General features: G+C 42.6%; 2 protein-coding genes, 1 non-coding gene and 1 pseudogene across 3 annotated transcripts; all 4 read right to left on the bottom strand.

Annotated features, from left to right (window-relative positions):
* Window positions 1-18,091: 18,091 nt before the first annotated feature.
* On the bottom strand, window positions 18,092-22,125 carry LOC106565484 (sodium- and chloride-dependent GABA transporter 2-like; annotated as a pseudogene).
* A 7,150-nt stretch (window positions 22,126-29,275) lies between these two features.
* Window positions 29,276-60,516, bottom strand: LOC106565343 (sodium- and chloride-dependent GABA transporter 2). The gene is made up of 14 exons (XM_014132340.3): window positions 60,312-60,516; window positions 57,260-57,394; window positions 55,502-55,642; window positions 55,053-55,143; window positions 54,780-54,912; window positions 54,533-54,667; window positions 39,585-39,688; window positions 39,236-39,360; window positions 38,923-39,035; window positions 36,863-37,000; window positions 36,034-36,136; window positions 33,688-33,788; window positions 31,469-31,639; window positions 29,276-30,228 (listed from the first exon to the last, which is right to left on the bottom strand). The coding sequence occupies exons 1-14, from the start codon at window positions 60,514-60,516 to the stop codon at window positions 30,067-30,069; spliced, it is 1,857 nt and encodes a 618-aa protein (XP_013987815.2). The 3' UTR covers window positions 29,276-30,066.
* Window positions 60,517-87,001: 26,485 nt separating this feature from the next.
* On the bottom strand, window positions 87,002-105,036 carry LOC106565499 (synaptoporin). Its single transcript, XM_014132718.3, has 5 exons — window positions 104,852-105,036; window positions 102,831-102,955; window positions 95,489-95,687; window positions 89,724-89,915; window positions 87,002-88,151 (listed from the first exon to the last, which is right to left on the bottom strand). Exons 1-5 carry the CDS (start codon window positions 104,873-104,875, stop codon window positions 87,771-87,773), a joined length of 921 nt encoding a protein of 306 aa, XP_013988193.1. The 5' UTR covers window positions 104,876-105,036; the 3' UTR covers window positions 87,002-87,770.
* An 8,149-nt stretch (window positions 105,037-113,185) lies between these two features.
* Window positions 113,186-113,259, bottom strand: trnat-ugu (transfer RNA threonine (anticodon UGU)). Its single transcript has one exon. It is a non-coding gene; the product is annotated as a tRNA-Thr (tRNA).
* Between the last annotated feature and the right edge of the window lie 15,581 nt (window positions 113,260-128,840).

Genomic DNA, 128,840 nt, shown 5'->3' with positions numbered 1-128,840 from the left:
CAAGTATAAACACCATGGGACCACGCAGCCGTCATACCGTTCAGGAAGGAGACAAGTTTTGTCTCCTAGAGATGAATGTACTTTGGTGTGAAAAGTACAAATCAATCCCAGAACAACAGAAAAGGACCCCGTGAAGATGCTGGAGGAAACAGGTACAAAAGTATCTATAGCCACAGTAAAATGAGTCCTATATCGACATAACCTGAAAGGCCGCTCAGCAAGGAAGAAGTCACTGCTCCAAAACCACCATAAAAAAAGCCAGACTACAGTTTGCAACTACACATGGGGAAAAAGATTGCACTTTTTGGAGAAATGTCCTCTGGTCTGATGAAACAAAAATAGAACTCTTTGGCCATAATGACCATCATTATGTTTGGAGGAAAAGGGGGAGGCTTGCAAGCTGAAGAACATCTCAAATGTGAAGCACGGGGATGGCAGCATCATGTTGTGGTGGTGCTTTCCTGCAGGAGGGACTGGTGCCCTTCACAAAACAGATGACATCATGAGGGAGGGAAATTATGTGGATATATTGAAGCAACATCTCAAGGCATCAGTCAAGAAGGTAAAGTTTTGTTGCAAATGGGTCTTCCAAATGGACAATGACCCCAAGAATACTTCCAAAGTTGTGGCAAAATTTCCGCTCGGCTGCCCGAGCGGAAATGGAGGAAAACTCGCCTCCCTGCGGACCTGGCATCCTTTCACTCCCTCCTCTCTACATTTTCCTCTTCTGTCTCTGCTGCTAAAGCCACCTTCTACCACTCTAAATTCCAAGCATCTGCCTCTAACCCTAGGAAGCTCTTTGCTACCTTCTCCTCCCTCCTGAATCCTCCTCCCCCTCCCCCCCTCCTCCCTCTCTGCGGATGACTTCGTCAACCATTTTGAAAAGAAGGTTAACGACATCCGATCCTCGTTCAAACGACACCGCTGGTCCTGCTCACACTGCCCTACCCTGTGCTTTGACCTCTTTCTCCCCTCTCTCTCCAGATGAAATCTCGCGTCTTGTGACGGCCGGCCACCCAACAACCTGCCCACTTGACCCTATCCCCTCCTCTCTTCTCCAGACCATTTCCGGAGACCTTCTCCCCTACCTCACCTCGCTCATCAACTCATCCTTGACCGCTGGCTACGTCCCTTCCGTCTTCAAGAGAGCGAGAGTTGCACCCCTTCTGAAAAAACCTACACTCGATCCCTCCGATGTCAACAACTACAGACCAGTATCCCATCTTTCTTTTCTCTCCAAAACTCTTGAACGTGCCGTCCTTGGCCAGCTCTCTTGCTATCTCTCTCAGAATTACCTTCTTGATCCTAATCAGTCAGGTTTCAAGACTGGGCATTCAACTGAGACTGCTCTTCTCTGTGTCACGGAGGCTCTCCGCACTGCTAAAGCTAACTCTCTCTCCTCTGCTCTCATCCTTCTAGACCTATCTGCTGCCTTTGATACTGTGAACCATCAGATCCTCCTCTCCACCCTCTCCGAGCTGGGCATCTCCGGCGCGGCCCACGCTTGGATTGCGTCCTACCTGACAGGTCGCTCCTACCAGGTGGCGTGGCGAGAATCTGTCTCCGCACCACGTGCTCTCACCACTGGTGTCCCCCAGGGCTCTGTTCTAGGCCCTCTCCTATTCTCGCTATACACCAAGTCTCTTGGCTCTGTCATATCCTCACATGGTCTCTCCTATCATTGCTATGCAGACGACACACAATTAGTCTTCTCCTTTCCCCCTTCTGACAACCAGGTGGCGAATCGCATCTCTGCATGTCTGGCAGACATATCAGTGTGGATGACGGATCACCACCTCAAGCTGAACCTCGGCAAGACGGAGCTGCTCTTCCTCCCGGGGAAGGACTGCCCGTTCCATGATCTCGCCATCACGGTTGACAACTCCCTTGTGTCCTCCTCCCAGAGTGCTAAGAACCTTGGAGTGACCCTGGACAACACCCTGTCGTTCTCCACTAACATCAAGGCGGTGACCCGATCCTGTAGGTTCATGCTCTACAACAATCGCAGAGTACGACCCTGCCTCACACAGGAAGCGGCGCAGGTCCTAATCCAGGCACTTGTCATCTCCCGCCTGGATTACTGCAACTCGCTGTTGGCTGGGCTCCCTGCCTGTGCCATTAAACCCCTACAACTCATCCAGAATGCCGCAGCCCGTCTGGTGTTCAACCTTCCCAAGTTCTCTCACGTCACCCCGCTCCTCCGCTCTCTCCACTGGCTTCCAGTTGAAGCTCGCATCCGCTACAAGACCATGGTGCTTGCCTACGGAGCTGTGAGGGGAACGGCACCTCCGTACCTTCAGGCTCTGATCAGGCCCTACACCCAAACAAGGGCACTGCGTTCATCCACCTCTGGCCTCCTCGCCTCCCTACCGCTGAGGAAGCACAGTTCCCGCTCAGCCCAGTCAAAACTGTTCGCAGCTCTGGCACCCCAATGGTGGAACAAGCTCCCTCACGACGCCAGGACAGCGGAGTCAATCACCACCTTCCGGAGACACCTGAAACCCCACCTCTTCAAGGAATACCTGGGATAGGATAAATTAATCCTTCGAAGCTTGTGGAAGGCTACCTGAAACATTTGACCCAAGTTAAATAATTTAAAGGCAATGCTACCAAATACTATTTGAGTGTATGTAAACTTCTGACCCACTGGGAATGAAATGAAAGAAATAAAAGCTGAAATAAATCATTCTCTCTACTATTATTCTGACATTTCACATTCTTAAAATAAGGTATTGATTCTAACTGACCTAAGACAAGGAATTTTTACTAGGATTAAATGTCAGGAATTGTGAAAAACAGATTTTTGATATATTTGGCTAAGATGTATGTAAACTTCCGCCTTCAACTGTATGTGAGAATGCTGTTCATTGACTACAGCTCAGCGTTCAACACCATAGTGCTGTCAAAGCTCGACAATAAGCTAGAGACCCTGGTACTAAACACCTCCCTCTACAACTGGACTTCCTGACCGGCCGCCCCCAGGTGTTAAGGGTAGGTAACAACACATCCGCCACGCTGATCCTCATAACAGGGGCCTCTCATGGGTGCGTGCTCAGTCCCTTCCTGTACTCCCTGTTCACTCACGACTGCACAGCCAGGCACGACACCAACACTGTCATTAAGTTTGCCAATGACACAACAGTGGTAGGCCTAATCCCTGACAACGACGAGACAGCCTATAGGAGGAGGTCAGAGACCTGACCGTGTGGTTCCAGGACAACAACCTCTCACTCAACTTGATCAAGACAAAGGTGATGATTGTGGACAACAGGAAAAAGAGGACCAAGCACTCCCCCATTCTCATCGAAGGGGCTGTAGTGGAGCAGGTTGAGTTTGAGTTTATTTTATTTTAACAGGTACAGTGCACATTAATCAACGTTTCAGTAAAAGTGACGGTTTTAGCCAGCCGGCTAATTTTCAACCGCAGTCCCTGGGCAGGTTATTAAAAACAATTACAATATAGACAATCATTGAGCAGTGAGCACACGCATAGCAACATAGGACAAGCAAGACATAGCATACAGACAGAGCAACATAGGACAAGCAAGATGTAGCATACAGACAGAGCAACATAGAACAAGACAAAATCCATAAAAGCAACAGTGTTTCCACACCTCACAAGCTACAGACAACAGACAACATGGAAAGCAGCAATACACAGCTAGGGATTATGTTTACAAATCTGATTGACCTTTAGCCATGTCTTCATGCATTTTGTGAAAGTGTGATATGTGGTGCAGTTATGTGTGTCTGATGGCAGTGTATTCCAGACATGGGAAGCTCTCACCAGAGAAAGCGGATTTACTAAAAGTGCTTTTCCTTAAGGGAACTATACAGTCACTTCTCATGGCAGACGTTGTGGATCTGCTGCCATATGTTTGGGTTTTCTGTTTAACAAAAATACTGAGTGGCGGGGGAGCCAGGCCATTTAGGATCTTGAATACAAGACATGCGTCGGTGTATTGCACAAGATTTTCCCAACTCAGGAGCTCATGCTTTTTGAGGATGTAACAGTGATGATGGCTATTGGGCTTCCAATCAAGCACTTTGAGAGCCTGTTTGTAGACAGACTGAATAGGTTTTAATGTTGTACAACAAGCTTGGGCCCAACTAGTCAAGCAGTATGATAAGTGGGGGAGTATCATAGATTTGAAGTACAGTTTTGCTACCTCTGTACTCAAACAATTTTGTATATATCGGGAATTAGCTGGGTTCAATTTGGTTATTTGAATGACCTTTTTCACATGCTTTTTAAAACAGAAGTTGGAATCAAGTATGATGCCAAGGTACTTAAAATCAGATACCACCTGGAGTTTCTCCCCTGACACATAGACATCTGGCTCAGTAGCATCTCTTGCCCTCTTTGTGAAGAACATGCAAACAGTTTTTTTCACATCGAGATGCAAACACGAGTCATTGAGCCCCTTTGTAACCTAGACCATTACAGTAGTGAGTTCTTGTGCAGCTTGTTGTTTGCTCTTTGCATGCACATATATCACTGTATCATCTGCATACATTTGAACTTCAGACCCAGTACAGACAGAGGGCAGATCATGAATGTACAGGCTGAACAGGAGGGGCCCCAGTATTGACCCTTGGGGCACGCGCACATCATAGCTAAGAGTGGGCGACAGCGCATTGCTCACTCTGACACTGAGTTCTGCCTTCAAGGTATGATTTCATCCATCTCAAGGCATCGGGGGAAAAGTTGAACTTGGACAATTTTGTGATGAGAATCTCATGGTTAACAGTATCAAAAGCCTTCCTTAGGTCCAGAAACACAGCCCCAACAACGCACCCTTTGTCCATCTTGGACTTCACATTTTCCAGAAGAAAGCAGTTGGCCGTTTCTGTGGAGTGTTTCGCTCCGAAGCCAAACTGCATGGAGTGTAATGTGAAGGGCCTGTTGTTAAGGTGGGCAATCAGTTGTTCTGCTACACACTTTTCAACAACCTTTGACACCACAGGTAGTATACTAATGGGCCTGTAGTTACCCACGTCAGCAGGGTCGCCCGATTTAAAGATGGCCGTTATTATGGCCGACTTCCATACACTTGGAAACACCCCCAGACCAATAGATGTGTTGGTGACCTTAGTAATGGGGCCAATGAGTGACTCTTTGTAGTTTTTAAGAAAGGTAGAGTCCAGCCCAAACACATCTTTGGATTTAGAGTTCTTTAGTGAGCTAATCACCTTGTTCACCTTTGACTCAGAAATCTCCCTTATGATGAAGACAGGTTGAGCGTCATTCACTAGCACTGAGCCCAAGAAACCAGTGGAGGGGTTCTGTGTCAGTACCCTGACAGAGTCAATAAAGTAGGAATTGAAGGCTATTGCTATTTCGACTGCATCCTGTGTTAGATTGTTATTCACCATGATTTCTAGTCTTTTTGCAGTGTTACTATGGTCTTTGCCTGTTAAGTTTTTTAGATTCTCCCAGATCAATTTAGAATTTCCCTTTGCCTCACCAATTAGGTTAATAAAAAAGTTTGCCTTGGCCTGTCTGATTTCTTTCATCACCTTATTTCTCAACATGGTAAACCTACGTCTGTCATGCTCTAATTTGGATTTTAGGGCTGTTTTTAGAGCATAATCTCGTTCTTTCATCAATTTCCAGATTTCTCCATTTAGCCAAGGAAGAGTGCTCTTTTGGCCAGGTTTGGATTTGATTTTCTTTAGGGATAGATTGTGGATAGAAAAACCTGACTATCAGCTTCCACGTCTGTATAGGACAAGAGATCATTCCAGTTAATTCCATTAATTGCGTTTTCAAAATATTTGAATTCACTCTTAGGTATTCTTAGTTGATCCGTCTTTCTAACAGTAGAGAGGTTAAACCTGCTCTTAGACAGCTTTCTGGCTATAAGTGTCAGGTTATGATCAGATAGCACAGTAACCATATTGAATGATTTAGTCACTCTCTCTGGTTTATTACTGAACACCAAATCAATCTGTGTTTTAGAACAACAAGTCACCCTGGTTGGCCCTTTAACTAGCTGTGTAAGGTCAAAGGTATTAGTGATCCGTTTGAGGCTTTTCCTACAAGACTTGTCTTCATAATTAATATTAAAATCTCCCATTAAGATGACCTCTTTCCCAAAATCACATTCCCTAAGCATGTTATTAAACTGATCAAAAAACACACTTTTGGTGGAAGGTGGTCTATACATTCCATAAGGGTAAAAGACATTTGGGGAGACAGTGTAACGTTCAGGCCAATACATTCCAGTTCATTATCACATGACCACTCAATTTGTTTACATCGGATATGTTCTTTAATGTAAATCATCAGACCCCCTCCTTTTCCTTCAATCTTGTCTCTCCTGAAAACATTGTAGCCAGGTACAATCAAAGCAGCATATGGAGAGTTTTTATGGAGCAATGTCTCTGAGAGGCAGAGGAAGTCAAGGTTGGAGTCTGTGAGTAGATGTTGAATTTGATCACTTTTTGGAATGACACTACGAATGTTCAAGTGCCCCCCTAGTAGTCCCTTGGGCATAGCTTGTGGGTTCCAGATGACTCGAGAGTGATTGACACATTGAAAAAAGTTAAATTTTCTGTGTTTTCTGACGGCTGGGTTTAAGCCGTTTTGTTTCGTTTTGATTAGGGGCGGCTTGGGTATGTTTGAAGAGTCAAAATCTATCCTGGAGCCGGGTGGGTCGGCTCATAAGACTCAAATGGCTACCCAGACTATTCACATTGCCCCCCCCCCCCCTTTTTGCACCGCTGCTACTCTCTGTTGTTATCATCTATGCATAGTCACTTTAATAACTCTATATGTACATATTACCTCATTTACCTCGACTAACCAGTGCCCCCGCACATTGACTCTGTACCGGCTCCCTCCTGTGTACAGTCTCACTATTGTTATTTTACTGCTGCTCTTTAACTACTAGTTACTTGTATTTCTTATTGTTATTCATATATATATTTTTAATTGCATTGTTGGTTAGCATTTCACCTGTTGTATTCGGAGCATGTGACTAATAAAATGTGACTTGATTTTAAGGTGCTGGGGGCATAAGGCAAAATCTCTTCAAATGTTGATATTTGGTTGCGTTGACAATCAAACACAATTCAATATCACTAACTATCATTACATGCTAACCACAGCTTGAAACCCTAGGCCTACTGATTTGTCTATTTTTAGTTGAATTCTGGGTTGAATTTAAGCAATAGCTGTCGTGGCAAATGCTATAGGCTTAAATGGCATCATTGATGATGAGTGATAAAATATGGTCACACTTTATTTGGTCTGTTAAACCTTCCCTTTGGAATGACTTCAATAGCAACAGTGAATCTATTTTGTTTTTAAATCATTCTCAAGAGGGCACATTGGTAATAGTATCACGGAAAATTACAAACTCTGTCATGCATATGCACTGTATAAGCTTTGAACCCGTACATTTCCACTGTCTGTTTGTTTCATGTAAGAAGATGCCAGTGTTTTTCGTCTCTTGTTTTGAGTAACTTAGTCATGCGGCCAAAGACAAAGGGCCATTTGAGCAGTGTTGCCATCTCATTTTCAGGGGAAGTTGCTAGAGGCAGGTCGATTTGTTGCTAACAGTTGCTAAATTACGTTGTGATGTCATTACGTAATAACGTAAAACTGCGTCATTACGTAGAATACACAATAATGTTACTCAATTGACTGGCTATCTTGGCGAAAAAATATGATTTGACGTTTGTTAGTGTAACGATCGTCATGGTGGATGGACCAAGGCGCAGCGGGTTGAGTGCTCATATTCACTTTATTTGAACACTATTGAACAAAACAAGGAAAAACGACCGACAAACAGCCTTGCATGCAACACACAGCTACGCAACAAACAACCTCCGACAAAACCCCATGAAAACAAACTCCTAATTATAGGACCTTCAATAAGAAGCAACGATTACCAGCTGCTTCCAATTGAAGGTCCAACCCCAATAAACTAAACATAGAACTACAATAGACTAGACAGAACATAGAAACATACTAACATAGAACAATTACAAAAAAAAACGGAATACATAAACCAAACACCCCTCTACATACACACACAACCCGAACCATATAAAACAAATACCCCCTGCCACGTCCTGACCAAACTACAATAACAAATAACCCCTATACTGGTCAGGATGGGACAGTTAGTTTATTATCACATATTTTTATTTGTAAAAGTAATATAAACACAACACATTTTATATGATCAGATATTTTATTTTTAAACACAACACATTGAAATATTGAACAATTACACATTACAAACTATTGAACAATTACATTTGATTTATTTTCTTTTTAACTAGTAAACCTACACATTCTGAACAATTATAGTTTTAAGCAGTGTATTGGTAGTTAGTTAATATGCAACCTAACTGATCAACAATTATAGTACAAGCTAATAACAAGGTATATATGCTATCTTTTTGAACAAGCAACTTAACTCAAATAATGATGTGTGCACCATGCATCTCTCTCCAGCTCTCTCCAGGTTGTTGTGCTGCTTGGCTGTCTAGCTGCTCAATGGTTTCCTCCAGATATTGCCACTGTTCTCGCTCACACTGCAGTGCACACTGCCACCATCAGCTGTGTGTCTCCGCCAGTTCCAGATAGTCCACTCCTTGCATACGTACTGTAAATATGATGAATCAAAGATTGGCAAGGAAATCCTCTTCATCTACACTGTCCAACTGCATTGTCATGGAGCTGGAACCAGCAGAAGAGGATGGAGTGGCCTAAAAGCTGTATGTTGCTGTGGTGCCAAACTGCTGCAGAACTTCACTTGGTAGTTTATGCTGGTAACAGGTATCATCAGCCAGCTTCAGTCCATACCGCACCAGGATTATGGAGTTGAGAGTGTGCAGTGACATTCTATTTCTTAACTTTGACTTAACCACACTGATTTGGCTGAACAGCCGTTCAACCTCCGCATTTGAGTGTGGCAAGGAGAGGGCACGGAGTGCAGCTTTGCACAGTTCTTCAAATGGATTTGTCCCGGAAGAGTCCGTTTAGTTATTCACTTCACTCCAAAACTCGACTGTATTTTCAGTTGAGTCCCACCTAAACAGATGGATGTTTCTACATTTGGAAACAATTTTAGCAATTGTTTGGGACTAGTACTCCAGTAGCTCAGCTACTTTAATAATTTCAGTGGTGCCTTTATTGTACTTTAGCTTTTCCTCGTCAGTGAAGAGCACTTTTTGCCAGTCCTGTCTGCTCCAGCAACGGTGGGTTTGAGTTGACTTTGAGTTGACCAAGGCCAGTGAGCATTGCTACATGGTGGATGTGCTCCACGCCATGTACATGGACAAGACCAACTATATCTACCTGACATTCTTAAAATCAATCCTGTCCAACGTACAAGTTGCAGTGAAGTCAGTCCATAAGATTGCAAGAACAGCTCAAATAAGCAAAGAGAAATGACAGTCCATCATTACTTTAAGACATGAAGGTCAGACAATGCGGAAAATTTCAAGAACTTTGAAAGTACCTTCGAGTGCAGTTGCAAAAAACATCAAGTGCTATGATGAAACTGGCTCTCATGAGGACCGCCACAGGAAAGGAAGACCCAGAGTTACCACTGCTGCAGAGGACAATTTCATTAGAGTTAACTGCACCTCAGATTGCTTCACAATTAACAGACAAATCTCAACATCAACTGCTCAGAGGAGACTGCTTGAATCAGACCTGCATGGTCAAATTGCTGCAAAGAAACCACTACTAAAGGACACCAATAATAATAAGAGAATTGATTGGACCAAGAAACACAAGTAATGGACATTAGACCAGTGGAAATCTGTCCTTTGGTCTGATGAGTCCAAATTTGAGATTTTTGGTTTCCAACCTCTGTGTCTTTGTGAGATGCAGAGTAGGTGAACGGATGATCTCAGCATGTGTTGTTCCCACCGTGAAGCATGGAGGAGGAGGTGTGATGGTGGAGGGGGCTTGGAAAAGTGTTCCTCATGAAGCTGGTTGAGAGAATGCCTAGAGTGTGCAAAGCTGTCATCAAGGCAAAGGGTGGTTACTTTGAAGAATCTAAGATCAAATATATATTTTGATTTGTTTAACAATTTTTGGTTACTACATGATTCCATTTGTGTTATTCCAAACCCTTGAATGAGTAGGTGTGTTCAAACTTTTGAGTGCTACTGTATATGTGAAATTAAATTAAACAGTAATGTATGTTAATGTTAATCCTATGCTAGTGCTAATGATAACAATAGCCTAATATATTCAATATGCTGTGATCTGTAGAGAGAATATATTAGAGGGGATGTGTCAAAAAGTGATTGATGAGCTATTTTAGTGTCATGTGTTTATACCCTTTTATGGTCATCCTGCCCGGATGTTCTCACGCTATCGAGTGAGTGTTTATGTAACATGATAGCGCAGCTGTTCCTTTGAAGTAAAGCAAATGTTTGCAATAAACATGTCCTGGTGATAATGTGTTGTGACCTTGTTAAACTGTTGAATGTGTTTGAACATTTGAAACAGTTGGGAATTTATGTAGTGTGTGGGGGAGGCCTGAGTTTGAAAAGTTTAAACATTTGGGAATTTTTGTAGTGAACTTATGGACTTATGAATAAGTCATTTCCGGGGAAGGTCTGTCTGAGTATAAGTAAGTGTTAGGCTAGTCCTGTGCCATGTCTAACACAGATAAACTATAGAAAACATGTCTCCTAGACCAATTCTAGGTGTATTGTGTGCTTCATGTCTGGGACACAATGACAAAACCATCTTAAGCCATTTTCTCCTGCATTTCGCTTGAGAGAATGACTTAAGATAAGACTGTCAGATCGAACCGGCCCTGGGTGGAACATCCCTGCCTGGCTATGCATTGTGAGAGGACATCTGCGGGCGAGATGATTTGAAAGCCATAAGAATCTCTTCAGTCTCATATAGTCCAGACTCAAAAGTGACCATTTTAGGTTATTCCAAATTCAATAGCTCAAATGCCACCAAATTTGTTCGTTAGTATGTATCTTCAAAAGCATGCACAGAGGTCAACTATTTTGTGCTTGTCTTTAGCTTCAGGTGGGGAGATTATTTTAAAGTGCTTGATATCATGAAACAAGTACAGCAGTTTTTTTTACCATCGTGAACATTTACGAATATGGGCCCTTCTGTCCTCAAGACATAACTTGGGCTGAACGGCAAGAAGGTTGATCTATCATGGTGTAACGATCGTCTGAAAGAGGGGACCAAGATGCAGCGTGGTTCGTGCTCATCATGAAATGTATTTACTGAGAACACTTTAGACAAAATAACAAAACGACCAACAGTTCCGTCAGGTGCAAAACACTAAACAGAAATAACTACCCACAAAACCCCAAAGGAAAACAGGCTGCCTAAGTATGGCTCCCAATCAGCGACAACGATGTACAGCTGTCCCTGATTGAGAGCCATACCAGGCCAAAACAAAGAAATACAAAAACATAGAAAAAAGGACATAGAATGCCCATCCAAATCACACCCTGACCAAACCTAAATAGAGACATAAAAAGGCTCTCTCAGGTCAGGGCGTGACACATGGAAAATAAAATATTCAAAACCTGTAAGGCCCTGGAGATCCAGGGTGGAAGAAACATTGTCTGAGGTGCTCACTGCTTGAATAAGGGGATTTGGAGACTCATGGGGGTGTTGGGTTAGAATTGGCCCTTCCCAAGGGCTTCTTTTTCTCTAAGAAAGGAATTAAAGAATAATTATACATATAAACATGTATTGTGTAGTAAAGTGTATGATATCTATAAAGATTTAGAATAACATGAAGGTTTTTAAAAACCTTACATTCAATGAATGAAATCTCTCCTCTAAGAGATGTGTGTGTGTCTGAGGCCTGGTGTCGGGTTACATGCAGCGAGTGAGAGAGAGAGAGAGAATCCCTGAGCAAACCTTATTTTCATGAACAAAATACATTTTTAGAAATAGTCTTTCCACCAAGTGTATTTATACATATAAACACTTATTGGTGTACTATTGTGAAATAATATGTATGATTTATATACAGGTTTAGTAAAAATAAAAAAAACAATAATACAAAAAAGAACATTCTGGCATATTTTGATATTGTATAGTAAACTTTTAATAATTGCAATATGTTTACATTTATGTACTAAAGTTTAGAAAGAAAAATAAAAGGACTTTAAAAAGAAAATTGTATTTACCTTCAATGAATGACAGCTCTTCCTCTGGCCCTATGTCTCTGTGTTCGTGTTAGATTACAAGCAGAGAGAGGTACAAAGAGAGAGATCCCTGAAAAGGATCAAAAACATTTCCTACAAAAAAACACAAAAAATACAAAATAATGATTATACATGTAAACATGTGATGGTATTACAGTTTAATAATAATATGGAGGATGTGTATAGATTTTTAGAAGAAAAAAATAATTTTTATAAGAAAAAAACATTATGGTTATAGTTTCATAGTACACCTTTTAATAATAGTATTATGTTTTAAGGTCTGTACTAAAGATTTTGAATTAAATAAAGGGGTTTAAAATTGTATTTACCTTCATTGAATGAAATCTCTCTGTCAGTCTCCCCGATCTGTTTCTCTCTATCTCTACACAAGAGAATGTGGTTCTTAGGGATGTGTGTGTGTGTGTGTGTGTGTGTGTGTGTGTGTGTGTGTGTGTGTGTGTGTATGTGTGAGCGTGTGCATGTCTTTGAAAACAACTGTCCGGGGGCCTCCGAGGATGTCCCCCCACCCAAACAGTTGGGACATCAGGGACGTCTGGACCTCTGTCTCTCACCCCGTTGGTGCGAACGTGTAAGTATGTCTATTTGAACCAACGTTTTTTAAAACCTGTCTAACCTTTAACCTTGTAAAAAAGAGTTCTCATCAAATCCATATGTAAATAGTCAACAGGTTGGCCCTTACACATTAGGTTACTATATGTACATAAGGGTCCCCCCAAACAACTGTTGTTTTTTTCCCCCGAGGATGTCCGTTGGATATGTCCAAGGATGTCCGGGGTGTCCAAGGATGGAATGTACGTTGTATGTCTCTGTCAATCACACCCACCTCTTTGAAAGGGTTATTGTATTATTTGTTTTAAAGATGGGCCCATTTTAATGATGACCTAAACAGATCCATTTTACCCCCTTAGTAACCTTTTACTGCAGTGGGCTAAATCTGTGGAAAACAGAGAGTTTCTTGGTGGTCTTAAACAAATATGACCCTGATAATCATCTATAGTATGAACATTGGAACATCTTGAATAACAATAAGGGGCACATGTACTCTTAAATGTCCACTCAGCACAGCCCTCGGAGCGTGGTTCCTCTCTAATTTTGTTCCTAGGTTTATGACTTCTAGGGAGTGTTTCCTAGATGCTGTGCTTCAGCATATACATTGATGGGTCTTATATTTTTAGACTGCGTATCTCTAAAACACTTGTGACAACTGCTCATGCAAAAAGGGGTTTTAAGAAGTACATTTGGTTGATTGACAGATTTGTATTATTATAAAAAGTGTCACGCACTGATCTATTTCACCTGTCCCTGTGATTGTCTCCACCCCCTCCAGGTGTCGCTAATTTTCCCCAGTGCATTTATCCCTGTGTTTCCTGGCTCTTTGCCAGTTCGTCTTGTATGTTTAGTCAAGTCAACCAGCGTGTTTTTCCCCATACTGTCATGTCCTGACCAGTATAAGGGGTTATTTGTTATTGTAGTTTGGTCAGGACGTGGCAGGGGTGTGTTTGTTTAGAGTGTCTCGGGGTTTGTTGGTCTATGTGCTTATGTAAGAGGGGTGTTTGTTTAGAGTGTTCCGGGGTTGTTGGGCTATGTTCTATGTTAGTATATTTCTATGTTAGTTCTAATCTTTCTATTTCTATGTTTAGTTTATGGGGTTGACCTTCAATTGGAAGCAGCTGCTCCTCGTTGCTTCTAATTGAAGGTGTTATTTAAGAGGGGTGTTTTTTCGATTGGGATTTGTGGGAAGTTGTCTCCTGTTTTGTGTCTGTGCACCTGACAGGACTGTTTAGTGTCGTTTATTGTTTTGTATACGTGATTTGTTTGTTTTCCTTCTTCAAAATTAAAAAGAAGATGAGTATACACGTTCCCGCTGCGTTTTGGTCTGATCGTTACGACACCCGTTACAGAACTACCCACCAACAACGGACCAAGCAGTGGAGGAAGGAGCAGCAGGTGGACTAAAAGGAGTCGTGGACATGGAAGGAAATTCTGGATGGGGCTGGACCATGGCACCAGGCTGGTGAAAACCGTCGCCCACCGGAGGAGATAGAGGCAGCCAAGGCGGAGCGGCGCCGTTATGAGGCTTTATACGCGCCGATTGGGAAGCACGAGAGGCACCCCCAATAAAAAAAAATTGGGGGGGGGGGGCACACGGGTAGTTTGGCTGGGCCAAGGGTGAGCCCTAAGCCAACTCCCCATGCTTATTATGGGGAGCGTATGGAGTGGAGAGCGCCGGAGTATGCGGAAGTGCGCACGATCTCGCCCATGCGCACGCATAGTCCGTTGCGAGCGATCCCAGCCCCTCGCAAGTGCCGTGCTAGAGTGGGCATCCAGCCTGGAAGGAGGATGCCTGCGCAGCACATCTTGCCACCAGTGCGCCTCCTCGGCCCAGGCTACCCTATGCCTGCTCTACGCACGGCAACCATCAGGCCTCTGCACAGCCCAGTTCGCACTGTGCCAGCACTCCGTTCGTACAGGGCTACTATTACCATCCAGCCAGGACGAGTTGTGCAGGAGGTATGCTCCAGACCTCCAGTGCCTACTCATGGCCCGGTGTATCCTGTTCCCACTCCTCGCACTAGCCTTGGGGTGCATGTCTCCAGTCTGGTACCTCCACTACCAGCCCCATGCACCAGGCCTCCAGTGCGTCAGCCCAGTCCAGCTCGTCCTGCTCCTCGCACTAGCCATGTGGTGCGTGTCCCTAGTCTGGCGTGTCCTAAGCCAGCCCCACGCATCAGGCCTTCAGTGTGCAGTCCCCGTCCAGAGCTTCCGACGACAGTGCCTCGTCCAGAGCTTCCTGCAACAGTGCCTCGTCCAGAGCTTCCGGCAACAGTGCCTCGTCCAGAGTGTCCGGCGACAGTGCCCCGTCCAGAGTGTCCGGCGACAGTGCCCCGTCCAGAGTGTCCGGCGACAGTGCCCCGTCCAGAGTGTCCGGCGACAGTGCCCCGTCCAGAGTGTCCGGCGACAGTGCCCCGTAGAGAGACGGCCCACAGTCCGGAGCCAGCAGAAACGGCCCACAGTCCGGAGCCGAGAGAGACGGCCCACAGTCCGGAGCCGAGAGAGACGGCCCACAGTCCGGAGCCGAGAGAGACGGCCCACAGTCCGGAGCTGAGAGAGACGGCCCACAGTCCGGAGCCGAGAGAGACGGCCTACAGTCCGGAACCGGCGCAGCGAGAGTCGCCCTACAGTCCGGAATTAGCGCAGCCAGAGTCGCCCTACAGTCCGGAATCGGCGCAGCCAGAGTCACCCTTCAGCCCGAGGTCTCCAGTGACCCGCATCAGCCCGAGGTCTCCAGCAACGCACATCAGCCTGAGGTCTTCAGCGATACGCCATAGCCCAGAGACTTTGGGAGGGGTAAAGTTTAATGAGTATTTAGCGGGGGTGGACAGGTTAGGTTGGAGAGTAAGGCCGGAGCCTGATCCACCTCCATAGTAGGTGGGTTGGGGAGGGGGGGTGTAGCACAAGAACCGTCGGTGACGGTGGCCACCCTCCCTTCCCTCCCATTAGTTTGGGATTATTTTTGTTTTGGGGTTATTTTTTTTGTTTAAGGTGCATCCGGGGTCTGCACCTTTGGGAGGGGTACTGTCACGTCCTGACCAGTATAAGGGGTTATTTGTTATTGTACTTTGGTCAGGACGTGGCAGGGGTGTGTTTGTTTAGAGTGTCTCGGGGTTTGTTGGTCTATGTGCTTATGTAAGAGGGGTGTTTGTTTAGAGTGTTCCGGGGTTGTTGGGCTATGTTCTATGTTAGTTCTAATCTTTCTATGTCTATGTTTAGTTTATGGGGTTGACCTTCAATTGGAAGCAGCTGCTCCTCGTTGCTTCTAATTGAAGATCTTATTTAAGAGGGGTGTTTTTTCTATGGGATTTGTGGGTAGTTGTCTCCTGTTTTGTGTCTGTGCACCTGACAGGACTGTTTAGTGTCGTTTATTGTTTTGTATACGTGATTTGTTTGTTTTCCTTCTTCAAAATTAAAAGAAGATGAGTATACACGTTCCCGCTGCGTTTTGGTCTGATCCTTACGACACCCGTTACACATACTCCTTTTCTATTCTCTTTTGCTAGTCTTCCCGGTTTTGACCACTGCCTGACTCGACTTCTTTCCGCCTTCCTGATCATCCTGCCTGCCCTGACCTTGAATCTGCCTGCCCTTCAGTACCTATTGGACTCTGAACTGGTTTTGACCTTTTGCCTGTACACAATCATTCTCTTGCCTACCACTTTTTGGATTAATAAACATTGTAAAACTCCAACCATCTGCCTCATGTGTCTGTATCTGGGTCTCGACCTTGTGCCTTGATAAAAAGAATAACAATATTATTATAATCATTATTATGTTACAGGTGAGACCTACCCAAATGTTTAAACTTTTCAAACTCAGGCCTCCCCACACACTACATAAGTTCCCAACTGTTTCAAATGTTCAAACACATTCAACATTTCAACAAGGTTACAACACATCAATCACCAGGACATTTTATTGCAAACACTTGCTTTACTTCAAAGGAACAGCTGCAATATCATGTTATATAAGCAATCACTCGATAGCGTGAGAACATCCGGACAGAATGACCACAAGAAGACATAAACACGACACTAAAAATAGCTCATCACTCACTTTGACACATTCAAACTTTTCAACCGCAGGTCACCCACATTCACCACATAAATTCCCAACTGTTTCAAATGTTCTAACAGATTCAACAGTTCCACATCAATCACATCACATCAATCACCAGGAAATTTTTATTGCAAACATTTGCTTTCCTATAAAGGAACAGCTGCACTATGATGTTACATAAACAATCACTCGATGACATCTACAATATTCTCTCATTGTTTAACAGTTTCACTCAATTCATTTTAATTAAAAATAATAACTATGACTCACCCCCTCTAGTCATTAGTTTGCACTAATTGCACTGTTTTGTCTACATAACCTGGCTCAAGCATTCATGACATCACCCTGAAGAAGGCACAGTGATGCCGAAACATTGGTGGTTTACCCAATAAATTACGGTGAGTTTATACATAGAGTGTGCGACTCTCTTTGTTTTTATAGAAGCATTTATAGTGAACATAAAGTTAGGATTATTTACTTTACATAGGTTACACATAGACTTCAATTTGATTTGTATTTCTCTGTATTGTCAACTAAACTGGTTACTTTGAAGAATCTAAGATTTGTTTTACACTTTTTTGGTTAGTTCATGATTCCATGTGTTTTTTCATAGTTGTGATGTCTTCACTATTATTCTACAATGTAGAAAATAGTAAAAAGAAAGAAAAACCCTTAAATGAGTAAGTGTGTCAAAGCTTTTGAGTGCTACTATATATGTGAAATTAAATTAAACAGTAATGTATGTTAATGTTAATCCTATGCTAGTGCTAATGATAACAATAGCCTAATATATTCAATTATTATTATCTTCTAACTGTTTCACTCAATTCATTCTAATCAACCTAGTAACTATGACACACCCCTCACTATTGTCATCAGTTGCACTAATTGCACTGTTTTGTCTACATAACTTGGTTCAAGCATTCATGACATCACCCTGAAGAAGGAACAATTATGTCGAAACGTTGGTGGTTTACCCAATAAATTACAGTGAGTTTATACATAGAGTGTGCGACTCTCTTTGTTTTTATAGAAGCATTTATAATGAACATAGTGTTAGGATTATCTACTTTACATAGGTTACACATAGACTTCAATTTGATTTGTATTTCTCTGTATTGCCAACTTAACTTTTGGTTTTCTGTCAATCACTTGTATTACTGTGACATCAACGTCATGTTTACTATAACTGGAAAAATAACAAATTAATTTGCTGTTGAGAGTGGGGTGTAAATAAATAAAACGTACAGTGCAGATGACTGGAGTGACATACTTCAAACAGTACTTAATGATGGGTTATGGTCATTAAGTACATGTCCTCTATATTATCGTACAGACGGTCTGCACCTGTGGAGTAAACATATCAACAGAGTCTCAAAATCACAGCAGTCAATAAAAGGGTCTGGTCAGTTGGTCTGTCAAATACCCAGGTAAACATTCTCAAACCACCAAGTGACAGACTGGTTTAAACAATTGCAGATCAGGAAACCTGGACAACAGCTCTAACCAGGGTTTCCCAAACTCGGTCCTGGGCCCCCTATAGCTGATTCAAATAACCAACTCATCATCAAGCTTTTATTATTTGATTCAGTTGTGTAGTGTTATGGCAAAAAACAAAACATGCACCCAGGGGTGGGCCCCAGGACCGAGTTTAGGAAACACTGGTTCAAGGTGCCTGTATTTATTTGTTTAGAAAACAAGAGCTCACGTTATGGCCAATCTTCTGAAAAAGTGGTGAAAAAAAATCTAAGTAATGTAAAAAGAGGACCAGTGTCACGAATACTCTCTCTCCGGCTCTCTAGGTCACCAAGCTGCTCATTATTACACTCACCCATCACCATCGTTACACGCACCAGTGCTCCATCAGACTCACCTGGACTTCATCACCTTCCTAACTACCTTCCCTATATCTGACACTTCTTTTGGTTTCTTCCCCAGGCATTATTGTTTCTGTTCCAGTGTTCATGTCTGTACTCTACCTGTGTTTCTTATTATGCTAATTTTTTGCTTCCCCAGTCCCAGCGTACACGCTACAGAATAACGCCTCACCAAAGGGGAGCATCAATGTCTTTAGTTTTTTTGTGTTGGCAGGTGATGTCGGGTCCGGGTCCTCGGCCGGCTTGTTAGGCTTCGCTCCTGGTCCCCGGGATCGTTCCTCTGGTTGGCGTCCTGCGGCTAAAGACGTGCGTCAGGGAGGGGGTACTGTCACATATACTCCCTGTCCGGCGCTCTAGGTCATCAGGCTGCTCATTATTACACACACCTGTCACCTGGAATTCATCACCTTCATGACTCCTAAACAGCTAATCAAAGGGCTACCCAGACCCCTCTTTTACGCTGCTGTTGCTCTGTTTAAAATGTATGCATAGTCACTTTAACTCTGCCTACATGTACATATTACCTCAATTACCTCGACTAAACTATGTCCCCGCACATTGACTCTTTACCGGTACCCACTGTATATAGCCTCGCTTGATCTTTAGCTGCTGCTGTTAAATTAGTTGTTACTTTTATTTTCTATTTTTTACTTGACACTTATTTGTTTTCTTAAATTCTTAAAGCATTGTTGGTTAAGGGCTTGTAAGTAAGCATTTCACTGTAAGGTCTACACCTGTTGGATTCAGCGCATGTAACAAATAACGTGTGATTTGATTACCTTCCCTACATCTGCTACCCCTTTATTTCCTTCCCAAGGCGTTATTGTTTCTGTTCCAGTGTTCATGTCTAAACGCTACCCATCTTTCTTGTTTTGTTCGAATGTATGTTCACTTAGTTATTAAATACACTCCCTGAACTTGCTTCCCGACTCCCAGCGTACATGTTACAACCACAACCTGCGATGTGAATAATCAAGGACTCAGGACTATAAAGTTATATCTGCAAAATGTAGAGTTTTGAGATAATGAGTATTTTTAAGTCCCAAATCTCAGAACTGTTTTGTGATGTCCTCCTGTTTTCAAGTATATCACCTTACTTATGTACAATTATTTGTTATTGACAACACAGCATTGTGTGATTGGATTGCATATAGAACCTTAAAGCACCAAGTTAAAAGGTGTTTGCGTAAATAGAACTTCCGATTTTTTTATTTTTTTTCATTGTAAATGGACTTAAAAAAAAATCTGACATATCTCACATGTAAAGGACCACCTGAAGAGCAACTCTATGTGAATAATTCATTTTTGACCAACATGTCAGAACTTTAAAATCCCCAAATAACGAGGTGTCGTTTCACATCAATGTCCAAAGTGGCAATGTGTGCCAGAGGAACAACTTGGATAATGCCATAAACACCTTGAACAGAAACATCCTGAGGGAAGCTGACCTGCAATTAGGGTTTCTGTGATTGATTATCTGTGATTGAAGGAATGGGGCCATGCAGGGTATTTTACCACTCCTTGCTATCAGGGATCCTTGGGACGTTCCTACTCCATTGAAGTGGACAATTAAAATAGTTAGGGTGAGGGTAGGGGTTAAGGTTAAGGTTAAGGTTCAAGGTAGGGACATCCCAAGGATTTCTGATAGCACTGATTTTACTATTATGTTTTCATAAGACCTACAATGATAGTGGTAAAACGTAATAATAACTTACATGAAAATACCTTCATAAATGTTTGTAATATAATACAAGGTTTAGATAGCTGGCTAGACTAACTTACCTAGTAAACAATAACATGTTAGCTGACATGGGTTAATTGGGTGAATGTCGGTGACTGACATAACAAGAGGAAAACTGCGGCTGCACTACCACATTTCAAAATGTCACATTGTGTATTCTACTATCTTAACTAACAGTAGGTTGAGACCCTGACTGACATTGAACAAAAGTGATTGCGGGCCCTAAGTGGCCGCTTATACCTAGAAACGGCACTGGGAGTAGGCCGGGCTAACTCACCATAAACCCAGCTGATACACACTGACTGTAGTATAGAGAAGAGAAGCAGAGTCATCCCACTGCAGGCATAGTAATCAAACAGCTGGAAGATATACAGGCCTCCCTGCAAATAGAGGAGGGGTAGAAAGAGAAAGAAAGTATAAGGTACAGTCTTACTGAGCACAACAATATGACTATAATCTACCTCCAGGGTGTACAAAACACTCAGACAATGATCGTAGGTGTGTCCAGCAGCCCAATCGCTTACAGAATAAGTGGAATCTACCAACAGTTTTGCGGAAGAGGAGGTATGTTGAAACACAGGGATATGTTGAAACAGATCACTTAGGAGGAAGGCTATCTATCGATCATATATCTGGTTAATGTCATGATAGATCTAATAACGATGGCCTTGAAATTCCATATTTTAAATCCTATGTCCTTATAGAATGATGACTTCAAATGACCTCTCACCTCTGTGACCATGACCAGGCCGATGAAGAAGCCACCCACACTGATGATGATGAGCAGGATTTTACGCCGATGGCCAACCAGGAAGAAGGAGGGATTCATGTCTAAGATAGCTGTCACCAAAGCCTCCACACCTACAAACTGAAAGAGAGAGAATAGGGAAGTTCAGTGGAAACTCTCTTCTTTGAAATACTAGCTACTCCTTCACAGTTTCACATCCATTGAGTTTAGTGATGATTGTAGCATCTATTGTAGGTTATGTAATTATCCTTCACTAAGAAAATATTCCGTAGGCCTTCAGGGACACTCTAACACACCTCACTGTCTAACACCGGTAGGATTATCATGATGAAGAAGAAGATGGCCCAAAGCTGGGGTAATGGCATCATGGCCACGGGACGAGTGTAGGCGATGAATGCTAGGCCTGGACCTGTATGCTGCAACAAAGGTAAATAGTTAGATCCCTCAAATGCTAAGACATCTGTCTTGCAACAAAGCAGAACTTAAAAGGGTTTGTTATTTTGTTTGTTTGTGCATTTGTTAATTTCATATCTCACTGCTGCAACACTTACCAGATTCGACCACGGTTGAGATGTCTGTCCCTTATTCATAAGCCATGAAGCCCAGTACAGAGAAGATAGCAAAACCGGCCACAAAGCTGGTTCCACTGTTCAAAAGGCACAGGTACACACAGTCCCTAAAAAGTGATTCATTTCCCTGTTAGTCACAACACGAAGGCATCCAATTGACCTACAACATGGAGATCAAACTTTCCAGATACCCTACCATTAATGCAACCCAACCTCCAAAGAATTATAGGCACAGGGGAGATTTTTGCAGGCACGTTTACTGTTTGTGTACTTAATTCTTCCACTCACTTGTAACAGTTGTTGTCATGTTTGTTGTAGCTGCCAAGCAGTCAGGCAGCCGAGGCAGATAGCATAGGAAAATAAGATTTATGTTCCAGCATCCATCCACACCAGCATCCATGACTGCTCATGTAAATGAGATATTTATGTATTTCATTTTCAATATATTTTCAAACATTTCCCAAAACATTTTTTCATCACATTCTCATTATGTGGTATTGTGTGTAGTTGGGTGAGATTATATATTTTTTTACTCCACCTTGAATTCAGGCTGTAACACAATAAAATGTGGAATAAGTCAAGGGGTATGAATACTTTCCGAAGGCACTGTATTTGGCCTTGCATTTTAGGTTATTGTCCTGCTGAAAGGTGGATTTGTCTCCCAGTGTCTGATGGAAAGCAGACTGAACCAGGTATTCCTCTAGGACTTTGTCTGTGCTTAGCTCTTTTCCATTCATTTTTATCCTAAAAAAAACTTCTTAATCCTTGTTAATGACAAGCATACACATAACATCAACCAGCCACCACCAAGCTTGAAAATATGAAGAGTGGTACTCAGTGATGTGTTGCATTGGATTTGCCCCAAACATATCACTTTGTATTCATGACATAGAGTTAATTTCTTTGCCACATTTTTGCAGTTTTAGTTTAGTGCCTTACTGTTTTGGAATATTTTTATTCAGTACAGACTGCGTTATTTTCACTCTGTAATTTAGTTAGGATTGTGGAGTAACTAGGCAATGTTGTTGATTTTATTTTATTTAACCTTTATTTAACCAGGTAGGCCTGTTGAGAACAAGTTCTCATTTACATCTGCGACCCGGCCAAGATAAAGCAAAGCAGTGCGAGTTACACATAAACAAACGTACAGTCAGTAACACAATAGAAAAATCTATGTACCGTGTTTGTAAATGTAGAAGAGTAGGGAGGTAGGCAATAAATAGGCCATAGAGGCGAAAATAATTACAATTTAGCATTAATAGTGGAGTAATAGATGTGCAGATGATAATGTGCAAGTAGAGATACTGGGGTGCAAAAGAGCAAGAGGGTAAGTAATAATATGAGGATGAGGTAGTCAGGTGTGCTATTTACAGATTGGCTGTGTACAGGTACAGTGATCGGTAAGCTGCTCTGACAGCTGATGCTTAAAGTTAGAGAGGGAGATATAAGACTCTAGCTTCAGAGATTTTTGCATTTTGATCCAGTCATTGGCAGCAGAGAACTGGAAGGAAAGACGGCCAAAGAAAGTGTTGGCTTTAGGGATGACCAATTGCAATATACCTGCTGGAGCGCGTGCTATGGGTGTGTATTGCTATGGTGACCAGTGAGCTGAGATAAGGCGGGGCTTTACCTAGCAAAGACTTATAGATGACCTGGAGCCAGTGGGTTTGGCAACGGATATCTAGTGAGGGACAGCCAACGAGAGCATACTGATCGCAATGGTGGGTAGTACTGTCTATGGGTCTTTGGTGATAAAACGGATGGCACTGTGATAGACTACATCCAGTTTGCTGAGTAGAGTGTTGGAGGCTATTTTGTAAATGACATTGCCGAAGTCAAGGATCGGTAGGATAGTCAGTTTTACGAGGGTATGTTTGGCGGCATGAGTGAAGGAGGCTTTGTTGTAAAATAGGAAGCCGATTCTAGATTTAACTTTGGATTGGAGATGCTTAATGTGAGTCTGAAAGGAGAGTTGACAGTCTAACCAGGCACCTAAGTATTTGTAGTTGTCCACATATTCTAAGTCAGAACCGTCCAGAGAAGTGATGCTAGTCGGGCAGGAGGGTGCGGGCAGTAATCGGTTGAAGAGCATGCACTTAGTTTTACTAGCATTTAAAAGTGTTTGGAGGCCACGGAAAGACTGTTGTATGGCGTTGAAGCTCATTTGGAGGTTTGTTAGCACAGTGTCCAAAGAAGGGACAGATGTATACAGAATGGTGTCGTCTGTGTAGAGGTGGATCAAATAATCACCAGCAGCAAGAGCGACATCATTGATATTTACAGAGTAAAGAGTCGGCCCGAGAATTGAACCCTGTGGCACCCCAATAGAGACTACCAGAGTACTGTTTTTATCGATGGCGGTTATGATATCGTTTAGGACCTTGAGCATGGCTTAGGTGCACCCATGACCAGCTCGGAAACAAGATTGCATAGTGGAGAAGGTACGGTGAGATTCGAAATGGTCGTTGATCTGTTTATTAACTTGGCTTTCAAATATTTTAGAAAGGCAGGGCAGGATGGATATAGGTCTATAACAGTTTGGGTCTAGAGTGTCTCCCCCTTTGAAGAGGGGGATGACCGAGGCAGCTTTCCGATCTTTGGGGATCTCAGACGATACGAAAGAGAGGTTGAATAGACTAGTAATAGGGGTTGCAACAATTTCGGCAGATAATTTTAGAGAGGGTCCAGATTGTGTAGCCCAGCTGATTTGTAGGGATCCAGATTTTGCAGTTCTTTCAGAACATCAGCTGTCTGGATTTGGGTGAAGGAGAAGTGGGGGGGGGGGGGGGGGGGGTGTTGCTGCAGGGGGTGCTGAGATGTTGGCCGAGGTAGGGTTAGCCAGGTGGAAAGCATGCCCAGCCGTGGAAAAATGCTTATTGAAATGATCGATTATCGTAGATTTATCGGTGGTGACAGTCTTTCCTATCCTCAGTGCAGTGGGCAGCTGGCAGGAGGTGCTCTTATTCTCCATGGACTTTACAGTGTCCCAAAACTTTTTGGAATTAGTGCTACAGGATGCAAATCTCTGTTTGAAAAAGCTACCCTTAGCTTTCCTAACTGACTGAGTATATTGGTTCCTGACTTCCCTGAAAAGTTGCATATCACAGGGGCTTTTCGATGCTAATGCAGAATGCCACAGGATGTTTTTGTGCTGGTCAAGGGCAGTCAAGTCGGGGGTGAACCAAGGGCTATATCTGTTCTTAGTTCTACATTTTTTGAATGGGGTGTGCTTTTATAAGATGGAGAGGAAAGCACTTTTGAAGAACAACAAGGCATCCTCTACTGACGGGATGAGGTTAATATCCTTCCAGGATACACGGGCCAGGTTGATTAGAAAGGCCTGCTCACTGAAGTTTTAGGGAGCGTTTGACAGTGATGAGGGGTGGTCGTTTGAATGTGGACCCATTACGCACGCAGGCATTGAGGCAGTGATCGCTTAAATCCTGGTTAAAGACAGCAGAGGTTTATTAACCCCTGTGCAGCCTCGAGCGAAAAATCCTATCGCCATTAGCATAACAAAATGTAATCATTTTTTCCCCCCATTTTTTTTCAAAATTATATCGTTTTATAGATACACCTCTCCTGAATCGAACCACGTTGTCCGATTTCAAAAAGGCTTTACAGCAAAAGCAAAACATTAGATTACGTTAGAGGAGTATATCGTAAAAGTAGCCACATAGCCATTTTCCGACCAACCACATGCATCACAAATAACCAAAAAACAGCTAAATGCAGCACTAACCTTTGACAATCTTCATCAGATGATATACCTAGGACATCATGTTACACAATACATGCATTCTTTTGTTCGATAAAGTTCATATTTATATATAAAAACAGCATTTTACATCGGTGCGTAACATTGACTAACTATTTTCCCTCAAATGTATCCGATGAAACAGCGCTACAATTTACTAAATTACTATTCGAAAACATTTTTAAAATGTAATATTGTCATTCTAAGATTTATAGATGAATATCTCTTGAAAGCACCTGTAATGCCAGATTTAAAAATAACTTTACTGGGTAATCACACTTTGCGATAAAAGGGGATGCGATACTCAGAACAATAGGCTAGCAATACAGGTCAGCGCCATCTTGGAACAATCACATATCAAATCTAGTCTTGTATACATTTGTCAATAATCCCTTACCTTTGATTATCTTCATCCTTAGGCACTTCCAGGAATCCCAGGTCCACAACAAATGTATTTTCGTTCGAAAAAGTTCATCCTTTATGTTCCATTAGCTTGTTGTTGTTAGCGCGTTCTGAAGGCTGCACCAAAAGTTCCGACGTGCGCGGGGCTACTCTTTCAACAAAATGCATTTTTTTCTTATTTAGGTTCGTTCAAACATGTCAAACGTTGTATAACATAAATATTTAGGGCCTTTTCAACCAGAGCTCCAATAAGATTCAAGGGGGACGATTGCATTGTCTTTATAAACGTTTCGAAAGGGGAGGGTAGCCAGGGGCGCCGGCGTCATAATGGTGATGGCCCTCTCCGTGTGACCACTTTCCACAGCGTGTCATTCTGTCAGTTTTCACAGTAGGAGACTCAAATCACTTTGTAAAGACTGGGGACATCTAGTGGAAGCAATAGGAAGTGCTCAATGAACCATAGCTCACGGTGTGATTAATAGGCAACGTGATGGAGTTGAGTCCGCAATTCAGAATGCCACTTCCTGTTTCGATCTGTCTCGGGGTTTTGACTGCCATATGAGTTCTGTTATACTCACAGACACCATTCAAACAGTTTTAGAAACTTTAGGGTGTTTTCTATCCACAAGTATTAATTATATGCATATCCTAGCTTCTGAGTTTGAGTAGTAGGCCGTTTAAAATGGGCACGAATTATTTTCAAAATGCGCTGTGGCACCCCCTATCCTAGGCGACCGTCAAGAGGTTAATTAAGAGGACAAGTTGGTCAGGATGATATCTAAGAGGGTGCCCATGGTTTCGGATTTAGGGTTGTACCTGCTATCTTCCTTGATAATTTGTGTGAGATTGAGGGCATATAGTTTAGATTGTAGGACGACCGGGGTGTTAAGCGCGTCCCAGTTTAGGTTACCTAACTGTACGAACTCTGAAGACACATAGGGGGCTATCAATTCACATATGGTCTCCAGAGACAGGCTGGGGGCTGAAGGGGGTCTATAGCAAGCGGCAATGGTGAGAGACTTGTTTCTGGAAAGGTGAATTTTTTAAAGTAGAAGCTATCTCTGCAGTAGATTTCAACTCCGCTCCCTTTGGCAGTTCTATCTTGTCAGAAAATGTTTTAGTTAGGGATGGAAATTTCAGGATTTTTGGTGGCCTTCCTAAGCCAGGATTCAGACACGGGTTGGCGGGGTGTGCGGGGTGTGCTAATGCAGTGAATAAAACAAACTTAGGGAGGAGGCTTCTAATGTTAACATGCATGAAATGAATGCTTTTACGGTTACAGTCAACAATTGAGAGCACCTGGGGAATGGGAGTGATGCTGGTGGCTGCAGGGCCTGGGTTAGCCTTTACATAACCAGAGGAACAGAGGAGGAGTAGGGTAAAAGTGCGGCTAAAGGCTGAAAGAACTGCTCGTCTGGTGTGTTCGGAACAGAGAGTAAAAGGAGCAGGTTTCTGGGCGCGGAAGAATAGATTCAAGGCATAATGTACAGACAAGGGTATGGTAGGATGTGAGTACAGTGGAGGTAAGCCTAGGCATTGAGTGACGATGAGAGAGGTTTTGTCTCTAGAGGCACCATTTAAGCCAGGTGAGGTCACTGCATGTGTGGGGGTGGAACATAAGGGCTAGCTAAGGCATATTGAGCAGAGCTGAAGGCTCTACAGTGAAAGAAGACAACAATTACAGAACAAAACAGCAATTGACAAGGCATATTGACATTAGGGAGAGGCTTGTGTAGCCGAGTGATCATAAGGTCCAGTGAGTAGCTAGGCGAGCTGGAGGCACGGCGATTCAGACAGCTAGCAGGCCGGGGCAAGCAGCAGGCTAGCAGATGGGCCTCAAGGGGACGTCGCAACGGGAGAGCCTGTTTAAACTCCCTTGGTCGGTTACATCGGCAGATCAGCCGTGAGGGATCGGCGGTGCTCCGTGTCAACAGCAAAGGGTCCAGGCAAATTGGCAAAAGAGGTATTGAAGCCCAGGAATTATCTGATAGACATCAGTGTTGTTCTGTTCTTCTTTATTTACTGTAATACAATACCATAACAGGGCAACAAGGGACCCTTTCAAACGCTTGTTAATGTTAAGATGACTTCGGCATTATACCTTGTTAGTCTCTCCCTGGATTGGCTACTCTATGAAATTTCAAATCAGTTTTAAAAAGGTAGGAAATAATGGGCCAGTTTCCCAGACACAGATTAAGCCTAACCCAGGACTAAAAGGCAATCTCAATGGAGATTCTGAGAGATATGTTGTGTGAATTCATGAATTATAATTCAACTTCTTCGTCCAGAAAACCTGAATAACCCAGGGGTCTATTCAATCTGCATCGCAAAAATTCATCTTTGCAGAGTGATTGAGATTTAAAGGCAATGTTCCTGCTTTAGTGGAGACTGCATTCACCGTAAACGCTGTATATGTCGGTCCAATTGTAAATTACCTTTACATTTCTATCACAAAATGTGTTACGCTTCAGCTTTACAGATTGAATATAGCCCCTAGTCTTTAAACTCAGAGGAGTTTAGAACCAGAGTCTAACATCTCTGTTAGAGCTAGTATTACAAGTTTCTGAAGCACACCAGATGATAGCCTAAAAGTTGAAGTGACACAACCAATCACTGGACCACAATGTCAAATACTAGTGAAATACATCACGTGCAGCTGGGGAATTGTGTAAAATGATCACGAGAACAACAATAAAATATCCAAATCTTGAAACAATATTATCACCATACACTGGGGTTCGTAATGGTATCTATGAATGAAAAAACACAAACTGTCATCAGGGATAGTAGAGATGGAGCTGCCACTTTTGGTCAGCAATCATCAGAGCCATTTGTACACTGTAATACAGACCATAATACTTCATTAAAGGATGAATATAGATATTGTACAAACAACTGTCTAAAGCTACGAGTATTCATTTTTCATATCAAGCTAAATTCACCTCAGACACAATTGCAGGTGGGGTGTGCTCTTTGTTGGTTTAGCCTGAACGAATGATAACTGCTGTTACCTACTGGTCTTACCAGTAACTCATAGAAGGGCATTGTTCCTGTATTAGTCTTCAGATCGGCTATAGAACACTGTCTGTATCCTCTGGGGAAAACATATTTGCAGTCAGTGGAATGACGATGTCTCTGTTAAATTATCTCAGAGTAGGAGTGCTTATCTAGGTTCAGTTTAGCCTTTTCTATGATCCTAGATCAGCACTTCTACTCTAGGACGCTTTATGAATACGGGCTCAGGTCTCAGATTAATGTTAGGTCTGAATATCGGAAGAAATTTCTGCAGCGAATTCCACTTTTTATTTAAAGTACTCCAAAGAATAAGGATGGAAAAATGACATATAAGTCACGGCACAAGGTTTGATGATTTTATTGATATTGGCATCAAATCCTATCACAGTTTTTTACAATGTTTCTACTGTATATTCATCTACACAATCCCTTCTTGTTACCCATCGATATATTTTCACAATTGTCATACTTCACAAAGTCTTAGGAAATGACATAGTAGTAGAAAAAACTATGTAAGATTATTAAACCCACCCAAATCAAAGATAAAATGTATATTTAACAAAAAAAAATAGTTTGTTCACTTGTATATACAGACTCAGATAACCAACCGGGACTAATAGCACGAATGTCATGTTTTTGTTTCCACCATGATGTGTGACAGGTCTTCGATCCATTCATCCATTACTCTGCCATGACCCAAGTCCTGGTTAAAGGACAACTGCAAAGGTCCATATTTTGTGCCGGACCTTACTTAATATGTTTTCTCCTCATTCTGACATGAGTCAGCACGATTGACCTATAATTTTAATAATTCTAGGTAGGGTTTTTTCAACCAGAATGACCGCATCTCTCTCTTTCACACCAAGACTTCACAGAACCAGTGCTTCTACGTCTCATCAGCGCTACATACAGGAAATAGTGTGTGTTTTGGAAACACCTGCCCACATCGCCCTTACAAGAAAAAGGTATGGGGTGGATTATGTTCTGTACTATACTTTTCTAAGCCACTCAGACCAAGCGAAGGGTCACATAAGCCTCTGTTACACAACAGGAAGTATTTGTATTGTTTATGTGAGGACCTTGTGTGACTGGCTGGACCTGCTTATCTCTAGTCCTATAGGGATGGTGGCTGAGAGAGGGGGCCAGTGTCTCTACAGGGGGCCAGTGTCTCTGTCTAGGAGGTTGTGGCCCCAGGCTGGTATCTCCATGTCCCCCAGGGGTCTGTCTTGCTCTGACTGCTTGGCCAGGAGGGAATTCTTCTGGGCCTTGGTCATGGGGAGATCCTCTGACGGCGTGGTGAGGATGGACAGTCTCTGAGGAATAAGAGAGAGGACAGAGGAACATTTCAAAGAGAGACCACCAAAAGAATGAGACATAAAATAACTGGTGATGTTTGCAGAGCGTTGATTGTTTGTCATCTTTTCTTAGTTGGTAAAGAAACAACATCATCAGTGTGTATTGGGGAGTAAATGGGGTTTGGGTTATGGTTCTGATCATTCGATAAAGAGAGACATAACAACACAAGTGGTACTTGCCACCTTTTAAAAGATCTGAAGTTTGGAATTGATAGTGAGAAATTAACCATGGCCTCTCATGACCATTGCTCCATCTTTGGAGGATGTACTCAAAGACTTCGCCTCTATCGTTGACCTACATAACTAGCTATAGCTAGGCTACCTATGATATATTGCTTGTTTTTTTTGTTGCTTTTGGACCACTTTGAGATGCCTTTCTGTTTTGAAACTCCAGTGCTTTACTTACATTTACATTACATTTACATTTAAGTCATTTAGCAGACGCTCTTATCCAGAGCGACTTACAAATTGGTGCATTCACCTTATGATATCCAGTGGAACAACCACTTTACAATAGTGCATCTAAATCTTTTAAGGGGGGGGGGGGGGGGGGGGGTTAGAAGGATTACTTTATCCTATCCTAGGTATTCCTTAAAGAGGTGGGGTTTCAGGTGTCTCCGGAAGGTGGTGATTGACTCCGCTGTCCTGGCGTCGTGAGGGAGCTTGTTCCACCATTGGGGTGCCAGAGCAGCGAACAGTTTTGACTGGGCTGAGCGGGAACTGTGCTTCCTCAGAGGTAGGGGGGCCAGCAGGCCAGAGGTGGATGAACGCAGTGCCCTTGTTTGGGTGTAGGGCCTGATCAGAGCCTGAAGGTATGGAGGTGCCGTTCCCTTCACAGCTCCGTAGGCAATCACCATGGTCTTGTAGCGGATGCGAGCTTCAACTGGAAGCCAGTGGAGAGAGCGGAGGAGCGGGGTGACGTGAGAGAACTTGGGAAGGTTGAACACCAGACGGGCTGCGGCGTTCTGGATGAGTTGTACTTGGGCTGAGACAGTTGCCGGTACTCATGTTTGGTGTCGGTAGTGTTTACATTTAGGTGCATGAGCTCCAGAATACTTTTGAGCTAATATTGTAAAAGAGGAACAGGAGCTCAAGCTGTTAAATATTTTAGGTGCCGGTACTCAGCTCCGGTGAGCTCCTGCCCAAGTCAAGCAAAGTGAAACTCTATAGAAACATAATAAATGATGTCCCTATTTACCTGTCGCAGTGTACCAGGAGTGACGCTCATGATGTACACCGTCCATAGAGGAACCATGAGGGTGGAGGAGAGAGTGAACCACCAGCCAACGGCGTAACCCCACCAAGGATACTGGAAGGTGTTGTTGAACTTCAGTGGGGTAAACTTTATCAAGGAGAAGACAAATGTAGCCTAGAACAAAAGATATGGATGGAGGTTGTAAAATAAACATTAAAGAACACAATGTATTTTCCGATAGCATTGTACTAATTATAACATATTAGGGTAACAGTGAGGGTTGAGTGAGGACAGAGATGAACAAGATAAGGTTAAGAACAAGGTTGTGGTTTCTCCAGTACATTTAGGTCAGGCTTCTGGTGAAGCATTTATAATGGTCTAATAAAAGGCATGAGCTGGCGCACACCCAATATGTTCCCCCTGTTGATGATGCTTATCATGCATTATAGTTGAAACTAAAGATTAGATTTAACAAACATTTTATGAAATTGGAAACAATTAAATATACATTACCAGTCAAAACTTTCTACACACCTAATCATTCAAGGTCTTTTCTTTATTTTTACCATTGTCTACATTAAAGAATAACAGTGACGACATCAACTATGAAATAACACATATGGATTCATGTAGTAACCAGAAATGTGTTAAACAAATCAAAATATATTTTATATTTGAGATTCTTCAAAGTAGCCATTTGCCTTGATGACAGCTTTGCACACTCTTGGCATTCTCTCAACCAGCTTCATGAGGTACAGTAGTCACCTGGAATGCATTTCAATTAAAAGGTGTGCCTTGTTAAAAGTTAATATGTGGAATAAATGCGTTTCAGCCAATCAGTTGTGTTGTGACAAGGTAGGGGGTGTTATACAGAACATAGCCCTATTTGGTAAAGACCACGTCCATACGATAGCAAGAACAGCTCAAATAAGCAAAGAGAAATGACAGTCCATCATTACTTTAAGACATGAAGGTCAGACAATGCAGAAGATTTCAAGAACTTTGAAAGTTTCTTTGAGTACAGTTGCAAAAAACATAAAGTGCTATGATGAAACTGGCTCTCATGAGGACCGCCACAGGAAAGGAAGACCCAGAGTTACCACTACTGCAGAGGACAAGTTCATTAGAGATAACTGCCCCTCAGATTGCAGCCCAAATAAATGCTTCACAGAGTTCAATTACACATCTCAACATCAACTGTTCAGAGGAGACTGCGTGAATCAGGCCTTCATGGTCAAATTGCTGCAAAGAAACCACTACTAAAGGACACCAATAATAAGAAGAGACTTGATTGGGCCAAGAAACACGAGCAATGGACATTAGACCAGTGGAAATCTGTCCTTTGGTCTGATGAGTCCAAATTTGAGATTTTTGTTCCAACCCCCGTGTCTTTGTGAGATGCAGAGTAGGTGAATGGATGATCTCCGCGTGTGTGGGGGGGCTTGGAAGCATTCCTCATGAAGCTGTTTGAGAGAATGCCTAGAGTGTGCAAAGCTGTCATCAAGGCAAAGGGTGGTTACTTTGAAGAATCTAAGATTTGTTTTACACTTTTTTGGTTAGTTCATGATTCCATGTGTTTTTTCATAGTTGTGATGTCTTCACTATTATTCTACAATGTAGAAAATAGTAAAAAGAAAGAAAAACCCTTAAATGAGTAAGTGTGTCAAAGCTTTTGAGTGCTACTATATATGTGAAATTAAATTAAACAGTAATGTATGTTAATGTTAATCCTATGCTAGTGCTAATGATAACAATAGCCTAATATATTAAATTATTATTATCTTCTAACTGTTTCACTCAATTCATTCTAATCAACCTAGTAACTATGACACACCCCTCACTATTGTCATCAGTTGCACTAATTGCACTGTTTTGTCTACATAACTTGGTTCAAGCATTCATGACATCACCCTGAAGAAGGAACAATTCTGTCGAAACGTTGGTGGTTTACCCAATAAATTACAGTGAGTTTATACATAGAGTGTGCGACTCTCTTTGTTTTTATAGAAGCATTTATAATGAACATAGTGTTAGGATTATCTACTTTACATAGGTTACACATAGACTTCAATTTGATTTGTATTTCTCTGTATTGCCAACTTAACTTTTGGTTTTCTGTCAATCACTTGTATTACTGTGACATCAACGTCATGTTTACTATAACTGGAAAAATAACAAATAAATTTGCTGTTGAGAGTGGGGTGTAAATAAATAAAACTTACAGTGCAGATGACTGGAGTGACATACTTCAAACAGTACTTAATGATGGGTAATGGTCTATAACCGATCATGTCTTCTATATTATCGTACAGACGGTCTGCACCTGTGGAGTAAACATAGCAACAGAGACTCAAAATAACAGCAGTCAATAAAAGTGTTTGGTCAGTTGGTCTGTCAAATACCCAGGTAAACATTCTCAAACCACCAAGTGACAGACAGGTTTAAACAATTGCAGATTAGGAAACCTGGAAAGCAGCTCTAACCAGTGTTTCCCAAACTCGGTCCTGGGCCCCCTATAGCTGATTCAAATAACCAACTCATCATCAAGCTTTTATTATTTGATTCAGTTGTGTAGTGTTATGGCAAAAAACAAAACATGCACCCAGGGGTGGGCCCCATGACCGAGTTTAGGAAACACTGGTTCAAGATACCTGTATTTATTTATTTAGAAAATTGGAGCTTACATTATGGCCATTCTTCTGAAAAAGTGGTGAAAAAAATCTAAGTAATATAAAAAGAGGACCAGTGTCACGTGTACTCTCTCCGACGCTCATTATTACGCACACCCATCACCATCATTACACGCACCAGGGCCTCATCAGACTCACCTGCACTTCATCACCTTTCTGATTACCTTCCCTATATCTGTCACTTCTTTTGGTTCCTTCCCCAGGCATTATTGTTTCTGTTCCAGTGTTCATGTCAGTATGCTACCCGTGTTTCTTGTTATGTTCATTTAGTTATTAAATACACTCCCTGAACTTACTTCCCGACTCCCAGCGTACACGTTACAGAATAACGCCTCACCAAAGGGGAGCATCAGGGAGTGTTTTTATTTTTTTTGTGTTGGTCGGTGACGTCGGGTCTGGGTGACGCTGCCGGCCGAGGATGCCTCAGCTAGCTCGTCAGGCTTCCCTGCCTTAGCTGGCTCGCCAGGTTCACAAGACTCGGAAGGCTCGGGAGGCTCCCATAACTCTGTTGGCTCAAAAGGTTCCCGTGCCTCAGCAGAGATGACTGGTCCGCTCCTGGTCCATGGGATCGTCCCTTTGATCAGCATCTGGGAGGGGGTACTGTCACGTATGCTCACCGGCGCTCCAGGTCATCAGGCTGCTCATTATTACACACACCTGTCACCTAGACTTCATTACATTCCTGACTCCTGAACAGCTAATCAAAGGGCTACCCAGACCCCTCTTTTACACTGATGTTAACTCTACCTACATGTACATATTACCTAAATTACCTTGACTAACCGGTGCCCCCGCACATTGACTCTGTGCCGTTACCCCCTGTATATAGCCTTGCTTGTTATTTTACTGTTGCTGTTTTAATTATTTGTTACTTTTATTTTCTATTTTTACTTATCTATATTTTACTTAACACTTATTTGTATTTGTTTTCTTAACTTCTTAAAGCATTGATGGTTAAGGGCGTGTAAGTAAGCATTTCACTGTAAGGTCTACACCTGTTGGATTCAGCGCATGTAACAAATACCATTTGATTACCTTCCCTATATCTGTCACTCCCTTTGGTACCTTCCCCAGGTGTTATTGTTTTTGTTCCAGTGTTCATGTCTGTACGCTTCTTGTTTTGTTCTATGTTCATTTAGTTATTAAATTCACTCCCTGTACTTGCTTCCCGACTCCCAGCGTACATGTTACAACCAGAACCTGTGATGTGAATCATCAAGGATTCGGGACTATAAAACGAATAGTTTTGAGATAATGAGTATTTTTCAAACCCCAGATCTCAGAACTGTTTTGTGATGTCCTCCTGTTTTCAAGTATATCACCTTACTTACATACAATTATTTGTTATTGACAACCCAGCATTGTGTGATTGGATTGCATATAGAACCTTAAAGCACCAAGTTAAAAGGTGTTTGCGTAGATAGAACTTTCGTTTTTTCATTTCGTCATTGTAAATGGACTTTTTCAAAAATCTGACATATCTCACATGTAAAGGACCACCTAAAGAGCAACTCTATGTGAATAACTCATTTTTGACCAACATGTCAGAACCTTAAAATCCCAAAGTAATGAGGTGTCGTTTCACATCAATGTCCAAAGTGGCAATGTGTGCCAGAGGAACAACTTGGATAATGCCATAAACACCTTGAACAGAAACATCCTGAGGGAAGCTGACCTGCAATTAGGGTTTCTGTGATTGATTATCTGGGATTGATAGAATGGGGCCATGCAGGGTATTTTACAGCTCCTTGTTATCAGGGATCCTTGGGACATTCCTACTCCATTGAAGTTGACATTTAAAATGGTTAAGGTAAGGGTTAGGGTAAGGGAGGGGTTATACCTTGAAACGGCATAGGGAGTAGGCCCGGGCTAACTCACCATAAACCCAGCTGATAGACACTGACTGTAATATAGCGAAGAGAAGCAGAGTCATCCCACTGCAGGCATAGTAATCAAACAGCTGGAAGATATACAGGCCTCCCTGCAAATAGAGGAGGGGAAGAAAGAGAAAGAAAGTATAAGTTACAGTCTTACTGAGCACAACAATATGACTATAATCTATCTCCAGCGTGTTCAAAACACTCAGACAATGATCGTAAGTGTGTCCAGCAGCCCAGTCGCTTACAGAATAAGTGGAATCTACCAACAATTCTGCGGAACTAGGAGGTATGTTGAAACACAGGGATATGTTGAAACAGATCACTTGGGAGGTAGATTATTCATCATATTATTCATCATATTTATTTTATTTATTTTGCTCCTTTGCACCATATTATTTATATTTTAACTTTGAACTTTCTTCAAACTACAAATCTACCATTCCAGTGTTTTACTTGCTATACTTTATTTACTTTGCCACCATGGCCTTTTTTGCCTTTACCTCCCTTATCTCACATAATTTGCTCACATTGTATATAGTCTTATTTTTTTCTACTGCATCATTGATTGTATGTTGTTTTACTCCATGTGTAACTGTGTGTTTTTGTATGTTGTCGAACTGCTTTGCTTTATCTTGGCCAGGTCGCAATTGTAAATGAGAACTTGTTCTCAACTTGCCTACCTGGTTAAATAAAGGTGAAATAAAATAAAAAATAAAATAAAAAATATATCTGGTTACTGTCATGATTGATCTAATAACGATGGCCTTGAAATTCAATATTTTATAACCTATATCCTTATAGAATGATGACTTCAAATGACCTTTCACCTCTGTGACCATGACCAGGCCAATGAAGAAGCTACCCACACTGATGATGAGGAGGAGGATTTTACGCCGATGGCCAACCAGGAAGTAGGAGGGATTCATGTCTGAGATAGCTGTCATCAAAGCCTCCAGACCTACAAACTGAAGGAGAGATGATGGGGAAGTTCAGTGGAAACTCTTCTTTGAAATACTAGCTACTTGTCACGTCCTGACCAGAAGTAGGGGTTATTTGTTATTGTAGTTTGGTCAGGGCGTGGCAGGCGGTGTTTTTCTGTGTGTTCTGGGGTTACATTCTATGTCCTTTTTTCTTAGTTTGGTATTTCTATGTTTTGGCCTTGTATGGCTCTCAATCGGGGACAGCTGTACTTCGTTGTCGCTGATTGGGAGCCATACTTAGGTAGCCTGTTTTAGTTTGGGTTTTGTGGGTGGTTAATTTATGTTTAGTTCTACTTCACCTGACAGAACTGTTTGGTTCCTTTTTCCCATTAACCTGTTGGGGCTAGGGGGCAGTATTTTAACGGCCGGATAAAAAACGTACCCGATTTAAACTGGTTAGTACTCTTTTCCAGAAATGAGAATATGCATATTATTAGTAGATTTGGATAGAAAAAACTGTAAAGTTTCTAAAACTGTTTGAATGGTGTCTGTGAGTATAACAGAACTCATATGGCAGGCAAAAACCTGAGAAGATTACAAGCAGGAAGTGCCCTGTCTGCGATTTTGTAGTTCTGCTTTTGCTTGTCTATCGAAACTACAGTATCCGTGGGGTTATGTTGCACTTTCTAAGGCTTCCATTGGCTCTTTAAAGCCACCAGAAAGTGGATTGGGGGGTCACCTGTCTCTGGGCAAAGTATAGGAGCTCTGTTTGTTAGTGGACTGCCTGAGGACAAAGGGAATGGAAATGCTCGTTCACGAGAGATCACCATTTTTTCTTTCCCTGTTTGAATGAATACAAGGTTGTCCGGTTGGAATATTATCGCTATTTTACGAGAAAAATCGCATAAAAATTGATTTTAAACTGCGTTTGACATGCTTCTAAGTACGGTAAAGGAACATTTTGAATTTTTTTGTCACGAAATGCGCCCGCGCGTTACCCTTTGGATAGTGACCTGAACGCACGAACAAAATGGAGGTATTTCGACATAACTATGGATTTGTTGTTGAAGTAGAAGTCCTGGGAGTGCATTCTGACGAAGAACAGCAAAGGTTATCCAATTTTTCTAATAGTAATTCTGAGTTTACTGTGCCTCGACGTTGGCGGGTGTCTGAATAGCAAGCCTTGATGGCCGAGCAATGTACTCAGAATATTACAAAATGTGCTTTCCCCGAAAAGCTATTTTAAAATCTGACACCGCGATTGCATAAAGGAGTTCTGTATCTGTAATTCTTAAAATAATTGTTATGTTTTTTGTCAACGTTTATCATGAGTAATTTAGTAAATTCACCGGAAGTTTTCGGTGGGTATGCTAGTTCTGAACATCACATGCTAATGTAAAAAGCTGGGTTTTGATATAAATATGAACTTGATTGAACAAAACATGCATGTATTGTATAACATAATGTCCTAGGAGTGTCATCTGATGAAGATCATCAAAGGTTAGTGCTGCATTTAGCTGTGGTTTTCGTTTTTGTGACATATATGCTTGCTTAGAAAATGGCTGTGTGATTATTTCTGGCTGGGTACTCTCCTGACATAATCTAATGTTTTGCTTTCGCTGAAAAGCCTTTTTGAAATCGGACAATGTGGTTAGATTAACGAAAGTCTTATCTTTCAAATGGTGTAAAATAGTCATATGTTTGAGAAATTGAAGTTATAGCATTTTTGTATTTCGCGCCTCGGTCTTCCACTCACGCTCACGTCCCACGTTTCCCATAGAAGTTAAATTACAAAGATGAACAAATTCCACGCTGCACCTTGGTCTACTCCATTCAACAGCTGTTACACTACTCCTTCACAGTTTTACATCCATTGAGTTTAGTGATGATTGTAGCATCTATTGTAGGTTATGTAATTATCCTACACTAAGAAAATATTTTGTAGGCCTTCAGGACCCCACTCTCACCTCACTGTCTAACCCCAGCAGGATTATCATGATGAAGAAGAAGACGGCCCAAAGCTGGGGTAATGGCATCATGGCCACAGCACGAGGGTAGGCGATGAATGCCAGGCCAGGACCTGTATGCAGCAAAACAGGTAAACTCATTTTTGAACTCTCAGGGGCAGAGGGAATAGTTAGTTGCCTGAAATGCTAAGACACCTGTCTTGTAACAAAGCAGAACTTACAAGGGTATGTTAATTTGTTTGTTTGTGCATTTGTACATTTGTTTATGAATTAATTAATTAATTAATTCTTATCTCACTGCTGCAACACTTACCTGATTCCGCCACGGTTGAGATGTCTGTCCCTTGTTCATAAGCCATGAAGCCCAGAACAGAGAATATCGCAAAACCGGCCACAAAGCTGGTTCCACTGTTCAACAGGCACAGGTACACACAGTCCCTAAAAAGAGATTCACTTCCCTGTTAGTCACAACACGAAGGCATCCAAATGACCTACAACATGGAGATCATCAAACTTTCCAGATACCCTACCATTTCTGCAACCCAACCTCCAAAGAATTATGTGCACAGGGGACGTTTTTGCAGGCTAGAGAAAACGTTCTGCCTGCACGTTTTATCTAGCAAGGCACATTTACGGTTTGTGTACTTAATTCTTCCACTCACTTGTAACAGTTGTTTTCATATTTGTTGTAGCTGCCAAGAGCAGTCAGGCAGCCGAGGCAGATAGCATAGGAAAATAAGATTTGTGTTCCAGCATCCATCCACACCTGTGAGACACACCAGAGAGAGACACAATAGTCTTCATAGTTTCACAATTCTTATACACTAGTCTCATCCCAGGGTGTTAGAGGCAAATTCAAATGGTACCTTTTTTGACCTTGTACAGTGGCAAGAAAAAGTAAGTGAACCCCTTGGAACTACCTGGATTTCTGCATAAATTGGTCATACAATTTGATCTGATCTTCATCTAAGTCACAACAATAGACAAACATAGTGTGCTTAAGCTAATAACACACAAATTGTTGTATTTTTCTTGTCTATATTGAAAACATCATTTAAAAATTCACAGTGTAGGTTGGAAAAATGACATGAACCCCTAGGCTAATGAGTTCTCCAAAGGTGAATTGGAGTCAAGAGTCAGCTAACCTTGTGTCCAATCAATGAGACTAGATTGGAGATGTTGGTTCGAGCTGCCTTGCCCTATAAAAAAACACAGAAAATTTGAGTTCGCTATTCACAAGAAGCATTGCCTGATGTGAACCATTTAAAAAAAAAAAAACATTTCACCTTTATTTAACCTGTTAGGGCTAGGGGGCAGTATTGACACGGCCGGATAAAAAACGTACCCGATTTAATCTGGTTACTACTCCTGCCCAGTAACTAGAATATGCATATAATTATTGGCTTTGGGTAGAAAACACCCTAAAGTTTCTAAAAGTGTTTGAATGGTGTCTGTGAGTATAACAGAACTCATATGGCAGGCCAAAACCTGAGAAGATTCCATGCAGGAAGTGGCCTTTCTGACAATTTGTTGTTCACCTTGGCTCCTTTTATTGAAGACTGAGGATCTTTGCTATAACGTGACACTTCCTACGGCTCCCATAGGCTCTCAGAGCCCGGGAAAAAGCTGAATGATATCGAGGCAGGCCCAGGCTGAAACACATTATCGCGTTTGGCAAGTGGCCGATCAGAGTACTATGGGCTTAGGCGCGTGCCCGAGTCGACCCAATGCTTTATTTTCTTTCGTCTGTTTACCTAAACGCAGATTCCCGGTCGGAATATTATCGCTTTTTTACGAGAAAAATGGCATAAAAATTTATTTTAAACAGCGGTTGACATGCTTCGAAGTACGGTAATGGAATATTTAGAATTTTTTTGTCACGAAATGCGCCATGCTCGTCACCCTTATTTACCCTTTCGGATAGTGTCTTGAACGCACGAACAAAATGCCGCTATTTGGATATAACAATGGATTATTTGGGACCAAACCAACATTTGTTATTGAAGTAGAAGTCCTGGGAGTGCATTCTGATGAAGAACAGCAAAGGTAATAACATTTTTCTTATAGTAAATCTGACTTTGGTGAGTGCTAAACTTGCTGGGTGTCTAAATAGCTAGCCCTGTGATGCCGGGCTATCTACTGAGAATATTGCAAAATGTGCTTTCACCGAAAAGCTATTTTAAAATCGGACATATCGAGTGCATAGAGGAGTTCTGTATCTATAATTCTTAAAATAATTGTTATGTTTTTTTGTGAACGTTTATCGTGAGTAATTTAGTAAATTCACCGGCAGTGTTCGGTGTGAATGCTAGTCACATGCTAGTCACATGCTAATGTAAAAAGCTGGTTTTTGATATAAATATGAACTTGATTGAACAAAACATGCATGTATTGTATAACATAATGTCCTAGGGTTGTCATCTGATGAAGATCATCAAAGGTTAGTGCTACATTTAGCTGTGGTTTGGGTTTATGTGACATTATAAGCTAGCTTGAAAAATGGGTGTCTGATTATTTCTGGCTGGGTACTCTGCTGACATAATCTAATGTTTTGCTTTCGTTGTAAAGCCTTTTTGAAATCGGACAGTGTGGTTAGATTAACCTGTTAGGGCTAGGGGGCAGTATTGACACGGCTGGATAAAAAACGTACCCGATTTAATCTGGTTACTACTCCTGCCCAGTAACTAGAATATGCATATAATTATTGGCTTTGGATAGAAAACACCCTAAAGTTTCTAAAACTGTTTGAATGGTGTCTGTGAATATAACAGAACTCATATGGCAGGCCAAAACCTGAGAAGATTCCATGCAGGAAGTGGCCTGTCTGACAATTTCTTTCCCTTCTTGATTATCTCTATCCATTACAGAGGATCTCTGCTGTTACGTGACACTTCCTACGGCTCCCATGGGCTCTCAGAAGGCGGCAAAAAGCTGAATCGTGGCTTTGCAGGCTCTGGTTGAAAAAAAGTAGCGCGTTTGGGTAGTGGCTGGTTACAGTACTGTGAGACTCAGGCACGTGTCCGCGTCGACCGAATGCTTTGTTTTCTTTTGTCTGTTTACCTAAACGCAGATTCCCGGTCGGAATATTATCGCTTTTTTACGAGAAAAATGGCATAAAAATTGATTTTAAACAGTGGTTGACATGCTTCGAAGTACGGTAATGGAATATTTAGAATTTTTTTGTCACGAATTGCGCCATGCTCGTGACCCTTATTTACACTTCGGATAGTGTCTTGAACGCACGAACAAAACGCCGCTATTTGGATATAACGATGGATTATTTTGGACCAAACCAACATTTGTTATTGAAGTAGCAGTCCTGGGAGTGCATTCTGACGAAGAACATCAAAGGTAATCAAACTTTTGTAATAGTAAATCGGAGTTTGGTCAGGGCTAAACTTGGTGGGTGTCTAAATAGCTAGCCGTGATGGCTGGGCTATGTACTCAGAATATTGCAAAATATGCTTTCACCGAAAAGCTATTTTAAAATCGGACACCTCGATTGCACAAAGGAGTTCTGTATCTATAATTCTTAAAATAATTGTTATGCCTTTTGTGAACGTTTATCGTGAGTAATTTAGTAAATTCACCGGAGGTTTGTGGGGGGTATGCTAGTTCTGAACGTCACATGCTAATGTAAAAAGCTGGTTTTTGATATAAATATGAACTTGATTGAACAAAACATGCATGCATTGTTTAAACAAATCAATACACATTTTATTTTGAGATTCTTCAAAGTAGCCACCCTTTGCCTTGATGACAGCATGGCACACTCTTGGCATTCTCTCAACCAGCTTCATGAGGAATGCTTTTCCAACAGTCTTGAAGGAGTTCCTACATATGCTGAGCACTTGTTGGCTGCTTTTCCTGCACTCTGCGGTCCAACTCATCTTAAACCATCTCAATTGGGTGGAGGTCTGGTGAATGTGGATGCCAGGTCATCTGATGCAGCACTCCATCACTCTCCTTCTTGGTCAAATAGCCCTTACACAGCCTGGAGGTGTGTTTTGGGTCATTGTCCTGTTGAAAAACAAATGATAGTCCCACTTAGCGCAAACCAGATGGGATGGCATATCGCTGCAGAATGCTGTGGTAGCAATGCTGGTTAAGAGTGCCTTGAATTCAAAATAAATTGCTGACAGTGTCACCAGCGAAGCACCCCCACATCATCACACCTCCTCTTCCATGCTTCACTGTGGGAACCACATCTGCGTCACGGCGGTTGGAACCAAAAATCTCCAATTTGGACTCATCAGACCAAAGGACAGAATTCCACCGGTCTAATGTCCATTGGCCCAAGTAAGTCTCTTCTTATTATAGGTGTCCTTTAGTAGTGGTTTCTTTGCAGCAATTTGAGCATAAAGGCCTGTTTCATGCAGTCTCCTCTGAACAGTTGATGTTGAGATGTGTCTGTTACTTGAACTCTGTGAAGTATTTATTTGGGCTGCAATCTGAGGTGCAGTTAACCTGTTGGGTCTAGGGGGCAGCATTTGCACGTCTGGATAAAAAAAATGTACCCGATTTAATCTGGTTACTAATCCTACCCAGTAACTAGAATATGCATATACTTATTATATATGGATAGAAAACACTCTAAAGTTTCCAAAACTGTTTGAATGGTGTCTGTGAGTATAACAGAACTCATTTGGCAGGCAAAACCCTGAGACATTTTCTGACAGGAAGTGGATACCTGATGTGTTGTATTGACTTTAAACCTATCCCATTGAAAAACACAGGGGTTTAGGAATATTTTGGCACTTCCTATTGCTTCCACTAGATGTCACCAGCCTTTACAAAGTGTTTTGAGTCTTCTGGAGGGAGATCTGACCGAACAAGAGCCATGGAACGGTGATGTCCCATTAGACACCTGGCGCGCTACTTCATGTTGGGTACCCTCGTTCCAATACGTTATAAAAGAGTATGCATTCGTCCACCTTGAATATTATTCATGTTCTGGTTAAAAAAGGCCCTAATGATTTATGCTATACAACGTTTGACATGTTTGAACGAACGGAAATATATTTTTTCCCCTCGTTCATGACGAGAAGTCCGGCTGGCTTACATCATGTGCTAACGAGACGGAGATTTTTGGACATAAATGATGAGCTTTTTTGAACAAAACTACATTCGTTATGGACCTGTGATACCTGGAAGTGACATCTGATGAAGAGAATCAAAGGTAATGGATTATTTACATAGTATTTTCGATTTTAGATCTCCCCAACATGACGTCTAGTCTGTATCGCAACGCGTATTATTCCGGGCGCAGTGCTCAGATTATTGCAAAGTGTGATTTCCCAGTAAGGTTATTTTTAAATCTGGCAAGTTGATTGCGTTCAAGAGATGTAAATCTATAATTCTTTAAATGACAATATAATATTTTACCAATGTTTTCTAATTTTAATTATTTAATTTCTGACGCTGACTTGACTGCCGGTTATTGGAGGGAAACGATTTCCTCAACATCAATGCCATAGTAAAACGCTGTTTTTGTATATAAATATGAACTTGATAGAACTAAAAATGCATGCATTGTCTAACATAATGTCCTAGGAGTGTCATCTGATGGAGATTGTAAAAGGTTAGTGCATCATTTTAGCTGGTTTTATGGTTTTGGTGACCCTGTCTTTGACTTGACAAAACATTACACACAACTCTTGTAAATGTACTGTCCTAACATACTCTAAATTTATGCTTTCGCCGTAAAACCTTTTTGAAATCGTAAAACGTGGTTAGATTAAGGAGATGTTTATCTTTCAAATGGTGTAACATAGTTGTATTTTTGAAAAATTTGAATTTTGACATTTATTTGGATTCAAATTTGCCGCTCTTGAAATGCACCTGCTGTTGATGGAGTGCACCACGGGTGGCACGCTAGCGTCCCACCTAGCCCCAAGAGGTTAACTCTAATGAACTTATCCTCTGCAGCAGAGGTAACGCTGGGTCTTCCTTTCATGTGGCGGTCCTCATGTGAGCCAGTTTCATCATAGTGATTGATGGTTTTTGCGACTACACTTGAAGAAACTTTCAAAGTGCTTGAAATGTTCCACATTGACTGACCTTCATGTCTTAACATAATGTCCTAGGTGTGTCATCTGATGAAGATCATCAGAGGTTAGTGCTGCATTTAGCTGTCTTCTGGGTTTTTGTGACATTATATGCTAGCTTGAAAAATGGGTGTCTGATTATTTCTGGCTGGGTACTCTGCTGACATAATCTAATGTTTTGCTTTCGTTGTAAAGCCTTTTTGAAATCGGACAGTGTGGTTAGATTAATGAGAGTCTTGTCTTTAAAATGGTGTAAAATAGTCATATGTTTGAGAAATTGAAGTAATAGCATTTCTAAGGTATTTGAAAATCGCGCCACGGGATTACACTGGCTGTTGCGTAGGTGGGACGATTTCGTCCCGCCTAGCCCAGAGAGGTTAACGAGAGTCTTGTCTTTAAAATGGTGTAAAATAGTCATATGTTTGAAAAATTGAAGTTTTTGCATTTTTGAGGAATTTGAATAACGCGCCACGGGATTACACTGGCTGTTGAGTAGGTGGGAAGCAAGCGTCCCACCTAGCCCATAGAGGTTAAAGCTAGTGAGGGAGATAAGTGTTTCCAGTTTTAGAGATTTTTGTAGTTCGTTCCAATCATTGGCAGCAGAGAACTGGAAGAAGAGGCGGCCGAAGGAGGAATTGGCTTTGGGGGTGACCAGAGAGATATACCTGCTGGAGCGCGTGCTACAGGTGGTTGCTGCTATGGTGACCAGCGAGCTGAGATAAGGGGGGAACTTTACCTAGCAGGGTCTTGTAGATGACTTGGAGCCAGTGGGTTTGGCAACGAGTATGAAGCGAGGGCCAGCCAACGAGAGCGTACAGGTCACAGTGGTGGGTAGTATATGGAGCTTTGGTGACAAAACGGATGGCACTGTGATAGACTGCATCCAATTTATTGAGTAGGGTATTGGAGGCTATTTTGTAAATGACATCGCCGAAGTCCAGTTTTACGAGGGTATGTTTGGCAGCATGAGTGAAAGATGCTTTGTTTTGTGAAATAAGAAGCCAATTCTAGATTTAACTTTGGATTGGAGATGTTTGATGTGAGTCTGGAAGGAGAGTTTACAGTCTATCCAGACACCTAGGTATTTGTAGTTGTCCACATATTCTACATATTCTATATTCTATTTATATATTTAGAAGGGCAGGGTAGGATAGATATAGGTCTGTAGCAGTTTGGGTCACGAGTGTCCCCCCCTTTGAAGAGGGGGATGACCGCAGCTGCTTTCCAATCTTTGGGAGTATCAGACAACACGAAAGATAGGTTGAACAGGCTAGTAATAGGGGTTGCAACAATTTCGGCAGATAAATTTAGAAAGAAAGGGTCCAGATTGTCTAGCCCGGCTGATTTGTAGGGGTCCAGATTTTGCAGCTCTTTCAGAACATCAGCTGACTGGATTTTGGAGATTGAGAAATGGGGAAGGCTTGGGCGAGTTGGTTTGGGGGGTGCAGTGGTATTGACCGGAGTAGGGATAGCCAGGTGGAAAGCATGGCCAGCTGTAGAAAAATGCTTATTGAAATTCTCAATTATAGTCGATTTATCGGTGATGACAGAGTTTCCTATCCTCAGTGCAGTGGGCAGCTGGGAGGAGGTGCTCTTATTCTCCAAGGACTTTACAGTGTGCCAGAACTTTTTTGAGTTTTTGTTGCAGGAAGTACATTTCTGCTTGAAAAAGCTAACCTTTGCTTTTCTAACTGCCTGTGTATATTGGTTTCTAACTTCCCTGAAAAGTTGCATATCACGGGGGCTGTTCGATGCTAATGCAGAACGCCACAGGATGTTTTTGTGTTGGTTAAGGGCAGTCAGGTCTGGAGAGAACCAAGGGCTATATCTGTTCCTGGTTCTATATTTCTTGAATGGGGCATGCTTATTTAAGATAATGAGGAAGGCATTTAAAAAAAATAACCAGGCATCCTCTACTGAAGGGATGAGGTCAATTTCCTTCCAGGATAACAGGGCCAGGTCCATTAGAAAGGCCTGCTCGCTGAAGTGTTTCAGGGAGCATTTGACAGTGATGAGTGGAGGTCGTTTGACCGCTGACCCCTTACGGATGCAGGCAATGAGGCAGTGATCGCTGAGATCTTGGTTGAAAACAGCAGAGGTGTATTTAGAGGGCAAGTTGGTTAGGATGATATCTATGAGGGTGCCCATGTTTATGGCTTTGGGGTGGTACCTGGTAGGCTCATTGATAATTTGTGTGAGATTGAGGGCATCAAGCTTAGATTGTAGGATGGCTGGGGTGTTAAGCATGTCCCAGTTTAGGTCACCTAGCAGCACGAGCTCTGAAGATAGATGGGGGGCAATCAGTTCACATATGGTGTCCAGAGCACAGCTGGGAGCTGAGGGTGGTCTATAGCAGGCGGCAACGGTGAGAGACTTGTTTTTAACCTCTTACATCTAGACGTTCCGCTAGCGGAACCCCTAGCCAACAGCCAATGGCGTCGCATGGCGCGAAATACAAATACCTGAAAAAATCTATAATTTCAATTTCTCAAACATATGACTATTTTACACCATATGAAAGACAAGACTCTCGTTAATCTAACCACATTGTTCGATTTCAAAAAGGCTTTACAGCAAAAGCAAAACATTAGATTATGTCAGGAGAGTACCCAGCCAGAAATAATCACACAGCCATTTTCAAAGCAAGCATATATGTCACAAAAAAACTAATCACAGCTAAATGCAGCACTAACCTTTGATGATCTTCATCAGATGACACTCCTAGGACATTATGTCATACAATACATGCATGTTTTGTTCAATCAAGTTCATATTTATATCAAAAACCAGCTTTTTACATTAGCATGTGATGTTCAGAACTAGCATACCCACCAAAAACTTCCGGTGAATTTACTAAATTACTCAGCATAAACGTTCACAAAATACATAACAATTATTTTAAGAATTATAGATACAGAACTCCTTTATGCAATCGCGTGTCAGATTTTAAAATAGCTTTTCGGTAAAAGCACATTTTGCAATATTCTGAGTACATAGCTCGGCCATCAAGGCCAGCTATTCAGACACTCGCCAACGTCGAGGCTCAGTAAACTCAGAATTACTATTAGACAAATTGGATTACCTTTGCTGTTCTTCATCAGAATGCACTCCCAGGACTTCTACTTCAACAATAAATGTTGTTTTGGTTCCAAATAATCCATAGTTATATTCAAATAGCTCCGTTTTGTTCGTGCGTTCAGGTCACTATCCGAAGGGTGACGCACGAGCGCATTTCGTGACCAAAAATTTCAAAATATTCCATTACCGTACTTAGAAGCATGTCAAACGCTGTTAAAAATCAATTTTTATGCTATTTTTCTTGTAAAATAGCGATAATATTCCAACCGGGCAACGTTGTATTCATTCAAAGGCTGAAAGAAAAAAATGGAGTAGTCTCGTGAACGCGCATCTCAGTCTCACTGTCCCCAGGCTGACCACTTACAAACAGAGCTCCTGAACCTTGCCCAGAGACAGCAGACACCCCATTCCACTTTCTGGTGGCTTTAGAGAGCCAATGGAAGCCTTAGAAAATGTCACGTTACAGCACAGATGCTGTATTTTCGATAGAGATGCAACAGAAGGACAACAAAGTGTCAGACAGGGCACTTCCTGTATGTAATCTTCTCAGGTTTTGGCCTGCCATATGAGTTCTGTTATACTCACAGACACCATTCAAACAGTTTTAGAAACTTTAGCGTGTTTTCTATCCAAACCTACTAATTATATGCATATTCTAGGAGTAGTAACCAGATTAAATCGGGTACGTTTTTTATCCGGCCGTGAAAATACTGCCCCCTATCCCAAAGAAGTTAACCTCTATGGGACCGGCGGGACGAATTCGTCCCACCTACGTAACATCCACTGCCAGCCTGTGGCGCGATTTTCAAAATCTTCAAAATCCTATTACTTCAATTTCTCAAACATATGACTATTTTACAGCCATTTAAAGATAAGACTCTCGTTAATCTAACCACACTGTCCGATTTCAAAAAGGCTTTACAACGAAAGCAAAACATTAGATTATGTCAGCAGAGTACCAAGCCAGAAATAATCAGACACCCATTTTTCAAGCCAGCATATAATGTCACCAAAACCCAGAAGACAGCTAAATGCAGCACTCACCTTTGATGATCTTCATCAGATGACAACCCTAGGACATTATGTTATACAATACATGCATGTTTTGTTCAATCAAGTTCATATTTATATCAAAAACCAGCTTTTTACATTAGCATGTGACGTTCAGAACTAGCATACCCCCCGCAAACTTACGGGGAATTCGCTAACATTTTACTAAATTACTCACGATAAACGTTCACAAAAAGCATAACAATTATTTTAAGAATTATAGATACAGACCTCCTCTATGCACTCGATATGTCCGATTTTAAAATAGCTTTTTGGTGAAAGCACATTTTGCAATATTCTAAGTATATAGCCCAGGCATCACGGGCTCGCTATTTAGACATCCGGCAAGTTTAGCACTCACCATAATCATATTTACTATTATAAAAATGTCATTACCTTTTGTTGTCTTCGTCAGAATGCACACCCAGGACGTCTACTTCAATAACAAATGTTGGTTTGGTCCAAAATAATCCATCGTTATATCCGAATAGCGGCGTTTTGTTCGTGCGTTCCAGACACTATCCGAAATAGTAAAGAAGTGTCGCGCGCTTGGCGCAATTCCTGACAATAAAATTCAAAGTATTCAATTGCCGTACGTCGAAGCATGTCAACCGCTGTTTAAAATCAATTTTTACGTCATTTTTCTCGTAGAAAAGCGGTAAAATTCCGACAGGGAATCTCCTTTTCGGCAAACAGAGGAAAAAATCCCAAAGGCGGGGGCGGTCGGGGTCACGCGCATAAGCTAGTGTCTCTTGATGGGCCACTTGAGAAAGGCGATAATGTGTTTCAGCCTGGGGCTGGAATGACGACATTCTCTTTTTTCCCGGGCTATGAGAGCCTATGGACGACGTGGGAAGTGTCACGTTAGAGCAGAGATCCTTAGTAAATGATAGAGATGGCAAAGAAGTTCCAGAAATGGTCAGACAGGCCACTTCCTGTAAAGGAATCTCTCAGGTTTTGACCTGCCATTTGAGTTCTGTTATACTCACAGACACCATTCAAACAGTTTTAGAAAATTTAGGGTGTTTTCTATCCATATGTAATAAGTATATGCATATTCTAGTTACTGAGTAGGAGTGGTAACCAGATTAAATCGGGTATGTTTTTTATCCAGCCGTGTCAATGCTGCCCCCTAGCCCTAACAGGTTAAAGAGGTGGATTTTTAAAAGTAGAAGTTCAAAATCTTTGGGTACAGACCTGGATAGTAGGACAGAACTCTACAGGCTATCTCTGCGGTAGATTGCAACACAGCCCCCTTTGGCCGTTCTATCTTGTCTGAAAATGTTGTAGTTAGGGATGGAGATTTCAGAGTTTTTGGTGATCTTCCTAAGCCAGGATTCAGACACGGCTAGGACATCCGGGTTGGCAGAGTGTGCTAAAGCAGTGAATAAAACAAACTTTGGGAGGAGGCTTCTAATGTTAACATGCATGAAACCAAGGCTACTACGGTTACAGAAGTCATCAAAAGAGAGCGCCTGGTGAATAGGAGTGGAGCTAGGCACTGCAGGGCCTGGATTCACCTCTACATCGCCAGAGGAACAGAGGAGGAGTAGGTTAAGGGTATGGCTAAAAGCGGGGGTGATAAAATAGCTTCAAGGTATAATGTACAGACAAAGGTATGGTAGGATGTGAATACAGTGGAGGTAAACCTAGGTATTGAGTGATGATGAGAGAGATTTTGTCTCTAGAAACATCATTTAAGCCAGGTGATGTCATCGCATGTGTGGGTGGTGGAACTGAGAGGTTGGATAAGGTATAATGAGCAGGGATAGAGGCTCTACAGTGAAATAAGCCAAAAAACACTAACCAGAACAGCAATGGACAAGACATATTGACATTAACCTGTTAGGGCTAGGGGGCAGCATTTGCACGTCTGGATAAAAAAAATGTATCCGATTTAATCTGGTTACTAATCCTACCCAGTAACTAGAATATGCATATACTTATTATATATGGATAGAAAACACTCTAAAGTTTCTAAAACTGTTTGAATGGTGTCTGTGAGTATAACAGAACTCATTTGGCATGCAAAACCCTGAGACATTTTCTGACAGGAAGTGGATACCTGATGTGTTGTATTGACTTTAAACCTATCCCATTGAAAAACACAGGGGCTGAGGAATATTTTGGCACTTCCTATTGCTTCCACTAGATGTCACCAGCCTTTACAAAGTGTTTTGAGTCTTCTGGAGGGAGATCTGACCGAACAAGAGCCATGGAACGATGATGTCCCATTAGACACCTGGCGCGCGAGTTCATGTTGGGTACCCTCGTTCCAATACGTTATAAAAGAGTATGCATTCGTCCACCTTGAATATTATTCATGTTCTGGTTAAAAAAGGCCCTAATGATTTATGCTATACAACGTTTGACATGTTTGAACGAACGGAAATATATTTTTTCCCCTCATTCATGACGAGAAGTCCGGCTGGCTTAGATCATGTGCTAACAAGACGGAGATTTTTGGACATAAATGATGAGCTTTTTTGAACAAAACTACATTCGTTATGGACCTGTGATACCTGGAAGTGACATCTGATGAAGAGAATCAAAGGTAATGGATTATTTACATAGTATTTTCGATTTTAGATCTCCCCAACATGACGTCTAGTCTGTATCGCAACGCGTATTTTTCTGGGCGCAGTGCTCAGATTATTGCAAAGTGTGATTTCCCAGTAAGGTTATTTTTAAATCTGGCAAGTTGATTGCGTTCAAGAGATGTAAATCTATAATTCTTTAAATGACAATATAATATTTTACCAATGTTTTCTAATTTTAATTATTTAATTTGTGACGCTGACTTGACTGCCGGTTATTGGAGGGAAACGATTTCCTCAACATCAATGCCATAGTAAAACGCTGTTTTTGGATATAAATATGAACTTGATAGAACTAAAAATGCATGCATTGTCTAACATAATGTCCTAGGAGTGTCATCTGATGGAGATTGTAAAAGGTTAGTGCATCATTTTAGCTGGTTTTATGGTTTTGGTGACCCTGTCTTTGACTTGACAAAACATTACACACAACTCTTGTAAATGTACTGTCCTAACATACTCTAAATTTATGCTTTCGCCGTAAAACCTTTTTGAAATCGTAAAACGTGGTTAGATTAAGGAGATGTTTATCTTTCAAAGGGTGTAAAATAGTTGTATGTTTGAAAAATTTGAATTTTGACATTTATTTGGATTCAAATTTGCCGCTCTTGAAATGCACCTGCTGTTGATGGAGTGCACCACGGGTGGCACGCTAGCGTCCCACCTAGCCCATAGAGGTTAATGAGAGGCATGCTTAGCCAAGTGATCAAAAGGGTCCAGTGAGTAGTGAGGTCGGCTGCGGTCACGGTGATTCAGACAGCTAGCCGGGCCATGGGTAGCAAGTTGGCAGAAGATGGTCTGTTTTTAGCCACCTCGTGCATTTCCGTCAGTAGATTAGTGGGGTTCCGTGTGGTAGAGGGGACCAATCCAATTTGCAAAATAGTTATAGTTATAGTGCCCAAGAAAATTGGCCGATAGACCTATTCAGATAGCAGCCGATAAGACAGCTAACAATTAGCTGGCTGCAGATGGGCGTTCAGGTTACGTCGCGACGGAGGGGCCAGTTGGATAACTCCCTCGGGCAGATAACGTCGGTAGTCCAGTCGTGAAGGCCCGATGGGTAAAACGGGTCCGGATAGGTGATTGTAGCCCAGGAGTGGCTGATGGAACTCTTCAGCTGGCTAGCTCTGGAATAATTGATGTTAGCTCCGGGACCGATGTTAGCCAATAGTCACTCGGATAGCAGCTAGCTAGCTGCAAGATCCAGGTGTAAATGCCCAGAGCTTGCGGTAGAAATCCGGGAATATGGAGAGAATATAGGTCCGGTATGCTCTGGTCTGAGTCGCGTTGTACAAAACTGGCGATAGCTTTTCGAGCTAAGGGATAGCTGATGACCGCCAACCGTGGTTAGCTGAGTTCTAACGTTAGCTAGTGAACTGGCTAACTTCTGGCTAGCTTCTGTTGTGGATTTCAGATTTGAGGTAAATAATATATATATATTTTTAATTGCCTCAAACCATGCCTCAAACAAAATAGATCTCAGAAGACCTAAGATTAGGAATTGTTGACTTGCATAAAGCTGGAAAGGGTTACAAAAGTATCTCTGAAAGCCTTGATGTTCATAAGTCCACGGTAAGACATATTGTCTGCAAATGGAGAAAGTTCATTACTGTTGCTACTCTCCCTAGGAGTGGCCATTCTGCAAACATGACTGCAAGAGCACAGCGCAGATTGCTCAATGAGCTTAAGAAGAATCCTAGAGTGTCAGCTAAGGACTTACAGAAATCTCTTCTGGCAGCACTACTGGCAAAATATTCTGTGGAGAGATGAAACTACATTTGAGTTATTTGGAAGGAACACACAACACTACGTGTGGAGAAAAAAAGACACAGCACACCAACATCAAAACCTCATCCCAACTGTAAAGTATGGTGGAGGGAGCATCATGGTTTGGGGCTGCTTTGCTGCCTCAGGGCCTGGACAGCTTGCTATCATCGACAGAAAAATGAATTCCCGAGTTTATAAAGACATTTTGCAGGAAAATGTAAGGCTATCTGTCTGCCAATTGAAGCTCAACAGAATTTGGGTGATGCAACAGGACAACGACCCAAAACAAAGAAGTAAATCAACAACAAAATGGCTTCAACAGAAGAAAATGCGCCTTCTGGAGTAGCCCAGTCAGAGTCCTGACATCAACCCGATTGAGATGCTGTGGCATGACGTCAAGAGAGCAGTTCACACCAGACATCCCAAGAATATTGCTCAACTGAAACAGTTTTGTATAGAGGAATGGTCAAAAATTCCTCCTGACCGTTGTGCAGGTCTGATCCACAACTACAGAAAACGTTCGGTTGAGGTTATTGCTGCCAAATGAGGAAAAACCAATTATTAAATCCAAGGGTTCACATATTTTTTCCACCCTGCACTGTGAATGTTTACACAGTTTGTTCAATTAAGACATGGAAACGTATAGTTGTTTGTGTGTTATTAGTGTAAGCAGACTGTGGTTGTCTATTGTTGTGACCTAGATGAAGATCAGATCAAATTTCATGACCAATTTATGCAGAAATTCAGGTATTTCCAAAGGGTTCACATGCTTTTTCTTGCCACTGTAGCTATAATAAGTCAACAGGAAATGCATTTGCTTTGAAATTCAGAGTTATTTTTTTTATCAGGTATTGATATTGTAACAAATCTGATGCTCTTAAAACCACAAACTATTCCACCAAGGGAGTTACGTTTCTTGGACCAGTGGTAATGGTTGCTGCCCTCGGTCATGTTGAAAAGGGTTCAAACACCGGCAGACACATTACCATTTATCCCCACGAATCACTACAGTATGTACTGATAGTTTTTGTTACACCTGAACAGAAATTATACAGTGAAGTGTGTTCCTACCTGTGGGTCAGTGAGGCGGGCTGGGTCTGGGTAGAGGTAGAACTTGATACCATCTATTGCCCCCGGCAGTGTGAGTCCACGGACCAGCAACACCACCAGCATCAGATAGGGGAAGGTGGCAGTGAAGTAGACCACCTGAGGAGAGGGGGACCAGACCAGCATTACATTCCCTCAGTCTATGACTCATCTTAACAACTCTACAGTGTTCATGGTGTCATCAGGTTGAATGGCAGAGATCCCACCTTACCTTCCCAGTAGACTTCACTCCTTTCCAGACACAGAAGTAACAGAGAATCCATGACAGTAGAAGACACAGAGCCAGCTCCCAGCGAACACTGCCTAGATTGCTTGGACTGTCTGTGAGATTCAAAACTCTTCTCCTGAAAATCAACTTTTGAGTTACAATCCCACCACTTGCTTTTCACCATTCTCTCTGCGCCTCCTAAGGCAAATAGCCATGATTTCCATCTGTAAGGACTTAATAAGGAGTTGATAAATTGGAATGATTTTGTGTACTCACTCCCAGAACTCTCTCACTGGCGATGTTGCATTTCCTGCTACTGTCCAATTTAGATGTCCCACTACTCTTCTTTCAAACTCCATGCAGGTTACTGGTTAGGAGGAAATTACACAATAACAAGCATGTCTCAGAGCTCTCTGAATCTTTCCTGGATAAGGAGACATTTACAACAAAAAAAAAATCACTTGTCAAAAACAGAATATCTCAGTTTGAAGTGGTGTCCATAAATTTAAGATACGATCTCTCATTTGGGCATGACAAAGGTATGTCAACATCAACATGTCTACACACTGAAGTTAACCTGGTCCCAGATCTGTTTCTGCTCTTTGCAATGCCAATTCCATTGCTGTTTCTTGTCAATCCAAACAGGTTTGTTATGACAATGAGTGACAAGCAGTTGGTATGACAGCACAAGTAGACTGGCACTCAGGCTACACTGAAGTACATACCTGTGTTCCAGCTGTTTCTACAACTGGCCCAGGGGAGCTCAGAGCTGAATGAGGAGAAGAGGTAGAAGAAGGCCCAGGCTAGAATGATGATGTAATAGATGCTGGAATATAGAACCACCACCTGACTACCATAACCCAGTCCTGAGGAGGAGGAGGAGGAGGAGGAGGAGGAGGAGGAGGAGGAGGAGGAGGAGGAGGAGGAAGAAGAAGATATTTTACTGACAAACATGGAGACTCAATGTCATCAACCCTGATTAATGAATGATGGCGCCATTCCAACAAGACAGAAATTTGTGAATGTTTGAACACAGGACAAGTGTCCTGAATGCACGTGTCATGTCACTTTAAGGACTGTCACTTACTCTATCATGTAATAGCTCATGAATTAGTGTGAGCCTGAGTAAATCTGTTGATGTTTAATCCAAGCTTCTTCCAATAACTTGAATGAAATGTCTTGTTACTTTAACCCCTTTTTCATTTTTGAAGTTAAATCAGGTCAGAAACAGACCAGTCGTCCCCCAAGCAATCTAAAATGTGTCCTTATATTGTTTCAAACTGGTAAAGCAATGTGATCAAAATCATGGTGGATTGACTTTTACAAGTACAATAGTGCAATATCATTTACGGAAGAAAAAGCCTGCATGTACTGTGCATATATTGTACCTATTATGGCTAATTGTCTGGCCGTATATGTCACCCTCAACCGGCACATTCTTAACAAAGACTCTAGACAGAAACCTTGAGTTTACGTGCTGAATACCATTTTAAATCATATTGACATTGCTTTGGATTACAATGCTACTTTCTCAAGTTTAGATATTGCAGCTAGGAGTTTTCCTGAGTATGAATACAAAAAAACGATGAAGTTTGGTCTACAGTCCCTCTGAATGTTATCTTTTCTTTTGGCACAGATTATAGTACTATCAAATCTTTACTTTTCTGAAGGCTATAGCCTTTTTTCCTTTTAGCTGTCAGGCTTTCACATCTATTTCCCCAATGTGGCATTCACATTAGGAAGTAAATGCTATCAATTGTCAGACAAACACTGACAATTTAATTCCTAATATGGATGCAATACGTACAACAAGACCCCGTGGCCACATTCATATAGCATACCAGTAGGATTTTTTTATTTAACTAGGCAAGTCAGTTAAGAAACAAATCTTAACTACAATGATGGCCTAGGCAGTGGCAGTTCTAGACCATTTCAACTGGGGGGCCAAGCTGGGGCCAGTTGTACTGTTAGAGGGGCCAGTTACATTGGACGTTATTGTTGTCATTTCGTTTTCTTCACTGTATTGCAGGCATTAGCAGGCAAAAAAACATGTTCATAATCATCATCGTTGCCACTGTCTAATATCGGATGTAAAAAAAGAACGATAGCAAAAATTTGTTATGTAAAAATTATTTCATACTCCACATTTAGTGGGGCCACAATGGGGTCCAAAGTTGTTGTCACAGGGGCACTGCCCCCCCCCCAGAACCGCTAGTGGGCCTAGGATCAGTGGGTTAACTGCCTTGTTCAGGGGCAGAATGACAGATTTTTACCTTGTCAGCTCGGGGATTAGTTCTAGCAACCTTTCGTTTACTGGCCCAATGCTCTAACCACTAGGCTACCTGCCATCCCTAGGATGGCTGCTCTAGGGTCATATTAGCCTTTTAGATCATAATGACTAAGCTTATATGGACAGAGGGGACCTGATTCTAGATCAGCAGTCTTACTCAATGACGCTTATAAAAATGAGCCCTGATATTTACCTTCAAACAGGGGGCAGATCTTCCTCCAGCAGGTGATGCTGCCCTGCGTGGTGTACTGGCCCAAGGAGGTCTCCAGGAGAAAGAGTGGAATGCCACAGGTGAACAGAAAGAGCACATAAGGGATGAAGAACACCCCTTATGAACAACACAAGTTAAACCACAATTAAACATATGGCCCAAGACCATAACTTAATGTTTCACTTCATGTGATTATTTTTTTACAAGACACATTTTTTTCCCCCGAAGCCATCTCAACCACCTCAACCCCCAAGTATTTTTTATTCATATATATTTTTTGGGGGTGGGGGGGTGGATCGGCTTTAATATCGCAGATAGATTGTCACTTCCATCAAAGTAATTGTCTGCATCATTTCCAATCCCCCATATATTTTGGGGGGTAAATATATATATCTATATACATACATACACATATCCACACATATATATATATATATATATATATATATATATATACATAAACATGCATACATATACACATACATATACATACACACAAATACACATACATATATAAATATATAATTTAGAATATCTTTTTCCTTTATTATTCCCCGCAAACCTGATGAGGTTCACCTTGGGGTCATGATAGGGGTTACACCACATGAATGATGTATTATAATAATTGATTATGCTTATGTTGTATTAATAGAGGGGGAAGGGCTATAAGACCCTCCCCCACTACATTTACAGGGTCCTGGACCACAGATTAGCAATATATGCATTATAAGGTTTAATACTGTTCCACAGTTCTTTTCTAGTCTCTGCCTCTTATAAGAAACGGTCTGAGAGATGTGTGAGTTATTGCAGTCAAAACAGGGTGTCTGCGAGAAAGCGCCTCAAGGCTAAAAGAGATTCATAGACACAGAAACCTGCAGGAGAGTAAAAGAGATAAGAGACAAGTCAGACATAGCACTATAAGCCACATAGGAATGGAAAATTACTGCTGAGCCCTTAGAAAACACTGGACTATTGTTTATCCTGCAAGTTTGTATAACTGTACATGCATGGGCTTGGCCTCATCAGTAGAAGGTGTTGACGTATGCAGTTACATCACTAGGGGTTGACTGCAAGCATATTAAAGCAACTTTGACCTTTTTTATTTTGCAGAACTTACTCTGAAACACACGTGCTATGTTTCCATTGTCAACTTCTGTCTGCAATTGCATTAATAAAGGTTTGGTTTGATTGATTTACTTTAAGAAGATATTGCCTGATTGCTGATTTCACCAATAAGCCAATGATTGACAAGGAACAAGGAACCTACCCTGACAAACCCTACCACCCCTCCCCAATTGCGTAAACTAATAAACAATAACACTTAGGCTTCTACTTCCAGCTAATACATTTTACAGAAATAATCTATTTTACAATAGTTATATTTTGTTTGTTTTTAGTCCTGGACTTCCTCTATTGCAGGTGTCTCTATTTGCCATATTTTACAACAGTTCTGAGCCTATATACATTTTACAGACCCCGAATATTTTACATTTGTTATCTTGTTGTTATTAGTCCCACCCTTCAGCTCCATTCAACCCCTCCCATCTATCTCTTAACATCATCCATATTGGATTTATATTTGCCATACATTTTTCAACTGTGCTGTGATGCTTCACAAAGTACTGAACCTTTCTATTCTCATAGTTTCTACAGATTGTAAATTACAGATAACATTTTTTGCTAAAATTATTGATCGATTGACTATGACTTTTCAAATCACCGAGTATTGTTATCTGCAGCGTTAGATATAGGTAAATGTTGCAATTCTTCTGCCATTCATGGACCTGTGACAAAAAACGAGCTACATATGGACAGTACCAAAATAAATGATCTAATGACTGGGTCCTCGCAGCAAAACCTGCAGAGCTGGGAAGATTGCATCCCCCATATATATATGTAACATTTTATTCGTTGCAAGAATTTTGAATAATAATTTAAATTGAACAATTTGAAGTTTTGAATCCGGTGTCATTTTGCGTGTCATTTCATAAACCATGTGCCATGGAATCGGTACATCGAAAATCTCTTCCCAACTATTTTGCAATTTATATGGCACAGCTGTCAATTTTTTGGTCCTTAAATAAAACTGGTATATATTTTTATTTATCACAATTGTCTTTAACCAATTTTGGTCTTTAATGCAGGGCCGACAGACAAGTTCCTTACTTTTTCCCCCTTCCACTTGCCTCTTCCATTTTTGTGGTAGTGCTGCAATTACTTGGTTGTAATTTTGGGTTTAGCAGACATTTCCGTATGTCTGTGTTAGCTGCATGTGTGACATAACTCCACCAGTCCTATTTTTGATATCATTTACAAAAGATGGTAATTAAAAATAAAAATAAATCTTTTATCAATTATTATATTTGAGTTTAACCACAGGAACGCAAATATTTGTTTGTGTGGCTGACGGACTTAGCTACCACCTGAAGTGTTGTGTGTACATTTGGCATGTAAGTGTTAGGGATATTAACGTGGGGTTTCTGGGACACGTTCAGTAGCCTAACATCATTGAACATTGCAGATAGAAAGGCCATGAATAGAGTCGTCTTGATTACTAATTCTACATGTCAGAGTGGCATGTTTGTTCTCCATAGCATATTTCTATCAGAGCATAACAAAATGTTGTACAGTAGTGATGTGCATATCAGTATAGAGATTCTGGAAGCACCTAGAAGGTTTTGGTTCCTTTTGTGCACCCAGGCACGCACTGTTGTTTTTATGATTGTGCCGCCAGATAACATCTAGCCCTAGTGTGTAAATATCCCTATAATATTATAGCAACCACTGATATGTGTATATCAGGCCATGATTACCCATCTCTTAATGATTATTCCATTACCATCTTGTAATTGTGTGATTTCAATATTAGACTAAGATATGAAAAGAACAACTCTGTACTGTCTCCACCACAATGAAGTTAAATTAAGTGACTAGCTCTTTTGCATTGATAATGTAAAAGACAAAGGCTCACCTTGCCATACATTTAATGTGTGTTTAATTGTATGACCATGTAAAGATGTGATGTGAGACTCACCTCCTCCATTTTTGTAGCACAGATATGGGAACCTCCATATATTCCCCAAGCCTATGATCTGTCCGGCCACAGCCAGGAGGAACTCCAGCTTGCTGGACCACTGTCCCCTGGTCTGGGTGCTTGGCACAGGGACAGGCTGCACCAGACCCATCTCCTGCTGGGCAAGCGTATTGAACCTCAAATTGGGATCATTATGCTTCTCCATAACACTGAGGAAAACAAAGACAACGTTGTTTATTTGCGGTGAACACACGTTTATATAACATAGTCTGTGTGTTCTGAAGACAGTATAAGGACACACAGCTAACAGCTACATATGACCAGCTCCATATGACCAGCTACATACAGTGCCTTGCAAAAGTATTCACCCCCCTTGGTGTTTTTCCTATTTTCTTGCATTTACAACCAGTATTTTAAATTGATTTTTATTTGGATTTCATGTAATGGACATACACAAAATAGTCCAAATTGGTGAAGGGAAACTTAAAAAATAACTTGTTTTAAAAATAATATATGTATTAAATTGTAAAGTGCATATGCATTTTGCTGTGAAGCCCCTTAAAAGCCCCTTAATACGATCTGGTGCAACAAATTACCTTCAGAAGTCACATATTAGTTAAATAAAGTCCACTTGTGTGCAATCTAATTGTCACATGATCTGTCACATGATCTCAGTATATATACACCTGTTCTGAAAGGCCCCAGAGTCTGCAACACCACTAAGCAAGGGGCACCATCAAGCAAGTGGCACTATGAAGACCAAGGAGCTCTCCAAACAGGTCAGGGACAAAGTTGTGGAGAAGTACAGACCAGGGTCGGGTTATAAAAAATATTCAGAACTTTGGACATCCCACGGAGCACCATTAAATCCATTAAAAAATAGATGAACATGGCACCACAACAAGTCTGCCAAGAGAGGGCCGCCCACCAAAACTCACGGACCAGGCAAGGAGGGCATTAATCAGAGAGGCAACAAAGAGACCAAAGATAACCCTGAAGGAGCTGCAAATCTCCACAGCGGAGATTGGATTATCTGTCCATAGGACCACTTTAAGCCGTACACTCCACAGAGCTGGGCTTTACGGAAGAGTGGCCAGAAAAAAGCCATTGCTTAACCTGTTAGGGCTAGGGGGCAGTATTGACACGGCTGGATAAAAAACATACCCGATTTAATCTGGTTACCACTCCTACCCAGTAACTAGAATATGCATATACTTATTACATATGGATAGAAAACACCCTAAAGTTTCTAAAACTGTTTGAATGGTGTCTGTAAGTATAACAGAACTCAAATGGCAGGTCAAAACCTGAGAGATTCCTTTACAGGAAGTGGCCTGTCTGACCATTTCTTGAACTTCTTTTCCATCTCTATCTTTTACTAAGGATCTCTGCTCTAACGTGACACTTCCTACGTCGTCCATAGGCGCTCAGAGCCCGGGAAAAAACAGAATGTCGTCATCCCAGCCCCAGGCTGAAACACATTATCGCCTTTCTCAAGTGGCCGATCAAGGGACTCTGGGCTTATGCGCATGACCCGACCGCCCCCGCCTTTGTGATTTTTTCCTCTGTTTGCCGAAAAGGAGATTCCCTGTCGGAATATTATCGCTTTTCTACGAGAAAAATGGCGTAAAAATTGATTTTAAACAGCGGTTGACATGCTTCGAAGTACGGTAATGGAATATTTTGAATTTTATTGTCACGAATTGCGCCATGCGCACGACCCTTCTTTACCATTTCGGATAGTGTCTGGAACGCACGAACAAAACGCCGCTATTCGGATATAACGATGGATTATTTTGGACCAAACCAACATTTGTTATTGAAGTAGCAGTCCTGGGAGTGCATTCTGACGAAGACAACAAAAGGTAATCAAACTTTTATAATAGTAAATATGATTATGGTGAGTGCTAAACTTGCCGGGTGTCTAAATAGCGAGCCCGTGATGCCTGGGCTATGTACTTAGAATATTGCAAAATGTGCTTTCACCAAAAAGCTATTTTAAAATCGGACATATCGAGTGCATAGAGGAGGTCTGTATCTATAATTCTTAAAATAATTGTTATGCTTTTTGTGAACGTTTATCGTGAGTAATTTAGTAAAATGTTAGCGAAATCCCCGGAAGTTTGCTAGTTCTGAACATCACATGCTAATGTAAAAAGCTGTTTTTTGATATAAATATGAACTTGATTGAACAAAACATGCATGTATTGTATAACATAATGTCCTAGGGTTGTCATCTGATGAAGATCATCAAAGGTGAGTGCTGCATTTAGCTGTCTTCTGGGTTTTGGTGACATTATATGCTGGCTTGAAAAATGGGTGTCTGATTATTTCTGGCTTGGTACTCTGCTGACATAATCTAATGTTTTGCTTTCGTTGTAAAGCCTTTTTGAAATCGGACAGTGTGGTTAGATTAACGAGAGTCTTGTCTTTAAATAGCTATAAAATAGTCATATGTTTGAGAAATTGAAGTAATAGGATTTTTAAGGTTTTGAAAATCGCGCCACAGGCTTAACCTGTTGGGGCTAGGGGGCAGTATTTTCACGGCTGGATAAAAAAACGTACCCGATTTAATCTGGTTACTAATCCTACCCAGTAACTACAATATGCATATACTTATTATATATGGATAGAAAACACCCTAAAGTTTCTAAAACTGTTTGAATGGTGTCTGTGAGTATAACAGAACTCATTTGGCAGGCAAAATCCTGAGACATTTTCTGACAGGAAGTGGATACCTGATGTGTTGAATTACCTTTAAGCCTATGCCATTGAAACACACAGGGGTTGATTCATGTTTTGGCACTTCCTATTGCTTCCACTAGATGTCACCAGCCTTTACACAGTGTTTTGAGTCTTTTACTGTGAGATCTGACCGAACAAGAGCCATGGAACGGTGATGGCCGATTAGACTCTGGCGCGCGAGTTCATGTTGGGTACCCTCGTTCCAATACGTTATAAAAGAGAATGCATTCGTCCACCTTGAATATTATTCATGTTCTGGTTAAAAAAGGCACTAATGATTTATGCTATACAACGTTTGACATGTTTGAACGAACGTAAATATATTTTTTCCCCTCGTTCATGACGAGAAGTCCGGCTGGCTTAGATCATGTGCTAACAACACGGAGCTTTTTGGATATAAATGATGAGCTTTTTTGAACAAAACTACATTCGTTATGGACCTGTGATACCTGGAAGTGACATCTGATGAAGAGAATCAAAGGTAATGGATTATTTACATAGTATTTTAGATTTTAGATCTCTCCAACATGGCCGTTTGTCTGTATAGCAAAGCATATTTTTCTGGGCGCAGTGCTCAGATTATTGCAAAGTGTGATTTCCCAGTAAGGTTATTTTTAAATCTGGCAAGTTGATTGCGTTCAAGAGATGTAAATCTATAATTCTTTAAATGACAATATAATATTTTACCAATGTTTTCTAATTTTAATTATTTAAATTGTGGTGCTGACTTGACTGCCGGTTATTGGAGGGAAACGATTTCCTCAACATCAATGCCATAGTAAAACGCTGTTTTTGGATATAAATATGAACTTGATAGAACTAAAAATGCATGCATTGTCTAACATAATGTCCTAGGAGTGTCATCTGATGGAGATTGTAAAAGGTTAGTGCATCATTTTAGCTGGTTTTATGGTTTTGGTGACCCTGTCTTTGAATTGACAAAACATTACACACAGCTATTGTCAATGTACTCTCCTAACATAATCTAACTTTATGCTTTCGCCGTAAAACCTTTTGAAATCGGACAACGTGGTTAGATTAAGGAGATGTTTATCTTTCAAAGGGTGTAAGATAGTTGTATGTTTGAAAAATTTGAATTTTGACATTTATTTGGTTTCAAATTTGCCGCTCTTGAAATGCACCTGCTGTTGATAGGGTGCACCACGGGTGGCACGCTAGCGTCCCACATAGCCCCAAGAAGTTAAAGTGGCTGTTACGTAGGTGGGACGAATTCGTCCCGCCTAGCCCAGAGAGGTTAAAGAAAACAAGAAGCAAACACGTTTTGTGTTTGCTAAAAGGCATGTGGGAGACTCCCCAAACATATGGAAGAAGGACCTCTTGTCAGATGAGACTAAAATTTAGCTTTTGGCCATCAAGGAAACGCTCTGTCTGGCGCAAACCCAACACCTATCATCACCCCGAGAACACCATCCCCACAGTGAAGCATGGTGGTGGCAGCATGCTGTGGGGATGTTTTTCATCGGCAGGGACTGGGAAACTGGTCAGAATTGAAGGAATGATGGATGGCACTAAATACAGGGAAATTCTTGAGGGAAACCTGTTTCAGAATTCCAGAGATTTGAGACTGGGACAGAGGTTCAACCTTCCAGCATGACAATGACTCTAAGCATACTGCTAAAGCAACACTCAAGTGTTTAAAGGGGAAACGTTTAAATGTCTTGGAATGGCCTAGTTAAAGCCCAGACCTTAATCCAATTGAGAATCTGTGGTATGACTTAAAGATTTCTGTACCCCAGTGGAACCCATCCAACTTGAAGGAGCTGGAGAAGCTTTGCCTTGAAGAATGGGCAAAAATCCCAGAGGCTAGATGTGCCAAGCTTACAGAGACATACCCCAAGAGACTTGCAGCTGTAATTGCTGCAAGAGGTGGCTCTACAAAGTATTCACTTTGGGATGGTGAATAGTTATGCACGCTCAGGTTTTCTGTTTTTCTGTCTTATTTCTTGTTTGTTTCACAATAGAAAATATTTTGCTTCTTCAAAGTGGTAGGCATGTTGTGTAAATCAAATGATACAACCCCCCCCAAAATCTATTTTAATTCCAGGTTGTAAGGCATTAAAATAGGAAAAATTCCAAGGGGGTGAATACTTTCGCAAGCCACTGTATGAACAGCTACATATGACATATGACCAGCTATATATGACCAGCTACTTATGAACAGCTACATATGACCAGGTACATAGGCACACCTACATATGACCAGCTGCATTTGCACACCTACATATGACCAGCTACCTATGAACACCTACATATGACCAGCTACATATGACCTGCTACATATGACCTGCTACATATGACCAGCTGCATATGACCAGCTACAGTACATATGACCAGCTACATAAGAACAGCTACATATGAACAGCTACATATGACAAGCTACATATGCAGTACATATGACTAGCTACATATGACAAGCTACATATGACCAGCTACATATGACCTTCTACATATGAACAGCTACATATGACCAACTACAGTACATATGACCAGCTACATATGACCTGTGTGAGAGCAAAATTGTAAGATTATGTTATAATACTATAATTGCACGAAATGGTTGTTTTATGCAACAGAATAGAAGGTTGTCATAACTCTACTGTGTCTGTGTGAACTGAAAGTGGGCCTCTGGGAGATTTAACACTGACAGGAGATTCACAATGTCTTTGGGTGATACCGCATTCCAGAGCATGAGTTAATGTTTCTGTTCTATAAGGTACCAAGTAGAGATGGCTCGGGGTCAGACCCTGGTTTCTACACAATGAGAACAGTTTTTACAGCAGATACTGTCTGCTGTGAATTATAAGTATCTTAACCTTGTGACCCTTTCCATACATCTGTTGTTTGTCATGTAGACTGAAGGGGGTGTATCTTGGCTATAAAAAACCTTTGTAACTTTGTCTCGGGGCTCTCAACGAATCATCTGAGGTTGATTCGTTGACCAGCCATCATTATTGTAGAGCACTCAATCGATTCACTTTATATATGTGTGTTGTATTGACTTGCTCCCTTATTAATACGTGAATACAGATTTAGTTTAAGTATAACTCTGACTTGTGTGATAAGTTTGTCTCTCCTCATTTGATAGTAAAGAAATTAACCACCAAATGTAATGTTAACCTGTTATGGCTAGGGGGCAGTATTTTCACGGCTGGATAAAAAACATACCCGATTTAATCTGGTTACCACTCCTACCCAGTAACTAGAATATGCATATACTTATTACATATGGATAGAAAACACTCCAAAGTTTCTAAAACTGTTTGAATGGTGTCTGTGAGTATAACAGAACTCATTTGGCAGGCAAAAACCTGACAAGGTTTCAGGCAGGAAGTGGCCTGTCTGACAAGGTGTCGTTCTTCTTGTCTCTGTTTATTGAAGAGTGAGGATCTTAGCTGTCCCGTGACACTTCCTACGGCTGCCATAGGGTCTCAGAAGGCGGTAAAAAGCTGAATCGTGGCTTTGCAGGCTCTGGCTGAAAAAAAGTAGCGCGTTTGGATAGTGGCTGGTCACAGTACTGTGAGACTCAGGCTCGTGCCCGAGTCGACCCCATGCTTTATTTTCTTTCGTCTTTTTACCTAAACACAGATTCCCGGTCGGAATATTATCGCTTTTTTACGAGAAAAATGGCATAAAAATTGATTTTAAACAGCGGTTTATATGCGTCGAAGTACGGTAATGGAATATTTAGAAATCTTTTGTCACGAAATGCGCCATGCTCGTGACCCTTATTTACACTTCAGATAGTGTCTTGAACGCACGAACAAAACGCCGCTATTTGGATATAACAATGGATTATTTTGAACCAAACCAACATTTGTTATTGAAGTAGCAGTCCTGGGAGTGCATTCTGACGAAGAACACCAAAGGTAATCAAACTTTTCTAATAGTAAATCGGAGTTTGGTCAGGGCTAAACTTGGTGGGTGTCTAAATAGCTAGCCGTGATTGCTGGGCTATCTACTCAGAATATTGCAAAATGTGCTTTCACCGAAAAGCTATTTTAAAATCGGACACCTCGATTGCACAAAGGAGTTCTGTATCTATAATTCTTAAAATAATTGTTATGTTTTTTGTGAACGTTTATCGTGAGTAATTTAGTAAATTCACCGGAGGTTTGTGGGGGGTATGCTAGTTCTGAACGTCACATGCTAATGTAAAAAGCTGGTTTTTGATATAAATATGAACTTGATTGAACAAAACATGCATGTATTGTATAACATAATGTCCTAGGTGTGTCATCTGATGAAGATCATCAAAGGTTAGTGCTGCATTTAGCTGTGGTTTTGTTTTTTGTGACATTATATGCTAGCTTGAAAAATCGGTGTCTGATTATTTCTGGCTGGGTACTCTGCTGACATAATCTAATGTTTTGCTTTCGCTGTAAAGCCTTTTTGAAATCGGACAGTGTGGTTAGATAAAGGAGAGTCTTGTCTTTAAAATGCTGTAAAATAGTCATATGTTTGAAAAATTGAAGTTTTTGTATTTTTGAGGAATTTGTAATTCGCGCCACGCCTATCATTGGATATTGGAGCAGGTGTTCCGCTAGCGGAACGTCTAGATGTAAGAGGTTAACCAGATCACTGTGAACTACAGTTACCCGCTACCTCTCATAGCCACAGTGATTGAGTCAATGCACGGGGCGCGTCTTCACCAAACTAGATATCAGGAGCGCTTACAACCTGGTGCGTATCCGGGAGGGAGACAAGTGGAAGACAGCGTTCAGTACCACCTCAGGGCATTATGAGTACCTCGTCATGCCGTACGGGTTGATGAATGCTCCGTCAGTCTTTCAAGCCTTTGTGGACGAGATTTTTAAGGACCTGCACGGGAAGGGTGTAGTGGTGTATATCGATGACATTCTGATATTCTCCGCTGCGCAGGGTGCTTGGTTGACTGTTGGAGCATGACCTGTATGTCAAGGCTGAGAAATGCCTGTTCTTCCAGCAGTCCGTCTTCTTCCTAGGATACCGCATTTCCACCTCAGGGGTGGAGATGGAGAGTGACCGCATTTCAGCCGTGCGTAATTGGCCAACTCCCACCACGGTAAAGGAGGTGCAGCGTTTTCTTGGGTTTGCCAATTACTACCGGAGGTTTATCCGGGGTTTTGGTCAGGTAGCGGCTCCCATTACCTCACTGCTGAAGGGGGGTCCGATTCGGTTGCAGTGGTCGGCTGAGGCGGACAGGGCTTTTGTTCACCTGAGGGCCCTGTTTACCTCGGCTCCCGTGTTGGCCCATCCGGATCCCTCTTTGGCGTTCACAGTGGAGGTGGATGCGTCTGAGGCTGGGATAAGAGCCGTGCTCTCTCAAAACTATGACGTGGGGGACCGGGAGCTGTTGGCTGTCGACAAGGCTTTGAAGGCGTGGAGACATTGGCTTGAGGGGGCTAAACACCCTTTTCTCATCTGGACTGACCACCACAATCTGGAGTACATCCAGGCAATGAGGAGACTGAATCCTCGCCAGGCAAGGTGGGCCATGTTTTTTACCCATTTTGTTTTCACCCTTTCATACAGACCAGGTTCCCAGAATGTCAAGGCAGATGCACTGTCCCGGCTGTATGACACAGAGAAGCGGCCCATGGATCCCACCACCATACTCCCGGCCTCCTGCCTGGTGGCGCCGGTAGTATGGGAGCTAGATGCGGACATTGAGCAGGCGTTACGTGCAGAGCCCGCTCCCCTCCAGTGTCCCGCTGGGCGTCTGTAAGTTCCGTCTGCTGTCCGTGACCGGCTGATCTATTGGGCTCACAAGTCACACTCCTCTGGTCATCCAGGTATCGGTCGGATAGTGTGCTGTTTGAGTGGGAAGTATTGGAGGCCCACCTTGGCAAAGGACGTGAGGGTTTATGTTTCCTCCTGCTCGGTGTGCACTCAGTGTAAGGCTCCTAGGCACCTGCCCAGAGGTAAGTTACACCCCTTACCCGTTCCACAATGGCCATGGTCTCACCTGTTGATAGATTTTCTCACAGATCTCCCTCACAGGGTAACACCACGATCTTGGCCATTGTGGACCGTTTCTCAAAGTCCTGCCGTCTCCTTCCTCTGCCCGGTCTCCCTACGGCCCTACAGACTGTGGAGGCCTTGTTCACTCACGTCTTCCGGATGTGAAAGTGCCTGCACTACAGAGTGCCTGAGGATATAGTGTCTGATCAGGGTCCCCAGTTCACTTCGAGGGCATGGAGGGCGTTCTTGGAACGTCTGGGGGTCTCGATCAGCCTTGCCTCGGGTTTTCACCCCGAGAGTAATGGGCAGGTGGAGAGAGTGAACCAGGATGTGGGTAGGTTTCTGAGGTCTTATTGCCAGGACCGGCCGGGGGAGTGGGTGGCGTTCGTGCCCTGGGCAGAGATGGCCCAGAACTCGCTCCGCCACTCCTCCACTAACCTCTCCCCCTTCCAGTGCGTACTGGGGTACCAGCCGGTTCTGGCGCCTTGGCATCAGAGTCAGATCGAGGCTCCTGCGGTGGACGACTGGTTCAGGTGCGCGGAGGAGACATGGGACGCTGCTCATGTTCACCTTCAGCAGGATGTGCTGCGCCAGAAAGCCAGCGCAGACCGTCACCGCAGTGAGGCCCCGGTGACCCGAAACCTGCCCCTCCGCCTGCCCTGCCGAAAGCTGGGGCCGCGGTTTGTGGGGCCATTTAAAGTCCTGAGGAGATTGAACGAGGTTAGTTACAGGTTACAGCTTCCCCCCGATTACCATATTAACCCCTCGTTCCATGTGTCTCTCCTCAGGCCGGTGGTGGCTGGCCCGCTCCAGGAGTCTGAGGTGCGGGAGCTTCCTCCGCCCCCTCTGGGGGCCCTGGCGTATTCCGTTCGCTCCATACTGGACTCGAGGCGTCGGGTGAGGGGCCTTCAGTACCTCGTGGAGTGGGAGGGCTACGGTCCGGAGGAGAGATGCTGGGTTCTGGTGGAGGACGTGTTGGACCCTTCAATGCTGCGGGAGTTCCACCGTCTCCGTCCGGATCGCCCTGCACCTCGCCCTCCGGGTCACCCCCGAGGCCGGTGTCAGCGCCCTGCTGGAGCCGCGCGTCAAGGGGGGGTTACTGTCACGACTTCCGCCGAAGTCGGTTCCTCTCCTTGTTCGGGCGGCGTTCGGCGGTCGATGTCACCGGTCTTCTAGCCATCGCCGATCCACCTTTAATTTTCATTTTTTTTTAATTGTTTTCCCACACACCTGGTATTCATTCCCTCATTACATGTTGTTTATTTAACCCTCTGTTACCCCCATGTCTGTGTGTGTAATTGTTTATTGTTGAGGTTGGCACGCAGTTGCGTTCTGTGCAAATGATTGCCTTAGTAAAGTGCTTTTTCCATTTATCTCTGCTCTCCTGCGCCTGACTTCGATCCACCAGCTACACTCACTTCTTGACAACATGCCTGTATAGTTACACAAAACAGGAAGACATTGCTGCTCTCCCTGGCACTGCTGAGTCTCCAGCCTTTGTTCTTCATTCCATGCCTACAACAAGTGCTACTGACTGCAGAGAGAGAGAGAGAGACAGCGAGAGAGAAAGAGAAAGAGAGAAAGCTACAGTACCACTGACTGAAGCATCATGTCTGTCTCTGTCTCTCTATACAACTAGAGAGATGTCTAGTTGTTATCACAGCCCCCGCCTGCCAAGTCTGCTAGATTTCAAATACAAACAGTGATAAACAGTCTAAATAAAAGGTTTCTTGATAGAAATGGAGGAGACTAGAAAGCGAGAGAGAGAGAGAGAGAGAGAGAGAGAGAGAGAGAGAGAGAGAGAGAGAGAGAGAGAGAGAGAGAGAGAGAGAGAGAGAGAGAGAGAGAGTAACTTAAAAACTTCTTCAGGATCGGTGGGTCCCCTGCGGGATGTTGAGCTAACGTAGCCTAATGCGATTAGCATGATACACAATTTTGAACAGAAATGCAATTGTTCATTGGATCAGTCTAAAACATTGCACACACACTGCTGCCATCTAGTGGCCAAAATCTAAATTTGCTGCTGGGCTGGAATAATACATCATGGCCTTTCTCTTGCATTTCAAAGATGATGGTACAAATAAAATACAAAAGAACAGTTGTTTTTTTCTTTGTATTAGCTTTCACTAGATCTATTGTGTTATATTCTCCTACATTCCTTTCACATTTCCACAGTGTTTCCTTTCAAATGGTACCAAGAATATGTACATTCTTGCTTCAGTTACAGGCAGAAAATTGAAAAAAAGGGTCCGTTCCTGAAGAGGTTTTAAGGATGAAGTCTGTTTTAGTAGTCTACTTCTCCATTAAGGAAGACTTGTTCTGGTCCCTTTCATTGGAAGCAAACCTAGACCCTGTGTTTCTCCCTGTCAAATGCCCTTCCCAGAACTAAACATGAGTGAACCCATGTGGATAGTCTGGAGTGTTTGTTCATGTGTGTGTGAGGCGGAGCTATTGAGTCAAGCTAACACTGGCTCCTTCATTGAGGGGAAGAGGAGGGGATTTGCTCTGTGAAAGCGACAGCAGCAGGCAGGCTTTTTCTTTATTTAACAAGGCAAGTCAGTTAAGAACAAATTATTATTTACAATGACAGCCTACTGGGGAACAGTTGGTTAACTGCCTTGTTCAGGGGCAGAAGGACAGATTTTTACCTTGTTAGCTCTCGGATTCGATCCAGCAATCTTTCAGTTACTGGCCCAATGCTCTAACCATGAGGCTACCTGCTGCCCCAAAATTGAATGCTGAAGGGGCATAGATTTGTGGAATGTGAGCAAATGAACTCTCTGCATTATGACTTTACAATGGATAGAGGAGAGGAGTGAAGGAACTTGAACACTTAAATGAATAGGAAAAGGGGGCATAATACATCTAATGTACATTACTTGCAAAACTTTAAAAATGTAATGGAGAGTGATAATGTTACATCGAGTTTGACAGATGTATTTTTTTAGTACCTCATACCAAAGTCCACTGATTTCAACAGTCTAAAATATGCTGTACATTATGTAGTATTTCAACATATCAGCATGATCAACAATTGCTAGCTGGATGGATGGTGTCTAATGACTGTGGATGGAATCTAAAACTTCAGCCAATGAAATATGATGTAAACAAAAGCATTCTGTCAAGGCCTCTTTAAAGCCCATAGTGTGATTCCATATGTGCTATTTCATAGTTTTGATGTCTTCACTATTGTTGTACAATGTCGAAAATAGTAAAAATAAAGAAAAACCCTTGAATGAGTACAGTAGTTGTGTCCAAACTATATTTTACAGAACATAAGTGACCAGCCATTTACTAAGAAATAACATGTTAATGACACAGTTAAATGACACATGTTAAAGTAGTGTAAACACATCCAGTGACTTTCAGGTGAGGGTCACGTCAAGAAAATCTGTTGCATTTTACAATACAGTGTAAGTACAGTATAACAATGAGTAATTACAATACTGTTGCACTGTACTTATAGGAATAATTTCACTATGATAAGGGCATTGTAATATAAAGTGTTACCAAAACATCTAGCTCAAAGCAATTAATGAAAACTGTAGTGCTCACCATTCTCCATGCTTTGTAGCTGAGCAGTATTCTTCAAGCATTTCCTCTGAATGCCTCTCAACTTCTTTCATCACAACGTTTTTCTTGTATTTTTATTATGTGAATGTTGTGCTATAATTGCCTATGTGGACCTACTGTAAGGCAGAGCGCTCTGAAAAGACACAACTGAGAAAGATGCTCCTTTATTCTAAATGTTAAAACCTCTTAAGGATCCGCCTCTTTTTTCAAAATGTTATTGTTGAATAATAGTGAAGACATCAAAACTATCAAATAACCCATATGGAATCACATATGGAATTTTTGATTAGGAACTCTGTTGAAACAGAGATATCTTTAATTAAAGGGGATATTCTGGGACGAGTTACCCAGGGTAGGGTTTTCTGTTGAAGTGTTCTTTATTTTGGTTAGGCCAGGGTGTTACATTGGGTGGGCGTTCTATGTTCTTTTTGTATGTTTTTGTATTTCTTTGTTTTGGGCCATGTGTGGCTCCCAATCAGGCACAGCTGAAGTTCGTTGTTGTTGATTGGGAGTCACACATAAGGAGCATGTGTTTTCTTTGGGTTTTGTGGGAGATTATTTCTGTTTAGTGTTTTGCACCTGACAGGACTGTTTGGCTGTCGGTTTTCTTGTTTGTTTTGTATAGTGTTCTTACGTAATTAAAAATACAAAGATGAACACTAACTCCGCTGCGTATTGGTCCACTTTCTCGGACGATGACTTCTCTGTTTCGTCTGACGAAGAAGACAGCCGTTACAGAATCCCCCACCAACAACGGACCAAGCAGCGGAGGAAGGAGCAGTGCCAGGAGGAGCAAGAATCCTGGACCAGAAAGAGAAAAGACTGGACATGGGAGGACATCCTGGAAGGCAAGGGATCCTACACTTGGGAGGAGATCCTGGTCGGAAGGGATCGCCTCCCATGGGAACAGGTAGAGGCACTCAGAAGAGTGGAGGCAGCAGGAAAAAAGGACCAAAGGTATGAGGGAACACGACTGGGTAGGAAGCCCGAGAGGCAGCCCCCCCCAAAAAAATTTTGGGGGGCACACGGGGAGTGTGGCAGAGTCAGGTTGGAGACCTGAGCCAGCTCCCCGTGCTTACAGGAGGCAGTGCAGTACTGGTCAGACACCGTGTTATGCGGTAAAGCGCACGGTGTCCCCAGTACACGTGGAGAGCCCGGTGAGCTACATCCCAGCTCCTAACATCTGCCGGGGGAGGTTGGGCATCGAGCCAGGACGGGTTGTGCAGGCCGTGCGCTCTAGTCCTCCAGTGCATCTTCTGGACCCGGTCCGTCCTGTGCCGCCTCCTAGGACCAGGCCACCAGTGGGTCTCCCCATCCTGATCCGTCCTGTGCCACCTCCCAGGACTAGGCCTCCAGTGGGTCTCCCTACCCTGGTCTGTCCTGTGCCTGCTCCATGGACCAGGCCTCCAGTGGGTCTCTCCATCCTGGTTAACCTCTATGGGCTAGGTGGGACGCAAGCGTCCCACCCGTGGTGCACTCCATCAACAGCAGGTGCATTTCAAGAGCGGCAAATTTGAATCCAAATAAATGTCAAAATTCACATTTTTCAAACATACAACTATTTTACACCCTTTGAAAGATAAACATCTCCTTAATCTAACCACGTTTTATGATTTCAAAAAGGTTTTACGGCGAAAGCATAAATTTAGAGTATGTTAGGACAGTACATTTACAAGAGTTGTGTGTAATGTTTTGTCAATTCAAAGACAGGGTCACCAAAACCATAAAACCAGCTAAAATAATGCACTAACCTTTTACAATCTCCATCAGATGACACTCCTAGGACATTATGTTAGACAATGCATGCATTTTTAGTTCTATCAAGTTCATATTTATATCCAAAAACAGCGTTTTACTATGGCATTGATGTTGAGGAAATCGTTTCCCTCCAATAACTGGCAGTCAAGTCAGCACCACAAATTAAATAATTAAAATGAGAAAACATTGGTAAAATATTATATTGTCATTTAAAGAATTATAGATTTACATCTCTTGAACGCAATCAACTTGCCAGATTTAAAAATAACCTTACTGGGAAATCACACTTTGCAATAATCTGAGCACTGCGCCCAGAAAAATACGCGTTGCGATACAGACTAACCGTCATGTTGGGGAGATCTAAAATCGAAAATACTATGTAAATAATCCATTACCTTTGATTCTCTTCATCAGATGTCACTTCCAGGTATCACAGGTCCATAACGAATGTAGTTTTGTTCAAAAAAGCTCATCATTTATGTCCAAAAATCTCCGTCTTGTTAGCTCATGATCTAAGCCAGCCGGACTTCTCGTCATGAACGAGGGGAAAAAATATATTTACGTTCGTTCAAACATGTCAAACGTTGTATAGCATAAATCATTAGGGCCTTTTTTAACCAGAACATGAATAATATTCAAGGTGGACGAATGCATTCTCTTTTATAACGTATTGGAACGAGGGTACCCAACATGAACTCGCGCGCCAGGTGTCTAATGGGCCATCATCGTTCCATGGCTCTTGTTCGGTCAGATCTCCCTCCAGAAGACTCAAAACACTTTGTAAAGGCTGGTGACATCTAGTGGAAGCAATAGGAAGTGCCAAAATATTCCTCAGCCCCTGTGTTTTTCAATGGCATAGGTTTAAAGGTAATACAACACATCAGGTATCCACTTCCTGTCAGAAAATGTCTCAGGGTTTTGCCTGCCAAATGAGTTCTGTTATACTCACAGACACCATTCAAACAGTTTTAGAAACTTTAGAGTGTTTTCTATCCATATATAATAAGTATATGCATATTCTAGTTACTGGGTAGGATTAGTAACCAGATTAAATCGGGTACATTTTTTTTTATCCAGCCGTGCAAATACTGCCCCCTAGCCCTAACAGGTTAAGCCTGTGCCTCCTCCTCGGACTAGGCCTCCAGTGGGGCTCCCCATCCTGGTCTGTCCTGGGCCTGCTCCACGGACCAGGCCTCCAGTGGGTCTCCCCATCCTGGTCCGTCCTGTGCCACCTCCCAGGACTAGGCCTCCAGTGGGTCTCGCCATTCCGGAGCCGCCAGAGCCGCCCGCCAGTCAGGAGCAGCCAGAGCCGCCCGCCAGTCAGGAGCTGCCAGAGCCGCCCGCCAGTCAGGAGCTGCCAGAGCCGTCCGCCAGTCAGGAGCTGCCCGAGCCACCCACCAGTCAGGAGCTGCCAGAGCCGCCCGCCGTCAGGAGCTGCAAGAGCGGCCCGCCTGTCCGGAGCTGCCAGAGTGGCCCGCCTGTTCGGATCTGCCAGAGTGGCCCGCCTGTTCGGAGCTACCAGAGTGGCCCGCCTGTTCGGATCTGCCAGAGTGGCCCGCCTGTTCGGATCTGCCAGAGTAGCCCGCCTGTTCGGAGCTGCCAGAGTGGCCCACCTGTCCGGATCTGCCAGAATGGCCCGCCGGTCTGGATCTGCCAGAGTGGCCCGCCTGTCCGGATCTGCCAGAATGGCCCGCCTGTCCGGATCAGCCAGAGTGGCCCGCCTGTCCGGATCTGCCATCGCCGCCCGCCAGCCGGGCGCAGCCAGGGTCATCCGCCAGTCAGGCGCAGCAAGGGTCGCCCGCCAGCCGGGCGCAGCCATCGCTGCCCGCCGCCGGGCACAGCAAGGGACACCCGCCAGCCGGGCGCAACCATCGCCGCCCGCCAGCCGGGCGCAGCCAGGGTCGTCCGCCAGCCGGGCGCAACAAGGGTCGCCCGCCAGCCGGGCGAAGTCAGGGTCGCCCACCTAAGAGGGCGACGCCAAGGGTGGGGTAGAGGCCACGTCCCGCACCTGAGCCGCCGCCGTAAGAAGGCCCACCTGGACCCTCCCCTTCAGTGTCAGGTTTTGCGGCCGGAGTCCGCACCTTGGGGGGGGGGGGGGGGGTACTGTAACGCCCTGGCCATAGAGAGTTTTTTTTTTGTTCTTTATTTTGGTTAGGCCAGGGTGTTACATTGGGTGGGCGTTCTATGTTATTTTTCTATGTTTTTGTATTTCTTTGTTTTGGGCCATGTGGCTCCCAATCAGGCACAGCTGAAGTTCGTTGTTGTTGATTGGGAGTCACACATAAGGAGCATGTGTTTTCTTTGGGTTTTGTGGGGGATTATTTCTGTTTAGTGTTTTGCACCTGACAGGACTGTCGGTTTTCTTGTTTGTTTTGTATAGTGTTCTTACGTAATTAAAAATACAAAGAGGAACACTAACTCCGCTGCGTATTGGTCCACTTTCTCGGACGATGACTTCTCTGTTTCGTCTGACGAAGAAGACAGCTGTTACATGAAGCAAAGAAGAGGCTGACATGACATGGTTTCACTGTGTGTGAGTTTTCACTGTGTGTGAAAAAGACCTTGTCTTGGTGACAAGGAGGGCTCTACTGTGTGTGGGGAAAACCCTGTTTTAAAACAGAGGTATTCCGGTGTAAATGCGCATTATTTGGCAAAAAACTAAATTAATATTAATTGATATGCCATGGTTTGCAATCGTCAGATGTAAATGCATGAGCTATTTGATTCCAGGAAAGGGTCCTGAGATAGAAGCAAGAAAATATTCCTGCAGGTTAGCACAATTTTACCAATGGAGCCATAGGAGAATTGGATATACTTGGGAAATAATTGTTTACGTGCGTACAACACATACAGTATTTCCCGCTATACAAAATGTTGTATGGGTACAGAATTTTGCCTGCTCGACCCTCTGACTGGACCGGTGAAGGTAATGTTGAATAAGTTGGTCAGGGACATCCTGGAACAGGTACCGCTCTGGCACAAGGTATTAGGTGTTCCCTTAAAAGGCACATTGAGTGAAGCTTTATTAGCAGAATGTAGTAATAAGTTACAGGACTTTGAAGAAACCAAAAAAGGCAAGGCAAGTAGAATAGACTGGGATGATTTTAGGAAAGTGGGAAAGAGAAGCAGAGAGAAGGGCAGACAAGAAAATGTAAGGAAACATGGTGAAGGATGATAAGAAAAGGAGGAGAAACAGGGATGATGATAATGACTTTCCACCTTTCTATTATACCCCGTATCCAATGCACCAGCACCCGCCCTGGTTGTCCAACAGCAGCCCGCTCAGCTGCATCCCCCGCCACAGCTCTACCCCCAACAAGACCTGATACGACTGCAGGACCAACAGACCCCTCGGAGGCAGCCCCAGTGCAGTAGGAACCCGTTCTACACAACGCCTACAATGACTCCCGTTTAACTGGACAGAGGACAGACATTATTAGACCCAGCTGGCTGCACTGTGTGATCGCATAAAAGAACATTACCTGCCCATAACTGATTGGGCAGCCATCCATATGAGAGCCAGTTTCATCAAAGGTTTTGATGAATGGTTTTTGCGACTGCACTTGAATAAACTTTCAAAATTCTTGAAGTTTTCCCAGTTCTGACCTTTCTGCCTGTCCTGACCCTGATCCTGCCCGCCGTCCTGTACCTGCCTGACTCTGATTTGGATTAGGACCATTTCCTGCCTTGACTTACCTTTTGCCTGCCCATTGTACTACAATAAACTCTGAGATTCGTACTATCCGCCTCTGCATCTGGGTCTCAGCCTGAGTCCTGATAGATGTTGTTTTCAAGGTACAAATTCAACATAATACTACAAATACATTTCATTGATTTCTAGAAATGTCACCCTCAAAATAGTTTGACAATTTTTTTCCATGTAGATCACGGTCACATTGACGTATTACATTGAATATTACATTGAAACAAAGTTGATTCAACCAGTTTGTGCCCAGTGTGAAGTTTACTGTAAAAAAAAAAAAAAAAAAAAGTTGATTGCGGTCTCCCCTTGTTCATGCTTTCAAAGTGTAACGACCGTCGTAGAGAGGGGACCAAGGTGCAGCGTGTTGAGTGTTCATAATGAATATTTATTTTAACTCAGAACACTAAAGCAAAAATAACAAACAAACGGCCAACAGTTCTGTCAGGTAACAGATAACAAAACAGAAAATAACTACCCACAAACACGAGTGGGAAAAGGCTGCCTAAGTATGATTCCTAATCAGAGACAACAATAGACAGCTGCCTCTGATTAGGAACCATACTCGATACAAAACATAGAATGCCCACCCCACACCCTGACCTAAAAAAATAGAGAAATAAACCGTCTCTCTCAGGTCAGGGCGTGATACAAAGTAAGGATTCTGTATTTATTTAAATGTTGTTAATTGGATGAACTATCCCTTTAATGTTGTGTTTAAAGTACATCAGCAAGCATTCTAGCTCATTGCAGCCAGGTCCGGATTCCCTAAAGGGCACGCAGACTAACAACAACAAAAAAACATAGATTTTTTTTCAGGGAGGGTTGGGGGCCCCCTGGAGTTCGGCAGTAGTCCGACCCTGATTGTAGTTTACTTAAAGGAATAGTTACGTCCTGTTTTTCTTACCCTGTAAACAGTCTATGGACAAGGTATGACAGCAATCCATTCTTTGGATTTGTTTACCTGGCAACTGTAATTGAAAGTTCCTTGGGCAGATCTGCTCTAGGGGAGAATTCATTTGATTTGCGTTTGAAAGGTGTGGCAAGTCCTGGGACCTCATTTATAACTTTTGCATATATTTCACATACAGGTATGTGCACTGTGTGCACTGTTTCTAAGAAGACTGTTGGTTAAGGGCTTGTAAGTAAGCATTTCACTGTAAGGTCTACACCTGTTGTATTTGATTTGATTTGATTTGACTTACACAAATATTTAGATTTATAAACTTGGCACACGCAATAAAGTGCATTCGGAAAGTATCCAGACCCCTTGACCTTTTCCACATTTTGATACGTTACAGCCTTATTCTAAAATGGATTAAATATTTTTTTCTCATCAATCTACACACAATACCCCATAATGACAAAGCAAAAACAGTTTTTTATACATGTTTGCAAATTTCTTAAAAATACCAAACTGAAAAATCACATTTACATAAGTATTCAGACCCTTTACTCAGTACTTTGCTGAAGCATCTTTGGCAGCGATTGCAGCCTCGAGTTTTCTTGAGTATGACTACACAAGCTTGGCACACATGTATTTGGGAGTTTCTCCCATTCTTCTCTGCAGATCTGTCAAGCTCTGTCAGGTTGGATGGGGAGCGGCTCTGTCTGGCCCACTCAAGGACATTCAGAGACTTGCCCAGAAGCCACTTCTGTGTTGACTTGGCTGTATGCTTAGGGTTGTTGTCCTATTGGAAGGTGAACCTTCACCCCATTCTTAGGTTCTGAGCACACTGGAGTAGGTTTTCATCAAATATCTCTCTGTACATTGCTATGTTCATCTTTCCCTTGATCCTGATTAGTCTCTCAGTCCCTGCCACTGAAACACATTCCCACAGCATGATGCTGCCACCACCATGCTTCACAGTAGGGATGGTGCCAGGTTTCCTCCAGAAGTGATGCTTGGCATTCAGGCCAAGCATCGCTTTGTGAATACTCATGTAAATGAGATATTTGTGTATTCAATTTTCAATATATTTTCAAACATTTCCCAATTTTTTTTTATCACTTTCTCATTATGTGGTGTGTAGATGGGTGAGATTATTATTGTTTTTTACTCCATCTTGAATTCAACAACAAAATGTGTAATAAGTCAAGGGGTATGAATACTTTCTGAAGGCACTGTTTTTGGCCTTGTGTTTTAGGTTATTGACCTGCTGAAAGGTGGATTTGTCTCCCAGTGTCTGATGGAAAGCAGACTGAAGCAGGTTTTCATGTAGGACTTTGCCTGTGCTTTGCCTCCATTTATTTTTATCCTAAAAACTCCTTAATCCTTGTTGATGACAAGCATACCCGTAACATGATGAGGCCACAACCAAGCTTGAAAATATGAAGAGTGGTACTTAGTGATGTGTTGCGTTGGATTTGCCCCAAACATAATGCCTTGTATTCAAGACATATAGTTTATTTCTTTGCCATATTTTTTTTACAGTTTTACGTTAGTGCCTTATTGCAAACAGGATCCATGTTTTGGAATATTTTTATTCGATACAGACTTTGTTCTTTTCGCACTGTAATTCGATTAGTATTGTGGAGTAACTACAATGTTGTTGATTTTATTTTTTAAAATTATTTAACCTTTATTTAAAAATGTTGTTGATCCATCCTCAGTTTTCTCCTATCACAGCCATTTAACTCTGTATCTGGTTTAAAATCACCATTGGCCTCATGGTGAAATCCCTAAGTGGTTTCGTTCCTCCTCGTCAACTGAGTTAGGAAGGACGCCTGTATCTTTGTAGTGACTGGATGTATTGATACACCCTCCAAAGTGTAATTAATAACTTAACCATGCTCAAATGGATATTCAACGTCTGCTTTTTTATAACCCATCTACCAACAGGTGTCTTTCTTTGCCAGGCATTGGAAAACCACCCTGGTCTTTGTGGTTGAATCTGTGTTTGAAATGCACTGCTCAACTGAGGACCTTCCAGGTAATTGTATGTGTGGGGTACAAAGATGAGGTAGTCATTCAAAAATCACGTTAAACACTATTATTGCACATGCAACTTATTATTTGACTTGTTACACACATTTTTACTCCTGAACGTATTTAGGATTGCCGTAACAAGGGTTTGAATACTTATTGACTCATGATATTTCAGCTTTTCATTTGTAATTAATTTGTAAACACTTCTAAAAACATAACTACACTTGGATATTATGGGGTATTGTGTGGAGGCCAGTGACACAAAATCTAAATGTAATCCATTTTAAATTCAGGCTGTAACACAACAAAATGTAGAAAAAATCAAGGCGTGTAAATGCTTTCTGAAGGCACTATAGATTGGAATAGTATAGGAGATTGTGTGTTCTCTATTAATTATATTTCTATCTTCAACATGCACTTCCAGATACAGCCCTGCCATTAGTTGAAGGTAGCCAACCCAATAGTGTCAGAAATGTAGTCACTTTTCTAGATCTGTATTGAAATATATATTTTCTAAGTAGTTGCTTTCTCAGATCTGAATTCAAATAGTTTAGAAAAACTAGCCTCTTCTGAGATCTGTATGCAATAGTTTTAAAAAGTAGTCTTTTGGGGAGATCTGTATTCAAATATTTTTATTTTTTGAAAACTTTCCATAAACTATATTTATCACAGGCCTGATCTGGAGGCCGGGCAGCCTGCCAACTTCTTCAGAGGGAGATCTACAACTTATATATGTCTATGAGAGGTGGCTAACGCCCCTACACGCTGCTACAGGTAAACCCAGCCTAGATACTGTTGTGTTGGAAAGGTGTCAGGAATGAGGGATCTTGAAAGCAGCACATGTTTTTGAAAGTTGGCTTCCACCCACTGCTGGCTAAAGATAGGAACCATCTATGTAGGTTGTGGGAATGATGTCAGGGTTGGGGGATCTTAAAAGCCACTGAAGAGGTAGTCTCTGAAAGTCTTCTAAAGGTGTTTGGCTCCCCCTGCAGGTTCCAGAGTAACACTGTGGATTTGAAATTAGGCCTTTGGGGCTGTCTCATGAAAATAATTAATAATGTAATCAAGATCTAAGCTAATATAATGGTGTTTGGCAGTGTTTTGTATATATATGCTGTGCTGAGAGATGTGTGATGCATTGTGATGTTGAGTAAATTAGTAAATTACAGTAAAAACATGGCTTTCCAAGCATGTCCATACTGAAATACACTGTAGCGATAGAAATCCTGGGTGCATCCTAATAATATGTCCTTGCTCCTGAAGTGTACACTCATTCACTACTTCCCATCAATCTAAAAGCATAGGATTGGTGGAGGCATGGGCTAGTTGGTTCCCACCATATTTATTATACCAATCATTGTCTTTCAAATCAGTGAAGGGAAGTGAACAAGTGCACACTTTTGGAGGAGGAGAGATTGAAGCAATAAGGCATGAGTACCCGGGGATTATTGTGAGTTCCTGAGTTCGAGTGCCTTATTGGTTTTATGAAATGGTTGCCAGATATTTTAAAAAGATTAACAACATGTTTACTTAAAAAACTGTATTTTAATGCAATTAGTTATTTCATCCTTTCACCAGACAATATTGTCTGTGCAAAGCCAGCCATTAGTTCTGAGATACTGAAATTGCTAGTCAAGTGGAGTTGTCAGCCTTAACTGGACACGTTCATTCTCTATTGCACTGTGGAGAACAACAGAAAAACACATTGTTGCTCAGGTTGGAGAGGCAGGCAGCAAGATTCAGACAACCCCCCACAGTTGCAAACTAAATGCTAGTCTAGAATCATGGGGAAATAATGCTTTTTCCAGAGGAGATTACGTTTATGAATTGCCTGGCTGGGCTGTGGGACAGTTAATGCCCGGGTTGTGGTCAATTCCACAAATTCAATTTTAATTCAATTCTCCCTCCTTGTAAAATTCAATTTAATACAATTCAAATTCCAGGTCAGTCTTTCAATTTAGTGAATTAAATTCCTCTGAATTCCAATTTTAGTTAAATTCCAAGAATTCAATTCTCAATTCAATATTATCCCCAACAATTGCACAAATTCAAATTCAATTCTCTCAGGCTTTCAGGCTGACCATGTCACTATTCAGACAGCCTAGTTATACAGGAAATATAGGAATACAGGTTGGAATGATTCAAATCAAATCCTACATTAAATGTTTGATAATATGTGCATCAATTCCATTAACTGGGAAATGTACAAATATTGAATTCCAATTAAATTCCGAAGATTAAATGTTTTTCAAATTCAAATTCAATTCAAATTTAAAAAAGTCCAAACAGTCTAATTCCAATTCAATTCCAATTCCATAACTTGAAGATTTTTACAAATCTAATTTAATTCAACATACATTTTCCACTTCATTAGGTAATTAAAGAATTGAATTGGAATTTAAAATCATTTGGAATTTATTGATCCCAACCCTAGTGGATGTACAATGATAATTAAAATGAAACTCTTAACAAGGATTGTCATGAATAACACCCTGCTATCAACTAATCAGAATCCAGTATTCAAACAATCCATATTTATTTTTTGAAAATACCCCTTATGTCATGATCAAGACACTGGCCGTGTCCGAATACCCATACTAGCATAATACATACTTAAACTGCATACAATGTAATCATTGTTGCATAATATTTATCATGTACTTTTTTATAGAAAGTATGCAATATTCCACGGCTTCAACGCAGTAGTGGCTCCTGGCTGGCTGAGTAGGTGGGGCGGGGCTGAGTGCAGGTGGATTTGTCAAAATTCAACAGACATGCATCGCATTAACCAGCCTGATAATAGCTCATTTCCAATTTGTTTAATTTCTTTAAACTCTGAATCAAACAGGAATGGAGTTATAGGCTTACTCAGGCTGGTTATGGCAGACTATAACATTCAACCTATACCGTAGCCCATCTATCCTATTTAAAAAGGACCGAAGACAGAAACATATAGCCTAATTTGGTTCCATTTCAACATATTTATTAGTAAAATCCAAGTGATGTAGCATATATAACAGCCTAGCACACATACCAAACATTTTATAATGTTCAAATCGAAAAGCAGAGAAACGTGGACAGTCGTGTACGTCTCAAACTCAGATCCGCTGGGCAATATCATAATAAATTAAAGTACTGATCATTGGGAACTAAGCTTGATCCATAAATAAATATAAATTACAGAAAGCCAAGCCTACAAAACAAACAATCCATATGTTCAAATCAAAAGGCCTGATTAACTACGACATCAACAACGCAGCCACATCCAGAGTCCCCGGTGTCGACATAATCAGAAAAAATCTAATCAAATTAGTAGGCTATTTTGCTTAACGAAGGCCAAGAGAACAAGAAACACTTTTCAATGAGAATATATATTTTTAAACGTTTGTTTTCAAAGATGTAGCCTATGACACGATACTTGTGATCATTTTAAGCAAAACAAAAACTACTTAGCCTACATTTGAACACCACCACAGAAACTTCGCTATTTGGTCTCCTCCCAAATACGTAGACTAGTTTTGTTGTTTGGCTACTTGAAGAGAACTAGGGCCTATCACTCTCAGCCCATCTATTCCAATGCATTGTGGAATAGTGTGCATCGAATTCTACTAGATGAAGATCGAGTATGTGAGTGAGTAACATTCTGGCATTTAAAACGTAGCTGATTTCTGCAAAGTCACATACTCTATTTTTGTATGCTGAGAATGTGTCATGAATGATTGCGTTGTTTCCCGCTAATGTTTGATTTTGATAGCGCATCCCCACATCTAATTTATCAGCTGTTGTCAAAGCCGAAAAGTGTATAGTTGATTTTAGAAACGTTTCATACTATTAAACTTAATTTTTTTCACATACTCAAAACGGCCTACTATTTAGGGCACAAGTATGGGTATCCGGACACGGCTAGTGTTTGAACCCATCAACCCCCGAACCCCTCCATCTCTCCCAACCCCTTCCACATCTCCCGCCCTCCACACAGCCTTGGCATGTGCATTCTAACCCTTCATTTCCTGGTGATCTTAATTGTTATACTGTGGGGCACCTACACTGCAATTTCCATCCTTGTGTCTTTCTGTGGCCTGGACACCTGCTGTTGCCGTTTAGCTAACATCTCTGCGGAGGGTCGGCCTAACACACAAAGTATGCATCTCAAATGGCACCCGATTTCATATACAATAGTGTACTACTTTTGACCAGAGTCCTATGGGTCCTGGTCAAAAGAAGGGCACTACACAGAGAATATGGTTCCATTTGGCATATGACCAGAGAAACACTGCCTCGCTCTCTCCACACTGTATTTAATGGCTGCTTACACACAGAAGAGTCCACGCAACCCACAGAAACTTAATTACAACCCTCGTGCCACGTTATTAAACAGGCTTACCATTGGATAATGTCTGTCCATCCGCTCTCTTCTGTTCTGTTCTCTTCTGTTCTGTTCGGCTCTTTTCTTATCTCATCTCTTCTCATGTATTTTACATCCCAGCTGTCATCCTGGGATGTTAGGCCCATTTCAGTGTTTGGTATTACGTCATGGTGTTTGTCTTAGTTGAATTCCTCATTCCATTAGCTTGCTCCTTGGGAGCCTGCTGAATTCAATTATGCAGAGATAAAAAATATATATATAAAAGCAAAGCTTGTTTCCCACTTGGTCTCAATTATAGGGACTGAAATGATGGAAAGCTGTTGCAGAAGGTGTTAGATTTCACCATTAGGACTTTATCTGGATTAAGACATGTGTTTTTATTATGTCAACATCTTTAGGGCTCTTCGAAGAACATTTGATTGCTGATATTGCAGAGATCTGATTATGCAGCACTGGCTGCAATGCATTAGCTGCTGTATATGAAAGGCATGTATTTAGAATACTCAGCCAAGATACAGTACTATAATTTATTAGCATGACCCTCAGTAAGAGACAGAATTGAAGAAAGAGAAAGAGAATCGATGTTTTGTGATGTGAGCAGGCTTGGATCTCATTAAAATACCTGTGTTCAAAGGGATAGAATGGAGTCCCTGAGCCAGAGAGAGGGGCCCCCATGGGCCCTTGTGTCTGTGCCTGTATGAGCCTTTAATCTGACAGCCTTTCTACACACTTGTCTAGTCTAGCCACAGAGCTAAACAAGGTACTGTAAGCATGACAATATCTAGGGGACCGGGCAGGTGCAGTTAGCACTCCCCTCAACACAAACTAGACATTCACACCTACTCACACACTTTATTTTTCTCTCTTATCAATGTGCTTTCTGATCTTTTCTCCTTCTCCTTCTTCTGTTACTTCTGTATTTAATATCCTCCTTTTCTCTTTCCTTTCCCTGTTCTGTATCAAATATCCCACATTGCCATGGAAACGAGGCAGTGCTGAATCTTATTTGTCTTGTTACAGACTAGGGGGGGCTAGTACCTCAACTCCCTCTGAAGCAGAAGAGGATGACAGCTCTCACCTATTGTACCATACCTGCATTGCCATGGTAACAGCTCTCAGGTAGATCTGATCTGATCACTGTGATAGGACAGCAGAATATCAGAGCACCTTTCACCTGTGTGATAGACCGTGTATTCAGAGTTACAGTCGAGCAGTAAGTGTTCATATATTTGGAAAGTCAGGGCTCAGAGCAGTGGAGGCTGGTCGGAGGAGCTATAGGAGGACAGGATCATTGTAATTACATTTTACATTTTACATTTTAGTCATTTAGCAGACGCTCTTATCCAGAGTGACTTACAGTAGTGAATGCATACATTTCATACAATTTCATAATTTTTTTTTGCTGGAATGGAATAACTGGAATGGTATCAAACATATGGAAACCACATGTTTGTCAGGGCTCAGAGTTAGAGTTCAGCAGTAAGTGTCCATATCTTTAGAATGTCAGATCTAAGTTTCCACCTTTAAATAGGACATTCTGCATACGTGTGTTCATAAACTGCCCTTGTAGTTGGTTGTTGTATAGAGACAGACAGACTGGTTTGACTTTAGTTTCATTAGGCTTTATACAGTATTCACACAGAGGCAAACCGTTTGGATAATGCCAATGTAATTTTTTATTTGTGCATCTTCAATGTCAGTATTGTTAAGATCCCTGTGAAATATCAACATCACTTTAAAACCATTGAGAAATGACAACAAGTATACAAAATGTGTGGAACGACTCACTGTGGAGCATCACCGCATAACACTATCAACACACAGCACAGCCACCAACCACCAATTAAGCACACTGCATCAGTTGAAGAATCAGATTGTATAATTAGAGTATATATAATATACAGTTCACAAACGAATGTACCCACCGCAATTTTAAATTCAATAGCACAAACCTACTGAAGCATAAAACAATTTGTAAATAAAAACATGAATCATTGAACCTCAAGTGAAACACAGGTAACACCATGTGCACCGATGCACCAAGTTCTAAACAAAACACACCAGGTTCTAGACTAAACACACCAAGAAAACCACTTCCATAAGACAGCCACCACATATAATGCAAAGTCACTATTCACACAGACAATCTTCTCTCACTCCATTTCGATTTCTGATAGATTCTCCAATTCACTCCGATCTCCTCTTAATAACTCACTTGCTAAATATCCCTTACTTCCCTTTTACTATACCACATTATTCCCTCTTATATTCCACCCCGTTAGATAATTACAACCCCCGGCCCTCGCAAACTTCACATCGGAAAATCTACATGACTTATGGTCAGGTATCAATATACAATAGTATTTTCAGATCTAGTCAAGTTTGTGAGGGTAAGTAGATGAGGGCAAAATGTATACGAAATGTGATCTAAATATCATTGACAAATATGATAGGATTAGGCCCTTTAGGGGTGACATCCCCCTGACTGATGATGATTGGCTGTCCTAGACTAGTTTGCGGCAAGCGTAAGCTGCCCATTGATTGGTTGAAGCTGCCTTGGCTGTAGTGCTGCTGGCCAAAGCTCTCCCGTGATAGGTCAAAACTAGCCTGCCTGTATGGATGTTGATAGAAGCTGTCCCCTGATTGGTCGAAACTGTTCTGGCTGCAGAGTCGTTGGCTCATCCCATTGGCCCGTCTCTCAGAGGCGCTTCTCATCGGGTACCTCTGGCCAGTCTTGTACCAGCCAGTCTCTTTGAATACAAACCAGATGTTGCCGGCCCAGAGGATAAAGTTTACAAAACCAAAGGCCTGCATAGAGGTATAGAAAGAGGGTATTTAGTTTGGGTCTAAACATAAAAATGACAGATTTAGAATCCGAAAATGTAACAAATGGTTGCTAAGAATTTTTGTTGGTGTGCACACATGATGTAAAACGTCAATAACCGTTAAACACCACCTGTCGGAACTGAAGACCTGAAGTCCTGAAAGAGCTGCAGAATCTGGATCCCTACAAATCAGCTGGGCTAGACAATCTGGACCCTCTCTTCTTAAAATTATCCGGCTGTTTCGTATCGTCTGAGATTCCTAAAGATTGGAAAGCGGCAGCGGTAACCCCCTCTTCCTATTTCGCAACAAAGCCTCCGTCACTCAAGCTGCCAAACATACCCTCGCAAAACTGACTATCCTGCCAATCCTTGACTTCGGCGATGTAATTTACAAAATAGCCTCCAACACTCTACTCAGCAAATTGGATGCAGTCTATCACAGTGCCATCCGTTTTGTCACCAAAGCCCTATATACTATCCACCATTGCAACCTGTATGCTCTCGTTGGCTGGTCCTCACTACGTAATCGTTGCAAAACCCACTGGCTCCAGGTCATCTATAAGTCTTTGCTAGGTAAAGCTCCGCCTTATCTCAGCTCACTGGTCACCATAACAACACCCACCCGTAGCACGCGCTGCAGCAGGTATATTTCACTGGTCATCCCCAAAGCCAACACTTACTTCGGCCGCCTTTCCTTCCAGTTCTCTGCTGCCAATGAGTGGAACGAATTGCAAAAATCACTGAAGTTGGAGACGTAAATCTCCCTCACTAACTTCAAGCATCGGCTGTCAGAGGAGCTTAACGATCGCTGCAGCTGTACACAGCCCATCTGTAAATAGCCCATCTAACCAACTACCTACCTCATCCACATATTTTTTTTTCTTTTTTATTCTGCTCCTTTGCACACCAGTATTTATATCAGTATTTATACATGCACATCCTCATCTGCACATCTATCACCCCAGTGTTACTTGCTAAATTGTAATTACTTCGCCACTATGGCCTATTTATTGCCCTACCTCCTTACTTAATTTGCACACACTGTATACAGATTTTCTATTGTGTTATTGACCGTGAGGTTGTTTATCCACTTTGTAACTCAATGTTGTTGTTTTGGACGCACTGCTTTTCTTTATCTTGGCCAGGTCGCAGTTGTAAATGAGAACTTGTTCTCAACTGGCCTGGTTAAAAAAAGGCAATGGAGCTAACATTGTTCAGCATTCATGTTTCACATACAGTATAAGGGCTGTGTCCTAAATGGACCCTACTCCATATATCCCTCAAACTCAACTCTAGACCTTGAAGCCAGTTCCAGTGCATTGTATCATAGTTCCCCTCTAATCAGGGACTGATTTAGACCTGTGACACCAGGTGGATGCAATTAATTAACAGGTAGAACAGTTAAACCAGGAGGCTCTGGACCTCATAGGGTAAGAGCTGAACACCCTTACCATATATAGTGCACTACTTTTGACTAGGGCACATAGAGTTCTGGTCTAAAGTAGTGCACTATATAGAGAATAGGATGCCATTATGGATGCATCCAATGGCTCACCACAGACGTGTTGAGCTCAGACCAGACTGGGTGGTGGGAAGCTGAACACCGGTTGGCTGGGCGTCTGCAGGCGGAGATGAGCAGGAGGACCTGGGTGGGATCTGTGGCTGACTTCACATCAGACAGAGCTTTGGCCCAGGCACAGGAGCTCACCAACCACATGAAGGCGAAGAGCACAGTCACTACAAAGTCCTGGTTAGGAGGGAGAGATGGAGGAGGTTATTATCAGATGTAATGAGATTGTGAGAGTTGAGGAAGAAGATAGGGGGAAGTTATAAATGAGATTTAAAGGGATATGGGATAAAAAAGCAGGAGTAACATGTGGAGTAAGATGAGGAGCAACGTCTCCCTGCTTTCTCAAGTTCTGTTTCCTAGTTTCCCCGGTTCTGACCATTCTGCCTGCCCTGACCCCGAGCCTGCCTGCCGTTCTGTACCTGCCTGACTCTGAACCATTTACGAACCTCTGCCTGTCCTGACCCCGAGCCTGCCTGCTGTTCTGTACCTTATTGACTTTGCCCTGGATTACGGTCCTCTGCCTGCCTTTGACCTGTATTTTGCCAGCCCCCTGTTTGGGTCTATAAACATCTGTGACTAGTACGAACTGGCCATGACTGACCCAGCAGACTCAGACCAGCTCCACAGTGCTCTCCCTGTAAGGAGCCACCATTGGAAGACACAAAGAGTTAGTGCAATGTCTTATGGAGGGACTCCAAACCCTGGCAGAACGCCATTACCAGGCGTTCAATACATTGCTGGAGCAATTCCGTGGATTCCCTACTGGGCATTGGGTCACACCAGTAATCTCCCAGCCTACACTAGCGTCCCGAGAACCCCACTTTTTTTTTTTATTTCACCTTTATTTAACCAGGTAGGCATGTTGAGAACAAGTTCTCATTTACAATTGCGACCTGGCCAAGATAAAGCAAGCAGTTTGACACATACAACAACACAGTTACACATGGAGTAAAACAAACATACAGTCAATAATATAGTAGAAAAATAAGTCTATATACAAAGTGAGCAAATGAGGTGAGATAAGGGAGGTAAAGGCAAAAAAGGCCATGGTGGCGAAGTAAATACAATATAGCAAGTAAAACACCGGAATGGTAGATTTGCAGTGGAAGAAAGTGCAAAGTAGAAATATAAATAATGGGGTGCAAAGGAGCAAAATAAATAAATATATACAGTAGGGGGAAGAGGTAGTTGTTTGGGCTAAATTATAGATGGGCTATTATAGATGACCTAGAGCCAGTGGGTTTGGCAACGAGTATGAAGCGAGGGCCAGCCAACGAGAGCGTACAGGTCGCAGTGGTGGGTAGTATGTGGAGCTTCGGTGACAAAACGGATGGCACTGTGATAGACTGCATCCAATTTATTGAGTAGGGTATTGGAGGCTATTTTGTAAATAACATCGCCGAAGTCGAGGATCGGTAGGATGGTCAGTTTAACGAGGGTATGCTTGGCAGCATGAGTGAAAGATGCTTTGTTGCAAAATAGGAAGCCAATTCTAGATTTAACTTTGGATTGGAGATGTTTGATGTGAGTCTGGAAGGAGAGTTTACAGTCTAACCAGACACCTAGGTATTAGTAGGTGTCCACATATTCTAAGTCAGAACCGTCCAGAGTAGTGATGCTGGACGGGCGGGCAGGTGCAAGCAGCGATCGGTTGAAGAGCATGCATTTAGTTTTACTTGTATTTAAGAGCAGTTGGAGGCCACGGAAGGAGAGTTGTATGGCATTGAAGCTCGTCTGGAGGATAGTTAACACAGTATCCAAAGAAGGGCCAGAAGTAATCATTTGAAAAACCAAGGCTATTGAGTCTGCCGATGAGGATGTGGTGATTGACAGAGTCGAAAGCCTTGGCCAGGTCAATGAATACGGCAGCACAGTATTGTTTCTTATCGATGGCGGTTAAGATATCGTTTAGTACCTTGAGCGTGGCTGAGGTGCACCCATGACCAGCTCTGAAACCAGATTGCATAGCGGAGAAGGTGCGGTGGGATCCAAAATGGTCGGTAATCTGTTTGTTGACTTGGCATTCGAAGACTTTAGAAAGGCAGGGTAGGATACATATAGGTCTGTAGCAGTTTGGGTCAAGAGTGTCCCCCCCTTTGAAGAGGTTGGATGACCGCAGCTGCTTTCCAATCTTTGGAATCTCAGACAACACGAAAGAGAGGTTGAACAGGCTGGTAATAGGGGTTGCAACAATTTCAGCAGATAATTTTAGAAAGAAAGGATCCAGATTGTCTAGCCCAGCTGATTTGTAGGGGTCCAGATTTTGCAGCTCTTTCAGAACATCAGCTGACTGGATTTGGGAGAAGGGGAAATGGGGAAGGCTTGGGCGAGTTGCTGTGGGGGTCTGGCAGTGGCACGCTCATTTGCGCTATACTCCCACAATGCAGCAGACTACGCAGTGGATTTTTGCACGTTGGCGGCTGAGAGTGCCTGGAACCCGAAAACATTCGGAGGTGATCAAAGATGTGCTCACAGACCGGGAGCTGCCCATGCTCCTTGATTCCCTCATAGCCGCGACCATCCGGATTGATGGGCGGCTTCGAGAATGTGGGAGGGACAGGGAGTCTGTGCCCCGCTCGCTCACCCTCGATTCCCACCTTGCGTCTGAGGAATCCCGGAGACCCCCGAGGTCTACGTGTCCGAGTGAACCCAACGTCATCCGAGTTCTCTCAAGAATCACCAAGGGCTGCCGACTCGTCTACTTCGGAGTCCATGCACCTGGGCAGGAATAGATTGACTCCTGCTGAGCGCTTACTCCGACTCCACACACAGAGCTGTCTATATTGCGGAGCTACGGGACATTTCTTAGCTAACTGCCCATTAAAAACCCAGGCTCATCAAGAAGGGGCGAGTACTCTGGTGGGCCATACTGAGAACTTTTCCTCTCCCCTTACTCGCACCCCTTTCCATGCCATCCTGCTGTGGGGGAACCAGTCCAAATCTCTCCGGGTACTCATCGACTCTGGGGCAGATAAGAGTTTTTGGATGTACCCTGGCATCTGAGCTGGGCATCCCCACTCAGCCCCTCTCCATTCCCATGGACGTTAGAGTGCTGGACGGCCGCTCTATATGCCGGGTCACTCACAATACCACTCCCATCAACCTACAAGTGTCAGGCAACCATAGCGAGGCAATTCAATTCATGCTGATTAAGTCTTCTCAGGTTCCCGTGGTATTGGGACTCTCTTCACTCCAGTGACACAATCCCCTCATAGACTGGACTGCTGGTGCCATTATGGGCTGGAGCCACGCCCATTGTCTGAAGTCAGCACAGCCTGCCCCAGGACGTCTTCATGTGGGCTCGGAAGTTGCTCGGACCTCTCCGCCATTCTCGCGAAGTACCAGGTCTTCCAGGAGGTTTTCAGTAAGGCCTGGGTCACTTCACTTCCTCCGCACTGACCCTATGATTGTGGGATCGACCTTCTTCCAGGCACTACACCGCCCCGGGGACGACTGTACTCTTCTTCGGGTCTGGAGACCAAGGCTATGGAGATCTACATCGAGGACCTACACAGATTTATCCAAGTTGGACCTGCGGAACGCCTACCATCTGGTGCGGGTAAGGGAAGGGGACAAGTGGAAGACTGCCTTCAACACGGCCAGTGGCCACTACGAATACCTCGTCATGCAATTTGGACTTACCAATGCCCCTGCTGTGTTCCAGGCCCTGGTTATTGACGTTCTCCACAACATGTTGAACCGGTTCGTTTTAGTCTACCTCGATGATATCCTCGTTTTCTCCCACTCAGCCCAATAACACGTGCTCCACATCTGACAGGTCCTCCAGCGCCTCCTGGAGAACCAGCTTTTTGTGAAAGCAGAGAAATGAGAATTCCTTCTATCGCCGCTTTATCCGTCGTTACAGCACCCTGGCTTTCCCCTTGTCTGCACTTACATCTCCCAAGGTTCCGTTCACATGGTAATCTGGAGACGAAAGAAACGCACACCTGTTTAGGCGAGGTGCTGGCTAGCAGAGTAGAACACTTGAAAAAGAAAAGGAGAGCACTCTAGGAGCTCAGATGCAATAATTAAATAAGCTGATATCCAACGTTTCAACAGACAAGAACCTGGAATATCTCCGCACAGCCAAGCGTCTCAATTCCAGGCAAGCTAGGTGGGCCCTGCTTTTCACCCGGTTTAACACCGACCAAGATCCAAGAATATCAAGCCGGATGCGCTGTCACACCGCTATAGCCCCGTGGCTACACTCTCGGACCCCAAGACCATCCTTCCCACCTTGTGTCTGGCGACGGCACTCAGCTGGGAAATAGGGAAGCAGATCCGTGAGGCACAGCGTTCCCAGCCGAACCTCGGGGGGGCACAGATAACTGGATGTTTGTACCTGATGCTGTCCGCTCCCGTCAGACCCTGGCCTTTGTGCGACAATGCTTTTGGTGGCCTACCATAGTCCTGGATGTCTCCGCGTTCGTCGCTGCCTGCACGGTCTGTGCACAGAACAAGACTCCTCTGCAAGCTCTGGCTGGTCTCCTTCAACCACTGCATGTCCCTCACAGTCCCTGGTCTCACATATCACTGGACTTAGTCACGGGTCTTACCCCGTTTGATGGCAACACCGCCATCCTGACAATAGTGGACCGGTTTTCCAAAGCCACCCACTTCATTCCTCTCCCCAAGCTACCCTCTGCTAAAGAGATGGCCCAGCTCATGGTGCAGCATGTCTTCCAGATCCATGGACTCCCAGTGCACATGGTCTCCGACCGGGGTCCTCAGTTCTCGTCCCGGTTCTGGAAGGTGTTCTGCACGCTCATTGGGTCGGTAGCCAGCCTGTCCTTCGGGCTCAGTCTGACGAGCCAATCAAGACCTGGAGACGATTCTTCGCTGCCTTGTCTCCGCCAACCCCACCACCTGGAGGCAGCAACTCGTGTGGGTTGAATACGCCCTCAGCACCCTCCCGTGCTCTGCCACTGGGCTCTCGCCTTTTGAGTGTTCCCTGTGGTATTAGCCCCTGCTCTTCCCAGAACAAGAGGAAGAGGTTGGCATACCCTCGGCCCAGATGTTTGTCCTCCACTGTCGCCGTATCTGGAAGAGAGCCCGGTCGACTCTTCTCAAGACCACCTCCAGGTATTGACGACAAGCGGACCGCCACCGGACCCCGGCAGAGGGTATGGCTGTCCACTCATGGAGTCCCTCAAACTTTTCCCCCGCTTAATCGGCCCTTTCCCCATCTCCAAGATCATTAGCCACTCTGCTGTTCGTCTTCTGTTGCCCCGTACCCTCCGTATACATCCCACTTTTCATGTCTGTGATTAAACCTATGTCTCACAGCCCTTTTTCTCCTGTTCTGACCCTGAGCCTGCCTGCTGTTCTGTACCTTATTGACTCTGCCCTGGATTACGGATATCTGCCTGCCTTTGACCTGTCTTTTGCCTGCCCCCTGTTTGGGTCAATAAACATCTGTGACTCTAGCTGTCTGCATCTGGGTCTTATCCTGAGTTCTGATAAGGAGTAACAGCAGGAGTAACAGCAGTAGCAACATCAGGAGTAACAGCAGGAGTAACAGCAGGAGTAACATCAGGACTAACACAGTACAGCTAACTGCTATTTAAAGAATGAAATAATGTACCACACCTTTTTATAGGTAATAATCTTGAATCACATTTCTTTACATGCTAAACTACAGTCCTGGAAATTATGAAATGTATTGTATCTCAGTTAATACACACGCAAATTATACAAATCCCATGGCATGAATGAATCAAAGGCAGCTCTTGGTAAGTAAATCAACTCACCACCAGTGGTCCTCTGTTACCCTCGCGGTACTTATTCTGGTAGTAGATGTACACCACGGTGGCCAGCAGGGAGTAGAGGAAGGCAACAACTGCCACGGTCACAAAGAACTGAGCTGAGGAGGAGTAGTCTCCTACCATGAAGATGGTCTCCTGTCTATTCCCCTCACACAGCGTGGGCTTGAAATGGACCTGCTGTAACCTATCAGATGACAGGAACAAGGACATGGTCACAGAGACTTTTATTGAGTAATGCAAGGCTCTGACCACAGTGTAGGCAATTTAAACCTTTCAAGCATGAATCCAGAGCAGTGAAACTGACACATCCGTTTGTGATATTACAACAACAAAGATGTTACGACATTGGGGGGGAAATCATTCCATTACCAATGGAATCTGACCTGATCTGACAGGCTTTGTGAGGGGGGAGGGAGGGAGAAGAGAAGAGAAGAGAAAGGGGGAGAGGGGGAGAGAGAAGACGCATCTAAGGAGATTGGGGTATACAGTTAAAGTCGGAAGTTTACATACACTTAGGTTGGAGTCATTAAAACTCGTTTTTCAACCACTCCACACATTTCTTGTTAACAAACTATAGTTTTGGCACGTTGGTTAGGACATCTACCTAGGTGCATGACACAAGTCATTTTTCAAAAAATTGTTAACAGACAGATTATTTCACTTATAATTCACTGTATCACAATTCCAGTGGGTCAGAAGTTTATATACACTAAGTTGACTGTGCCTTTAAACAGCTTGGAAAATTCCAGAAAATGATGTCATGGCTTTAGAAGCTTCTGATAGGCTAATTGACATAATTTGAGTCAGTTGGAGGTGTATCTGTGGATGTATTTCAAGGCCTACCTTCAAACTCAGTGCCTCTTTGCTTGACATCATGGGAAAATCAAAATAAATCAGCCAAGACCTCAGAAAATAAATTGTAGAACTCCACAAGTCTGGTTCATCCTTGGGAGCTATTTACAAACACCTGAAGGTACCATGTTCATCTGTACAAACAATAGTACAGAAGTATAAACACCATGGGACCACGTAGCCGTCATACCGCTCAGGAAGGAGACGCGTTCTGTCTCCTAGAGATGAACTTACTTTGGTGCGAAAAGTTCAAATCAATCCCAGAACAACAGCAAAGGACCTTATGAAGATGTTGGAGGAAACAGGTACAAAAGTATCTATATCCACAGTAAAACGAGTCCTATATCGACATAACCTGAAAGGTCGCTCAGCAAGGAAGAAGCCACTGCTCCAAAACCGCCATATAAAAGCCAGACTACGGTTTGCAACTGCACATTTGGACAAAGATCGTACTTTTTGGAGAAATGTCCTCTGGTCTGATGAAACAAAAATAGAACTGTTTGGCCATAATGACCATTGTTATTTTTGGAGGAAAAAGGGGGAGGCTTGCAAGCCGAAGAACACCATCCCAACCGTGAAGCACGGGGGTGGCAGCATCATGTTGTGGGGGTGCTTTGCTGCAGGAGGGACTAGTGCCCTTCACAAAATAGATGGCATCATGAGGAGGGGAAATTATGTGGATATATTGAAGCAACATCTCTAGACATCAGTCAGGAAGTTAAAGCTTGGTCGCAAATGGGTCTTCCAAATGGACAATGACCCCAAGCATACTTCCAAAGTTGTGGCAAAATGGTTTAAGGACAACAAAGTCAAGGTATTGGAGCGGCCTTCACAAAGCCCTGACCTCAATCCCATAGAACATTTGTGGGCAGAACTGAAAAAGTGTGTGCGAGCAAGGAGGCCTACAAACCTGACTCAGTTACACCAGCTCTGTCAGGAGGAATCGGCCACAATTCACCCAACTTATTGTGGGAAGCTTGTGGAAGGATACCCAAAACATTTGACCCAGATACTAATTGAGTGTATGTAAACTTGTGACCCACTGGGAATGTGATGAAAGAAATAAAAGCTGAAATAAATAATTCTCTCTACTATTATTCTGACATTTCACATTCTTAAAATAAAGTGGTGATCCTAACTGACCTAAAACAGGGAATTTTTACTTGGATTTAATGTCAGGAATTGTGAAAAACTGAGTTTAAATGTATTTGGCTAAGGTGTATGTAAACTTCCGACTTCAACTGTATGTATCCTTCAGAATAACTGCATGATGCTCAGGAGTCTCAATTATACATCTCTACACCGATCTCTAAGGGACTGATTTATGAAAGGTACATGCACATAAAAAAAGACTAAACTTTGCATGCGCCAGTTTTAACGGAGAAGTGTGCGTATCTCCATGTACTGTACCATGCGTACGCACAACTTCAAATGGTTGAAGAATTGTATTGCATGCTTATTTTGCTATTTTGGGGAAAATGGAGGTGTTTGACACACAGGAATTATGATAATAGTTGGATAATATGAGCATTAAAGAGTAAGCCTAATGATAAAATCAATGCATTTGCCATTGGTAAGGAAGTTGCATACCAGCATGTATAGCCTATGTACACTTACATTATATAGGCCTAAATCTGACATGGCCCAATTCCAACATTTCCCAAATCATACAGCAAATTAGGAATTTTTGTTACCATAAAAGGTGGGGTTTTAGAGCTTGTTCATGAGCACCTAAATATAATATGGCTCTGATTTATCAATGAAAACTTGCGTATAATGTTGCGAACGACAGTTTGATAAATCCCAAAAATTTGTTACACAAATCCTAGAATCTCCACATATACCATCATTTATTAAGAAATGTATGCACGGTTGATAAATGAGGCCCCTGGAGTTGAAAAGGTTTATGGTTTTCAAGGGAGCAGGTACTGTAGATAGATACACATGAGATACTGAATGTGGAAACATTAATCATTTCTGGGGATCAGACAAAGACTCTGACACCACAGTCTGTCTGACAGCTCCATATTTCATCAACTCAATGCTGTTCTCTTTCTTCCATCTTTTATAGATGGAAAATATAACTCAGCCACCACACTAGTTTTCAAAACACATTCACAGGCAGACAACACTGTCATTGTCTCATCAAAGCTATATTACCACATGCACCATAGATTCAATGATAACGAAGCCGGAAGCGCTCTTGCTTTAAAATATCAAAGCAAACTCTGAACCAACTATATTCATTTGGGGACAGATCGAAAAGCATTAAACATTACTGGTAATTTAGCTAGATAGCTTGCTGTTGCTAGCTAATTTGCTTTGGGATATAAACATTGGGTCGTTATTTTTCCTGAAATGCACAGTATGGGTAGGCTACAGTATGCCTACAGTATATCCCGGGATGATTAATCCACACATAAAAGGGTAAAAGTTTGCTTCTAGTAATCTCTCCTCCTTTAGGCGTCTTCTTCTTCTTTGGACTTGACATGGTGGTTGGCAACCAATTTTAACCTCTTGACGGTCGCCTAGGATAGGGGGCGCTACAGCGATTTTTGAAAAAAATGTGTGCCCATTTTAAACGGCCTCCTACTCAAACTCAGAAGCTAGGATATGCATATAATTAATACTTGTGGATAGAAAACACCCTAAAGTTTCTAAAGCTGTTTGAATGGTGTCTGTGAGTATAACAGAACTCATATGGCAGTCAAAACCCCGAGACAGATCGTAACAGGAAGTGGAATTCTGAATTGCGGACTCAACTTCATCACTTTGCCTATAAATCACACCATGAGCAATGGTTCATTGAGCACTTCCTATTGCTTCCACTAGATGTCCCCAGTCTTTACAAAGTGATTTGAGCCTTCTATTGTGAAAACTGACAGAATGAGAGTCTGTGGAACGTGGTAACATGAGGAGGGCCATCACCATTATGACGCCGGCGCCCCTGGCTACCCTCCCCTTTCGAAACGTTATGAAAGACAATGCAATCGTCCCCCTTTAATGTTATTGGAGCTCTGGTTGAAAAAGGCTTTAAAGATTTATGTTATACAATGTTTGACATGTTTGAACAAACTTAAATTAAAAAAAAATGCATTTTGTTGAGAGAGAAGTCCCGCGGCCGACAGTACTTTTGGTGCAGCCTTCAGAACGCGCTAACAACAACAAGCTATTGGGACATAAAGGATTAACTTTTTCGAACGAAAATACATTTGTTGTGGACCTGGGATTCCTGGAAGTGCTTTCTGATGAAGATAATCAAAGGTAAGGGATTATTGACAATAGTATACAAGACTAGATTTGATATGCGATTGTTCCAAGATGGCACTGACCTGTATTGCTAGCCTATTTTTCTGAGTATCGCATCCCCTTTTATCGCAAAGTGTGATTACCCAGTAAAGTTATTTTTAAATCTGGCATTGCAGGTGCTTTCAAGAGATGCTAATCTATAAATCTTAGAATGACAATATTACATTTTAAAAATGTTTTCGAATAGTAATTTAGTAAATTGTAGCGCTGTTTCACCGGACGTATTTGAGGGAAAATAGTTAGTCAACGTTACGCGCCGATGTAAAATGCTGTTTTTATATATAAATATGAACTTTATCGAACAAAAGAATGCATGTATTGTGTAACAAGGTGCCTTAGAAGTGTCATCTGATGAAGATTGTCAAAGGTTAGTGCTGCATTTAGCTGTTTTTTGGTTATTTGTGATGCATGTGGTTGGTCGGAAAATGGCTATGTGGCTACTTTTACGATATACTCCTCTAACATAATCTAATGTTTAGCTTTTGCTGTAAAGCCTTTTTGAAATCGGACAACGTGGTTCGATTCAGGAGAGGTGTATCTATAAAATGATATAACATAGTCCTATATTTGAAAAAATATATATATTACATTTTGTTATGCTAATGGCGATAGGATTTTTCGCTGGATGTCCGTCCAGACCAGAGGTTAAGGTGGATTACCACTACCAACTGGACTGGTGTGTTGACCTCAGTTCATCTTTCAAACACCCACGTAGGTATATGCTCCTAAAAACCAATGAGGAGATGGGAGAGGCGGGACTTGCAGTGTGTCAAGCTGTCACGGATCCCCCCGGTACTGATGCTCATTCTGTTCACCAGTTTTGGAGGTCTACGTCACCAGCTTTCTAGGCTTCACTGAACGGGATTCATTATCATCAACCCCGGACTGTCTTGTCTGATTACACACACCTGGTTCCCATTTCCCCTGATTAGTATGTTATATATGTGCCCTCTGTTCCCTCTGTCTTTGTCGGTTATTGTTCCCATGTCCGTTGGTGGTGTGAGTACAGATGCGTTGGTGCAGCTGTTAGCTATATACACTGCTCAAAAAAATAAAGGGAACACTTAAACAACACAATGTAACTCCAAGTCAATCACACTTCTGTGAAATCAAACTGTCCACTTAGGAAGCAACACTGTTTGACAATAAATTTCACATGCTGTTGTGCAAATGGAATAGACAACAGGTGGAAATTATAGGCAATTAGCAAGACACCCCCAATAAAGGAGTGGTTCGGCAGGTGGTGACCACAGACCACTTCTCAGTTCTTATGCTTCCTGGCTGATGTTTTGGTCAATTTTGAATGCTGGCGGTGCTTTCACTCTAGTGGTAGCATGAGACGGAGTCTACAACCCACACAAGTGGCTCAGGTAGTGCAGCTCATCCAGGATGGCACATCAATGCAAGCTGTGGCAAGAAGGTTTGCTGTGTCTGTCAGCGTAGTGTCCAGAGCATGGAGGCGCTACCAGGAGACAGGCCAGTACATCAGGAGACGTGGAGGAGGCCGTAGGAGGGCAACAACCCAGCAGCAGGACCGCTACCTCCACCTTTGTGCAAGGAGGAGCAGGAGGAGCACTGCCAGAGCCCTGCAAAATGACCTCCAGCAGGCCACAAATGTGCAAACGGTCAGAAACAGACTGCATGAGGGTGGTATGAGGGCCCGACGTCCACAGGTGGGGGTTGTGCTTACAGCCCAACACCGTGCAGGACGTTTGGCATTTGCCAGAGAACACCAAGATTGGCAAATTCACCACTGGCGCCCTGTGCTCTTCACAGATGAAAGCAGGTTCACACTGAGCATGTGACAGACGTGACAGAGTCTGGAGACGCCGTGGAGAACGTTCTGCTGCCTGCAACATCCTCCAGCATGACCGGTTTGGCGGTGGGTCAGTCATGGTGTGTTGTGGCATTTCTTTGGGGGGCCGCACAGCCCTCCATGTGCTCGCCAGAGGTAGCCTGACTGCCATTAGGTACCGAGATGAGATCCTCAGACCTCTTGTGAGACCATATGCTGGTGCGGTTGGCCCTGGGTTCCTCCTAATGCAAGACAATGCTAGACCTCATGTGGCTGGAGTGTGTCAGCAGTTCCTGCAAGAGGAAGGCATTGATGCTATGGACTGGCCCGCCCGTTCCCCAGACCTGAATCCAATTGAGCACATCTGGGACATCATGTCTAGCTCCATCCACCAATGCCACGTTGCACCACAGACTGTCCAGGAGTTGGCGCATGCTTTAGTCCAGGGCTGGGAGGAGATCCCTCAGGAGACCATCCTCCACCTCATCAGGAGCATGCCCAGGCATTGTAGGGAGGTCATACAGGCACGTGGAGGCCACACACACTACTGAGCCTCATTTTGACTTGTTTTAAGGACATTACATCAAAGTTGGATCAGCCTGTAGTGTGGTTTCCACTTTAATTTTGAGTGTGACTCTAAATCCAGAACTCCATGGGTTGATAAATTGGATTTCCATTGATTATTTTTGTGTGATTTTGTTGTCAGCACATTCAACTATGTAAAGAAAAAAGTATTTAATAAGATTATTTCATTCATTCAGATCTAGGATGTGTTATTTTAGTGTTCCCTTTATTTTTTTGAGCAGTATATATATATATATATATATATATATGTATGTATATAGTGTATTACGGGTATAGTCCCGTGTCATTCAATGAGGTTTAACCTCGCTCTTTTGTTTGGGTACAGCCCAGTGTTTTTGTATACGTGTTTGTTTTGGGTGTATTAATAAAAAAACCTATTGTGTATTCCTGCGCCTGTCTCCAAAATCCTTTATACCAGCATGACACAAGCGTCGCAAATAGAACCAAGTTCTGGATAAGCAGATGCTCGTTGACGCGCTTGAGCAGTGTGGGTGCAATGATGGAATAACATGTATGTTATTTTGCAACACTTGCACACGTGACACGAGCCGTGTGGTCTCCATGTTAATCTAGGTAAGTGTGACTTGTCTCTCAACATGACATACCCACGAGTGTGAAAGTACATGTGACAATGGCATGAGCCTTCTGCTCCAGTTTACACATGACTGTAGTGTACTTCAATGTAAATTCTGCTGAATTCATATTTTGGAGAATGTTGACCATGAACCACAATAAAATGGGTAAAAGTATAATAGTCAGACTAGGAAAAATGTCAGCATGTATTACCTGAAGGGATAGGCAAAGTTTATGGTGATGCTGAGGTTGCTCTGGCTCTTGTCTAGACATTCCACTCTAACCCGCAGGTGACCAGAGTACCCTCCACATGTTGCAAATGCACAGACGGCAAAAATCTGGGAAAAAAAAAATACCTCATTAGACTCCTACCCATTGAGCATTCTAGACATAGGCTGTGTCCCAAAATGGCACCCTATTCCCTACATAGTGAACAACTTTTGACCAGAGCCCTGGGCCTAGTAAAAAAAAAGTAGTGCACTACATAGGGAATAGGGTACCAGTTGGAATGCACAAAAAGTTGGTCCTTGTCACACCTCTCCTGTCTGGTCTTCTAAAGAGCTGCTAGACTAGCAGCTGGAATTAATGGGCCACGGAGGAACATCAACATCCTGACAAAGGCTGACTCTGTGAAAGTAATTAGGGAACTTTTCATGTGTAACATGGTACATGGTGTGGATACAGTATATGGTGGAAAGAGTTTTACAGTTGGTTGTCTTTAGCTTTTGCCAACTTGGAGCTGTTGATCGATCCTTAAAGAAAAGAAAACCTGCTCTTTCCAGTATCACTTAGGTTTATTAAGCAACAGTCACTCTGCGTTTGTCAGAGCTTCAACTGCTGTTGATGAATGCAAACAGGTGAATGCATGTTGTATCTCTGTATACATCTATTGGGAGTCTATGAGGCATGCACATCTTTCAAAGGGATCATGTGTCTATAATTTCTGTCAGTGGCCGGGAGACTGATGTCAGCATGTTATACATGTTATATATATTTCATCAGGAACCGTCCGTGGGCATGGCAGGCAGTCAGATACTGTAGGCTACTGGCATTAATCTCTTTTTGTTATCTACCTTTGATGCCTGTGAAAGGACTGAAGCATTGGTCAATTCTAATCAAGACCTAGCACTCCCACACACGCGCATGGACACACACACCAAGTAATTATCCATAATCTTTAGCCTTTACCATAATTTAGAAAGACGACACAACTCATCTCTCTGATGAAATGGTATGTTTGTTTGTTGTGTTTCTTTGTGTGGGTTTGTTTATCTTTTAGAAAGAGAGAGATTGACGGTGGCTGGGATAAAGAGAGAGAGCAAGACAGAAACAGAGACAGAGAGAGAGCAAGACAGAGACATAGACAGAGAGAGTTCCTTAAAGGGATAACATACAGCCAGGAGACCCCATCTAATTAAGTATGTGTGGCTATAACTAAAAGTCAGTGATTGGATGGATTTATAGAAGGATTGATCTGTCTGTTGTCTGCAAACCCCTTGGTCATTCACTCATCAATATTCAAATGGATAAGGATGCTTTCTAAATTATTCAGATTATTAATGACACATTAGAGAGAGAGATGATAGATGAAAGCTAGCGTCAATTGAATCCGTAGCACTGAAGATATGCGTTGTAGAGTGATTGACATTTAAAGGCAATGTTAGCGGAAACTGCATTTATGGTAAACACTGGCTCAATCGAAAATTACCTTTCAATTTTAATTGCGCTATAACGCTGAACTTCAGCGCTGCGTATTTAACCGAGCCCCTAATCTTGGCACCATATCTATTAAGCAGACTGATGATAAAGGTTTGGGATTGATTTCCTTGGAAACAGCATTATGAAAACAACTGAATAATTTAGAAATGGGCTGACTGTAAACAGAGGGTCGCCTACTGTGGGTTAGAGGGTGGGCAGAGCCCCATAGAGGGACTCAACCTGTTGGAATACTGTACATGCCACACACACACAGGCACACACACACGAAAAGACTCCACTGGAAACAACGTTTGATAACATTCTACCCACTAAACATAAATACTATTCCTTACAAACTAAATTGAAAATGAAAAAAAATGATTTTAAAAACAGATCTATCACTAGCCTACCATAGAGCACATCCATACTTCATAACTGGATAATTGTAATGCTTTATTATAGTGTTTAACCAAGAATGAGCTTACTAATGAAAATCAATTAGCCACAGTCCAAATATGAAAGAAACAACAACTTACCGGAGCAAATATGACCATACACATTTAAAAAGCAAAGTGAACAAGTTCTACTCCACAAGATGGTGTTAGCAGCTTTCTCCTCATACTGTTGTACTGTCACTGATGTAGATGGCACAAAGAGAGAAAGCAGAGAGAGAGAGAGAGAGAGATAGCAGAGTGCAGAGGTTGCCCGGAGGGTGGGGAGAGCAGAGACCAGATATCTGAAGTGAGGAGAGGAGAGGAGAGAACAAAGCGAGCTTTCTGGGGTTGGGGTAGGTGTTGGGGGGGGGGGGTGTAAGAAGATGATGTAGTGTAGACATTGTCTGTATTGTAACTTGGTGTTTCTGCTCCTCTCTTCGAGGACAGACCTACCTACCAGACACTGGTAGATAACAGATAGACAGAACTGTAAAAGTATGAGGATTCACCTAGGAGATTTCCACCCATAGATTCAGCAGAGACAGGGATACAGTGCCTTCAGAAAGTATTCACACCCCTTTACTTTTTCCAAATTTTGTTGTGTTGCAGTCTGGATTTAAAACGGATTAGATTGAGATTTTGTGTCACTGATCTACACACAATACCCCATAATGTCAAGGTGGAATTATATTTAAAAAATATATATATACATTCATTTAAAATGAAAAACTGAAATATCTTGAGTCAATAAGTAATAAAATAAGTTCAGGAGTAGAAATATGCTTAACAAATCACATAAATTGCATGGACTCACTCTGCGTGCAATAATAGTGATTAACATGTTTCCTCTGCTTGGAGCAACAGCGAAGTGGGCAGGGCTGTACGGATTTCTTCTCTTACATCTGCAAGCAGAGTCTGAACATCAGGCAGGATGGCATTGTCCCCCTCGATGCGTGCAATGGCTACTGCTATAGGTTTCAGGAGTTTTAGGCTGCTTACCACTCTCTCCCAAAATACATAATCCAGGAGGATCCTCTTGATGGGGCTGTCCATATTGGCAGACTGTGATATAGCCATTTCTTGGAGAGACTCCTTCCCCTCCAGGAGACTGTCAAACATGAAGACAACACCACCCCAACGGCTGTTGCTGGGCAGCTTCAATGTGGTGCTCTTATTATTCTCACTTTGCTTGGTGAGGTAGATTGCTGCTATAACGTGATGACCCTTCACATACCTAACCATTTCCTTGGCTCTCTTGTAGAGTGTATCTATTGTTTTCAGTGGCATGATGTCCTTGAGAAGCAGATTCAATGCATGAGCAGCACAGCCATTGGGTGTGATGTGAGGGTAGGACTCCTCCACTTTAGACCAAGCAGCCTTCATGTTCGCAGCATTGTCTATCACCAGTGCAAATACCTTCTGTGGTCCAAGGTCATTGATGACTGCCTTCAGCTCATCTGCAATGTAGAGACTGGTGTGTCTCTTGTCCCTTGTGTCTGTGCTCTTGTAGAATACTGGTTGAGAGGTGGATATTATGTAGTTCATTATTCCTTGCCCACGAACATTCGACCACCCATTAGAGATGATTGCAATACAGTCTGAGACCGGTGTGCCTTCTCAATGATTTGCTTGACCTTCACTTGAACTTTGTTGAACTCTGCATCCAGCAAATGAGTAGGTAAAGCATGTTTGGTTGGAGGGGTGTATGCTGGGTGAAGAACATTCAGAAATCTCTTCCAATATTGTCTGTGAGCATCAGAGGTGAACCAGTTGCATACACAGCTCGAGCAAGACATTCATCAGCATTTCTCTGACTACGTTCCTCCATTGAGTCAAAAAAACGTCTGATTCCAGGAGGATCATGAGCTGTTGCTATCGATAAGGTGTCTGATTCATAATTTTCACCTCTAATAGAAGTAGAGGGACTTTTGTCAGAGGTTGCTTGTTGTAAGCGCTGAGGGAACTTTATGTACTTGGCCAGATGATTCTGCATCTTTGTTGCATTCTTCACATATGATTTGGCACAGTATTTGCAAAGGTACACAGCTTTTCCTTCTACATTAGCTGCAGTGAAATGTCTCCACACATCCTGTAAAGATCAGAAAAAAAGGAGTAAAAAAACAACAAATACAATTCCATGTACAGATAAATAGTTAAGCAGTTAGATTAACCTGTTATGGCTAGGGGGCAGTATTTTCACGGCTGGATAAAAAACGTACCCGATTTAATCTGGTTACTACTCCTGCCCAGTAACTAGAATATGCATATAATTATTGGCTTTGGATAGAAAACACTCCAAAGTTTCTAAAACTGTTTGAATTGTGTCTGTGAGTATAACAGAACTCATATGGCAAGTCAAAACCTGAGAGATTCCTTTACAGGAAGTGGCCTGTCTGACCATTTCTTGAACTTCTTTGCCATCTCTATCTTTTACAAAGGATCTCTGCTCTAACGTGACACTTCCTACGTCTTCCATAGGCGCTCAGAGCCCGGGAAAAAACAGAATGTCGTCATCCCAGCCCCAGGCTGAAACACATTATCACCTTTCTCAAGTGGCCGATCAAGGGACTGTGGGCTTAGGCGCGTGACCTGGCCGCCCCCGTCTTTGTGATTTTTCCTCTGTTTGCCAAAAAGGAGATTCCCGGTCGGAATATTATCGCTTTTTTACGAGATAAATTGCATAAAAATTGATTTTAAACAGCGGTTGACATGCTTCGAAGTACGGTAATGGAATATTTAGAATTTTTTTGTCACGAATTGCGCCATGCGCACGACCCTGATTTACCATTTCGGATAGTGTCTGGGTGCACGAACAAAACACCGCTATTCGGATATAACGATGGATTATTTGGGACCAAACCAACATTTGTTATTGAAGTAGCAGTCCTGGGAGTGCATTCTGACGAAGACAACAAAAGGTAATCAAACTTTTATAATAGTAAATCTGATATTAGTGAAGGCTAAACCTGCCGGGTGTCTAAATAGCTAGCCCGTGATGGCTGGGCTATGTACTTAGAATATTGCAAAATGTGCTTTCACCAAAAAGCTATTTTAAAATCGGACATATCGAGTGCATAGAGGAGTTCTGTATCTATAATTCTTAAAATAATTGTTACGCTTTTTGTGAACGTTTATCGTGAGTAATTTAGTAAATTGTTAGCAAATTCCCCAGAAGTTTGCGGGTGGTATGCTAGTTATGAACGTCACATGCTAATGTAAAAAGCTGTTTTTTGATATAAATATGAACTTGATTGAACAAAACATGCATGTATTGTATAACATAATGTCCTAGGTGTGTCATCTGATGAAGATCATCAAAGGTTAGTGCTGCATTTAGCTGTCTTCTGGGTTTTTGTGACATTATATGCTAGCTTGAAAAATGGGTGTCTGATTATTTCTGGCTTGGTACTCTGCTGACATAATCTAATGTTTTGCTTTCGCTGTAAAGCCTTTTTGAAATCGGACAGTGTGGTTAGATAAAGGAGAGTCTTGTCTTTAAAATGCTGTGAAATAGTCATATGTTTGAAAAATTGAAGTTTTTGTATTTTTGAGGAATTTGTAATTCGCGCCACGCCTATCATTGGATATTGGAGCAGGTGTTCCACTAGCGGAACGTCTAGATGTAAGAGGTTAAACAACTCCTTTGTAAGATAAATGTTTTAAAATTGAACATGTATGGAAACAGGTGAGTTAACACTCCTCAGTTAGCAGGCTCAAGCAAGCTAAAACCCACACGGTAGCAAAAACTGAATTGAATTGGGGATTGGGGATAGTTTAACCAAAAAATGCCACAAGAACTAGAATTGCCTTATGTGTATCCCACAAAAAAGGTTCACTGCTATAAGCTAACTTTTTTTGATGAATTTTGTCTAAATTCCCAAAATTCCCAGGCTTAACTTCCCACGGAAAATTTCCAGAAAAATTCCGACCCTTTGCAACCCTAGCCTCAACCCACATCCAGAGTGCAGCTGTAACGTTAACTGGTGTTTGCTAACTTCTATCGCTGCTTCATCCGCGGTTACAGCACCCTGATGCACTCTCACGTTTGTATAGCCCCGCTGCTACTCCGGCTGACCCCGCGACCATCCTCCCTACCTCCTGTCTAGCAGTTGCACTCGTCTGGAGTATAGAGCACCTGGTTCAAAAGGCGCAGCATTCCCAGCCAGACCCCTGGGGTGGGGGGGTCCACCTCACCGAATGTTCGTTCTGGACTCTGCCCATTCCCCGGTCCCGTCGGATCCTGGCTTTCATCCGACAATGCTTTTGGTGGCCTTCCATGGTTCCTGATGTCTTCGCATTCGTCACAGCCTGCACTGTGTGTGCACTAAATAAGACTCCGCAGCAAGCTCTGGCTGGCCTTCTTCAACCACTCCCTGTTCCTCACCGCCTCTGGTCCCATATCTCTGGACTTTGTTACTGGTCTTCCTCCGTCAGATGGCAACACCACGATCCTGATGGTGATCCTGATTTCCAAGATACCCTCAGCCAAGGAGATGGCTCAGCTCAGGGTGCAGCACGTCTTCTGGATCCATGGACTTCCAGTCGACATGGTCCCCAATCTAACGGCCAGTCGGAGCGAGCCAATCAGGACCTGGAGACGGCTCTTCGTGGCCTCGTCTCCGCAACCCCACCACCTGGAGCCAGCAAGTCGTGTAGATGGAATACGCCCGTAACACCCTTCCCTGCTCGGCCACTGGTCTCTCACCCATTGAGTGTTCCTTGGGATATCAGCCCCCACTTTTCCCTGAGGAAGAGGAAGAAGTCGTACCTGGAAGAGAGCCCGGGCCGCTCTTCTGAAGACCACATCCAGGTATCGGCAACAGGATCGCCACCAGACTCCTGCTCCCCGCTATCGGCTCGGGCAGAGGGTATGGCTTTCCACTCTGGACCTGCCCCTCCGGGTGGAGTCCCGTAAACTTTGCCCCTGTTTCATCGGCCCTTCCCCATCTCTAAACTCCTTACCCCTCTGATGTTCGTCTTCTGTTGCCCTGCACCCTCCGTATACAGTACTTCCCACTTTTCATGTGTCTAGGATTAAAACTCTGTCATACAGCCCTTTGTTTCCTGTTTCCAGGTCCACCCCTCTCCCCTGTCTCATCGACGGCTAACCGGCGTACACAGTGAGGCGTCCCCTGAAGGTTTGACCACGGGTCAGGGGATTCCGGTACCTGGTTGACCGGGAGGCTTATGACCCGGGGGTGAGGTGCTGGGTCCCAACTAGGGACATCCTGGACCCAGCTGTCTGCGCTGAGTTCCACTGCTGGCATACCGGACAAGCATGTATGTGCCCAGGTAAGAGGCCTTCACTTACCTATTTCCTGCCCCTTGTACTATAATAAACTCTGAGACTCGTACTAACCGTCTCTACTATCTGTGTCAATTTTTTTCTCTTGTTTTGTTTGCTCTTTTCCATATTATGTCTATATCTGATAAGTTACCCAGGATAAGGATGAAAATAACCTATTTTAATATATGTTGCCTCAGAAATAAGGTTAATGAAATCAATAACTTGTTAACTTCTTAAGGATTGGTGGGTCCCCACGTAATGGTTGAGCTAACGTAGGCTAATGCGATTAGCATGAGGTTGTAAGTAACAAGAACATTTCCCAGGACATGGACATATCTGATATTGTCAGAAAGCTTACATTCTTGTTCATCTAACTGCACTGTCCAATTTACAGTAGCTATTACAGTGTGAGAATACCATGCTATTGTTTGAGGAGAGTGCACAGTTATGAACTTCAAAAGTTATTAATAAACCAATTAGGCACATTTGGGCAGTCTTGATTCAAAATTTTGAACAGAAATGCAATGGTTCATTGGTTTAGTTTAAAACTTTGCACATACACTGCTGGATATCAGGACAGCGATCACTCACCTCAGATTAGACTAAGATTTTTTTACGACGCACAAGACATTCTCCAAACACCCCACAGGGCCGACATCCCCGTTATTTGCAAGAGGAAGCGACGCAGGTACAGAGGACAAAGAGCCGGATGCCTGGTCAGGACCCGGAGAAGTCGACTGGGAAAGCTGCCATTACTGTCAATACTACTCGCCAACGTGCAATCATTGGACAATAAATTATACGAGGTACGATCACGAATATCCTGCCAACGGGACATCAAAAACTGTAACGTCCTATGTTTCATGGAATCGTGGCTGAATGACGACATGGATATTCAGCTGCACCGGCAAGATAGAACAGCACACTCCGGTAAGACGAGGGGGGGCGGTCTGTGCATATTTGTAAACAACAGCTGGTGCACGAAATCTAAGGAAGTCTCTAGATTTTGCTCACCTGAAGTAGAGTATATGTGATAAATTGCAGGCCACGCTACTTCCCTCGAGAGTTTTCAGCTATACTTTCGTGGCTGTTTATTTACCACCACAGACAGATCCTGGCACTAAGACCGCACTCAGTCAGCTGTATAAGGAAATAAGCAAACAGGAAACCACTCACCCAATGGTGGCGCTCCTATTGGCCGGAGACTTTAATGCAGGGAAACTTAAATCAGTTCTACCAAATTTCTATCAACATGTTAAATGTGCAACCAGAGGGACAACAATTCTAGATCACCTCTACTCCACACAAAGAGACGCGTACAAAGCTCTCCCTCGCCCTCCATTTGGTAAATCAGACCACAACTCTATCCTCCTGATTCCTGCTTACTAGCAAAAATTAAAGCAGGAAACACCAGTGACTCTGTCTATAAAAAAGTGGTGAGATGAAGCAGATGCTAAACTACAGGACTGTTTTGCTATCACAGACTGGAACATGTTCCGGGATTCTTCCGATGACATTGAGGAGTACACCACATCAGTCACTGGTTTTGTCAATAAGTGCATCGAGGATGTCGTCCCCACAGTGACTGTATGTACATATCCCAACCAGAAGCCATGGATTACAGGCAACATTCGCACTGAGCTAAAGGGTAGAGCTGCCGCTTTCAAGGTGCCGGACTCTAACCCGGAAGCTTACAAGAAATTCTGCTATGCCCTGCGACGAACCATCAAACAGGCAAAGCGTCAATACAGGGCTAAGATTGAATCATACTACACCACCTCTGACGCTCGTCTTATGTGGCAGGGCTTGCAAACTATTACAGACTACAAAGGGAAGCACAGCCGCGAGCTGCCCAGTGACACGAGCCTACCAGATGAGCTAAATCACTTCTATGCTCGCTTCGAGGCAAGCAACACTGAGGCATGCATGAAAGCATCAGCTGTTCCGGACGACTGTGTGATCACGCTCTCCATAGCCGATGTGAGTAAGATCTTTAAACAGGTCAACGTACACAAGGCTGCGGGGCCAGACGGATTACCAGGACGTGTGCTCCGGGCATGTGCTGACCAACTGGCAGGTGTCTTCACTGACATTTTCAATAAGTCCCTGATTGAGTCTGTAATACCAACATGTTTCAAGCAGACCACCAAAGTCCCTGTGCCCAAGAACACAAAGGCAACCTGCCTAAATGACCACAGACTCGTAGCACTCACATCCGTAGCCATGAAGTGCTTTGAAAGGTTGGTAATGGCTCACATCAACACCATTATCCCAGAAACCCTAGACCCACTCCAATTTGCATACCACCCAAACAGATCCACAGATGATGCAATCTCTATTGCACTCCACACTGCCCTTTCCCACCTGAACAAAAGGAACACTTATGTGAGAATGCTATTCATTGACTACAGCTCAGCGTTCAACACCATAGTACCCTCAAAGCTCATCACTAGCTAAGGATCCTGGGACTAAACACCTCCCTCTGCAACTGGATCCTGGACTTCCTGACGGGCCGCCCCCAGGTGGTGAGGGTAGGTAGCAACACATCGGCCGCTCTGATCCTCAACACTGCAGCTCTACAGGGGTCCGTGCTCAGTCCCCTCCTGTATTCCCTGTTCACCCACGACTGCATGGCCAGGCACAACTCCAACACCATCATTACGTTTTCTGATGACACAACAGTGGTAGGCCTGATCACCGACAACGACGAGACAGCCTATAGGGAGGAGGTTAGAGATCTGGCCGGGTGATGTCAGAATAACAACCTATCCCTCATCGCAACCAAGACTAAGGAGATGATTGTGGACTATAGGAATAGGAGGACCGAGCACACCCCCATTCTCATCGACGGGGCTAAAGTGGAGCAAGTTGAGAGCTTCAAGTTCCTTGGTGTCCACATCAACAACAAACTAGAATGGTCCAAACACACCAAGACAGTCGTGAAGAGGAAACGACAAAGCCTATTCCCACTCAGGAAACTAAAAAGATTTGGCATGGGTCCTGAGATCTTCAAAAGGTTTTACAGCTGCAACATCGAGAGCATCCTCACTGCAAGGCATTTCAGAGGGTACATTTACATTTTTGTAATTTAGCAGATGCTCTTATCCAGAGTGACTTACAGTAGTGAATGCATACAATTCTTTCCGTACTGGTCCCCCATGGGAATTGAACCCACAACCCTGGCGTTACAAACACCATGCTCTACCAACTGAGCCACACGGCCCAGTATATCACTGGGGCTAAGCTGCCTGCCTGCCTTCCAGGACCTCTACACCAGGCAGTGTCAGAGGAAGGCCCTAAAAATTGTCAAAGACCCCAGCCACCCCAGTCATAGACTGTTCTCTCTACTACCGCATGGCAAGCGGTACCAGAGTGCCAAGTCTAGGACAAAAAGGCTTCTCAACAGTTTCTACCCCCAAGCCATAAGACTCCTGAACAGGTAATCAAATGGCTACCTGGACTATTTGCATTGTGTGCTCCCCAACCCCTCCTTTTACGCTGCTGCTACTCTCTGTTTATCATATATGCATAGTCACTTTAACTATACATTCATGTACATACTACCTCAATTGGGCCGACCAACCAGTGCTCCCGCACATTAGCTAACCGTGCTATCTGCATTGTGTCCCGCCACCCACCACCCGCCAACCCCTCTTTTACGCTACTGCTACTCTCTGTTCATCATATATGCATAGTCACCATATCTACATGTACATACTACCTCAGTCAGCCTGTCTAACCGGTGTCTGTATGTAGCCTCGCTACTTTTATAGCCTCGCTACTGTATATAGCCTGTCTTTTTACTGTTGTTTTATTTCTTTACTTACCTATTATTCACCTAACACCTTTTTTGCACTATTGGTTAGAGCCTGTAAGTAAGCATTTCACTGTAAGGTCTACACCTGTTGTATTCGGCGCATGTGACAAATAAACTTTGATTTGATTTGCCATCTAGTGGCCGAAATTGAATTTGCACCTGGGCTGGTATAATACATTATGGCCTTTCTCTTGCATTTCAAAGATGATGGTACACAGATCTAATGTGTTACATTATCCTACATTAATTTCACATTTCCACAAACTTCAAAGTGTTTCCTTTCAAATGGTATCAAGAATATGCAATTCCTTGCTTCAATGGCTGAGCTACAGACAGTTAGATTTGGGTATGAAATCTTAGGCAACATTTTTAAAAAGGGTCAGATAACATTCATATATTACCCATTTCTGAGAATCACTTAGATAATTAATTTGATGATACGGCAGTAGCAATACAAGGATATAACATCTATAGAAGAGACAGGAATGCTTATGGGGGAGGTGTTGCTGTACTGTATATATTCAGAGCCATTTTCCTGTAACACTTAGAGAAGATCTTATGTCAAGTGTTATTGAAGTGTTGTGGTTGCAGGTTTAGCTGGCACACCGAGGCCTTTTCTATTGGGTTGTTGCTATAGGCCACCAAGTGCTAACAGTCAGTACTAAATAATATGTGTGAAAAGCTTGATAATGTATGTGATGTAAACAGAGGTCTACTTTCTTGGAGACCAGTGTCTGTAACGACATACCTGAACTACAGGCAGTTAGAGTTGGGACATGAAGCAAGGATATGCATATGCTTGAAACCATTTGAACATTTTGTGGAAATGTGCAATTAATGTAGGAGAATAACACATTAGATATGGTAAAAGATCATTTAAAAAAAAAACATGTTTTATATTTTTTTGCTCTATCATCTTTGCAATGCAAGAGAAAGGCCATAATATAATGTTGCAGTTAAGGCGCAAATTCAATTTTGGCCACAGATGGCAGCAGTGTGTGTGCAAAGCTTCAGATTGATCCAGTGAAGCCTGCCCAAATGTGCCGAAAAGGTCAATTGATACATTTTCAAGTACATAACTATAGAGAACATACAAAAATGATATGGTAATACACAATTTAAGTTTACACACTCCCAGGAATGTAATATATGGTGGATCATTGGCTTATGCACTAACTTTCACACATCTAGATGGCCGGGCTGGGTGGGTGTCGGAGCCAGAAACAGCAGGGGTTCAAACTGTAGAACCCAGTTCCTACATTTGAATATAAAAATAGATTTTATCAAACAAAACTATGCTACATCTTATCTCTGGGACCCTCTGAATGACAAATCAGAGCAAGATTACTGAATGCAAGTACATTATTTACCTTCAGGTGAATGTATCAAACCAGTTACTGTGAAAAAGTTTTTTGTTGTTGTTGTGCACTCTCCTCAAACAATAGCATGGTAATAGCTACTGTAAATTGGACAGTGCTGTTAGATTAACAAGAATGTAAGCTGTCTGCCCATATAAAACATGTCTATGTCCTGCAAAGTTTGCTGTTTCTTACAACGTCATGCTAATCACATTAGCACATGTTAGCTCAACCGTCCCGGTATAGGGACATCGATCCCGTAGAGGTTTTAAACAAAGCTTGTGTGTCCATGTATGCTGATGATTCAACCATATAAGCATCAGCAACCACAGCTAATGAAGTCACTGAAACCATTAACAAAGAGTTGCAGTCTGTTTTGGAATGGGTTGCCAGTAATAAACTGGTCCTGAACATTTCTAAAACTAAGAGCATTGCATTTGGTAGAAATCATTCCGTAAGTTCTAGACCTCTGGTAATGAATCTGGTAATGATTGGTGTGGCTGTTGAACAAGTTGAGGAAACTAAATTACTTGGTGTTATCCTAGATTTTAAACTGTCATGGTCAAAACATATCCAGGGGCGGAAATCCCGGGGGGGACGGGGGGGACACGACCCCCCCATCCTGGGAAAAATATGATTTGTCCCCCCCAATATATCACTGAAACATAACTATGTAATTTAAATAATATTAATAATACGCAATGAAAGCAATTGTGCTGATTATAGACACTTAATAACGCGTTTTTAAGTTTCAAAAGATTGCGACCCCCCCGCCCTTTTCCTCACAATGGTTTGATCCACTGCCAGTTCCTTAGCTTGCTACGTAACTGCCGTGAGGTTCATCCAGTCAATCGCGCACACACGCACTAGCTGAATATGCAGAGCTAGCACGCAAATATTAACTATTAAGCTAGCTAGTACCTATTCCATTTATGTGGCGTCGTCAAAGATGGAATCAGCATGCAGATGATGTAAGTTAGTGCTTCAAAGTCCCTGTGATAAGGTTAGCGATAAACTGAAGTCCAAACTGAACAGAACTACACTCTCTTCTACCATTGTCTTAAATATATTTAATGGTCTCGTTGCAAAAGCTAAATTGTCGCAAGGGAACTTGTATTTATTTATTTTATTTCACCTTTATTTAACCCGGGTAGCAAAGATTATAGCAAACACCACTGAAACTGAATTGGTGCTCGCTAGCTTTGCAAATTCAGCTATTGTTGGAAGCCAGCCAATATGAAACAAACTATTAAAATTACAAAAGGTTGCAGCATATGTTGTGTAAATGGTGAACTCATACAGCTGTCAACTCTTGTCATTTTAATCCGTTTCACATTTGCTAGCTACCTTTTAGATCGAAGCCCATATAGAATGATTGAAGATGATAGAAGCCCATCTCCTACTGTAAATAACCTACACACTGTGTGTGTAGCCAGCCAGCCAGCCAGGTAGAAAAATGGCAGAAAAATAAAAGACGGACATCAGAGTATTTTTCAATACACCAAAACGCATAGTAAGAACCCTAGTAGCCTAATATCTCAAAGACTAGTTGATTAAATGTTCATAAGAAAGAAATGAAATTCTAATGGAAATGTTTCACAATGATGTCATTAGGCAGAGCAGGCAACAGATGGCACACAGACAGCAGAGTTGGGGACAGATATGCAGGGACAGACTGGCAGAGACAGGGAGTCTCAGGTAAGTTTGTTGAGTCTTTGTTTGGCAACATTATGAAAGGTTCTCCATTTTTTTTACTTATAAAATAGGAACATAATTGGAAAATGCCATGGATACCCCCACTCTCAACTTAAACTGGTGACTGAACTAAGATTTGTTAAGGCAATGGTATTGCTGTTGTGATTAGTTCTGTAGTTTTGGGTACCGGTAGTTAGGAGTACGGCAAACACCTTATTTCTTTGGTTCCTCAATATACATTTACCATATTACAATGTAGGCTATGTGTTACAGCACTACTTTTGGTGTCCCCCTCAGGAATTGCTCTTGAGAAAATTTCATGTAATTGTCCCCTCCAAAGTGGATATCAGATTTTCGCCCCTGAACATATCGATTCAACGGTTGTAAAGATGGGGAGAGGTCTGTCCGTAATAAAGAGATGCTCTGCTTTTTTGACACAACACTCCACAAAGCAAGTCCCGCAGGCTCTAGTTTTATCTTATCTTGATTATTGTCCAGTCATATGGTCAAGTGCTGCAAAGAAAGACCTAGTTAATCTACTGCTGGCCCAGAACAGAGTGGGACGTCTTACTCTTCATTGTAATCAGAGGGCTAATATTAATACTATGCATGCCAGTCTCTCTTGGCTAAAAGTTGAGGAAAGACTGACTGCATAACTTCTTGTTTTTATAAGAAACATTAATGTTTTGGAAATTCCTAATGTTTTGGAAATTCCAAATTGTTTGCATACTGTAGTCAACTTACACACAGCACTGACACACACACACACATACCCCAACAGACATGCCGCCAGGGGTCTTTTCACAGTCCACAAGTCCAGAAGAAATTCAAGGAAACGTACAGCATTACACAGAGCCATGAGTGCATGGAACTCCCTTCCATCTCATGTAGCGCAAGTGAACAGCAAACCTGGTTTCAAAAAACAAATAAAGCAACATCTCACGGTAAAATTCCTCTCCCCATGTGACTTACTTGTTGTGTGTATGTACTGACAGGTATGTGTAATGGATAGATGCACACACTACATGTTCATGTTTATAAATATATGTAAATTGTAAAGTATTTTGTCAGTAATGTCTTTTTTTTGGGACCCCAGTAAGACTCGCTGTCGCCATTGCCATTGGCATCGGCTAATTGGGAGATTAATAAAAATGTCCCAAAAATTCACCTTTCAGTGGATTTTGCAATATGTGGTAATTTTCCATCCCATTACAACAAAACAAGTTACACAATGATTTTATTTTTTTACCTACTGTAGTAAATGGAAGAGGCTGCAGTCAAGTCCCTTGCGAAAATATTCCAGGATGGCAGAGAGATCTGTCAGAAGATATTTCAACTCTGCAATGCTGTGGAAATAATAGATGCAAGCAAATCTCAAGTGTCTTGCACCATAGTTGGACATATTTTTTTAACTGCAATGTAGACTTTCATTTAATTACTTTATTGACGCAGACTCCAATACAGACATCAAAGATTTTGATACATTTATAATCTTCTTCATGTCAACCACACAGACTCAAATGGTTTGTCCAGTTGTCGGATGCCCCTCTCTTATGTCTTTGTCTCTTTCTCTGTGTGTGTCTGTCTCCATCTCTGTCTGTCAGTGTCTCTGTGGTTGTGGATCCTTCTGATCATTTTTGTTTGTAATTGTAGTTATTGTACTAATAATTCACCCATTATTTTTCTCATGTAGTAGTTTTGATATTTTCGTTGTTTATATTTTTCAGCCTGAAACTAAGTCAAGCACACAGCCAGATACACAGACTCAAGTGGTTTGTCCAGTTGATCATCAGTCAGATGTAAATGGCGCTGGAATTCTAGCTATGGTCATGCACATTTGGCTATATGTTGCGATTGTGTGAATGATTCATAGTTTTACATTTCGCTTCTGCCTGTCAAGGTTGGTGGAGGGCTGGATGATGCTGTACTTAAAGCACTGATTTAAAGGAATGATATTGGCAGATTATCAGACTTCAGGGCTAACCAAAGTGTGGGCCACAACTGATTACTGAAATTACATTTATTCCCACCAAGTCCAAAAGCTTGGGCATCCCCTGGTCTGGAGGGTAGACCCCTTTCCTGCAGTAGTGGCTTCATGGATGAAATGTTATTAATACTTTTCAGAATTTCATAATTAATCAACATTATACACATTTAAAAAAGGCCAAAATCCTGTGTTTCTATGTCAAACAGTTTTGTTATATTTCAGTCTTCTGTCATGTATCCAAAGTGTAATATTGGGATTCAAACTCAAAATTGAATACATTTCAACTCTATATTGGACATGGTACAGGTGTCTTCTTTGTTTAAGCCCATAACCTTGTGTGTGAGGTCTCTACTTTTGTTTCAAAGTAGATTGGTTGAAGACTCCCAAGAAACACTCTGTGTGACCATGATTTAGCCCACTGCAGTAAAATGTTAATTATTGGTCGTCTGAAGTGGTTTGGTAATTGCAGTGTTCTCACTCTTCCCAGTTACCCATCTAGTGCTGACAAGCTCTCTGGCCAAGAACACAATCACTGTCTTCCTATTGTTGAAGGTTCAAATCCCCCCCTGAGGCAGAATGAAGGATTTGTAAGTGAAGCCCTAGTTACTGATTTACACTGATATAGATTTAAGAACATGTTTTCATCTTTATTGATTTATTTAAACATGCCCCATGAAAGTTTTGAAACAACCAGACAGATTTCAGATAGAAATGCGAGTATAGATATATCATTCGCATTGATAGCAGTTTTGCAGCTTTAATAGTGAAGTGCTAATGTTCAATGAAAGCATATTATTTATGCCCCTTTGTTCAACCCTTGTCCAGGAACACTTCTACAATCCATCATACAACAATGGATTTATAAAGCTCAAACTTAGGAACCTCCGGAGGACTCTTCAGGATGACCAAAGACGATACATGCGCAAACCAAGTGACGCCCCCGGACCACCGGTGAAGGGGGTGAAATTACTTTTTGTGACATTTCTCATTCTTATTGTGTTTGCTCGGTTTAGAAATGCTTTGCTTCAATGCACTTAAGGTGCTCACACTGCTTTGCTTTATCATGGCCAGATCGCAGTTGTAAATGAGAACTTGTTCTCAACTGGCCTACCTGGTTAAATAAAGGTGAAATATATATATATATATATTAATAGTATTTTAAATACATTTTGTTAATGTTTTCCAGCTGGAACTAGCATCCCTTCACTCTATGAGAATTCTGAGACATCAGAGAAAACCCAACAACCCTAGCTGGCGTGCCTTTACTGGTTTTGCAACTTGGCATACACTTTACAACTCAAGTCTTTTTTCTCTTTGTTCGAGTATGTTTATTTCATGCCCATCCCTGGTGGAAAAATACCTGGTCATGGAGTCATGGAGCTCACTGCCAAGCTCCATGCAATGTCCTAAGGTATTTTAGTTCCAGGCTGGACAATATGTCTTAATTGAACTTAATAAACTTACCATGTACGTATGTCCGAAATGTAAGCAATCTCTGGAAATGTCAGGAAACTAATCAGTTATCTCAGAGGAATCCATGCTATGTCCGATGAACAGGATTTTACCATTATTTTTAGTCAAAATGGTTGCCGAAGAACTTATCACAATTTAAATAAAAAATTCCCGCTACTCTCTCCTCTTCCATCCTATCATCTCTTCCCTCTGCTCAAACCTTCTCCAACCTATCTCCTGATTCTGCCTCCTCAACCCTCCTCTCCTCCCTTTCTTCATCCTTTGATTTTCTCTGTCCCCTATCCTCCAGGCCGGCTCGGTCCTCCCCTCCTGCTCCGTGGCTCGACGACTCACTACGAGCTCACAGAACAGGGCTCCGGGCAGCCGAGCGGAAATGGAGGAAAACTCGCCTCCCTGCGGACCTGGCATCCTTTCACTCCCTCCTCTCTACATTCTCCTCTTCTGTCTCTGCTGCTAAAGCCACTTTCTACCACTCTAAATTCCAAGCATCTGCCTCTAACCCTAGGAAGCTCTTTGCTACCTTCTCCTCCCTCCTGAATCCTCCTTCCCCTCCCCCCTGCGGATGACTGCGGATGACTTCGTCAACCATTTTGAAAAGAAGGTTGACGATATCCGATCCTCGTTTGCTAAGTCAAACGACACCGCTGGTCCTGCTCACACTGCCCTACCCTGTGCTTTGACCTCTTTCTCCCCTCTCTCTCCAGATGAAATCTCGCGTCTTGTGACGGCCGGCCGCCCAACAACCTGCCCACTTGACCCTATCCCCTCCTCTCTTCTCCAGACCATTTCCGGAGACCTTCTCCCCTTCCTCACCTCGCTCATCAACTCATCCTTGACCGCTGGCTACGTCCCTTCCGTCTTCAAGAGAGCGAGAGTTGCACCCCTTCTGAAAAAACCTACACTCGATCCCTCCAATGTCAACAACTACAGACCAGTATCCCTTCTTTCTTTTCTCTCCAAAACTCTTGAACGTGCCGTCCTTGGCCAGCTCTCCTGCTATCTCTCTCAGAATGACCTTCTTGATCCTAATCAGTCAGGTTTCAAGACTGGGCATTCAACTGAGACTGCTCTTCTCTGTGTCACGGAGGCTCTCCGCACTGCTAAAGCTAACTCTCTCTCCTCTGCTCTCATCCTTCTAGACCTATCTGCTGCCTTTGATACTGTGAACCATCAGATCCTCCTCTCCACCCTCTCCGAGTTGGGCATCTCCGGCGCGGCCCACGCTTGGATTGCATCCTACCTGACAGGTCGCTCCTACCAGGTGGCGTGGCGAGAATCTGTCTCCGCACCATGCGCTCTCACCACTGGTGTCCCCCAGGGCTCTGTTCTAGGCCCTCTCCTATTCTCGCTATACACCAAGTCACTTGGCTCTGTCATATCCTCACATGGTCTCTCCTATCATTGCTATGCAGACGACACACAATTAATCTTCCCCTTTCCCCCTTCTGATAACCAGGCGGCAAATCGCATCTCTGCATGTCTGTCAGACATATCAGTGTGGATGACGGATCACCACCTCAAGCTGAACCTCGGCAAGACGGAGCTGCTCTTCCTCCCGGGGAAGGACTGCCCGTTCCATGATCTCGCCATCACGGTTGACAACTCCCTTGTGTCCTCCTCCCAGAGTGCTAAGAACCTTGGCGTGATCCTGGACAACACCCTGTCGTTCTCCACTAACATCAAGGCGGTGACCAGATCCTGTAGGTTCATGCTCTACAACATTCGCAGAGTACGACCCTGCCTCACACAGGAAGCGGCGCAGGTCCTAATCCAGGCACTTGTCATCTCCCGTCTGGATTACTGCAACTCGCTGTTGGCTGGGCTCCCTGCCTGTGCCATTAAACCCCTACAACTCATCCAGAACGCCGCAGCCCGTCTGGTGTTCAACCTTCCCAAGTTCTCTCACGTCACCCCGCTCCTCCGCTCTCTCCACTGGCTTCCAGTTGAAGCTCGCATCCGCTACAAGACCATGGTGATTGCCTACGGAGCTGTGAAGGGAACGGCACCTCCATACCTTCAGGCTCTGATCAGGCCCTACACCCAAACAAGGGCACTGCGTTCATCCACCTCTGGCCTGCTGGCCCCCCTACCTCTGAGGAAGCACAGTTCCCGCTCAGCCCAGTCAAAACTGTTCGCTGCTCTGACACCCCAATGGTGGAACAAGCTCCCTCACGACGCCAGGACAGCGGAGTCAATCACCACCTTCCGGAGACACCTGAAACCCCACCTCTTTAAGGAATACCTAGGATAGGATAAAGTAATCCTTCTAACCCCCCCCCCCCCTTAAAAGATTTAGATGCACTATTGTAAAGTGGTTGTTCCACTGGATATCATAAGGTGAATGCACCAATTTGTAAGTCGCTCTGGATAAGAGCGTCTGCTAAATGACTTAAATGTAAATGTAAATGGAACCTTTTGACCAAGACAGGGCAACAACATCCACTAACATTGTGGAAACTACAGGCCTAGACACTTCAGTTCATATTGCTGTTCAGGCTTTGATGCAGGAATGTGTAAATAATTATCTGAAAAAACTCTCTCTTGTGAAGCCCAAAGAAATGTTCCTTTGGGCACAGAGATGATACAGCCAGAAAGTGACATAGTACTAGCATCTGACACATCAGTATATTTCTATCATCAAGTTCCTCTTCAGCAATGAGAGAATGCAGAGGGTCTATATGCGGTCTATAATAAGTGTAGATGGTAAAATGGTGACTCTTGTGATGGTGCTGTAACGATGTGCGCTGAGAGTCGGGAAGCAAGTACAGGGAGTGAGTGTTTTAATAAATAAGCAAAAGAATAAACACAAAACACAATCAATGCACTGGCATGAAACAGAGTCAATAACACCTGAGGAAAGAACCAAGGGGAGTGACAGACATAGGGAAGATAATAAAGGAGGTGGTGGAGTCCAGGTGAGTGTCATGAGGCGCTAGTGCGCTTGATGATGGTGACAGGTGTGCGGGATAATCAGCAGCCTGATGACCTAGAGGGAGTTTCCGTGACAGGTGCACAGTTTGAAACTCATCCATTGAACAGTAGCTGTCCAGATGCCTTGCGGATACAATTGTACTATGATGATTTGTCAACAACTAATCCTTAGGGTTCTAAAACCAAAATGGGGGCTGTATATTTCTCTTTGAGGAACTTGCTTCCTGAGTAGAACTATTACCTTACAAACATGCACTTGTGCCTCCTGTTTATTTCTGTGGATAGAGAAGTTTATGGGTTTGGCAAAATATTGGAGCCACTGTCAGACATTAGACATCTTGAAAGTCATGGTATTGAGATCGAAATCAAAGGTCAGAGCCATTTGCTCTATGGAACCATTTGCCTCTTGACAGCTGACAACCTTGCTTTTTATTCACTGTTTTTTAACTGCTAACAAATTTTGCAATTTTTGTTTGACTGACAAATGAACTGCTCAACATGTGTTTAAGTGAAGATAAGCTTGAGAAAAGTAATAGAAATAGTTATCAACAGCAAAGGCTGTATCACATCTATATGCTGTATCACATCCGGCCGTGATTCGGAGTCCCATAGGGTGGCGCACAATTGGCCCAGCGTCGTCCGGGTTTGGACGAGGTAGGTCATCATTGTAAATAAGAATTTGCTCTTAACTGACTTGCCTCGTCAAATAAAGGTTAAAAATAATAAATAAATAATAATCAGGCTTAATGATTCCAGCTCAACAGGGGACTCCCATTTGAACACACTTCTATACTTTAATGTAACTGACTGAGAATGCATGATGTATTAAAAGATTTGGCCTCTTTGGAAGTAAAACTAATGTTACAGTATTTTATCTATGACGAAAAATGTTTCACTTTGTAACAGCTAAACGACAGAATATCAAGTTTTTATTATGGGAATGAGAATAATAAGCCAATCATAATTCTGAACTTGAGAACATCGGTAAATCCCATAAAACAATTGCCACTTAAATGTGGTGTGTCATCATTTTCTTGCCTTTCTTACTGGACCACGTTAGTTTGCAAAGTCCTAATTGGCAGTTGTTCAGTCTTCTGAGGGAAATATGCAGCATAATATGTTCCCCTGTAATCACAAATGGACTAGCTGTGATTTTAAAGCAGTTGATTTTAGACCATCACAACCTATTTAAAATCCTCTATCAAGATAGACCACTCATCTCTAAGCATAATTTCTTGATTCATTATGGGCGTATGATTGCAATGTTTGCACCACTTGTAAAGTTATGGTGCATGAGATTTGAAAGTAACCACTGCCCAATGAAACGCCTAGCATTAACATTAGCTTACAAGAACCAAGTAGAGAGTATGTTCAGCTGGAAATTGAGCGAGCTGCTGATGAAAAAGTTTGTATCCCAAATGCCTCTCCTTTCAAGGTAGGATATTTGCAAAAAAAGCGATCTGCTCTTTCAAAACCAGCAAACTATTGACAATGATTTTGGAATTTGTAGCACTATCCATGTTGCACACTCAGTTAGTGTACTGGGTCAGACCTATAGAACAGGGAGTGTCCTCCCTCTGAACTGTGACACCAGAGGTGAACGTCTTTTTGGAGAAACAGTTCACATCATTCCAGAATGTGAAAAACAAGACGTGTTGGTTGATGTTTGTTAGAATTGGCACTGTGAAGTATTTTGACGACCACTTATATCAAATCAAACTTTATTTGTGAAATGCGCCGAATACAACAAGTGTAGACCTTACCGTGAAATGCTTACTTACAAGCCCTTAACCAACAGTGCAGTTCAAGAAGAGTAAAAAAATATTTACCAAATAAACTAAAGTAAAAAATTATAAAAGTAACACAATAAAATAACAATAACGAGGCTATATACAGGGGTTACCGGTACTGAGAGTCAGTGTGCGGGGTAACAGGTTAGTTGAGGTAATTTGTACATGTAGTTAGGGGTGAAGTAACTATGAATAGATAATAAACAGCGAGTAGCAGCAGTGTACATAACAAATGGAGGAGGGGGGTGTCAATGTAAATAGTCCGGTGGCCATTTGATTAATTGTTCAGCAGTCTTATGGCTTGGGGGTAGAAGCTGTTAAGGAGCCTTTTGGTCCTAGACTTGGCGCTCCGGTACAGCTTGCCATGCGGTAGCAGAGAAAACAGTCTATGACTTGGGTGACTGGAGTCTCTGACAAATTTATGGGCTTTCCTCTGACACCGCCTATTATATAGGTCCTGGATGGCAGGAAGCTTGGCCCCAGTGATGTACTGGTCAATACACACTACCCTCTGTAGAGCCTTATGGTCAGATGCCGAGCGGTTGCCAATCCAGGCGGTGATAGAACCGGTCAAGATGCTCTTGATGGTGCAGCTGTAGAACTTTTTGAGGCGTGAGGAACCCATGCCAAATCTTTTTAGTCTCCTTAGGGGGAAAAGGTTTTGTCATGCCCTCTTCACAACCTTCTTCGTGTGTTTGGACCATGATAGTTTGTTGGTGATGTGGACACCAAGGAACTTGAAACTCTCGACCCGCTCTACTACAGCCTGTCAATTTTAATGGGGACCTCCTCCCTATAGGCTGTCTCATCGTTGTCGGTGATCAGGCTGTTGTGTCGTCAGAAAACTTAATGATGGTGTCGTTTTTGGCCACGCAGTCGTGGGTGAACAGGGAGTACAGGAGGGGACTAACTACACACCCCTGAGGGGCCCCAGTGTTGAGGATCAGTGTGGCAGACGTGTTGCTGCCTACTCTTACCACCTGGGGGTGGCCCGTCAGGAAGTCCAGAATCCAGTTGCAGAGGGAGGTGTTTAGTCCTAGGGTCCTTAGCTTATTGATGAGCTTCGTGGGCACTATGTTGTTGAACGCTGAGCTGTAGTCAATGAACAGCATTCTCACATAGGTGTTCCTTTTGTCCAGGTGTGAAAGGGCAGTGTGGAGTGCGATTGAGATTGCATCATCTGTGGATCTGTTGGGGCGGAATGCGAATTGGAGTGGGTCTAGGGTATCGGGGAGGATGGTGTTGATGTGAGCCATGACCAGCCTTTGAAAGCACTTCATGGCTACAGACGTGAGCGCTACGGGGCGGTAATCATTTAGGCACGTTACCTTCGCTTCCTTGGGCACAGGGACTATGGTGGTCTGCTTGAAGTCAAACTTACAGAACCAAGTTTTCTCCTTCTGAACTGTGACAACAGAGGTGAATGTGGTTTTGGAGAAATAGTTTGCATCATTCAAGAATGTTAAAAGGAAGAGGAGTTTCTTATAATTGCCACTGTGATGTATTTTGTGATGTATTTCGACACCCGCTTATTTGGTAGAAAAAAGTATGAAATGTTTAGGATAAATTATTTCAGACCATTGGATATGCTGTCATGTTTTCAGGGAGATTAACTTTACCTTAATCCCAGTTACAAATTGTATAACTTTATGGCACTATAAATTGTATGAATCAGTTGAATAAATCAGTTGAATTAACAGTATTTTAAAATGGATTTAAGTGGAAAGCAACACAATGTGTTTAAAAGAAAACAAGATTTTGACACATCCCTGTGTCTAGTTAGGGACGACACATGTTGCGTTACTATTCAAACAATCACTGTGTTGGAATATTTAACACATCCGTGTGTCTAGTTAGGGACGACACTAGTGGCGGTCGTTGCCATTTAAGATGAGGGAGGATATTTTTTTTATGGGCCTTATTTCTATTACAGTATAATATGACTGTCATTCATTCATTCATTCATTCTTGTTTGACTTCAGTGCAGCTTTTGACATTATTGATCATAGTCTGCTTCTGGAAAAACGTATGTGTTATGGCTATAATGTGGATAAAGAGTTACTAAAGAGTTACTTGTCTGACAGAACACAGAGGGAGTTAATGGAAGCATATCAAAAATAATCCAGTTAGAATCAGGAATTCCCCAGGGTAGCTGTTTCGGCCCATTGCTTTTTTCAATTCTTACTAACGACATGCCGCTGACTTTGAGTAAAGACAGAGTTTCTATGTACGTGGATGACTCAACACTATACACGTCAGCTACTACAGCAACTGAAATGACTGCTACAGATTGACTTCATCACTACTTTTATTTATGAGAGGTATTGACATGTTGAATGCACCGAGCTGTCTGTCTAAACTACTGGCACACAGCTCGGACACCCATGCATACCCCACAAGACATGCCACAAGAGGTATCTTCACAGTCCCCAAGTCCAGAACAGACTATGGGAGGCACACAGTACTACACAGAGCCATGACTACATGGAACTCTATTCCACTTCAAGCAACTGACGCAAGCAGTAAAATTACATTTAAAAAACGGATTAAAAAACACCTTATGGAACAGCGGAAACTGCGAAGCAACACAAGCATTGGCACAGACACATGCATACACACACACACACACACACACACACACACACACACACACACACACACACACACACACACACACACACACACACACACACACACACACACACACAATAAAATACGCACTATACATACACATGGATTTAGTACTCTAGATATGTGGTAGTGGTGGAGTAGGGGCCTGAGGGCACACAGTGTGTTGTGAAATCTGTGAATGTATTGTAACGTTTTAAAATTGTATTATATGCCTTAATTTTGCTGGACCCAATTAAGAGGATCCATAATAAATACAAATACAAATATTCCATTCACCCGGCTCAATATAACATTGATTGGTTTAGGCTACTACATGATACTCTAATTTTCCAAATACCCATTATGAGGTTGATACAACCTAGCCCACGAATGACAGAAAAAATTTAGTAATCAAGGTGACAGACAGTGACACATTCAATACTGCCTTGCACACTCTTGCATGCATCCAGTTGATCTAGGGTGTAATCATTAGTCCAGCAATTACAAACAAGAGTTTCTATTGGACAAATTCAGGTATGTTTATCCCAGTTTTGTTCCTTTTGCTTCCGTTAAAGAATCGTTTTACAACAGAATTGGCTAAATGAATACACCCTTGATCACCTGCAAATACAGTTCACTTTCATAGCAGCCACATACACTTTACTCGTTGTATATTCTATGCGCTCTCCTCCTTTCACCTTATCCCTTCGCTTATGGTCTTCAGTGCACAACACAACAGCTGTCTGTGACCAGGCGAATAAGCCTTCCCAAGCCAAACCTTCATACCATAACCGCTAAAAGCTACACACAGCCTACATCGTTGTCACCATATTAGCTAACGTCATAGTCAACATAGCTACTATAATTAATGCGCTAGTAAACCCGCAACAATCATGCAGTACAGTGTACAGCAATCATTTTAGCAGTTTCATTTTTTTATAAATTAGTTTGTTCAAAACTTTTCTTTCTCTCTCTTTGAGTCAACTACACACACAATTGTATGCACTGCTAGCTAGCAGAAGCTTATGATTTCAGTACTAGATTCATTCTATGTTCTTTTGATTGGTTGGACAACATGTCAGTTCATACTGCAAGGGCTCTGATAGGTTGGAGGATGTCCTCCGGAAGTTGTCATAATAACTT

The sequence above is a fragment of the Salmo salar genome, chromosome 12 (assembly GCF_965601325.2).
Source record: "Salmo salar chromosome 12, fSalSal1, whole genome shotgun sequence".
NCBI classification, from domain to species: domain Eukaryota; kingdom Metazoa; phylum Chordata; class Actinopteri; order Salmoniformes; family Salmonidae; genus Salmo; species Salmo salar.
The sequence above is the reverse complement of the archived record's forward strand: the minus strand, read 5'-3'. Positions and strand labels throughout refer to the sequence as shown.

Bases quoted from the DNA above. Each gene is read 5' to 3' on its own strand.
- LOC106565499 (XM_014132718.3), bottom strand. From the start codon at position 104,875: ATGTGTATGGTCATATTTGCTCCG. The intron at 89,916-95,488 runs GTGAGTTGATTT...CCTCCTAACCAG, and splicing joins GTAACAGAGGACCACTGGTG to GACTTTGTAGTGACTGTGCT. The intron at 88,152-89,723 runs GTGAGCCATTGG...ACCTCTATGCAG, and splicing joins CTGAGCTCAACACGTCTGTG to GCCTTTGGTTTTGTAAACTT.
- LOC106565343 (XM_014132340.3), bottom strand. From the start codon at position 60,516: ATGGAGAAGCATAATGATCCCAATTTGAGGTTCAATACGCTTGCCCAG. The intron at 57,395-60,311 runs GTGAGTCTCACA...GTTGTTCATAAG, and splicing joins GTGCTACAAAAATGGAGGAG to GGGTGTTCTTCATCCCTTAT. The intron at 54,913-55,052 runs GTGAGTACACAA...GTTGATTTTCAG, and splicing joins CCAGTGAGAGAGTTCTGGGA to GAGAAGAGTTTTGAATCTCA.